The following is a 124,975-nucleotide window of genomic DNA, read 5'->3' as shown; positions in this document are numbered from 1 at the left end:
TGTTTTTCCTCCCTCAATTTACATCATAAAAATGTAAACCCTGCCACACTGGATTTGTTTTCAGAATCTGCTCTGCCATGTCTTTAAAAATAATAAACAAAAACACAGATCAGTGTCACTTCTGCAATCATCTTACATTCATATCACCCAAATTATGTGTGCAATGTGCATCATATGGATGGGTGCACTGCATATGGTTAACTGTGCAAGGGTAAAGGGCTTTCATCAACATCACAAAATGTCCTTTGTCAACACATGTAAATAATTTAAGAAAACAATAAACCTGAAAAGTAGCCATTGAAATAAAGTGCTTGATTTGTAATTTAAGACTGCCATGGTGCTAGTGGGGGAGGGGCAGTGCATGGTCTGCACGTGAACTGCAGCATCTCCAGCAACACAGAGCTGCCTGTGGACGCCTGTCTGTAAATAATCTAACTAATCGGCGAACGCAGCCGCGTATCGTAAAAACGCAAATATCGGCCCGATATATCGGCCGGCCGATAAAATCGGTCTATCACTACTCACTATGATAAAAACATTTACTAACATCATATGAAAAGGATTAGGGCTGTCAATCAATTAAAAAATGCAATCTAATTAATTACATACTCTGATTAATTAATCTAAATTAATCGCATACATAATTTTTGCCCGGTGCCTGAACCGATACTTTTTAAGAAAGTTAAAAAAAAAGACGAAAAAATAAAAGGTACTAAACAACAGTTGGCGACATTAAAGAATGGCTTGTTTATTGCTAGGCCATATGGTCAAACTTAAATTATTTAATAATAATGTAATAACTATAACAATAACTTATTTCACTAGAAAATTAATGTTGAACGACAAAAACAACCACCAGATGGGAAAAGGGCATTTAACAATCACTTTGAATGCACCACGAGGCTGTAGGTTACCACTTTCATTGAACGGCTAAGCCGAGATATGTATGCGTTAAAAACACGCAGCACCTGACTGGGAATTTTTACAAACAAGCTAAAACAAAAGCTGTCGGTTTGTAGTCCAACTGTTCATCTTAGTTTGCTGGGAATCTTGAAATTTGGACAAATTCTTGTAAACTTAACTGCTGGCTGAACAAACCAAACTCTCCGCTTGAGCGGTAAATCTATGGATGTATTATAAGACCAAAACAGATGCATGTTGCTACTTAATATGCACGTGAATGACGGATCGTTATGTTTGCGTTCTTCATTCTTAATGATGATGCTGGTTGTATTATTTTGCAACAGCATCTTTTATTGCAAATGAGGCATACATGACGAATGTGTAGCCTGCTTATCAGTCCATTCATCATTAAAGCTGGGCTTTTCCAACTTTTCACTTCAGCCTCTTTGACAGTGACATGTTTACAGTCGTTTCTTTCTGCAAGCATTTTCCACCAATCAGGACGCTGCATACTACAACCATGTTTCCTAATCACAGACTTTAACCATCACGCCTCAGTGAACTGCCTCCTAGTCTGAGATCTTTTTTCTAGTTAAAGAGCCAGTTATCATTATGGAGTTTTCCATGTTTTTCAATTCATTTTATTTTCTTTATTTGAAAGTCCGGCCCCCAGAGTGTCTGCTTAGAAAAATTCTGGCCCTTGGAAAAATGTAGTTGATGACCCTGGTCTACAGTGAAATACAGTCACACAGTCACATTTAGCGTTAGCTGTCAGCATTTTAACTGTGTTTAATCCAGCTACTAGCTAGCGGTAGGCTAACGTTAGCTGCTGTCGAGTATAGTGTTAACTATGGCTGCAGCTATCAATTATTTTAGTAATCGAGTATTCTACCGATTATTCCATCAATTAATCAAGTAATCGGATAAGAAATACTTCGTACGAAATACTTAGTAAACAGCAAAATAATAAATATTTATTATTGCTGTTTACTAAAAAATGTATTGCCAAATTCCAAGTACATTTTTGGTGGCCCAAATGTTAATATTTTTCACCCCTTCCCCTTCTTGCCTCTGGCTCTTTGCACTGGATATGCAAAAGAGCTGTTCACTAACTAGAGGGTAGATGTGACTGTACAAGGCTTACAGCAGGTCCATTCAACTACACTGTTCTGGGGGACACATTTTCAGAAGGCTAATGCACAGTGAGGAGAAAGAATAAAGAATGCAGACATCACCGGCATGATGACGTCATTTACGTGCATATTAAGTGGCCATGCTGGGGGGGGGGGGGGGCGGTTTGTCTCCAGCAGCAGCTAAGTTTCCAAAGATTGGTAGCAAACTAATAAACAGTCAGACTACAAACCGACAGCTCTTGTTTTAGCTTGTTGGTAAAACATGGCTATTAGCAGAGTAGCATGCTGTAGGCTAGTTGTGTAAAACAGCGCGGTGGACGTTTATTACCTTGTGTCGGGTTCGCTCCGTGGAATGGATGAGTAGACTGGATGTTTTCTACAGAGATGATGTAGTAGCATGTTTGCAGCCTAAAATGATCCCAAACTTTCTGTCGTTTTCACTCGCCTGTCTCTTCTCTTAGACCCTCGCTATTTTCATCTTCGTTCATTTGTAATCAGGCCGTCGGTCTCGTGTCCACAGAAGCGTAAAACGTTTTCAGAGCATCCGAGAGAAGCGCAGACATATCAGTGGCGCCGAAATCCACGTTGCTGTTCGGTCCAGTAGATACTAGGGCTGTTTTTTACGATGCTAAAATTGCTGTTTATTTACATGGAGTCTGGTGGGTTTAGCTAACGCAATTTCACAGACTTTTTATGTTTAAAAAAAGGATCTTACTCTTTAACAGAAAGGTCGACCTCCTTAGAAATCCTTTCCATAATGTTGTCTGACACTTATAATATTAATCTGAGCCTGTCAGCGGCAAAACAAGCACTTTTATGAACGTAAATACAAGCTGGACAATTGTCTTGTTTCGCCATTGCCGACTGCAGCGATCTCGTTTAATTCTGGACCAACGTCAAAGGAAAATATTTCCTCAGTAGTTTTAACTGTATCCGATACTCAATGAGCTGTTGCAGAAACAAGCCCAGCGTGAAGCAATAAAGCAAAAGCTGTCAGATAAATGTAGTGCAGTAAACATTACAGCATTTCCCTCTGAGGTGTAGTGGAGTACAAGTATGAAGTAGCAGCAGGGGCGATTCTAGGATCAGACCTTTAGGGGGGCTCAGCCCCTAATGAGAATGTGACACGGATACAGCGCATGCAAAAGTATTAACCCCCTTGCTGTGACAAATGGTTTGCAAGAAAATTAACATTGAACTTACATGAAATGTTATCATATTTGCATTCTGAACAAATCTCTGCACACCATTACTCTCTGTGAAATATCTCCCAAACTCTTCACTCAGCACATGCATCGGTACAACAAGCCTTCCCTGAGTAATCCGGTTTTGAAATTGCAATAAAATTTCTACATGGTCTTCAACTTTAATTTAATCTCATGTAAACTATTTATGTCAGCACAGACATTTTTTGTAAATTGCTTAGCCAGTGTATCCCACCATAATGGTTATTATATTGCCAGATTCCAGACAATCCCACTTACTTATATAAATATATATTTCTACTGGTATGCTTCCTAGTGACATTAATGCAAAACTATGAAGAAAAAACTATTCTACCTGTGTGTGCATGGTTAAAATTCTGAAGTGCAAAATAGTTCAGGCTACAGCACAAATACAGTATTTACATCCATAGATAAGAATAATCAAGTCTTACCTCTGAATTTCTTTTCAAAGTGCACCAGATTGATGCATTTAAACATTAAAATAGACACAATTTTCTTACAGGGGAGCATGCCGATGGACCCCCCTAGGGCGGCTTGTTGGGGCACAAGCAGCTCTAGGTCTAGTGACGTCCCTAGGGCAGTGTCCCCGTTTTAAGTTTACAAGGATAAAAACATTACCCGTTTTTGAGGTATTCTGAGCTGAAAATGTCCCCAGATTTTGTCTCAGAAATCTGGTCACCTTACATTAGTTAGCTCTTTCTTGTTTTCTAACTGCGTCGCGAGGTATAACGTTAGCTTAGCTGGGATCTTCATGGAGAGAGCTAAAGGTAATGTTAGCTGCCCTTACAGCTGTCAGTTAGCTTCGACTTCATATATTACCTTCTACTAGCTGTATTCTCAGTAACGAGACAATCTGCAAGAAGGAGGTTGCTTCGTTCGTTTGTTACTTAGCTACCTGGTTTATGACAAATGGTTTCGGCTGTGCTTTCTAACATGAAGTCATTGTGCTAACCGAGCACCGTTAGCCTTTACAACAGAGCCGCTTCACTACACTTGTTAGATAACGTTTCATTACAGAGTTCTCTGTTGGTTTGTGTTTGTCGCTGTGAGCTCGTGGTGGCTCGTGGTGAAAATGAATGTTAACAAAGTTGCACGCAGGTTGCCTCAAGGGCAGGCTAATGTTGGAAGCCACTCTAGTGGACGGAACGTGTAACAACAAACACATGCTTGTAATGGCATTGACAATGCATAAGCCTGAGTAGTGTAGTACATATTATTTTACAGGCTGCAATTGAGCATTAAATATTCGAATATAAAAAAAAATATCAAGTGGAATTCGAATGGTATTATAGAGGAAGATTGACAGATCTAGTAGATACCGGCGGTCATTAAGGCACCGTTGCCGTATTAGCACCGGATTTCGGAACCCAACCCTATTCAGGAAGAAGATTTTTATAAGTAAATGTTCCAATCAACGATCCAGGCAGCACATTCTTGTTTCCCTCCGTCGAATGGTGGCTAGAACGGCTGCGGGTCAGGGTTCAATATGGAATGGATTAAACTGCGTTATTTTTTTTAACGCATTATTTTTTCCCGGATTAAGTAATCGAAATTAACGCGTTATTTCCACAGCCCTAAAATTATATATCAATAAGTTTTTTTCTGTATGTCATACTCATACTAGTACCACATAGGCGGTCGCATTATTGATTCACACACTGTCACACTGATTCACACACTGTCTCTGACAGATGTCAAAGTTAATAATGCGAGTGTTTTGATGTTTTAATGCATATAAAGCACGTTCTTCTGTTTGGATATGAGGCACTAATTTAGACTCATTGGCTTGTTTATTTGGAAAACCAGTAGCCTATAATAGATATTTCAGAATCATCCCATTATAGCATCTTAATGTTGAAAGCCAGTAGAGCTGTCAATCTTACTCTAGAATACCATTCAAATTCCATTTGATATTTTTTTTAATATTCAAATATTTAATGCTCAATTGCAGCCTGTTAAATAATATGTACTACACTACTCAGGCTTATGCATTGTCGATGCAATTACAAGCATGTGGTTGTTGTTACACATTCCGTCCACTAGAGGGACTTCCAACATTAGCCTGGCCTTGAGGGGACCTTCACGCAACTTTGTTAACATTCATTTTCCACCACGAGCTCACAGCGACAAACACAAACCAACAGAGAACTCTGTAATGAAACATTATCTAACAAGTGTAGTGAAGCGGCTCTGTTGTAAAGGCTAACGGTGCTCGGTTAGCACAATGACTTCATGTTAGAAAGTACAGCCGAAACGTTTTGTCATAAACTAGGTAAGTAACAAATGACGCTAACGGCATTAATAACTAGAGATGCACCGATAGACTGGCCGGTGACCGGAATTAGCCGGTTTTCACGTGCTCGGCCATGTTAGATGAGAGGGAGGAGTGAGGGAGGAGCCCTTACACTCTGCAGAGTGAGTGTAAGGGCTCCTCCCTCACTCCTCTCCGTCACATCCGCAACCAGGATGGCTACGCCCGTAAATCTCCACAAACCAATTTTGACCTCAAACATGAGCCGTCAATTAATATATATGCCTAAACATCAGGCCACTTATGTAGGCTACAGCAAAAGTTCTGCGTGGAGCCTCCGCAGAACCATAAAACAAGCTTTAGGCAAGAATAGGTCGAAGATAGTGACAAAAACTTCGAAAAAAAACAAACAGTAGAAACAAGGAAGGCAACACTAGGGCGACAAAAGTGACAAAAAATTCAAATAAGCGACAAACTTTGAAAAAAGTGACAGAAAAGACAGTAGAGAAAAGTAAGGAAGAAAGGCAAGAATAGGTTAAAACACATGACAAAACCTTCAAAAAACGCGAAAAAAGAAACTACAGCCCTGTAACTGAAAAACATTTTGCAAAAAATGTCACGTACCCCGCAGTCCTCCAAAGTACCCATAGGGGTACACGTACCTCCATTTGAGAAACACTATCAGAAGTAGGCCTGGCAAACTCGATTCCTTTTTAAGGATTCGGGTTATTCTGAGTCGCTCACTAAACTGATCCCGGTTGTGCGAGTCACTTGAGTCACTATTGAATGCTACATCCAAGGCGAGCTTTTGAGTTGGACAAAATGCCATGTTTTCATTTAGAATCTTTCAATTTTATTTGGAAAACGTTATATCCATAAATGTAAATGGTCTGAATGAAAACCAAATATTCATTTAAAAATGACATGAAATTATATTTTGAAACTTTAATAGGACTGACAAATAAGAAAGCCATCCGGACTCTGAACATTCACAATGACTTACAACCTCTTTAATGTAAATTCCATGCGCCCCTTTTTCATGTATGTATGTATGCATTTAATGTTTTCAATGTGTATGTTTATCTGTACTTGAATAATAAAGTTTTTTGAAGACAAAAAAAACAAACGGCGAGGTGAGCTTACGGACTGTCTGCTCGACCTAATTGCATTTTAACATACTACATTTATACACCAAACCTACAGTAGGCCGAGCTAGGCTACGTGCAGAACATTGTATGTTATTTCAGAAGTGAAAGAATGGCTTTTGTTGTTGATTTGCTTTACCCTGAGCTCGAGGAGAGACTTCACTCGCTTGTCTGAATCAGATCCACTCATATAGCCGGCTGATTCGCGCGAGAAGTCACGAATCACCGACAACTCATGAATCACCGACAACTCACGAATCACCGACAACTCACGAGCCCTCGTTGACTCGTGAGTTCTCGAGTGAATCCCCCATTGACTTGTGGAGTTGCTGTTGCCTACGAAATTATAAGTTATAAAGCTTTTTGCAGCTAAGATGGCTAGCATAGTAGAAGCTAATGTTGCAAGAGGTTTGTGTGTGGTGCTGTTATCATTTTAGATTGAATTGTAGTAAGACTCAACTGAACCGGGTTAATGATACTAGAGACTCACCGTTGGGCCAACGTTGGCCCAACGTCTGCTGTTGTGTTGGGCCAACATTGGGTGCTGACGTTCGCCCAACGTAATTTTGTCCGTTGGGCCAACGTTGGGCCAACCATGTCATAGACAGCCAGCAGACCTTCTGCCAACCTAAAAAATTACCTTACCAACCTTTTGCAAACTTAACGTTGGGTTAACCATTTGTTTTAGACTGTCAGCAGATCTAACAAATTTAAAAATATAGCCTATTTTAGCCATCTGTCAACTTCATAAATAGTAAATCTGCAAACTTAAACTTATATAGGTTTTACCAACCTTACCCTCAGATTTTAAGATTGTGACATGGCCTACTCATTGTTGATTTGCATTAAGAGACGACAGGCACAACAGACAAATTGAATTGGTTATAAAAAATAAATCTATTTATTGGTAACAACATTAACTTACTAACTTACTTATTAACTTAACTTATTTATTACAATTTAATGCAGTTCACAACATGTTGTGGTGCTGTTGTTGGAAAAACTTGAGCAGATAATAGATAAATAACACTCAGAAAACTCAGGATGTGAGCTGATTGACAAAATAGTTGAAAAAAAACGACACAAAGGCAGCAGAAAAATGCTAAGATAAGTAAAAAATAAAGTCAAAGAAATCAACAAGGAAACCAAAAAGTGACAAAAAGGCAGCAAAGAAAATGCAGAAGAAGGCCAAAAAAAACCCGCTGAAAACTGAGAAAATGTGCAGATTCTCTTCCGTATTCTGCAGTTTTTTGCCAATTTGAAGCAAATTAGATTGTGTGTGGCTCTGATGATGAAGATGGAGCGGAGGAGGAGAAGTAGCAGCATATTCTCCTGTAAAAAAAACAACATAATGGAACTATTTAATTACACAACCCAAAACAGAAAAAAGTTGGGGTGTTGTGTAAAATATAAAAACAGCAAACAGAAAAACAGAATGTGATCATTTGCGAAAAGGACATATATGTCCTTTTCGCAAATGATCTATAGTGTGTATATATATATATATATATATATATATATATCTCATATGTTGAAAATTACACATTTAACTACACTGTTAGACATTGTGTAATTTCTACAGTTACCACAAAATGCCCATTAAAATACCATCATTTTCTTTTCCGGTTCATTACTGTAATATGCATTGCATTATGGGTATTAACATTTTGATTTACTGTATGTTTTTTTTTTTTTAGTTTGAGACCTAAGCTAAAGCTTGTGTAACTCAAAGAATATGGTGTTAGGAGTTGAGTGTATAGCTACCATGGTTTATGGGGGAAAAGTAAAATGTATTTATTTCCCTAGCCGCTTAACTTTAAATTTGACCGATCGTTAAACAAGTGATTAAAGGACTCTTTTATATGGCTTTAAGTTTTTCTTGACAACATAATGTTGTTGTTAGCTATCTATTATGTGATTTACTTGTAATACATCTGTGTTATTCTAACAATATAAGAGTTACCTACATCATACTGGTTCCCTGCATACTAATGCATGGCATTTTTTTAATCTAGTTGTTATTGTGTTTTATAACCCCATGCATGCACTTAAAAATATTAATTTTAATTATTTCATATGTATAATAACAACCAGTGTTAAAAAAAAAAAGGCCATAGTAACACTTGCTCGCTCTCCTGAGATGATTGACCAATCAGTGACGAGAGTCATCGCTTTGATCTCCTGCCAATCACTCGCGCTCAGACAGGAGAAAGGGACAGACTGCAGCAGCTGCTAAGACTTTTCTTCATCGTTTCTTTCCCGTTTTCGGACTTGTTGAAGTGATGTGTGTAGCCCAGAACGCAAGTTTAAACTATTCAGTAGTTTGCTAAACTGTAATGGGTTGTACTGCCTCGTTATCTGTGTAAATGAAACTACGTTCATTCATATTTCAATAAGTGTTCGGCTACTATGTGGATTCGGAAGTTTCGTCCGTGTTACGACATGAGATATATTATAGATATAATATTGCTGTTGCTGTGTTTCTTATTGCATAGCTGATAGATGTGCATATTTTTTAATATTATGTGTGCAGCCATGTGTTAATATTCAGGTTGTGTTAGGGCAATTTGCTAGTAACGTGCAATCACCAATAAACAGACTAGCGCGGTGGAGCCACGTGCTTAGTTATTAAAAGTGTATTACACTGTTTGCTCCGTCAAGGATATGTGGGCTGTAATAGACTAGACTGGCTTATTCTTAGTTTGTTACTGAGCAATATATTAAAATGTAACATATATCTATGTTAATTATTACTGAGAAATTAATGTAATTCTTAGTATTGTTTATTGTTATATGCTGGTGGCAATAAGATTTACTTTGGTAAATAATGTTCATAGTAAGTATTATTTCAGAACCACATCCAACTTCAAAGTGAAAAGCATCTCACCCTTCCTCCAACGGCTCACCGAATTTGAGTGGAAGACATCAAACTAAGGTAAGCATTTTCTTGTGTGATGTAATACAGTTCACACATCAGAAAAATGATTACACAGACAGTACAATGAACAGTGCAGCTACGTACCCTGCCTGCTCCAAAGAAATGTATACTGTCATATTCTATGTTTTTACACAAGTTGTTAGTCTGTTAACAGTTTAGATGAGATAAACTCATGACCATTTCTCTCCAGTACGGACCACCCCACCAGAACATAAATACTCTTGTCTGGATTGGAGGCTCCCAGCAGATGTGGATCAGCAAGCAGGAGTACCATGGGTCCGGCTCCTCCATCATCCTTCACAAATGCTTCTAAACAAGACTGTTCCTCTTATCTCTCTCGAACCAAATGCCCAACAACTTCAGCTCTGTGGTAAACAACCACACCACATTTTTCATACAAGTTACTGTACAATGGAACTGCGGTAAGGGCATCATACTGTAAAAAACATGTACACTTATGGTACTGTAATGGGGTAGTTACAGTGACTCCGCATATCTAGAATCTAGAATCTACAATAACAAGTCTAACAGTGTATTTCATGGTACATTTTAACGTCGATTTTGAATTTGATGCCAGCAAGACATTTTCAAAAAAAGTTTGGACATGTTGGGGTAACAAATTTTTTATACAGCTTCATGCAGTGAAGATAAGGCTATATGCCTAGTGAAGATGAAATACACCTCTGTTTAATGGTGGGTTAGACAGAGGAAGAAGAAAAAATCATTGGAAGACACATTCACTTTCTCAGCTGCTGGAATCTGCATGAGGGGGAGGCATCTGCTTTTCTGTGTTAAAGAAAAAAATTATCAAAATGTAAATTACTTAAAACTACAACCATTTGCAAAGGTATTTGATCAGCCTTAAAAAAAACATCACCATTACTTGGCCTTACTAAAGGCCTTGTGTACCTTTTTCTGTTGCTCTTTTTTTTTCCTTCCTCCATTTCGGTCTCCACTATACTTCAGCCAGGTTTTTATTTTTTCCTCGGCTTCCACCACTTTTGCTCCTTGTTTTTTGGCTGCATCTGTCAGCATGAAATTAAAGAAAATTAAACAGAGAAAGGGTTAGCCGACAGATCATCTGAGGTGTATTTTGTAGAGTTCTGTATGATTAGTTGATTAATTGGCATTCTTCCATTGTATTTCATTCAATGACACATTATGTGAGACTGTAAGGGGTTGTTTCTTCTTTTGCTATTTTAAAGTTATGTCTAAGTTTTTGAATGTTTGAATGTTTTTTAAAACATATCACCTATGACAACTTTTGCCAGCAAGAGCGTAGAAAAGGGGCTCTTCTGTCCTCTCCCTTTGCCAATTAAAATTGTTGGCCAACTCATTGGTTATTAATTCCCTCATGATTCTGTGGACAATGTCTTTGGCAGATGTTCCACCCAAGCTGGTAAGATGTTTTGTCTATGAAAACAAATCATGTGTTAAGCAGCAGTAAATCAGGTCTAGGTCTCTATATATGTTAATATTATTTTAAGTGAAGTTACAGAACATCATTAGAATGTACCAGAGAACGTTGTGTGTCTCTGTTTGACAGCCTATCCTCCAGATCTTTTATGCCCGCCATGCTCCTTAATGGAAACTGAAACTCCTCTGTTACAACTTCAGCTGCATTCTCTCTTCTCAGTATGGCCTGAAGGAGGAGCGTATTCTGCCTGACTTGACCCTTGATCTCTTCCAGCATCTGGTAGAGCCGGAGTTCTCTTTCTGAATCAGACAAACATAAGATGCAACATTTATGCATTATAACTATACAGAATTGAACGTCTAAAGAGAGAGACTGTGTCTCTTCTTTTGTTGTCTTTATCATAACATAACTTTTCCAGCCTTTCGTTGAATCCATCTCAGCTTTTTTTTTGAGACGTGTTGCTGGCATTAAATTCAAAATGTGCTTACATTTCCCATAGAATAGTAAAATTTGACATTTTCAACATTTGATATGTTGTCTATGTCCTTTTTTCAGCTAAATATGGGTTTACAAGAGTTGGAAATTGTACATTCTGTTTTTATTTAGCATTTTACATAACATCCCAAGTTTTTTTTGAAATTGTGGTTGTAAAAAGGGTTTATCATTTGAAAAAAGTAAAACTTAGCCAGGCGAAGTTGGGTTTTATTCTCCTTTTTGGCTACATTCATTTTATTTTTGCTCCTTGAATAGTTTCTAATCCATGTTATAGACTAAAAAGGTAATTGCTAACAACTCAAAGTAAACTATTGTAAAAGGTTTGGAATAGTTCTACGTATCATCTTGTCTTGGTTCAGGGACTGTCACAGCAGGTGCTGATGGTGCAAATGGTGGTATGGCTGGCAAGGTCAGGCTTTTGGCTCCATTACTGCAGAATTTTTTTTTTGGTCTTTCCATTGTCTCTGCATATGGAAGAGTAAGAAACAGAATCAGTACAATGTACAATCCATTGCCAAACATTACAACATTTACTTCCATCCAGAGTTTCGCCACGATCTTATACAACATTCTATCTACAACTCTAGGGACAATATTCCCAAATCTTTAATTTGGATTTAAGGAATCTGTGGTGACCATTATGGGGAAATGATTCCTCAAGGCTTAGTGGTGCAATGACCACTGAATGTTTTTGTCTGTACCTGGAGCCTGCTTGTTGAGGCCTGCACTGGAGGTCTTCCTGAGGCTGTATCAGATGTAAATCCATTTACATATTTTGACGATGGTCTGTTGGACACATTAAGTGTAATACATTTTTTAAAAGCGCAGTGAAGACTAGTTGCAAATAAGCAGTAGGCTATAAAAGGAGAACAGAGAACAGAGGAAACATACACTCTTTTCCGTACACTGTCCTCATCTGTAGACGCCAAACTGTTGCCTTTACAAAACTTCACCAGCTTTCTTCTGGCTTTTTCATAGGAATCTAAATATAGAAACAAACAACATCACTAAGCCTATTATCTGAACATTTGAAAAGAACTGTTTGTCTAGGCATAACTCACAAGGAGCATCTTTCATTTTGAGCAATACATTTGAATAGTTATTTCTCTATATTTCTTAATACTTCCTCAATAACTTACTATACTTAGCCACCCATTCAGTTTCATATTCGTCCCATTCTTCATCAGGAGTTTCATTTTTTTCAACCGCTTTTTCTACATCTTGTACTGTTATATGGGGGCCAAAAGGAAACTTTTTTGTCGATGCTCAGCCAGTCACTTGGTATCACCTCTGTCTCATTCTTTTCAGTAAAAACAACTATTGAATACATCTATAAAAAATAAAAAAAATATCTAGTGTTACAAACTTTATACATTTATTGAAGCTCTATTAATTTCCCTCACAGTGGAAATCTATCTAAACTAAAACATTTACTAGTCTTATTATTACTATTCTTTATGATTGGTAAGTACTGTACATTTGTCAGATGCAGAAAGGGGGGAGGGGGGGAATCAAGCAGTATGCAGTAAAGGATATGCCACAAACCCATCCTTATACTGTAAAAGAAGGACTTTTGAAACAGTCTGTGTAGGAACAATAGTCAATGACTGCCCTGGTTGTTTCACAAAGGATATATCAAGACTTGATGAATCAATGGGATAGGTGAAAAAAGATGACTTGTTTTGGAATTTAAGACTAGATTAAGTAACTAGATGTGATGCTTCCTTGTCTTTTAAAATATTTTTCACTACATAAATATCTCCATTGAACAGAATATAGTTGTCTCCCTCTGATAAACTAATTAAAGTTCCACCATTTACATATTGCTTATACTGTGTAAACTGCTGAGATGTCACATTGTATGGAAAAGGCCCATTCTTATGTTCCTGGTAAAAACCATCCTTGCACACCCTTTTTTTAGTTCTGACACTTGCTTTTTCTGACAATCTCTTGATGATCTGTTGAAGGGGCTGGGTAGGGGTCCTAATAATTTTTTTTAATGTGTAGAGGAAGTTCTCAAATGGGAAAGCTGAGAAATTATGCAGCACACCAAACTGCCTTGCATCATTGGCAAGATGTGTCAGCCCGTGTATGTTATACACAACGTAATTACCATAAACAGATTGAAAATGCTCGACAAATGTGATCAGTAACTTTTCAGCAAAATCACAGTACTGGAGGCACAGTGAGGGGCAGCATAAAATTCGAATGGCTACTAGGAAGCATAAAATTGTGGTATAGAACATTCGGACCAGTGTACAGGAGAAAAGTTCTGAACTCCACCTATCTACCTCAACAAGTGATCTCCCTTTCCGTGCAAACTCTCTGGGGAGTGTCATGGCAAAGGACATAAGAGCTGCAGAAATTAGGCCTATCTGATGAGCACCTAAACGAGTTGGAAGTGGTTGCCTCATCCAAAACCCTGTCAACTTTCTCATAACCCCAAGAAAAACCAGGTGCTTAACATCTAATGGAAATTGGGTGACCATACCAATTCCAACCCCTGTCAACACACTGGTCCCTTTATGGTGAAACTCATCGTCTTTATTAATAAAAGACGTATCTGTCCGTAAAGGTGAATCGACTTCAGGAAAAGTCATGCGATTTTCCGCCCATGTTCCCTCCTGTGTGCATTTTTCACAGCCGTGGTATGCATTGTGGGCTTTAATGTTTTTTACTAAAGCCCTCGCACTTGCGTTGCAAACAAAATTAGAAATTTTAATATCTACACATTTGCCAATTACAATTACACCCTCTAATTTAAGCTTTCCATATTCATTCACAAATGTTTCCAGGAACAGATTGACATTCTCTGGTTTTTTAGATCCAAGATATAAAGCGATGACGAATGGTTGCTTTGTTTTGTCTTCCTCTACCAGGCCTAGAATGGGCCAGAACTGATGATTGCTGCTTTTGAACAAAGGTAGTCCATCAATATTCACTTGTAAGTGAATGGCCTTTGGGAGAGGGTCTATCTGGTTTAACACATGCCTAATGCCTTTCTCAACTCCAAAATAATGCATAGTGCCACCAGCAATCTGCTGGACCTCATAAGTAGTTGGAGTACCTAAAAGAGTGCGGGCATCCTTCGGGAGATATGGATGATATTTTCTCAGGATGCCCAAGAGCCCATTTAGATGGCATTGTGGTATTTGGCTGTCTATTGCCCAACCTCTGAGCTCCTCCCCAAGACACTCTGCAGACTCAACAAATTCGTCATCACTTGAGTCAGTTTCTGTCAGAGCATCTGACCAAAATTCATCAATCACATTATCGTCAACATTAAACTCAGTCTCAAACTCGTCTGATTCATAGGACATGGGCCATCAGATGCAGCATCTGACCACACATTATCAGCGGGGGCGTTTTTTGCCAGACATATATTTACGTCGGCTGCGTCAGATTCAGCATTGACGTTAACCTCACTAAGGATATTGTAAGCCCTCCGCTTTGCCTGACGTTTAAGTGTTCTGTCTGAATAAATGTTGTTTGCAGACATAGTGTACATATCACTGTAAGTATGCTGCCAAACAAATAACTAACGTTATTAACGTAAACGTAACGATTTCGATTCTGTTTAATCTAGCTAGCATATGCCTACGAAAGCTACAATGCCCATAGTTTACCTAGCTATAGCTATAGCGCGATAGCTAGCTAACGTTAACTGTTAGCTAGAAGCTAGCAGGCTAAAGGTAGATGCTGGCTGTCGCTATATTGAATGTAAATTATGCTGGCGAAATTATAAGGTGAAATTTACATCAGATTGCTAACGTGAAGCCATATAACAGAGCCTTACTACCTAACAGATTGATTACATAACAAAACAATATATTGAATCGAGCAGATTACCTTGGACTGGCTGGGCTAACGTTAACGGCTGAAGTGAAGGCTAACGGTTAGAAGATAACGGAAAATAACGGTATACAATTCTATATCACGCACTCGTTCTCTTGTAAGAATGAGCTCGCGCTCATCTTTAGGTCCGATGCATTCAAACGTTTGTCGAAACGTTTGACGAAATTACAGCAGACTGTAATAACTGTGTGTCACAGCACTTTATGAAAGATCCTGGACTTAAAACACATTCAATGCATGTTATTATATTTTGCACATTATGCAGTGGTTTGCACATGTTTTATCTTGGTTTTATATGTTATTACTTATACTGTATTTATACAATAAACTTGTTTTGCATAAACTTTAATAAAGTACTTTAAAAAAAAAGGAAAGATTGAACCTGTTAACTCATTTTATCCACTTATGCTACATATTCAGTTTAACACAAAATGTGAATGTAGAGGTAATTATTATTATATTATTTTATGTAACCATCTTTTGTCATATGATGTCCTGTCATTTCTTTGTAATCTTTAATAAATACATTGTTCTGATTTCACACATTTGATGCATTGTATTGCTTGGAAAAAACGTAATAAAAACGAGCCAGACAAATACTCTTTACTCCATGTTTACTGGGAAGAATGATAAAACATGAAATGCTGCGTTCAATATATATATATATATATATATATTTGAGGGAAGTGGAGTTCAGCCATTGCAGCTGACCATACCAACGTTGGCCCAACGTTGTATTTCTGTCAGGTAGGTTAGGCCATCGCAGCTGACCATACCAATGTTGGCCCAACGTAACCAACCAATATTGACGTTGGCCCAACGTCTGTTTGCTACCTGGGTATGGTCGAATGACCGTCCCAAGATGGCGGCGGCAGACGCATTTCACAAGCCAGAGGCAGTATCTAAATCTATCGCTCCAATGAACAACAGGGGCCAATGCGGTATTTAGCCTAAGTATAAATATATGCGACTTCGCTGTTTTTACAGTGTGTAACGGGAGGTCTGGAAATCTATTAAAAAATAAAACGAATATTTAAGCGATTTTCTCTGCTACAAATACCATGTATTAATGATACAAGATACTTTCTTTTTTTTTCGTTTCATACAAAATACCTTATCTTTACTAGATTAGTTTATTTTGAACATGTTTTGAGAAATAACATGAGTACAAGCAGAAAAAAAACACACACAAACTAAATCCTGAGCAAACACATCTTTCACAATTCCAAAAAAATTCTGGTCCTATACCTGCTTTCTCTTGTCTTTTAAACAGTAATTTTTTGTCTTTACTTATTCATATGTATTTATATATTTATAAGATTTGCATACATACCAACATATATAAATACAGACATACCCACATTTTTTTCTTTAAAGTTCTTAACAAGTTGTGTAACTGATGCAGCAAGCCTGCACCAATGGTGTTCAAGGCGACCCATAATTTGCAAATTAACTGAACCTATTCTTCAATAATTTTGACCCACCCCATATGTAATTATTTACCACATGTAAAATATTACCAGCGCCATTGTTCCAGTCAAACAGATGTGAGCAACACATCAAAAAAGAAATCATTACCAGTCATTACCATGGCATGGTACTGTTTGATAAACTGGAGGACGTTACCACCTTTTAGCATTATTGTATTTTGTCATTGCTGTATTTTTCACAGAAGCAGTCAGACTTTAAGCATTAAACTGAAAAACAGAATATGCCGAACAAGAAAAGGCAATGTTTTATTATGTTGTTGAGAAACAGTAATGAATTCAGCATTAATGTTATTTAAATCACCAACATTAGCAGAATTGAACTGATGGAAAATGAATGAAACACTTTTAGAGACATAGTCATCTTCTGTAATACACGGCTCAACACACACAAGTCAAAATAATTAAAACATGAAGAATATTGATAAAATAAGCGGATTTTAAAACTTAACAATCAGGTCAAATAGAAATTAACATTTCGTTGTAATTATGAAGAAATTCCCCTTAAGAAATAAACATCAATATAATCATCCTGTTTATCTCTTAATGTTGTCATCAAATATCACACGCACATTTACTGGTAATATCTTCACTGTAGGGCTGTTGGAAAGAATTCCAAAAGTCAAATATATTTCGAATAGTAAACACAGGACTTTCACCCCGGAGACTGGGGATCATGTCCCTCATATGGCATTTTATTTCCCCATTGTTCTTTTCCTAAATACCGTCCCGTTGTTGTCGCGTGTCCCCCAGAGACCGTGGATCGTGTCCCGGTGTGTGATGTGACCTTTCCCCGTTATTCTTTTCCCAAACCCAACCTCCGTATATATGCTTCCCATTAGTGCTGAGCACCACGAAATAAACAAGATAATCGTGTCCGTGTACACAAATCAAGAGATTAAAAATAACGTGACCATTTCACAAACTGCCGTGAGACCGTGTTGTATAAACGGCTCTATTTTGCACCATTTGCAATTTAGTTATTTTTTCTTGAGTTGCATTAGACCATACTACTGAACAATAGTCAAGATTAGACTACCTACTACTTTTGTTGAACTTTCTGACAAATATGGTGCACCACTTCCAGTCTTAACAACCATCTTATTTATATGTTTTGTCCATGATAATTTGCTATCTAAAATAACTCCCAGAAGTTTGGTCTCATGGACCTGTTCAACAGATACATCATGTATACAAAGCTTCAACTCAGGTTGATTATGAAGAGTATAATGTGAACCGAACATCATGCTTTTCGTCTTTGAAACATTAAGAACTAGCTTATTTTTCTTTATACATTCAACCAATGATTGCAGCTCATCTGATAGGGTGGTGTTTAACTCATGAAATGTAGGTGAAGACATATAAATAGTTGAATCATCTGCATACATCGATATACTGACCTTTTTAAAACAATCATTTGTGAAAATGGTGTATAACAGTGGCCCAAGACAACTTCCCTGGGGAACTCCACAGCTCACCGCTCCAACATCGGAGTAGCTACCATTAAAAAACAAAAGAGTAATTGTTAAATAACTCTTCATCCATAACATTGCTGACTGAGAGAAACCATAAAATTCAAGTTTTTTCAATAGTAAATTATGATCAAGGATATCAAACGCTGCTGTAAAATCAAGCATAACAGCACCTACTAGTTTCTTTTGCTCAATATCTCTCATCCAATCATCAGTCATATGAGTTAGAGCGGTAGCTGTTGAGTATCCCTTTCTATATGCATGTTGACAATCAGTGGTTAAATCATTCAAAGAAAAATATTCTATAATCTCCTCACATACTATCATCTCCATAATTTTACTCAACACAGGCAATCAGTCCCTCCAGGATTTCGCAGCCTTTTTTTGAGATTGTTGCGGCCCAAAATGCCCGATTTCGCAGGAGCTTTTGTAAAAAAATTGCGATAAAAGTTGCGATGTCTTTTGTATGTTTGTTGCAATGAAGTTGCGGGAGACAGCGAAAGTTGCAAAAAAAGCTGATTTTTTTTTTTTTGTATAGTTCTTTAAAAATAAAAAGGAAACTTGTTTTGAGGAGAATAAAATTACTCTAGGCTGAGTTCTCCTAGTAACCTTACCAAAAAGGCTCAGGATGCTGCAAATGTTAGTATAATAGGAAAATGGCTGGTGGATTTAGACAAAAAATAATAATTAATTGAATGAATCAAATATGTGTAAATGTGTGTCAGTGGCTTGTTGATCTCTAAATGGTTAGTTAATTTCCTATCCTGGGACACACATTCATACGGTTTGATAAAGTACTTATTGGACTTTAACTTCATTGCACACTTAGAATAACGAGCATAGCTGTCCTCAATTTAGGTCATCCTGTATGTCTCATCTCCGGTTTTTCCTGCATCCACCGTATGTGTTTGTGTCCGTTTGTGTGTGTGTGTACACGTCAGTCGCGGGGGGAACTGAGCAGCCCCGCCCGCTGCAGAGAGCATTGAAACAGCAGCCGCTTTCAGCGACTTTAGAGTGAAAAATCGTTACAGCGGACTTTGATGTTAAAATGTATACAGGTTGGCAGAACGGTCTGAAATGTTTTGCATGGTCTTTCGCTGTACGTTTTGTTGGTAAATGCGAGATGTTCGAGTCACTCACGTCTCGTCTTCATATCAGAAATAAGGAAATTAATTTGACCCGTTCTCACTCCCGCTTGGTCAGTGGCTCTCAGAGTGCACATGGGACTGCTGGGATTGGTTGAAGTCGCGGGAAACTCCGGTTATTGGTCAAATTTGCGGAAAAGTTGCAGTGATTGGTCAAAATTGCGAGTCGCACCAAATTCAAGGGGATTGGTTGAATTTGCGTGAATTGGCGCGATCGCGAAATCCTGGAGGGACTAAGGTAATAAACTTATAGGACGACTATTTGACCCCGAGAATGGTAACCTTACATTTTTAGGCAATGGAATTATTTTAGATATTTTCCATTCTTGAGGACATAGACATTCACTTAAGCTGTGCTTACTAACATGATGTCATTTTGCTAACCGAGCACCGTTACAACAGAGCCGCTTACAATACACTTGTTAGATAATGTTTCATTACAGAGTTCTCTGTTGATTTGCGTTTGTTGCTGTGTGCTCGTGGTGGAAACAAATGTAAACGTAGATCCCCTTCAAGGCCAGGCTGATGTTGGAAGTCCCTCTAGTGGACAGAACGTGTGACAACAACCACATGCTTATAGTGGCATTGACCATGCCGGAGTAGTGTAGTACATATTTATAACAGGCTGTATTTGAGCATTAAATATTCGAATATTATTTGAATATTTAAAAAATAAATGAAATTGGAATGGTATTATAGAGGAAGACTGACAGCTCTACTTCACTGGGACATTATCCCCAGTGAAAATGATTGGAAACATCCTCGGAGCTCCTCCCCCCCAGCTGTTCTTTCCTCAACTCACCCAGAGTGTCAGGTCGAGGTGGTGGACTGGCCACTCTCTTCAAAGATGAGTACAGATGCAGATTATTACCTGCATCCTGTTATAATAGTTTTGAGCTTCAGCTGTTTGTGGCTGATCTGGATTCTCCTGTGTTTATTTATGAGCGAGTTTTCAGAGTTTTTAGCTGATGTTGTTCCTAAATATGACAAGCTCCTGGTTTGTGGGGACTTAAATATCCATGTGTGTTGCCCCTCTAACCCACTTGCTCATGATTTTAAAACTCTTTTGAACTCATTTGGCCTTAATCAATGTGTGGAAGGGCCGACACCCTGGATCTCATCATCTCATATGGGCTTTCAGTTTCACTCAGTGAAATAACAGAAACTGGTATTTCAGATCACTTCCCCATCAGGTTTGAGATCAGTGTTCCGCCACCTGCTAGTAGGCCTATATCCTCAGCTTCTAGGCGCCGCTGCATCACCTCCGCTACAGCTGGAGAGTTTGCTTCTGCGTTTGTGGGCTCACAGTTTTATGCAAAGAATGGTCTGGTATCTCCCTCTTCCCCAGACAACATTCTCTCTGTGTTCCACTCCACATGCACTGACATTTTAGACTCTATTGCCCCTGTTCGGACTAAAACTATTAAACCTAAGTCGGACCCTTGGCTAAATGACACCACAAGGGCCCTTAGGCAACACTGCAGAAAAGCTGAACGAAGGTGGAAGGACAATTTGCATGTATCTCTGGGTTTATTAAGGGACAGTCTAGCAGCATACCAGAAGGCTGTGAAGGTGGCGAAGATGCAGCATCTCTCATCTGTCATAGCTAGCAGTTGCCATGAACCTAGAGTGTTATTCAGTGTGATAAACTCTGTTGTGAATCCATGCACTTCTGCTCCGACAGATGTTTCAAACAGTACATGTGAGAATTTTCTCTGTTATTTTATTGACAAAGTTGCATCTGTCAGGCAAAACGCCAGTGCTAATTTCAATGTGTTTGTACCTGCTGCTCCTGTGCACTCTGCTGTGTTTGGGGAATTTAAGCCAGTTTCTCTGACATTGCTAACTGAGGTAGTGCAACACATGAAACCGACCAACTGTCCTTTAGACATTGTTCCTGCCAGGATAGTGAAGGAGGCTGTTAATAGCACCATTGGGTCAAGTCTTCTTACTTTTTTTAATTCCTGTCTTAGTTTAGGTTCTGTCCCAGCTGCTTTTAAACATGCTGTGGTCAGGCCCCTACTTAAGAAGCCTCAGCTTGACCCCACAGTATTGTCCAATTTTAGACCAGTTTCACATCTGCCTTTTCTGTCAAAGGTTTTGGAAAAAGTTGTTTTTATACTGTTACAAGCCTTTTTGCAACTGAACAATTTTTGAAAAATTTCAATCTGGTTTTAGATCACATCATAGCACTGAGTCTGCACTGCTTAGAGTGCACAATGATATTGCCTTGACTGTAGATGCCGGGAATCCGGCTGTTTTAGTGCTGTTGGACCTCACAGCGGCATTTGATACAGTGGATCATGCAGTCCTCCTCTCTCGCCTTGATCAGTGTGTAGGCATCCGAGGCTCAGTACTTACATGGTTTAGATCCTATTTGACAAATAGAAGCTTCTCTGTCACGATTGGTGACTTATCCTCATCAACTGCTCCTCTCTCCTGTGGGGTACCCCAGGGTTATATTCTTGGCCCCATCCTGTTTTCTTTATATATGTTGCCTTTAGGGGCTATTATAAGAAAACATAACCTGTCTTTTCATTGTTATGCAGATTATTTACAAATGTATTTGCCTATGAAACCGAATGACAGTGTTGCACTAGACTCCCTGCTTAGCTGTATTAATGATATTAAGTTGTGGCTTTCACAAAACTTTCTTCATTTGAATGAAGCTAAAACTGAGTGTATCGTCTTTAGTACTTCAGGTCCAGCTGTGAGTTTGGGAGCCCTGGCTTCATACCTTAAACCAGCTGTCAAAAATCTGGGGGTTACTTTTGATTGCAACATGAAATTTGATAAGCAAATCAGCAATGTTATTAGAATGAGCTTTTTCTGGCTTCATCTCCTGGCTAAAGTTAAACCCTTCCTTAACAGGCATGATATAGAAAAGGCTATTCATGCTTTCATAAGTTCAAGGTTGGATTATTGTAATGCTCTCTATGTTGGTCTGACCCAGACCTCCATCTCACGACTTCAACTTGTACAAATACACTTTACGCTTTTTAACAAATACATCTAGACGTGCACACATTCCCCCCCGTTCTCTACGCCCTACATTGGCTCCCTGTGCGTTTTAGAATCGATTTTAAGATTTTATTGTTCGTTTTTTAAGGCCTTAAACAACCTGGCCCCAAAGTATCTGTCCGAGATCTTAACCCTGCGTGAGCACAACTGGTCCTTGTGGTCCTCAGATCAGCTGGTTTTAGAAGTCCCAAGGTCAAAGTACAAACGGGGGGGGTGATCAGGCTTTTGCAGTTGCTGCCCCGACACTCTGGAACAAGTTACCCCCTGAAATTCGGACGACTACAGATGTAGCTCTTTTTAGGTCTAAACTCAAAACTTATCTGTTTAGAAAGGCTTTTAATACGTAGTAGTGGTGTGACAATTTCCCTCTCCTATTTATGTGTAACCTTTTCTGATTTTATTGTTTCTATGTGTCATTCTTTTTATTGCATGATATGTTATATGATGTGTGTTTTAGTCTTGGTTTCTGATGTGAAGCACTTTGGATACCTTTTGGTTACTGTAAAGTGCTATATAAATAAATGTTGATTGATTGTTGATTGATCCTCTCAGTGAAAGGATAGTAAAAGGTGTGCAAGTGTGTGTTGGTATCAGCATCAGAGAACAACACAGCTCTTGTGCTCTTGTGCGTTCTAATACAGAGTTACTCTGATCCTCTGGAGCTTCTCTCACTACGAAAAGCTTGAGAACCACAAGCTAGCACAAGCTAGCATTAGCTAGCTTGTGGTTCTCAAGCTTTTTTCAATAATGTTTATTTAAGCCATTTACCCCCTAACCAGCGTGAATCATTTTTGGTAGAAAAAAAGTCTATATAAAGAGGAACAATACAGCGACAGATTTACTAAATAACAGCCTTGTACCTGGAAAACATTTAAATGCTAATGGAAAAAGGCGACAAACTTTTTTTAACGACAAAAACTTGGAAAAAGACGGTAGAAAGAAGGAAAGGCAAGAATAGGTCGAAAATAGTCACAAAAATTTCGAAAAAAAAAACAGAAAGAAGGAAGGCAGCACTAGGGCGACAAAAACAAAAATCAAATAAGCGACAAACTTCGAAAAAAGCGACAACAACTTTGAAAAAAGAGACAGAAACTTTGAAAAAAGCAACAAACTTGGAGAAAAAAAGACAGTAGAAGTAACTACAGCCTTGTAGCTGAAAAACATTTTGCAAAAAATGTCACGTACCCCCTACAGTCCTCCAAAGTACCCCCATTTGAGAAACACTGGCTTACAGTATCAGGAGAGTCACTTAAGTTTGTTAGCTTAAAAGAAGGATAAACGTTACTTCTTGTAATCATATATTCAACACGTTTATGACAGTAAATATTGTTGTATCTGTGATATATTATTACATGTTGCTCAGTTTCGGTAATTGAACACGAACATCCAAAAGCAGCACAAAAGTTATTTTCTATGAGTCTGTATGGTCGGATGACCGTCCTAAAATGGCGGCGGCAGACGCATTTCACAAGCCAGAGGCAGTATAGCCTACATATGCGACTTCGCTGTTTTCAGTCAAACTCACCTTCAGTGTTTGGAGTGTCAGCAGGTTGGATCATGCCTGGCCGGCGACCATCGCGGATTCCTCCAGGTGAAAGTGTGTGAGCACCACATCCATATGGGTCGTCCGCCAGAAACAATAAGCTCTCCAAGTTGTTGGTGGCTGTTTTGCAGTAAAATAAAATGTATTTTCTAGGTGCATCAACAACTTTAGTCCCCACCAAGCCAAGAACATCATCAAGGACAATACTCATCCTGGCCACCACCTGTTTCAATTGTTACCCTCTGGTAGGAATTATAGGTCTATACAATCCAGCACCAACAGATTTAAAAATAGCTTCTTCCCAAATGCAATAGTTTCCCTAAACAAATGTAGTTAGACAAACCCAGTCACTCACTGTCACCTCCTGCACTTCCATACTACAATACATAATCTGATCATTGCTCTTTTACTGTTTTTAATTCTGTTTTATATGTTTTGTTTTTTTATTGTATTTATTGTATGCACCCAGTAAAGTAGCGCTCCTAATTTCGCTGTATTGTAAAGTACAATGACAATAAAGGCTTTCAATCAAAATCCCCCCCTCGCTCGACAGTGTGCGCGTGTCCCAATGCACCATCTCTGCTTCCATTCACACTTCTGTTGTCTCTAACGTCGGTTTCGGAGCATCAGAGGGCAGCACTGGCATTTCAGTAGCATTGAAATGAGGCACTGAAATCTGCTTTACTATTCGGTCTGGTAGATACCGATTGTTAAGGCACCGGTGCCGTATTAGCACCGGGTTTCGGTACCCCACCCTACTCACACCAAACATCAACATGTCAATGGATGAAGTAGACTAACATCACAACCCCCACCCCCCACTGCATTAAGTGTCTTTGGGACACAATCAGACCAGAAAAAGCAATCCAGCGATTAATTGTCCCATTTGTGTGACGTCCTGTTGTGTTCTTTAACCCCCTAGTGTGGCACAAGTAGACTTTATTTTTCATAATTCAAGTTTCCGTCGGATCGTTTATAGACCTTGAGATTTCTGACTGCACTTGAAGACAGCTCCATTTCACGGAGAAAGAGAGCCAGAAAAGAGACAGAGGGACTGAGGAAACAGTTAGCTGTTACACAAACTACCAGGCAGTTCAGTGCTTGCTTTTTCATTTTTTACTCTCATAGTGATTTAAAACCTTCTTGTGGCAGAGATAGAGGCAGTGATGTTTTCTGTTTCCTGTACGGCACTCACACCGCATCAAAACACACAGACAAGTCTGATCCACACACACACGATTGGCCACCGCAGGGTGACGTGCAGTTGTGTTTCTCTAAAAGTTGAGTCGGTCTCAACTTTCCGTCGCAGGCCGCTGCCTTCCCCGCTCCCCACCATACTGCCTGCTATTGGTCAGAAGAGATATGCTACTCTTTGTAAACAGTAAAAGCAGCATGGAGGCCAGTGAAAATGTTACGGTGGTTACTTTTTAAAAAAAGAATCTACATGGGTGTCCTGTTTCCATCACTGCTGATCGAACTAGAGCCAATAAATACTAATGCAGCATGCAGGTATCTGTTTTTATCTCTGTTGTTTCTGTTGTACTGCAGCAACAACCAGATCTCCCCGCTGGGGATCAATAAAGATGTAACTTATCCTAACTTAAAAGTAATGTTGATGAATGATGAAAAAATCTTTATTTAAATCATTGCTGTCAAAATGATTGATTTGGCTGAACGTATGCACTTATTTGCTTTCTTGTCAAGAGTTACATGAGAAGTTTGATTACAATCTCGTCTGTAGGGTACAACCGGGACGATTGAAACGGGAGGACCCACGAACATTGCAGTTAACCAAACCATACAGACGCCATAACCGTCAATTGTCTGCACCCAGCAGTACGCGTCCACACCCAGGAAAGTTGTCTGATCAAGACGTCGTCACAACGGAACCAACCCAGCTCAGGCGCGCAAGCGAACGTTGATAGCTCTTTTTTAATGATATGGTTGTCTATTATCTCATGCACCAGGTTGTCATATCGGCACAGATTAATTATGTTTCAATGTCCTCGCAGTGTAATGAGTTTTTTAGTCAGATAAACAGGTTTAATGCCTAATTGTTGCCGTCAAGATTAATGAAACAGCTTTCAACAGCATGCAGTAAACCCCATAGTATCATAATCAACAAATATTTGCTGCTTATATACTATATTATGAGAGACAAAAATAGTTTAAAATGATGTAAATATATTCAGTCGAAGTTTACATGCATATCCCAGTGATCGACGGACTGTAGGTCATATGCACTTATTTGATGTGCAGTGGCCACCACATACAGTAGGCAGAGGCAATGATCTCAAACATAGAAACATTATAGATCTGAAACATGTTATTTTTAGTTTATAACACAGAAAAACATATTCTCATAACCGCGAGATACGCCACATGACGGCAATGGAGTTGTTAAATAGACATTCACTGCAAGACGTATAGCCCTGCAGCAATCTATCTGAATAACACCCTGTCTAGTACCATTCGCACAGGTCGCCAAATATTATCTATGAAGCAGGCTAATATGTTTTTCGTCCCTCATGCCTGCTCATCGCCCAGCGCTGAGAGGGAATGAAAACAGACACATCTGACTGTTAATATCCCGAACGCGCCGCTCAGAGTTTGAAAACAACTATTTACAGAGAAGGGACAAATGTTAACAGACAAAAGAATATCTTAAGCTACAGTTTTGTAAATGATGTTTTGACTAAAACTGTTTATCTGGTCCCGTTCCGCCTCACGGTGGGGTATAGCCACCGCCAGCATCGGGTTAGCTTAGCTTAGCATAAAGACTGAAAACAGCTATCCTGACTCTGACCTAATGTGGCGAAACAATGCAGTGATCACATGGGACTTCAGTGACAGTCTGGTTTTGGATTTTCGTTGGCTCCATGAATGCAGCGTCTGGCCAGGAAGTCCCATCAACATCTTCTGTTTCATCAAACTGTTCAACAGTGATCCTTTTAGTACCAGTTGGTGCACGAGATCATGAAGCACATGTTGTCCACCTTCCGGTTTCCCATCTGGCACTGGGGCAGCTCTCCTGGGGTTTCTGTGGAAGCAAAATATTACTAAATATAGGCTAAGTGGGCGTTTCCATTTTTTAAACCCAGAAAAGAACTCAGATGGAGTCAGAATTTTAGTACAGCACTTGAGTAAATGTACTTGGTTACTTTCCACCACAGAGTATGTAGTGTTTACCTTCAGCAGCAGCAGATCCGGAGCTGTCAGTATGGGCAGATTCTTGATGTTTTTCAGTCTCTTTTTCTCTCTCCTCAGCCTCTCTTTCATGGCTGTGATCTCCTCCCATCATCACAGTCGCACCTGAGCAACAACACACAGGTTAGTGTGTACATATTCAATGGTTTTAACAGTTTAAATAGGCAATAAAGTCCCACCTACAGATAGTTGTCTTTGTTCTGAAGTTCTCTTTGAAGCAGCGTGCAAAGCGTTGTTATTATTATAAGTAATAGAGAATTTGTGATAATACTATCAAAACAAATGACAAAAGTTCGGCTCGGACCTGAACTTAAAGCTTCACTGGTGGAAACTACAGAGGTAGAGATTCAGACACAATGCATTCAGATTTGAGAGAAACTCTCCATTTGGGCAGTGTGTGTGTAGTTGTGGATGAAAGGGAGATAGAGAGCAGAGAGTCAGAATGGGCAAAGACAGAAAGACTTTGATTTGAGAGAGAGAGAGAGAGAGAGAGAGAGAGAGAGAGAGAGAGAGATGCAGATGGAGAGGGGGAAGAGAGAGATCCCACGTTATCAGCTGGGACATCGCTAATCCTTCCAGAGTGATCCGCCCATGACACCAATCCAATCAAACACGACTCAATCAGTTTAGCTGATGGGATCGTGTTACTCTGCTTACTTTACACGATCGCTGGGTGAGCCGCTTCCCGGTGGTCTGTTAATGCATGCCGGGAAATTACACCAAACGATGACAAATGGAAACACCAAGATGAAAACTGCCGAGCAGCAGCATTGTCAAACGGGGCTGCAACCAATGACTTGTTTTAATTCAATCTATTGTATTTTTTTTCTTATTCACTTTACAGCAAAATGAAGACAAATATCAGGATCTTCCCGATTCCAACTTATCATTTTGTCTGAAGTTTTAAACCCCGAAAAACATCCAGTTTACAAAGATGTGGCGTGTAAAAAAAGATGCAAATCTTCACAGACAAAGACATAGGGCCCTATTTTAACAATCTAAGCGCACGGCGTGAAGCGCCTAGCACAGGTGCGTTTAGGGCGTGTCCAAATCCACAGGTGTGCAGGGTCACACATTGCAAGACTACAACTAGATCCGTTCTGAAAACTTTAACCAAACTAGCTCGCTACCGTTATCGTTAGCTGGTAACTTTAAAGGCCCTGACACACAAAGCCGAAAATCTGCCGTCGGACAGTCTGGCGAGGTCGGTGACTCGAGTCTGTTCGGTGTGTTCCGTGCCGTCGTCCGTCGGAGGAGCTGTCGGCCTTCATTTTGGCCAACCAGAGGTGTTCAGTTGGAGACAGAGAAGTCCGGACTCACCCGGAAAAGGCGAGCGGGATGAACGTGACTAAGCCTCTAAAAATCTAACGAAAATCTTTTAAACTGACCTTTGTTGATCTGAAATGAAGACAGATTCAGCAACTGCACGGCCTAAATCAGTCTGCGACAGTGGAATCACTTGAAAAGTCATTTGGTGTAAGGTCGGCTGAGTTGAAAAATCAGTATAGGTCCTCTTTAAGTACATATAGCGTAGCAGTAGACTGAATCACGGTGACGTGGTGCTAACTCACTTTGTTACCTCCAGTTACACAAATGACTGTGGATTTGAATGGCGGAGATATGTGAAATGGGCAAACTTGTTTTGTTTTGTTTTTAAAGGTGCTCTAAGCGATGTCACAACATTTTTTGTCACATACAGCAAACATCTCCTCACTATCTGCTAGCTGCCTGTCCCCTGAACACACTGTAAAAAACATCTTCTCACTATCTGCGAGCTGCCTGTCCCCTGAACACACTGTAAAAAAGGCGGTCTCTGTAGACAGCCCAGGCTCCACAAACGGCAACAAAAACAAACTGTGCCAACCTGCACCACCAAACATAACAAAGTCTTCCAGCCAATAACAAGAAGGAGTTGGTTGAGCCATCACTGCAGCAGCGTTAGCACGTAGGCTACTTCCACAATGCGCTTTCATGACTGTTTCAGGAAGCACGGAAGGGAGGGGGAGGGGACGGGATGAGGAGGAGGGAGGGGCGAGCTAGTCTCCATTTTGTTACAGTACTTCGAACGTCAACAAGATGTAATGTCACCCAACAGAGCTTAGAGCACCTTTAACTTTCCGCCTTTAATCACCAGGACAGCCTGAGAGGGGAGAGAGAGAGAGGAAAGACATGCAGGAAACCTTCCGCATGTCGGAATCAAAACCCTGTGCCTCAGGCGTGCTCTACCAACTGAGCTACCCGGGCGCCCAAATTGGCAGACTTGTTCCATTCGCTTTTCATTTTTGGTCGCCAAGATACATGAGTCACATGTCCACAAGCTGGTGGACGGTTCTGTCACTGTATAGAAAATGAAGACAAATGTCATCACAAGCTGTCACCGACTGTACCAAACAGGAACAAAATGCTGCTTAATATCTTCACACAGCACAGTGACAAACGGAGATTGTAACCAGTGTGTCCATAACAAGGGCGTAACTTTGAGATCTCCATTTTGAACATCAAACATTGCAACAATTATTGCCTTTTCTGCATCAAGTTATGGCGCAAATGGGGGTCAGCCCTATGTTCCCACAGCCCTATATTCCCACATTTCATTCTATCTGTAGTCCATTGCTACTGGATAATAGGTTGGGTGTAATTGGCTACCAAATTGGGAGAAAGGGGGATACAATCTGATACAAATTTATGAAAAAGAAAATGTGGGAACATAGGGCCTACTTTTGAAAAAAATCGTAGAAATGTGGGAACATAGGACTGTGGGAACATAGGCATGCTCCCGTGCAAATGTCTTTATTTATGTAAAGGAAATTAAAAGGTTAAAAGGTTTTTTGGGGGGGTTGCACTAGCCAGTTTTGATTATATCCCCCCTTTAAATTACGCCTATGTTCGATACGTTGGGTGGATGGGTGGCAGTAAAGAAGGGAGCGTGCCTTTTAAAAAATGAGAGATTAACTGCCTCGCAAATGTGTAACGGCTGCAGGTTTCCGGACGAACCAATAACTTGTGATAACTCTCACATAAAAGTTGATTGTGGGCCCCAACCTTTAGTCCAGACCTAAATATAACATCAGAGGGGGAGCTTCTGCTGGGCGGACATAAAAAATGAACCGCAGCCGAGCTCAGGCAATGAGTCAAAAATAGAAGCTAAAGAGGAAGAGAATGAAACTATGGCGCAGAGTTTATATCATGACTAAAAATACTTTGGATCTGGAGTAGTAATATATTTAGAGCTGCAAAGATTAACCAATCAATCGATTAGTAGTCAACTAATAAAAGAATCGCCAACTAGGCAGCACGGTGGCTCAGTGGCACTTCTGCCTCACAGCAAGTTAGCACTGCAGAGTTAGCTCACCGATCTGGTCAGAGTTCAATCCCCGGTCCGGTGGGGGGCTTGGCCTTTCTGTGTGGAGTTTGCATGTTCTCCCCAAGGGGGTAAGCTTCACTTCAGAGCTCGAACCTCCTATGGAGCCATTTTGATGCTACCAAACGATCACCCGACGTTAGCATCCCATTGACTGCCATTCATTTTGACGTCACTTTGACAGAGAATAACTTTACATCTGAACCGTTTAAAGACTCTATTTGTCCATTGTTTATTTCTAAAGAAACACAACAACGTATAAAAGGCTCCATTACCTTGTATCTCACGTTATGGCTCCGTAGCAGACGTTTTTGTAAAAATAGGCTAACGATTGTGTCATAACCACGAGACTTACTGTCTCACAGTAGAGGAATTACCGTATAGTACAGGAGAAGCTCTCAGGCAGTTTTGACTTACATTAGCTGTTTAAGTTTAATTACTAATGTTAACTATCATTTTAGTGATCAATAATTAGCCTGTGTCTATGTTATCTCCTTACATATACCTACGCTCTCCGTCTCTGCAAGATTGGGAATGATTGAGATTTCTCTTGGCACAGCTACCAGAAGACTTATAACTTTCAGACAGGTTGCTCACGTCACATCTACGTCTTCAAGCTCAGTTGGAGGCTGCTCAGTAACGCTCTGCCATCACCAGAAAAGTGCTTCACCAAAATGCAACCTAGGGTCTTTTTGTGAATGTACCCAAGTCAAACTTTCGTTTAAAAGCATATTTAGGACGGAATCGCCACTTTTATGATTTACAGTATTTTAGTTTTTCAGTCAAATGGCCTTTTGAATAGGAGTCCTAGGGGCACTTTTATGCTAGCCTCAAAATAGCTATTTTTAAAACACAAAGAAGGCTGGACACAACATCAGACTTTGCTTGAAGTATCACCAGGGGCTCTACACCTAAACGAAAGCATTGACAACATTGTTTGTGTTCACAGAGTTTACTAAAAAGAAAAGTTTTGAGCAACTCACCGTAGCTGTTGTTCTTCCGGTCGCCGTCTATCGAGCCAGTCAAAAATAGTCGAGGGAGGAGAGTAAAGATGGAAAGCTCCAAAAGCTTAGTTCCATATAAATGCACGGATAATTCGTTATTTTGTCGTTAGTGAAACACAATATTGACCTTGTAGTTGAAAAAGTAGCCTCATATAAGAATGACATTTCCTCCTATGGAGTCCGTTCATTCGCATTTGGAGATCGCCTATTTTTGACTGGGAAAATGGCGTTAGCGTAAACAACAACTGCTAACGTGAGTTGCTTAAAACCTTTCTTTTTAGTAAACTCTGGGTACACAAACAATGTTGTCAATGCTTTCATTAAGGTGTAGAGCCCCTGGTGATACTTCAAGCAAAGTCTCATGTTGTGTCGAGCCTTCTTAGTGTTTTCAAAATAGCTATTTTGAGGCTAGCATAAAAGTGCCCCTAGCACTCCCATTCAAAAGGCCATTTGACCGAAAAACGAAAATACGGTACATCTTAAAAGTGGCAATTCCGTCCTAAATATGGTTTTAAACGAAAGTTTGACTTGGGTACGTTCACAAAAAGACCCTAGGTTGCATTTTGGCGAGAGTTACGCTTTAGCAATCTGCGTAAGCACACGGTGTGAAGCGCCTGGCGCAGGTGCGTTTAGGGCGTGTCCAAATCCACTTTTGCTAGTTTGACGGCGGAAAAAAGGGTCCGTGCGGCAGGCGCGTGGTTCAAAAGGGTTGACCTTAGTGTCTTCATTAATCAGAGGTGTGTTTTGGGCGTAACATGCAATAAACCAATCAGAGATCATCTCCCATTCCCTTTAAAAGCCAGGCACGTTCATACCTTGGCGCATTGCTATTATGATGGAGGATTTGGTCATATTTTTAATCTTCTGCATGTGTGTGCTGCTGTGCGTCCCTGTGTGTGTAACAAGCATAGTGTGTGCGCGCTGTGCACGAGCCTAGGAGCATTTTACTAATTTGCTGTTAAAATAACAATGAAATGCTGCGTTATTGACTTTAGACCAGGTTTTTGTTGGTCAATGGCGCGATCACTTCCCGCTGCCTCAAGATAGCAATATGCAGAGAATGCACCTGAACACACCTCCCTGTAAGACCAGCATGCCCATGGGCGCACAGATGGGCGCAGACGCATTTGCTGTTTAAACGACGTGGGCGCTGGATGGGAAATTGACAACTGCGTCGGTCTTAAACTAGCAAAGACACTTGCGTCGGGCTTTGCGTTACACTGGGTGCAAAATAAAGCTTTAAGTGCCTGGATATGGGTTTCTTAGCTCTTCCTCCTCTCTGTGAACGTTACTCCTTTCCAAGAGCACCGGTGGTTAAAAGGACACCAGAAGCGCTCCTGCCAACTTTTTTCTAATCACCAACTATTTTGATCGATTAATCATTTTGAAAAAAACTGATGTCAGCGTGTTAAATGTGAATATTGTTCTAGTTTATTCTTCTCTCCTCTGTGACAGGAAACATTTGAGGACGTCAGCTTGGGACTTTTTGGGAAACACTGATCCACATTTTTCACCACTTTCTGACATTTTATGAACCAAACAACTAATCCATTAATTAAGGAAATAATCGACAGATTAATCGACGATGACAATAATCGGTAGTTGCAGCCCATAAAGGTTTATCTTGTCTTATTTTATCTTGATTTCTTTAATTATTTTTCCTTCCAAATTAAACTTATTGGACCCAAGCCCTTCAAATGTAACAGGCAAGTAACGTTTAACACGATAGTGTGAGTTATACACATTCTTCATTCATGAATTTAAGAGCGTCTCAATCCGTCGCCTCACTTCCCCTCCTCAGCTGTCTGTGCAGAGAGAAAGCCGTGCTAAATATAGCTCCGCTCTCTTTCTTTGAGATATTGTTTAGTTTTGTCTCGTGCGCTCTTCTTATCTCCGGTGCTGCCCCTCTTCGGTTGGAAATTGAATCTGTCGTTGCTTCTCTGAGGACTTGACACAAAACCTGCACATGTCCCTCAGTGTGCACTGTGCAGCTGCAGGGCCCACGTCAGCTGCTCCATTATTCACTTCTTCATCTTTTCTTTCCTCTTCTGTGGCTTAACAAGCTATAAGGGTTGGTAGTTTGATTCCTACTGGGAACGACCTATAGTCTGAATCAACGGAAGTACATTTCCAGGATAATTGCCTGACAGAAGAATCTTTCACTTAACGAAGCAACAATGATCCTGCTATCTCTAGAAACACCAGGATCTCACAAGATTTTTACCCATTAAGTACATTAATATGTGCACATAAATGCATGATTCATTGATTCGGAGTTATGCTGTAGATAGTCTATAACCAGGACGTTCCACTTCGGGGATAATCGAGACAGCTAGCTAGACTATCTGTCCAATTGGAGTTTTCTGTTGCACAACTAAAACAACTTTTGAACGTACACATGTTCCACCAAAACAAGTTCCTTCACGAGGCTATTTTGCAGCGGCACCGTGGCTCCGTCCGGCGCTTAGCACCGCCCAAGACGATTGTGATTGGTTTAATATTCTCCCATCCAGGAATGCTGTGTGGACTAACCAGACCCTCCTCTGCAGCGCCGTGGAGGAACGTCTGGCAAAGCGAGACTATGCTGTACGTATAGTCTAGATTAACGGAAGTACATTTCCAGGGTAAAGCAGGCTGTGTCCCTCCCCTTCTGCTCTCTGTGTGTCGCTATTCTCAAATTCCCATCGCTACGGGAAACAAGAACAAACTTCGAGCGAGCAAGCTACACGCTGAAAAGTTTTACTAAGTTCATGGTTTGAGTAGTCTCGCATTGCCAGCTCTATCTCCACAGCGCTGTGTCTACACCACAGATGCATACTGGGATAGTTGAAAGAAACTAGGTAGGGCTCTGGGTTGTTTGTATTTCTTTAAACCAATCACAATAATTTTGGACCTCATTAGCTCTTACCAGTGTATCTCCGTGTGTACTTCGTCCACAGCAATCCCACCAATCAGTCCCAAAACGTCCCAGTTAGAGAGGAAATGCCCTAAACATATTCTTTGTAAATCTTTACAATCATTCCCTGAAAGAACCAAGCAGACCTGACTTGTTGCACCGTCCACATCTTCTTCTAAACTTGACATTTTCAGCATGTAGGCCTAGCTCGTTGTTGTTTCCCGAAGCGAACAGAGTTTGAGAACGGCAACACACAAGGGACATCCAACAGGTCAAAAGGCAGTCGGACTGATCAGTCGGCTCCCGTCTCTCAAAAAAGTTCCTCGGAACACAACGAAGCGACGCCGACTTGAGCGTACGTTCTGCGCGTGAGCGAGACGTAATACGTCTCCATAACACCAGGCGGCGCTAATCTGTATTGTCGACCTAGTAGACACAGAGCACGCTGTCGCCAGTCATTGTTTTCATCAGAGTGTTGATAGTAGTCAAAAAGGATCGTTGTTGTCATTACTCGCTGAACAGAAGAAAATACGATGGCTAGTACTAAGAAGATACTGGCGTTGTCAGCCCGCGGGCTTCTTCTTGTGGAAGAAGCACTGATTCGCTAGTCAAGGGCTAGCACTCCACCAATCAGATTGGTCATTGAGTCCGACTGGCCACTGGCTGATTCAACAAGTCAAATCGGCCAAAATAAACGCCGACGGCTCCACAGACTGACAACGGCACGGAACACACCCAACAGACTCGAGTCACCGACCTCGCCAGACTGTCGGCCGGTTATCGGGTTGGTGTGTCAGCACCTTAAGGGACTACTGACTACAGGCTTCATGAATTCATACCACTGTAACCTGTAACTTGAATTTCCCCTTGGGGATCAATAAAGTATCCATCCATCCATCCATCCATCTAACCATCTAACCATCTATCTAACCCAAATAGTGTGTTTCTTTGTTCTTCTTTCCTCCAGTAAATGAAACACTTTTGGCATGACTAGAGTTCACCCACAGGAAACTAATTGGATAAATAATCTCCCACCAGCAGATTGATTAGCCTGCAGTCTATCTGCATTATCGATTGGCTTAAAGTGAGAGTGAGTTTGCCTAAGCTTTATTCTTCCTCCACGTTAAGGAATCCCTGAATCAGGGCCTGCATGTTATCAGCTGATTGGTGTCAGACTGGGCATCTTAGAGACATTAAAGCTGAGGAAACAGAAAACTTGTAATTGCCTCTAACTTAAGGTGGACTGGGTATAAACATGTAGCCTTTAATGGAGGGCAACCCCACCAAAACTATCTTTTTAATACTCTCCTGTAAATAGGTTGTAAATTAAATGCTACGTTCCAGGCAACCCGTAACTCGTGTTTTCACAACCTTCTACCCGTGAAAGTGCCCTGGAACGGCAGTCAAACCTGTAACTTACTACCAGTGAACTCGTACCAGATCGTTGTACTCCCAGTTACAGTTTCTGACGTCACACACACATAAACAACAATGGCGACCCCCTGTTGATGCTGTACAGACGCCGGTGATTAACGGTGAGAAATAGAAATAAATAGACATAAATAGGCAACGTAAAGTCATTCCGCACATTGTAATCAAAGCAACACACATACGATTGTGTACTACTACAGGTTATGTTTATTAAATGAAGCCCAAAATATGTCGGCGACTAGAAATCGCTAGTACCAACTAGCACTAGCTAACGCCAACGTTAGGTAGCCGCTAGCTAGAAGGGTTTGTCGTGACATTGCCTGGAACGCTACCAAGTCGTGAGTTGTGACTTAAAGTCGTAATTTACGGGCTAAAAATTGTGTCTGGAACGAAGCATAAGTGTAATTTCAGTTTTTTTCCACCCTGGACCATATTTTCATATGCATTGGTGTCTAAGTGAATAATGTAAACAAAAATCTTTAAAATTGGTCCAGTAACCGCGAAATAGATACTTTATTGATCCTCAATAACCCTATAGGACAAATGTTCAGCGTCCACTAAAAGTTCTGTTTTTGCTGCTAACAGACTCAGATTATTATTCTAAGTGTCTGACAACATTATGGAAAGGATCCCTACAGAGATAGACCTTTTTGTTAAAGAGTAAGATCCTTTTTTGTTTAACCAGAAACCGCTCAAAAATCGCTATTGCCAAACTACCAGACTCCATTGAAATAAACTATACTTTTTAGCGTGTATAGAGCCAGGTTATTTCCACATGTAAATGGATGAATTGAGAGTTTATTTCAACCAAACCAGAGTGGTGATTGTTGGAACAGTGGAAAGATGAACCAAGACGGCTTTTGATAGTTTTATTTTCTTTCTGTCGACATTGAATGAAGTGTGTTTTACGATGATAAAAGTACTGTTTTTTTTAAATGGAGTCTGGCGGAGTTTGGCGACAGCGCTTTCGGGGCTGTTTCAAGGTAAACTAAAAAAAGGTCTATGTCTGTGGGGATCCTTTCTATAATGTTGTCAGCCACTTAAAATAATAATCTGAGCCTGTCAGTGACAAACAGCACTTTTAGCCCTTTAATGTTAGTGTTAACGTGTTGACCTTATCTGACTGTCACAGGCTTCACACTGTTTTATTGTTATAGCTGTGTTATGTGACAGAAAAGAGCTGACATGTTTACAACAGAGAGAGAGATAGAGGGAGAGACAGAGAGAGAGACAGAGGTGTGTGTGTGTGTGTGTGTGTGTGTGTGTGTGTGTGTGTGTGTGTGTGTGTGTGTGTGTGTGTGAGCTGCTGTCGGGAACATAAATTAATTGTATCCCACCTAATCGACCCCCTCGTATCCTACGAGACCCGTCCGTCTCTGTCGGCCGTCGGTTCCGATTAGTTTGCGGTGTTTCCAGGCAGAGTATCCCAGCCGACGTGTCGGTGGAGCTGCTGACTCCAAAGATCGTTTATATAAGAGAAGATGTATCACTCCGCGCGTTATATCAGACTAGCACTAGTCTGTGAAGGAACAGGAGCAGGGTTTGTGGTGACTTTGTCTGGAACGCTACCAAGTCGTGAGTCGTGACTTTAAGTCGTAAGTTACGGGCTAAAAATTGTGTCCTGGAACGCAGCAATAGTAGGCTATAAGGAAACAATTTTGTTAATATATGGCACTGGATGACAACATGTAGCTAATTAGCTACATGAAAAACATAAACAGCCAGGTGTTCAACACACCACCCGAGGCCTGTACTACGAATCCAGATCAACATGCCCTGGATTTTCAGTTACCCGGCTTCACTAACCCTAACAACCGCGGTCCTCCATAACCTGTGTCACGACGCTGGTTAACAACTAGTTCAGTCAACCCAGGGTTTCCCAATCCAGCGCTGCGCGTACACATAAAAGAGGCGGTGTTTGCACAGCGCGACCAATCACAAACATCTACCGGAGCCGCATATTTTATATAAGAAGAGCAAATTATAATTCTACATAAATATGAAGAACACTGACACGGTTTTGCAGGCAAAACGCAATACAGTCGCTGCTTCCTAAAACAGGAAGGAAAGCTGTCAACCGAGCATTGATTGGTCAGTAGGCGGTGCTTTTACACCAGTTGATCTCTGATCTCCAACTTAACCTGCTCCCGACCAGGTTAGGCGTTCAGCATAAGTTACCACGACGATTGAACCCGGTAACAAGTGATCCACCTTCGTAGTACAGAAAACCCTGGGTTGAACCTGAAGTTAGCTCGTTAACGCCAAATCTCGCTTTGTAGTACAGACCTCAGTTTAAATAGACGTGCTACATCTCTTGTCGGGGCGGGATGTGGCTGAATTATTTTTTCAGTGTTCTTTTCAACGCTTTTGACGTTTTGTTTTTTTATGTTTTTAAGCCTGACATTTTTTCCCTTTTTTTTTCTTAACATTTCTTCAAAAAAACCTGAGCGTTGAACCCCGAGTAGAAAAAGCAGATGTTGAAATGTTAGCAGACAACAACAAAAAAAAACAGAGAGGAGTGAGACGTCGCACTGATCTTGGAGGCTCTTTGTCTCCTCCTCCACTCTGGTTCTTCCCCCCCCCCCCCCCTCTCCCACCCCAACCTGCTGCAGTGACGTCACACAGGTAGCGAGCTAATGAAAGTGTCAACAAAACAAGACGTCACACCGAGTGGCCGACGTGATTGGCTCAGAGCGCCCCAGAGATCCCGGCGCTGCACGAGGAAAAGAGAAGGAGGACAGTTGCTATGCAGGTTACTGGAGAGGGAAGACACACACACACACACACACACACACACACACACACACACACACACACACACACACACACACACACACACACACACTTTGGATTCTTATGTACATCGCACATGTTATTAAAATTAACTATAATATACACTGTGAACTTTTGCACACCTTACAGCTTTGTTTTTAAAAACATGTTTTTTTTAATAATATCTATTTCAGACTTTTTTGGTCATTTGTCTATTAAATTAATCTTATTTGCCTTCATATTTTTAAGGCTTTTTATTTTTAACATATGTTATACTGTTGCCATACACACACACACACACACACACACACACACACACACACACGCATACACACACACACACACACACACACACACACACACACACACACAGAGACACAGAGATACACACACACACATACACACACACACACTCACACACAGAGAGACACACGCACACTCTCACACACACACACACACTTACACACACACACACGCACGCGCACACACACTCACACACACACACACACACACACACTTACACACTCACACACACTTACACACACAGACGCACGCACACACTGTATTGCAGAATACATTTGTTACAATTTGTCAAAAAAGGAAATTGAACTTGTAGAACACAACTCATTTTGTTACAGATCATGTTTTCATAAAGAATACAAAAATAAGTAAGAAAGAAAAAAAAAATAAGAAAAAAATAATACATATCAGTCAATAGATATACCTACAGATGAAAAAAATATCATATAACAAGTAGTCAGTAAAAAATGATAAACAACAAAAGTACATAGCCAGAGTATCAGACAGTAAAGATCAGTTACATGAATTATAACGTTAAATCAGATTAGCATTTTGATGCTGATTTACCCTCTAATCCAGAAATACAATCTATATCATTTTTTAAATACATTTAGAGAGAATCTTGTTACAGGGGTAAAAATGGATTTTAAATGATATTTCTTTTACTTTGTTTGTAACAAAAATATATGTGGGTTACTCCATGCTCTATTTCAGTTAATATTTCCATATAAGGGGGACCATTTGTATCTGGAGGCAGGGATGGATTTTGCACATTAAAGGTCTTCTATTACTTTGTTGTTGACTTTTCAAAGATAAAGTTTGGCACAATGTTCCACAAACTGTTTGGATTTTTCAAAAATCTTTTAATCCAGTTGATTTTTAATATCTCATTGAAGAGCGAGAAGTCAATAACCGATGAACCCCCCCTCCTCTTTATTAGTCAAGATGTTTTTCCTAATTGTATGGGGCTTCTTCCTCCATATAAAGTTATATAATAGTTTGTCTAGATTGGCACATTGTAGCTTAGGGATTTCAATTGAAGTAAATAAATATGCTGCTCGTGAGAGACCTTCTGCTTTAGAAAGAAGAACCCTGCCATACATAGAGAAGTCTCTTGCAAGCCAAGAATCAAACTTTTTTATTAATAGAGTCGTGTAGTAAAGATATGTTACTCTCTGTCATCAATTTGTGATTATGACTGATTTTTATTCCAAGATAAATATTTATATTTATGCCACGTATTTGACCCAAATGTTTATTTTTAAGAGACATTTTGAAAGATTTAGATTTAAGCCTGGAACAAGATCCAGGTTACAAGCAGCCGAAATGGGTTTCCTCAGGAGGGGGGCTGGCGTCTCCCTTAGAGATAGGGTGAGAAGCTCAGTTATCCGTGAGGAGCTCGGAGTAGAGCCGCTGCTCCTTTGCGTCGAAAGGAGCCAGTTGAGGTGGTTCGGGCATCTGGTAAGGATGCCCCCTGGGCGCCTCCCTAGGGAGGTGTTCCAGGCACGTCCAGCTGGGAGGAGGCCTCGGGGGAGACCCAGGACTAGGTGGAGGGATCATATCTCTAACCTGGCCTGGGAACGCCTCGGGATCCCCCAGTCGGAGCTGGTTAATGTGGCTCGGGAAAGGGAAGTTTGGGGTCCCCTGCTGGAGCTGCTACCCCCGCGACCCGACCCCGGATAAGCGGATGAAGATGGATGGATGGATGGATAGATTTAAGCCTGAGCTTTCAGAAAATTGGTTTACAACATTTAGCGCAACTCCTATTTGGGATTCATCTTTTAGAAACAGGGTTGTGTCATCGGCCAACTGTGACATTTTTTTTCTCTTTCATTTAATGTAATTCCTTTGAATGTACTCTTGCGATTTAAATCACAGAGAATTTGAGCTACAATCAAAAATAGAAGAGGCGAGGTGGGGCAGTGTTGGCGGATACCTTTGTTTATGTCAAATCTGGGTGAGGTTCCATTAGCCATTTTAACACAACTGTTTCCTCCCATGTACAGAGTTTTAACAGCATTAATACAATTCTTACCAAAATTAAAAAACTTTAAGGTGTCAAAAATACATTTGTGGCTTACCGTGTCAAAGGCTTTTTGAAAGTCTAAGAATAAAATAAGGTGTTCATCATCTAGAAAGTCTTTGTATTCAATCAGATCTAAAACTAGGCGAACGTTATCGGCTATGTGACGATTTCTCATGAAACCAGATTGGCGTTCATCAATTAAAGTGTGTAATTTAGATTTGAGACGTTTTGCTAAGATGGATGCTAGAATCTTATAGTCATTATTTAGCAATGTAATGGGATGCCAATTTTCAATTAATAGAGGGTCTTTGTGGGGTTTTGGGATAAGTGTTATGACACATTGCCTCAGAGAAGGAGGAAGCTCCCCTCTGTCAAGAGATTCTTTGAAGACAGCTAAAAGAAATGTGACTCAGAGAAACATGTATACATCTCAGAGGTCAGACCATCACAGCCTGCTGATTTATTGTTCTTTAATTGAGTTATTCCCCATATAATCTCCTCAAGAGTTATGTCCTGACAGCAGATTTGATTATATTCTGCATCCACACATTTAGGTGAGTTAATCAAGCTAAAGATTTCCTTTGGATCTTTGAGATTAATATCTCTCCAGTAAAGTTTTTCATAAAAAGCACTTATAAAGTTTGCAAAGTTTGCAAAGAGGATAATCACGGAGCGAGGGTGTGTGTTGCCGGCGTCCCTCCTTCCAATTCGGTGCACGACATCGATGGCTTGACTCATATTTTGGTTAGGGGCTATTTGCTGACAAATGTCTATCACCTTTCTCTTTACATGTTCCTCCCTTTCTTCTGGTAGCCCATACAGCCTTAGCCCATCTCCGCCTGTATCTTTCAGTCTCTGTGAGCCGAATTTCCATGTTTTTTATAGTTTTTTCATGACTGTTGCAGAGCTCAGACAACTTTTTGTTTTCATTTTTCAAAGCTTCAATTTCGACGAAGGCAAAATTAAGGGAGGTTTTCAGCTCTTCGATGCCTGTCTTGTTGTCTCTTACCATCAGTTCCAGGTTATCAGCTCTCTGGTTAACTGCAGCCAGAATGTTAGCCTGAAGATCCTCTAGAGACAAGTCGCTCCTTTCTTTCCTTTTTAATTTTAAGGCAGGGCTGGAAGAGGGGCTAACAACCGGTGTTACAACCTCCGAATCTGTTGAGAAGTCGTCTTCCATTTTCCCGCCGTTGTTCTCTTTTTGGCTAGCAACGTAGTTGTGGTCCGTTAGCTTCAGCGTTTGAGCTCTGCCTTTACGTTTCCGTTTCCTATTCTGTTTTTGTTTGGACATAATATGGTGTAAAAACGTTATCGACAACAATAATGTAGTTCCACCATCGTTAAAAGCAAAGTTGGGAGGCAAGAAGACTGTTATTAAGCAAGCCGCTCTGTGGTTGCTACTGAGCGCTGCTCTGCCATTCCGTCATCGAAAAAAACCTCTTGTGTGAAGTAAATGCAACATTTTTCAACTTTCTGCTAAGATATATGTGACTTTTTTTGCAACCAAAATGCGGGGATTATGAAATCATGCAAGCCCCGCATATTTTGCGCGGAAATCGGCAATTTATGCGGTGAAAGTGCGTTATAATCGCGTTTTTCTGGAGGGACTGAAAGATAAAATGAACTGTGCAAAAAACAACATATTTTTCCCCATCTCATTTCCTTCCAAACATGTAAGAATGTCATGGTTTGCCCAGTTTTCCTTCTTATAAAATGTCGAACATCAACCCAAAATATTCTAGTAAACACACAGAGATAAAACAAATGAATGAGTGCAAGAATATTACATATAAATCTCTCTAATGTCATTTTGCTGAATATATGTAATTATATTATATATACGATATATATTGTGTTCAATATTTCAAAGGAAACCTCTTTAACTTTTGTTATTAAGACAAAATTTGTCTCCAACTAACCAAATTCCCTGCCTGCATTTCTCCATAGAGCAAACCAGATGTTTTTACAACGTAAGGTACGTCACCACGTTGACCCCTTGACGTTGCGGAAGTGAATACATGTGGTAGAAGGGAATCACACGCATGTTGAGAGGCCACGGGCTGTTTTCAGGTAATTTGTATCCCCTTTTTCACTAAATATCAGGAGTTATTTAAAAAAAAACACGTCTGTGTGTTAAGTCGAAGCTGCGTGTTGATATAACGTGCGCTAGTTTTCCTCTCTGGCCGCTAACATTTAAATGATAAACGTCTGAAAACTAGCATTAGCTAGGCAGCTAGCTAGCGTCGATAGCTCCGGCTGAACTGTCAACGCTGCTCAACTCGTAGCTACATTAACTCATTAAATGATGTGATTATCAGCAGCTCAGTGTTTTTTAAAGACGGTGTGGTGTTTCAGGATCAGAAGTTAACCCTCCTTATCACCGTCATCATGGCCGTGAGAGCAGCGTTTGAGAAAAACAACGAGATCGGCTGCTTCGCCAAACTCACCAACACGTACTGCCTGGTGGCCGTCGGCGGCTCCGAGAACTTCTACAGGTAAAACTACCTTTTAATACACCTTGTACTTAAGTTACAGGTAAAACTACCTTCTAATACACCTTGTACTTAAGTTACAGGTAAAATTACCTTCTAATACACCTTGTACTTAGATAAGTTACAGGTAACACAGCTCTGAAGTCGCTAGCGCTAAACGCACCAGACTGCATTTAAAAAAACAGTACTTTTAGCGTGTATAGAGCCAACATATTTTCACATGTAAATCGGTAAACTATGTGTTTATTTCAACCAAAACTAGAGTTGTGATGGTTGGGGAAAGTGGAAAGACGATCCAACATGGCTTTTCATAGTTTTATTTAGTTTATGTCGGCTTTGGATAAAGTGCATTTTACGATGCTAAAATGACTGTTTATTTACATGGAGTCTGGTGGGTTTAGGTTTCAAAAAAGGATCTTACTCTTTATGAGAAAGGTCGACCTCCTTAGAAATCCTTATCCATAACTCACGTAGACACAAAAACATAGCAAAAAGATCTCAGATCTAATGACTGTGGTTGGACTTCTTTAGCTTTAAGTTTTGTCTTTAAGGTTTTTTAGTGTCATGTATTTATTGTCTCTTCTAGCTTTTCCAACGTTTTAGACACAGATACGGTGATGAGAACGGTCCAAAATGAGACTTCAAATACAAGACAGACGTAGTAGTAAAAGCAAGAGTAAGTACAGTATGTATGTAGAGCCGAGATCTTCAACAGGGGGTCTGGGACCCCTAGGGGGTCCTCAGAGTTACTTCAGGGGGCCTGCCAAATTATTCATTTCCTGAAATTTTTTTCAAAAATTAAAAATGTCTTAACATGGATCAAACATATTGGCAAATAAAAAAAAATCTGCCTGTTTGTGAAAAGGCCCCGCTGAATATTAGGCTTATTGGCCTATACTGTATGTAAGGTAGTCAATAAAATAGCCATCCACAGATACAGTTCACCCTAAGGATTCAATGTATGTTTAACATTAAAAGATGATTCATAAATCATGCCCACAATTATTGTTTTAATAGGTTAGAATTCTATGCACTAAAAAGGTATGTATAAAGGCTTTAGGCCGCCCTACATGTTATTGAAAGGCCCAGTTTAACGTGTAACTTCATTTAATACAATACATGTATTAGGGGGTCCCTGATGCCTCTCTCTCTCTAAGCTAAGGGGTCCTTGCCTTTTAAAAGACGTTGAAGACCCCTGATGTAGAGGACTCGTGTTGTCTCTTGGGTGAGTGGTGTGTTACCAACCAGGCGGCCAGGACCGCCCGTTGGGTTCCCGCGCTGACAGGCTGTTGTTTGTGTGACCGCAGTGTGTTCGAGGGGGAGCTGTCAGAAACCATCCCAGTGGTTCACGCTTCCATAGCCGGCTGTCGCATCATCGGGAGGATGTGCGTGGGTGAGTAACGCATCTGGACCGCACGCACACACACACACACAGACGCCGCATATTGACAACGTATTATATATATTGATTTTTTTTTCATGTAGAAGAACCTTATTTTACTGATATAGTAGACACAACACCAGGGACTGCAGATGAAAATTAGTCCGTACCAGAGACACAAAATAACACCCCAAATCCCAGAAAGTTTTTTTTTCACAGTAAGTAACACCGTAATAATATATGAAAGATCAAAATGTACAGCGTTAATGTGCAAATAGTGCAATAAAAAAGAGAAATGACACACACACAAACCCTTTTTTTTTTACCTCCCACAACAACATCCCATTGATAATAACAGTGTTCTAATGACGTGTGTGTGTGTGTGGTCGCCAGGGAACCGCCACGGCCTCTTGGTGCCCAACAACACGACGGACCAGGAGCTGCAGCACATCAGGAACTGTCTGCCGGAGGCCGTGAAAATCCAGAGGGTCGAGGAGAGGCTGTCGGCGCTCGGCAACGTTGTGGCCTGCAACGACTACGTGGCGCTGGTCCACCCCGACCTCGACAGGGTGAGACGGACGGGCTACGCACACACACACACACACACACACACACACACACACACACACACACACCGTCCACGGAGAGGAGAGGGAGAGCAGCGACTGACGGGGCAGAGAGAAACCCATCTTGTAAATAAATTCTAAGATGTATGTAGGGCTGGGCAATATGGAGAAAATCCAATATCACAATATTTTTCACCAAATACCTCGATATCAATACCGCGATATTGTAGCGTTGACTATCGGTGCTTTCACAAAATATTTACACAGTGAGATTTTTGATAAATAATCATCAGTAATGTGGATATAATGACTAAGTGGGTAAAGGTGAATAATAGAACAGTTACAACAGTCTGGTAAGTTCAGAAAATGACATCACTTTACTGTAATGCAGCCTTTAAAACCAGGAAAAGACAACACTTATGCCATATCACGATATCCAAAATCCAAGACGATATCTAGTCTCATAACACGGTATCGATGTAATATCGATATATTGCCCAGCCCTACGTGTATATAGATTAGATTTGATATTTCAGGTTTGTTTGATTTGCTTATTTCACATAAATAAAGATGTATTAAATGAAGTTTCAGTTTCTTAAATTGTCAGCATCTTTCATAAAGTAAACAAATCAAAAAACGCAAAGCTCATTAAGTTCTATTTTTCATTTGCGTCAGTGTAGGGACTTCTTTTTTTTTTTTTTTGCCCAGCGCTCTGAGAGCTTGTTCAAAGGCTCAGCCAGAGTGAAACCATTTCAGTGTTTGATACTGCGTACTGCTGGTCAACGCAGTATACTGCGGTCGTCGGCAGTACGTAGTAGGGGATTTCGAACACGGCCACAGAGATCCACATTTTCTCCGGAACTTTCCGTTTTCAGCGGGTCGCTCGCCAGCTCAGACGCCGCTGTGTCGAAGAGAAGAGAGTCTGAGAACAGAAGGCGCGGGACGTCGGGCTCTATCCCGGACATGTACCTCCGTTGATACATCTTCACTAATGTGCAGGCTTTCCTCCTTCATATTGTCATAAAGTCAACATTCATATCGCCTTTTTGGATAAAAGTTAGAATAACATTTGTGGTTTCTTCTAATAAACTAAATGGGTTATTGCTGAGTCAAATAAATAACCATCGAAGTTCACATGTGAATTGAAATTGCAGATGAAAATCCCTGTGATCGGTTGAAGTCTTACCTCTCTCTGTCTCTGTCTCTCAGGAGACGGAGGAGATCCTGGCAGACACTCTGAAGGTGGAGGTTTTCCGTCAGACGATAGCCGAGCAGGTCCTGGTCGGCTCCTACTGTGCGTTCAGCAACCAGGGAGGCCTCGTCCACCCCAAGACGTCGATAGAGGACCAGGACGAGCTGTCTTCTCTGCTCCAAGTTCCCCTCGTGGTGAGTTTGACTTCTGTGTGACCCCACGGCTCTTACGAGGGTAAAAGTGCTGATTATTTACATGGAGCCTGGTGTAGTTTGGTGATGGGGGTTTCGGTGGCTGTTTAACGTTAAACAAAAAGGATCTTGCTCTTTAACAAACAGGTCTATCTCTGTAGGGATCCTTCCATAATGTTGTCAGACACTTGGAATAATAATCTGAGTCTGTGACTCAAGCAGAACTTTTAGTGGACAAAAGGTAAAGGAGCACAATTGGACAGATTGCACATAACATTAACATTGCACGTTAAAGTTCCCGTCAGTCACTCAGACACAGACATGGGCAAACAGGGTCAAGGTTGAAAGAAACCAGACGGTAAATCCTACCTTCCTGTCCAGGCCGGCACGGTGAACCGAGGCAGCGAGGTGATCGCGGGCGGGATGGTGGTCAACGACTGGTGCGCGTTCTGCGGCCTGGACACCACCAGCACGGAGCTGTCGGTCATCGAGAGCGTCTTCAGACTCAGCGACTCAGCGCAGCCCTCCGCCATCGCCACCAGCATGAGGGACTCGCTGATCGACAGGTAAATATCTCACACACACACACACAGAGACACACACACACAGAGACACACACACACAGAGACACACACACCCACAGAGAGACACACAGAGAGAGACACACGTACACACGCGTACACACACGTACACACACACACAGAGAGACACACACACACACAAACATGCAGACATACCCACACAGAGAGACACACACACACACAGACTAATACACACACAAACGTAAACGCACACACAGAGACACAAACGTACAGACATACACACAAACCGACATACACAAACTAACACACGTAAACACACATAGACACACACACACACACACGTACACATACGTGTACAGACATACACACACAGACTAACACACGTAAACACACACATAGACACACATGTACACACACACACCCATGTACACACAGCCCTTTAGTGTTGTTTCTCCGTGATGTAACCGCCTCCTCTCCTCTGTTTCCCGTCAGCATGGCGTAAGCCGCCTCTGCCGGTCCACCTGGTCGAAGAGCTCCGCCGCGCCCCCCCGGTCTCTGGCGTGAAGCCGACACGCTGCTGGACCCCCTCTCTCAACTGTAAACTCCTCGTTCCACCCGGCTCACTTCACTCTCGCTCAGACGTCTCAGCTTACCCCCGCAGCCCTTTTTCTTCTCAAAGGAGAGACCGTAATGTTCAGAGGCTTACAGACGTCAATGTGCAGAAATAGTGAAGCTGAGGAATCTGATATTTCAGCCTTTTGTGGCACTTGTGTGAATATTTTTTTAACCAAACGGGGAGAAATAACATTTGACATTTTCTCCCAGTTTGGATAGACCAAAAGTGGCCGAGGCCGTGCTCAAAAAAGGTGTTAAAGATCCAATTTATTTTTGTGCCTGTGTTATCAAAAAGTCACCATATAAAAGAGTGTGTCTAAACACACACACACACACACAGACACACACACAACTCTTAGGTGTGTCGGGGATGTAATTCTGAAGGAAATGGGAACTGTGATGGGTGGCGGTACATCAACGCGCTGTTGCTTCTCTCTTAAAGTCGGCCAACAATCCTTGGTGATTTGGTTCCTCGCTCGGTTGCCTGCGCCTTTAAGGGATTCAAACCCACAACCATCGCCAACGTGTGTCTGATGCTTGATGTAACTAAGAACAAAGATAAGTCAATAATTTCAAAGTAAGGCGCTTTTTGAAGGATTCTAAGAGTCGTCTGAACGAGTGTCTAACAAACCTTTATGGTTTATAGGAATTATTGGTTTTGATCATGTATTTGTCCGTAGAACTGCTGACGTTCAACGTGCAGCATGATAAACGTGCACGTGGAGAGTGTGACGTGAGTCAGTGGTCTGGTTTGTCAATGTTTTCATCAGACTGCGTGAGTGCTAACCTTTTACTTCAGTCTTTCTGTCTGGGGAACTCTAAACATGGTTATTTCTTAAACAGTACGTCTCGTCTGTCCTGTAAAATAAAATAAAGTCACCCTCTTTTTATCCGTGTGTGTTCTTTTGGCATCAGGGTGTCTCGGTGGGAGCAGGAGGACTACGAGAAGTCTTGTAATGTGAAGTGTTTGGGTTTAAGATTTTAGGCTATATTTATAGTATTTTCATCGCTTTCCGTTGCGGTCAGACGGCCCTTTATGACGGGGAACTGAAGCCGTTCTCTGCTCTCTTCAAAGCCACCAGACTCCTGACAAAAACGGGGTTCTTGCAGGTTTTAGTAAGTCTAATTTAAGACCATAAAGTTTGAAATTTAAGACCTACAAAACTGGCTAATTGGCCGAGTCTGCTGAAGGCATTTTGCGGCTAGCTTGTGCTTCTCCGTTCTGGCGTGTGATATCAAGTTTGCAGCGAGCCTCGTACCTGGAGCTGGGTACCGCTTGTAACCAACAGCAGAAATCGCTGTCATCTAGCCATGTATCGTTAAAAGTACACTTTCCCATTTTCCACACGTAGGTCTAGCCAAACTTTAAACTCTGAGGAGACGCAGATGTATTTCGTGGGCAGATATTGCATTCATCACGGGATTTGTTTAATCACCGCGTACGTACCAACACCAATATCTGCCAGAAAGAACTAAGCAACACACCGAACAAACGTTGCGAGGGCAGCGTTCAAGGATCTTACTCTTTTAGAAAAATGTCAAGACACTTGGAATAATAATATGAGCCTGTCAGCTGCACAAAAAGTGAACTTTATTTGAGGCTGTTTCGCATTCTGACCAATTTAAAAAGTCTCTCACTTTGGACGCTTTCACACTTTTACATCAATTTTAAAGTTTTCGAAGTTCAGTTTCCTTTTAAAGGTGCCCTGCCACACACAACCCTTTTTTCTTGTATTTTTTGAAATATGTTAGGTCCATATGTGTTATGTTGTGAAAATGAACTGCTACCTCCTCTGTCAGCTCTAGCCACTGAAAAGAAATAAGTGGAGAAATCAGGTCAATTACAAAAGCTGGTCAGTCAGACATCATGGTGCCTGAGCTCATTACTATTCATGAGCTCGCCCAGTTGCGCTGGGTCAAGGATGCTGATAGCCAGGCTCTCATTGGCTAGCTGTTAGCCAATCAGAGTCAAGCAGCTTAGCTCGTTGAATATTAATGAGAACTGGCACAAATCGAGCTGAGTCTTCCTGCAGGCTTTCTGTACAACGCTAGAATGGCTCGAAACAAGGTAACTAAGGCATTTTTTTTTTCCACAAAATGTGTTAGAGTCCATGGTAGAACTTCAGACATTACCACAAAGTGATGAAATACGTGTGACAGGGCACCTTTAAAGCTTTCGGCCCTCGCTTCCGACACTATTTCGACACTCGTCCCAAGTTTTCGACTCTTGCTTTTAATACTAGACATCATTAAACAAAGCAGGAAATGTACATAAACACAGAATGAGCTGATGAAAAGTCTTCCTCTGCCTCATCCGCTCAAAACACACACACGTTTGTTTCACTATCTTTGTGGGGACCCGTCATTGACATAATGCATTCCCTAGCCCCTTACCTTAACCCTTACCCTCACCCTAACCAGAACCTCATTCTAATCCTAAAACCAAGTCTTAACCCTCAAACAGACCTTTAACCTTGTGGGGTCCAGCATTTTGGGCCCCACAAAGCTGTCGGGACCCCACAAGTATACTGGACTCCCGGTTTTTGGACCCCACGAATATAGTTAAACAAGAACACACACCAGAGAAACATTTTAAAGGCAACTTTTTATTTATTTATTTATTGGCAAATGCTTTGAATAAGTTTGCAGCAATGCATCTATATATATACACCCTTCCGAACAGTGACAACGTCAGAAAAGCCAAAAAGAAAAGTAATACAGTTTGAATATATGATCGTTTATACACACACAGTTTTTTTTTGTTATTTTGTTTCAAACGTACACATATTTTCAGTTTTTGGTTTTGGGAAAAACATCTAAAAAGACTCCATGTTTCTCTAAATTAAACAATTATAACTATTGCGTAAAATCAATATACATATTTTTTTTAAAAAAGAAACTACAACATGCAAGGTTTGTTAAAACCTGTTTGTTATTAAAACAAAGGCAGACACACACAGCAGCAGCTCTAGAGAACAGGAGCAGATACAAAAAAAGAAGAGAGAATTGTTATATATAGATACAGTAATTCCTAAAAAAAAATCCTATGCCAAGTCTTTCATATTTGTATTAATTTATGTGCAAAAAAAGCTCATTCGTTTCAGACATTAAATACGTTTCATTTTTGTCTAATGCTACCGTGACGCGAGAACCGGAGGAAGACGGGGAACGGATTTTCAACCTGACGGTGTCAGTTTCAAGCTAGGTCATCTTCCTAAAAATTCTCACAACCGCCAAACTATTCTGACAATCGGTTTGAGTAAAACGTCTCTGATGTCAGCTTGTTGAATGTGAATATGTTCTAGTGTCTTCTTCTTCCTCTGTGACAGTAATCTGAATATCGTGGCGTTGTGGACTAAACGAGACATTTGAGGACGTCATCTTGGGACTTTTCGGGGAAACGCCGATGCACATTTTTCACCGTTTTCTGACATTTTAGAGAGCGAACAAGTCGTCCGTTCGTCCAGAGAAGAACCGTTAGTATGAAACACAATGGCTGTGAAAGCGTCGAGCCTGTAGCTGTACCGCTGTGGGAACAGAGCGCCCGTCTCGTGTTTCTGCGACCTAAAAACTATCTACTGGATCGGCCTTTAAATCTGCTTCAATTACATGGACGTGGGGGAGACAGGCGAGTAGTGATGCTACTGGTGAGTAGTGATACTATACGTAGTGATAGTACAGGCGTTTTGTGCTTAACGGGACAGAAAGCCAGTCCGGTCATGGTGGCCGTTTACCTGCCTGGCGGCACGTTAGCAGCGCGTTGTGGTTAGTGAAGCTAATGCTAATGCTAGCTTCCCTTCTGTGACCGAGCGGTGCGTTACATTACAGCTGCAGTGTCTACTTTTTATTTATTTTTCCTTTAGTGTGGTAACCAGCGAGGCGCGAGGGGAGAAATATTGCACGTGTGAAACGACTGAACGCTGTTAATTATTACAGAGCGTTTACAGTCATTTTTAGCCCGATGGTCAGCTACTCGGTAGCCAGTGGCGAGTTGAGCTTCAGGCTGACGGTATAACAGACGATTTAAAAAAAAAAACTAAAAGAAAAAAGATCAAAAACTATCTCGGAACGAGCTGCAGAACCCTAACTAAAACTATCTCAAACAAAAGACCGTTTAAAAAAATTAAAAAGGTAACAATCACCACCTATCTGGTCTTCTAGCCTGTAGCAGATTACTGGGTGACGTGGACTCTCCGCCGTGTGTTCGCCTGCGTCACGTCAACGTATCCGAGGGTCTGAACTCCACACGTCCCGAACTCTTGACTCGCTCTGCAGAGCGGCTGCTTTCAAGTTGAACTTGTATGTAAGTTTAGTGTCGAGGTTGAGAGAAATCGCCGATTTCAAAACTCCCAACGTTTGTTTTGTCCCACCTCGCCTTTTTCAAAATAAGAGTCTGGGGGAACGAAAAGAGACAAAATCCAAACTAGACTATCACGGGTTATGAGTCGGACTTCTAACTCTGAGGGCAGGAAAGACACACACACACACACACACGGGGACGTCCTCTGACTTTTTGTAGCTAGTTTTGTACTGACCAATATGAAGACGATGCTAGACGATAACGGAGAGAGAGCGAGAGAGAGAGAGGCGTGTCTTGTCACATGGCTACGTGCGACAAAGGGGACGTGCGGGGCGGATCGTGGCGTTTTTTTGTCGTTTGGGGGACGGTTTTGACACCCCGTGGCCTCTCTTTTCTCCTTGAGCGTCCCCCCCTCTACCCCCTGTCCCTCCCTAGCAGCCGAAGGTCTCCTGCGAGGCGTAGACCATGTATAGGAAGCCGTCCTCGTCCCTCTCCTGCTCGTAGATCTCCGAGATGGGCGTGGACACGGACACCATGCTGTGCTGGTTGACCAGCAGGAAGAAGGCCTGCGTCGGGTTCAGCTGCAGCCGACGCCTGGGGGGTGGGGGGGGGGGGCAAAAAAAAGTTAAGGAGGTATTATTGATCACAGGCCATTTGTGTCACCAGTTAGTGCTTCGACTTTCCAGATGCTCAAATGACAACCACACAACATCCTTCTTTCTTAAGATCCACCCATCATTTGTTCAGTTAACAGAAATACAGTGTGTGTGTGTGTGTGTGTGTGTGTGTGTGTGTGTGTGTGTGTGTGTGTGCAGTATTAATCGGCCAAAAGTCGTACTGTTGGTCAACATCCCTAATGAGGACGAGCCACGTTAGCCAAATAGAAAACACATTTGTTGATTGGGGAGTAACATGACACACACACACACTCAGAGACACAGACACACAAGCACACACACACACACACACACACACAACTGGCACTTTGGGGACCACATTTCGGTTTTTTTATGGATGCAAATGCGTGAAGGAGATCTTGAATCTTGTATAGTTCCAATAGGTTTTCCCAGAGCACTGAGTGATGTCTTCATTTGTTTGTTTTGTCTGTCCAAAAAACTAAAAATATTAAATGTACAGTGAAGAACACAGAGAAACGCAGCCACTCCTCACATCTGGAACCAGCAGATGTTTAATTTAGCGTTCCAATCAAATGGATTGCCGTTTAATCTCCTGTGACTATGACTAATTAATGACTCGTCGTTTCAGCTCCATTTCATACAACAGAAAATAGCTTGACTTTATTTCGTTTTCAAATGAAATGAATGTAGAAGTTGACTGGTGTCGTGTTGTCTCTCTCCCCTCTGTTTTTTAGCTCACTTTTAGCTCTACTGTCAACCCCCCACCCCCCCCACTGATATATTATTTAATGTTGGCGCTTTAGGGCAGTGAAGTCTTAATGTCCTGTCCCATTATTCTGGAGCTGAATGTAAAGTTTTTTCCCCGTGTTGGTATTGAAGCAGAATGGAGGACTGTAAACAAACGGGTCATCTGCGGCCACAGCAAACACACACATACACACGCTAAACACACACCACTCTGATGGTATGTAAAACACTACCAGCACACATACAGATACAGAGGGTGCTCTACATACATACACAGACCTCAATGAACTGTGACCTCTCTCTCTCTCTCTCTCTCTCTCTCTCTCTCTCTCTCCCTCTCCGTGTGTGTGTGTCTCTACCTGATGATCTTGACCAGCTCGCTCATGTTGACGTGGTCAGGAACCAGGAACTTGGTTTTGTCCAGGACAGGCAGCTGCTTCTCTCCCTTATATCTCTCGATGATCACCTGCAGCGGCCGCAAAAACACACTGTCAGTGGTTTTGCCGCTGACAGACTCAGATTATTATTCAAAGTGTCTGACAACATTCTGGAAAGGATCCCCACAGAGATAAACCTTTTAGTTAAAGAGTAAGATCCTCTTAGTTTAACATGAAACAGCCCCGAAATCCCCCCCCCCCCATCACCAAACTCCACCAGACTCCATGTAAATAATCAGGACTTTTAGCATCGTAAAACACACTTCATTCAAATGGGACAGAAACTAAATAAAACTACCAAAAGCCGTCTTGGTTCGTCTTTCCACTGTTCCAACAATCACCACTCTGGATTGGTTGAAATAAATCCTTAATTCACCCAATTATAGGTGGAAACATGCTGGCTCTATACACGCTAAAAGTACTGATTATTTACATGGAGTCTGGTGGGTTTAGCGACGGCGAATTCAGGGCTGTTTCATGTTAAACTAAAGATCTTCCTCTTTAACTAAAAGGTCTATCTCTGTAGGGATCCTTTCATAATGTTGTCAGACACTTAGAATAATAATCTGAGTCTGTCAGCGACACAAACAGAACTTTTAGTGTAGCTCTCTACTTTAAACGTCCGCCTCACACGCTCACAATGTTCTGCTTGTTCACTCACTTCAGTAACCGCAGGTACATCACATTTTGAAAAGGCTTGATAAGTGCGTATGTAAATGTGTATGCCAGTGCACACTGGAACCTTTAACATGGATCACCGGTCTGCACGGCCGGCTTATTGAAGAGCAATGGAGTGTAGTGTGTTGAAATCTGATTTTAAAAAGCGGCTTACAGGGATCTTGTTGGGGTGCTGATCGCGGATCTGCTGGACCTCTTTGCACCGGTCGGCTGCAGGGCAACAAAAGACAGAAATACATTAACGAAAAGCATGACAAAATAGGTGTTTAAACGCATCTTGACCAGATACAACGCTTTGAATCGGACGCTGAAAAACTAACCGCCTCTGTCTGGGCGGTTCGGTTTAAAATGAGAACTGTGTTGATACCCAGAGGAAAACCTTCCGTTAACGCATACTCTGGCTCTATTTTGGGACAGAGAACAAACAAACCCAGATGCATAATTTAGGACATCGGAGAAATCACGTCACCGTTTGTAGTCTCATCAAATGAAATCCAATTCAGTCAAAGCCCACGCAAAGAATCTTAAAACACATTATTTGTAACAAACTTTACAAAACATGTTAGGAAAATATTATAACAAGGGAAGAGACATAAGTTGTAGTTATTATAATGTAGAGAATTAGTGATTTTAAACAGACAAATAGTTGTCGATTGATTTAATAGTTGACAATCCATTCATCTTTGCAGCTCTATACTTTATGTAAGTTATTAAGTAAGTGTGTAAGGAGGGAAGGAAAGAAGAAAGGAAGAATGTAGGGAAGGAAAAGAAGAAAAGGGAAGGCGAGTAGGATGGAAAGAAAAAGGAAGGAAGGAATAGTGGAGAGAAAGTAAAGGAAGAATCAATAAGGATGGAACAAGGGAAGGAAGGAAGGAAGGAAGACAGAAGAAAGGATGCAGTAGGGAAGGACAAGAAGAAAAGGGAAGAAAGCAGGCAAGGATGGAAAGAAAAAGGAACGAAGGAATAGTGGAGAGAAAGTAAAGGAAGAATCAAGAAGGATGGAAAAAGGGAGGGAAGGAAGGAAGACAGAAGAAAGGATGCAGTAGGGAAGGAAGAATAATGAGGGAAGAAGTTAGGAAGAGTAGGAAAGGATAGTAGGATGAAAGAAAGGAGGCAAGGATGGAAAGAAAAGAAGGGAAGAAAGGAAGGAAAGAAGACAGAAGAAAGGACATCTGCAGAGAAGGAAGGAAGGATGTAAGGAAGTAGGATTCAGTTTCCTGTCCCAGAGGAGAGAAGAAACTAGAACATATTCACATCTAACACGCTGACATCAGAGTTTTCTCATAAAAAATGACTCGACCCAATTATAATCCTACGCATCCTACGTTCCTACGCAAACGGTAGTATTCGGACCGGATTAGGACGCAAATTTCGGTTCCTCATTTCAGTTCTGACTGAAATATTTCCCCTCTGTCGCTCCGGACAGCGGCAGACTCGTTTTTCTTTCTCCCTTTTCGGCCGAGTGGCGCACGTGCCCGCCCGCTGTGCGTCCGCGCTATTCTCAGACATGGCCTCTACTGTCACAGCTGATAGACGGCTTTTTGTACACGCTCTGAAACGGACGTAAAAATATCACACTTTCTCTGTAGTCTACCGTTAGCTAGCTACCGTAAATGAAGGCTGCTTTCATATCAACCATTCACTGCACGTGATCGCTAGTAAACAGATCACGCTTGCTCTGCTAGTCTATCGTTCAGGACAAGACGCTGTAGGCTGGTGGTGGGGGAGTCTGCCCTTTCAAACTCCTCCCTGTGTGTCCAGGCCTCTTGGACACCATCTGAGAGAGGTTCCTCCTGTGCAGGACACGCCATAAGTCAGGAGAGGTGTCCTATCTCGCCAGAGGAGCAAATATGGTCATTTTTCTGCAAAAGAACTGCTAAAGTCTGAAGCTGGTTGGCATACCAACTCAACATTTATTTTGTTGTTACTTGTTAATAGTGTAACTGTTATTTGTTAAATTATTGCAGTTATGTGTTAGGTGACTTAGGTTTACTTATATATATTTAAGTACTTAACTATATTGTTACATTTATTTTTCAGTTTTTCATAACTGTTCTCGACTGTTGTAGAAAGAAGTGGCTGAAGAAAGGCATGAATTCCATGCTTTTTGGTCTAAACGTCATGCCCAAATTAAAAGTGGTACAGCTCCCATATACTCTGACACTCTGGGGTGTGCCTGGTATCATTGGAAAGGTGATTGATGCGTGTGTGTTTGTGTATTTGAGAAGTGTTGTATTTTGTAGTTTCTTTGCACTTTTCAAATGGAAATTTAAAAAAACGCACAGACATATCTGTAGAAAAAAAATCATATAAAGTCCATTTTTGAGTCTTTTGGCTTCATTTTTTCTGCAGTAAGCTGAGACGTGTGGCTAATGCCCTGTGTTGTCTGTCACCTGTCAGATGTGTTTACAGCAGTGTCTTCTAATCATTTTACAGATGTATGAAATAAAAAAAACTCCATTCTAGCCTCTGTGTCAGTAAGGCCTAGAATCACCCTGACACTTGGAACAAAAACTTGAGAGTGTTAGGCCTACCGTCCCAATGATACCAGGCACACCCCAGAGTGTCAGAGTATATGGGAGCTGTACCACTTTTAATTTGGGCATGACGTTTAGACCAAAAAGCATGGAATTCAAGTGTTTCTTCAGCCACTTCTTTCTACAACAGTCGAGAACAGTTCTGTAAACACATAATGTAATCTGAAAACTGCTGCCATGATTGAAAAAAACAATGCAACTGATCTCAGCTGGTATTCTGTCTGGAATGGACATTTCTAAGTGACCCCAAACTTTTGACCGGTAGTGTATATTAGAGGTGTGTGTGTGTGTGTGTGTGTGTCTGTCTCTGTGAGTCTATGTGTGTCTGTGTGCGTTTAGTGCCTTTATATTCCTGCAGCGTTGCTCTCTTTGCGATTGATTTCCCCACCTCACCAACTTGAACACACACTGCTCTCTGTAATAAGAATAGCTCTACTGTATTTCAGCTCTTTTTAAAACACTGGCAGGGTTCAAAGCTCAGATGAGGAGCAACAGAGAAGTGTGTGAATGGTCCCTTTGTTTTATTTAGGGATGGTTTTATTTCCACAGAGTAAGAAGGGAAGGGCTGGTGCTAAACACTAGACTATAAATGCATTTATTTAAAAAAAAATACCGTGGGTTTAGATACACCTTGTCTTTTTTTTTAGATATATTTAGATAATTCCCTTTCCCAGCTTTATATCAAATTAGCCAACCCCGCCCATTTCTTGAGTATCTGCCTCTTAAGAAAAACTACTCTCTCTCTACACTCTACTTTCAGGACTGGCTCCAATATTCCTTCTATCAAAAAGGAAATAATATGATTAGGGCCAAGACTCCAACCGAAGTTCCTCGTCCTGTGTCCCAGGTTTGTAACGTACGATATATTACACGTTGTTAGTGCGGCAGGCTTGCAACCCTTCATTTAATAAAATACTTCTCAGTACCTAACTGCTGATTGAATTAGAGTTGTTCAGACACTGACACCACTATCGGAAATGTCTCCCATCCTCCCTAAAAACGCTCGTATCGGCGAGTATGCGACTCTACGCACCGAACCAATATTATGTATTTAGCCCAAAAAAATCGACTTAAAAGTAGTTTATTTATGTTCTTTTTTTTTTTCTCGGTATGACTGACTGTCAAACTAGATTTTATATTAAATAAAGTTCTATGGCATTTATTCTCTGTATGTATTTGAGGCGTGGTTTACGTCATAGGCTGTGTACTCTAGGGTTGGGTAACGTTACCGAAACCCGGTGCCTAAACGACCGGTATCTACCGGACCGAATAGCAACGCGGATTTTGGTGCCTCTTAACCCTTGAGCTGGCTTCAAAATTCAAAAGAAAATAATTGTCAAATTGTTGGTCGTCTTTTTTCGACGTTTTATAAGCTTTTTGTCACTTTTGTCGATTTTATTTATTTTTACAGTTTTTGGACATTTTTGTTAGGTTTTCCCAACATTTTTGTCACGTTTTTAACGTTCTTTTATAAAAAATAAAAATAATTACAATGCTATAAAATTGAATAGCACACGCAAAGTCAGTAAAATTAGTGAACTGCTGCCGTTGTCGGAAAAACAACACAGACAATGCGTTCACTTGAAACTTGCCAGCCTCGTGTTGCATTCAAAGTTATTGTTAAATACCCTTTTCCCATCTGGTGGTTGTTTGTTGTCGTTTAACTGCAATTTACAGGTGAAATAAGTTATTGTTATTATATAATCATTTAATTTTGACCATATGGCCTCAGCAATAAACAAGCCGTTCTTTGTTGCCAACTGTCGTTTGTTCCTTTTATTTTATTTATTTTTTTAAGTCGGTTCACGGTTCACGTACCGTTTTAAAAATATCGCTTTATAGCACCAGTACCCAAACCTAGTTTACTCGTTATTACATTATCTGGGTCACATGACGGTGATATATAACCAAAACCTGTATCCTGTGATTCATTCAAACCTTTAATTTGTTTGCAAAAGTAACAGTATTTTTTTTTTTTTTTAAATTTGACTGAAAGAGACAGTTTGTTATTTCTGAGGCAATTCATTCTACAGTAGAACTTGGTATTGTTACAGCTTTAGGTACTATTACTTTTTTAAAGCAGTAAAAACTTAGTACTACACTTCCTGAGTAACTTTAACCAAACGCTGGTGACACAGAGGAAGACAAACAGCAGGGAATCACGTGATACAAACAGGTGAACAAATCCAGTAAGTAGCCAGTTTATCACTTTAACTCCTCCTGTTGTCCTCGGGTCAAATTTGACCCGTTTTCAAAGTTTCTATATCAGAACATTTGGGTTCAAATTGCCCAAAAGTAACACGGAAGGTTCCATGAAACGCTCTTCACACGTAAAATTAAGGATCAGTTTACTACTTTTATTGAATTTTTGGTGTTTTATTTAATTTTATAGAATTATTCTGACTTCACTTTGACAGTCTGTGATTATCCATCAACATACGTTACTTTGATCTTAAACATTAGTCAAAATTATTCATACTTTCTGCTTTTTTAACTCAAAAGTTAGATATAATTTCATATATAGGCTAGGTGTATTGACCATACATTCCAAAAATGAGTGTTAAACTAGTGGTAATAAGTTGTTGTTAGTGTATACTGGTGTAAGTGGAAAAAAAGTGCAGAAATGTCGAAAAATGCTACAAAAACGGCAAAATTAGTAACAAAAGTGTCAAAAAAAAGTGTTAATTTTTTTGTCAACACAAGGGTTAAAACTGCCTCTACTGTGTTGGCAGTTAAACAGTTATAGAGAGGTCATAACCAAATACAACAACACAGTATATTGAGTATTTCCCCCCTGTTTCCACTGTGACATTTTAGCTTATCCCTTATTTTCTCTGTAGATTACGCAATCGACAATCTGGGCTCCTCCCTTCCAGCACAGGGGCCGTCGTTTGGCTTCTCAAATTACATCATAAATCACTGAACACGTGTACTGGGATAATGTGTCAGCACAAGTTGTTTTCACTCTGAGCAAACACCAAAATGTTTACAGCTAGTATAGCTTATCCCGTTGTGTAAAGGCAGGTCATGGCAGGCCTTCGTTGCTTCGACCAAGCTAATAGGACAGTGACCCAGATGGCCCTTTTTTTTTAACATTAGCAGCCAAAGAGATCCCACACATACAACATGCCAAAATATACAGGCTGATTAGCGTTTAGCGTACATTTAATAAGATGTTGACATGTTATTTTCCCCCTTTTGATTAAAATGTCGAAAAGACATTCTCTAAACGTAACGCCCAGACGACTTTGTCCCATGTTGTAAACTATCTGAGCCATAACACCGAGTTTTAAACAGCTGCGAAACACTTGTAACGGCAATAACACAACATACAAGACTGTCAACAGATAAGGTGAGCTAGCTAGCTAGCTTGGTGGCTAGCAGGCCGGCTAACTGCCTAGCTAGCTAGCTGCTAGACAAAAACACCGTCTTGCTTGGTGGTCTCTTACCAAATGTCCTCCTTTGTTTGAAGGGTCTGTCGGACGGCATCTCTGTCAGAGTAATTACACAGTTACAACCTAATGAATGTGCAGTATAACTGCGTAACAACGCGACTCGGTGACAAAGAAACTGGAAGAGGTTTTGTCTGTTTGAATGTCTTCAGTCGTCTCTGGTTTTTCAGTCTGAAGCCAAAACAGCTCCGCGGACAAACAAAGCAAGTAAAGCGATGCGCTGACGTCATCCGCTGGATTTAAAGGGGACGTTCATCATTTGAATTCTCCGTATTACACTTCTATTAACCCTCCTGTTGTCCTCGGTCAAATAAAAAAAATATATATTTAATGTTATCGTATTTGAAGAAAAAACAAATGACAAAAGAACGTTACAAAAAGTGACAAAATGTTAGAAAAAGCTTCAAAAATGCAAGAAAAAAAATCGACAAAGACATCCAAAACAAACGCTGGAAAAAATGGACAATTTTTTTTTTTTTAAATCGCTGGAAATAAATTTAAAATTGCTGCCAAAAAATCGACAAAAACATTAAAAAAGAAATCGCTGCAAAAAATCGTCAAAAACATCAAAAGAATCGCTGAAAAAAAATCGTCAAAAAAATCAACAAAAACATCAAAAAAAATAAATCGCAGGAAAAAATCGACAAAAACATTACAAAAAATCACTGCAAAAATCGACAAAAACATCCAAAAAAATTGACAAAAGAATCGCCGGAAAAAATCGACAAAAACATCAAAATAATCGCTGAAAAAAATTGACAAAAAATCGCTGGAAAAAAGCGACAAAAACATAAAAAAAATTGCTGGAAATAAATCGACAAAAACATCAAAATAATCGCTGCAAAAATCGACAAAAACATCCAAAAAATCGCTGAAAAAAATTGACAAAAAAATCACCGGAAAAAAACGACAAAAACATCAAAAAAATTGCTGGAAATAAATCGACAAAAAACGTCGGAAATGGTGGCAAAAAACCTGGAACAAATCGACAAAAACATTGGGTAAAGTGACAAGTGTCGAAAAAGAACAACAAAATGTTGAAAAAAACGTTTTCAACACTCATTCAGCGCGGTGTTATTTTGTACAGACAGGAAATGATGCGAGCTTTAGGCCGATAGTTCACATAACAGTGCTGTGTTTACCTTGTCGTAAATCTCTGAAGAAAAACATTCCTAACATGACATTACTACCTCCTGCCTTTCTGCTGCTTCCTCTTCTCTACCACAGTTAACACACACATTACAGATACATACATTTTTGCCCTCTTCCAATCCAAAACACCAGTTTCTGTTGTTGTAAAGCTCTCATACACTCATAATAACCCTAACAAAACATACTTAACATTGCTTTACTACCTTGATACCTCGCGACTTGTCTCATTCTATGGGAATTGATTACATAATAGAAACATATTGTCATAAACATATGTAAACATATCTATCTGTTTCTTGGCTTTTGTAGTACTTGCTTTTTTATATGTTCCTACTATGTTATCCATCAAAATATGCAGGAAAACCGCCACAGGTCGGATTCGACCCCTGGACCTTCTGCATCGAAAATAAACCTCTGCATATGTGCACCCACCCTACCATTTGAGCAAACCGGCCACACTAAATGCAACTTTTTTCCCCTGTTCCAAAGCTGTTTTTCTTGTTAAAAAGCTTATAATAACCCTAAAAAAACATACTTAACATTACTTTACTACCTCTGTACCTCATGACTTTTTCTCACTTTATGGGAATTAGTTATACAATAGATATATTTACATATTTTTATTACCAATGTATGCCAATATGTTTGTTATGCATCAAGCTACCAAGGGCAAATTCATTGTATGTGTAAAACCTACTTGGCAATAAACCTGATTTTGATTCTATAAACATGATTTGATACTTCAGAGTATTTTATTTGTATTTGTTATTGGTTTATTTGATAGGGACCACGCATATTTATGAACATTGTTGTATAAAAAACACCATGTAAATATGCCAGAATTAGTAAAAATAACTACTTTTCATCTGCAGTCCCTAGGCATGTGACACAGGACTAACACAGAGACAGCCAGCAGTCATACAGCACTCATTCACTATAAATGAAAAGGTACACATAATAGTGACATATACAGTATCTCACAAAAGTGAGTACACCCCTCACATTTTAGTAAATATTTCATTATATCTTTTAATGGGACAACACTGAAGAAATGACACTTTGCTACAATGTAAAGTATTAAGTGTACAGCTTATATAACAGTGTAAATGTGCTGTCCCCTCAAAATAACTCAACACACAGCCACTAATGTCTAAACCCTGGCAACTAAAGTCCGTACACCCCTATGTTAAACTCCCATAGAGGCAGGCAGACTTTTATTTTGAAAGGCCAGTTATTTCATGGATCCAGGATACTATGCATCCTGATAAAGTTCCCTTGGCCTTTGGAATTAAAATAGGCCCCCCCCCCCTCCCACATCATCACATGCCCTTCACCATACCTAGAGATTGGCATAAACTTATATATATAACATATACTTTCCATAAAATCAAGCTGATTTTGTTGTAAATCTCATAATAACCTTAAGAAAACATACATAAGAAGTTTTTGCATATTAGAGAGGGGTGTGTGTGGGTGTCTCTCTTTGTGAGTGTGTGTGTCTCTGTGAGTGTGTGTGTTGATAATGTAGCGTTGCTAACAGACACATTACTTTCAACATTAACACACAAACTGCACATCTAGTGTAAATGTCTTTGACTCTCTGTATGTTTTACTGACATCCAGTGGTTGAAGCTCGCTGCACACATTTAGCTCCAAACGGTTAAAACAAAAGCCTTGTCTTGTAAAAAGAATGAAATCTTAAATCCATATTGTGCTTTGTGAACATGCAAATTCACACTGCTACTAAGTACCAAAATAAAAGCCCGACGAATGATGTCCAGCGCTGGAAAAACCGCCAAAAAAAGTCTTCTTCATTTAAAGACAAAGACTCTGTCTTTGAGAAACTGCCAGCAAGATGTTTTCACTATTTTCTGACGTTTTATATAACCAATGGAATTATTAAATCAACGGCTTTTTAACGTCTCCCCAAAACGTAATACTAACACAGTAATAAGTACATGACGACACAAGATAAGTTTTACTTTTTTTTTTATTTCGTAATTTGTTAAAAATAACCATCAGGAAGGTGACATGGCGGAGAAGAGAAGTGTTGGTAGTGTAGTTTACTTCAACATCTTTTGCCAACAAAACAATAAATAACAATCCTAAGTTTTTCCATTAAGGTAGAACTGAAAAACATCCTCAAACGTACACATGTGCTGTGGCCTCTGTCTATCTGTCTGTCTGTCTGTCTGTCTGTCTGTCTGTCTCCGTCTGTCTCTCTCGTACACTTTGCAGACATGTATGCACTGCTCCAGTTTTCTACTTCTGCCAGATGTATTTTAGGGGGTGAACACTTCTTACCGTGTGCTAAATACCTCGGAGACAGACACAGTGACATAACATACACTACGCACAGAGAGGAGGCCCAACTGGAATGCTACAACGTGGGAAAAGGGAAATTAGCCAGCAGAGCGGTTGGCTGTCTTATGGTTCACACATGTTGTCGTTGAAGCAGATGGATTTCACGTTTACTCCTTGGTTTCAGCGAGACAAAGAGAAACCGTTTGGCTGTTTTTAAATATGAAGACAGACAAAGAGAGTGATGGGTCAGGTGGTGGTGGCGAGGGGTGGGGGGATCTGCTTCTTTTTCAGTCCGACGGGTTCTGAATGACGATCAAGAAATAGTCCTTATCTGTGAAGAAAAGGGGAAAATAGTTCTCTATAGTTAAATGGTACAAATACAACTTAAGATACTAGAACTTTAGCATGGGTTCATAAACGTATGAGCACCACTGTAACACTTGTTTATCCCCCAAAGACAGATTTGATTGATATTTGTGGCTTTCTAAGAAAACGTGGCCCTGAATATGTTGCATAAACATTTGAATTGTAATCGTGTGGCGGCTGTAGCGTAGGGCGGGTCGGCAGTTAATTGTACGTTTTGGTGCATCGAGGGCGTTCGTTTCCCCCGGCTCTCACCTGGAGCGATCATGATCTCGTTCTTCTTGGAGCGGATACGGAGGAAGGTGAGGTCGTTCTGGGGGTCGATGTCTCGCACGGTGCTCCGGGCCTTCATCACCAGCTGGTGGATGAGTCCCGCGTACTGCACCGTGCTGGCGTTGTCCAGAGTCGTCTTGATGGGGATTCCTGAGGGAGGGACACGTATGTAAAGAAGTTAGATGTAACCAGGTTAAGTTAACCCTGGTCTATATCGACCGTGTTCCACTTCTGGGATTGCTCCGGTGCCGCCGGAAATTCCTCCGGATGTCCCTCATTTTGGCCAGATGTTCGTTACCTTCCTCTTTCTTTGTGTATCTGTCTGTGTGTGTGTGTGTGTGTGTGTGTGTGTGTCTGTCTGTGCGTTTGTGCACTGCAATACATTAGACTACACCACTGCTTCAAGATAACAACAAATCAGGTAAACTCAGGTTACCGTTATAATAAGATAGCTGCAGTGGTGTGTGTGTGTGATGTAAATGAGTGGGTACATCCATCCACGGGTGTGTAAATAAACATAAATAAGGTGGTTGGTCTTTGACTGTCATAACGTTACCTTCTGTATTGACGATGATGATCCCCTGCACTCCGTTCTGACTCTGGATTCTCTTCAGAGTTTCCTCTACTTCAGCCTGGGAAGGAAACGGAGACATGAGTTAATACATCATTCATAAAACGGGTAGCTTAAATTAAGCAATCTGATTGGTCTAGAGCTGTTATATAGAACAACCACATTATGGAGGGTTTTCACCGACGTCACGTTCTGGGCGGTAACCTGGATGCGCAGCCATATTGGAGGCACTCGGTGTAAACAACTGAATGGAGTAATGGAGTATTGTGCACTTTGGATACTTTAATACTTTATGTCTAAACAACAGAAAAGCTCATCAAAACGCGTCCAAGATGCAAAGGCATGGAAGGACTTGGACCACAAAAAGGCGCGATATTTTGAGAAATTACAGTTTACTGTAAGTAATGCAATAACGTCTTTAATCAACCTAACCCTAACCATAAATGTATGATATCATTGTGATACTCAAAGTGTAGCCAAGTGACTCACAATAGTTTTTTTTTTATTTCAAAGACCGAACAAGACAAGAGTTTTCCCTCGTAGATCCTGGTTGAGCTTTGCCAACCACAAGCGCCTCCTTTCCTCTGATAACGTCTGGCATTCCTCTCCCTGGTTTTTAATAACTTTTGGAAGTCGATAATATTCCAAAATGTTTTTCTCGGTCTGACCTATTGGTACAACCTAAAACACGGCAATAATTAACCATTTTCCTTAACGCCGTTCGGGATCTACTTCAGTGCCTGTTCTTTGTTGTGATGCGGAGTACCTCCAACATGGCGACTTCGGGTCTGATGACGCGCCGTGAAAAGCCTCTATAAAACAACGGCTACGATTCGAATTCCTTTGCACAATTAGTATCACTCCGCGTCTGAGGGAAAACAACGTTAGCCGGTAGACAAACAAGCCGTTATTGGTGCTTATGGTAGGCAGCTTATTAAAGTGATTGAAAACCCTTCATGTAATCACAAAATGCTACTACAACAGCAGCATTACCAGAAAACATCAAACTAGCTGCTGTCAATCCTGTGAAAACACTCAGCAGAAAGCTAACTAACGTTAACTAGACCGAGCTAACTGACAACGCCCGAGTAGCATGGTTAGCATTTTATTTAAAACCCCTCATACATTATAAATTCACAGCGGTCCCAGCACAATTACGAACATGTTTATGAAATACACTTAGAGGCAGACGTCGCATCCTACCATTTTAATGGTGTGTGGAGAGACCTGTGTCAGAAATTAGTCCCCGAGCTCACCAGAATAACAGCTAACAAAAGCTAACAGAACTGCTCTGTTGCTGGGAGAAGACAACTGACGTAAACTTCCGGGTCAACTGCTGCAATGATGCGTTCGGGGCCCAGGCAAAAAGTGGAAGACATGACTGTCGTACCACAGTAGGCAAACGACGAGGGGTTATGGTTAGGTTTGGGTTAAAACGGGGCACGGGCACAAGAGGACAACTGGTGTGAATAAAACACTTAAAATCTCCTTAAAAAAGCCGGGTTCAGTTATATAAAAAAGTTGTTTAAAAGACGACATGATATTAAAAACAGGACGGACAGCGGTTACAATAAATAACCATAAATAATTTAAAATACATCATAGAATAAAACCATACTGTTAGTAAAATGCATAAAACCAATGGCATGTGTACCATCATGTTAAAATCTTGAGGCAAGTAATTGAATTTGTAATAATAATAATAATAAATATTAGAAATAAAGACAGAAACACAATCAAATTATTAAGATATAGATAAGGCAGAATAAAAGCATCTTTAAAATATTTATTTAAAAAAAACATCAAAACATTAACATATTAAGTAGGACCCGCTCTGCAGCTAGAAAAGAATATTAAATCTGAGACGCATGCTCTAAAAGGCGTAAATATGGAAATATTACAACAAATACAGTTATTATTAATCATAAATGTGGATTAAAACAATAAAAAAAGTCATTTAAAATAGAAAACCAAGAGAAAAAAAAGGAAAAGGCAAGAAAGCATGCAGGGGGGTTAAAAGGTTGGGTATGATGCGCTGCAGAGGAGGTCCAGCTAAAACCTGAGGAAGAGAGGAGACCAGAGCAGTGGGAGGAAATAATAAAACCAAAATCCGAACCCCAAAAGCGCCTCCCTAGGGTCATTACTTTTGTTGAGGTTGGTATGGACTAAAATATCTTTGAGATTTTTGTTCCTCCTGTAGGCGGAGATCATACGGCAGTCTCTCAGCACATCACACTCTTCCCCCGCCCCCTGGAAAGTCCTTTTAATTGCTGGTACTAGGTTCCTCAGACTCTCTGAGTAGGTAATAACCAGGGGGACGAGGGTCGAGCTAGACGATGATGTCTTTTTCCTTATTAGTGAAACAGCCGCTGACCTCCGCCTTCATACCTCTAAGGAAGCGCCTCGAGTAACCCCTCAACCTCATCGCACTAAAAAGTGTACAGGTGGCCTCCTCCACAAGCTCCGGACAGGTGCAAATTCTGTTGAAGCGTATCAACTGGGACTTAATGAGGCCTCTGTACGTGTGTTTAGGGTGATAGCTGGTCTTATGGAGAAGTGCATGGCGGTCGGTGTCCTTGAAATAAACTTTGGTGGCTAGTGTTTTCGTCTGGTCGCCGGAGCTGCGGAAGAAGCCCCGTGTGTCAAGGAACTCCACTGTGACGGGTTCTAGGGTATGTTTGAGTTTTATTTTAGGGTGATGTGAGTTGAGAATGTCCAGAAAAGTCAAAAAAGTCTGTTCAGTGTTGTCCCAGAGGCCGAAGATGTCGTCCAAGTACCGAAAATAAATATTGAGAGGTTTAATGGTGAGTTTATGGAATACTGTTTCCTCCCAATGGGCCAGCAGTCCAACATCACTAACCTCATAAATCAAATTTTTTGGTAGAAGTGATATTTCTACATGGCAAATAATTTACTAGTAAGTGTTGTAGAGTCATAGAAAACCAACAGACCCAACAGTCATGACATGATGCTGCTCATTCTGTGTAATTGAATCTGTAATTGAAAGGGGCATGTTCAAAATAAGAGCAGTGTTGTGTTCAATTAGTGAGGTGATGGATTCTGTGAAGAAACAGGTGTCAGTTATGGCCCATATTTAAGGAAGGAAGGAAGCAAATGTTGTGCATGCTGGTTATAGTGCATTTCACACTGAAATACTCAGCGAAATGGGTCGTTCCAGACATTGCTCTGAGGAACAGCGGACTTTGATTAAAAAGTTGATTGGAGAGGGGAAAACATATAAAGAAGTGCAGACAAGTATAGGCTGCTCAGCCAAAATGATTTCAAATGCCTTGAAATGGCATCCAAAGCCTGAACGACGTGGGAAAAAACGGTCAATTACCATTCGAATGGATGGAAGAATAGCCAAAATGGCAAAGGCTCAGCCAATGATCAGCTCCAGGAAAATCAAAGAAGACTTACAGTTACCTGTGAGTACTGTTAGGATCAGAAGAAGGCTATGTGAAGCTAAGCTATCAGCTAGAAGCCCCCGCAAAGTCAACAGTGCAACATTCTGTGGACTGATGAGAGCAAAATTGTTCTTTTTGGGTCTAGGGGCCGCAGACAGTTTGTCTGACGTCCCCCATGCACTGAATTCAAGCCACAGTACACTGTGAAGACAGTAAAGCATGGTGGTGCAAAAATCATGTTATGGGGATGTTTCTCATACTGTGGTGTTGGGCCTGTTTATCCAATACCAGGGATCATGGATCAGTTTCAATACATCAAAATACTTGAAGAGGTCATTTTGCCTTATGATGAAGAGGAAATGCCTTTGAAATGGGTCTTTCAACAAGACAATGACCCAAAACACACCAGTAAGCGAGCAAAGTCTTGGTTCCAGATGAACAAGATGGATGTTATGGAGTGACCAGCCCAATCCCCAGACCTCAATCCCATAGAAAACGTGTGGGGTGACATCAAAAATGCTGTTTCTGAGGTAAAACCCAGTAATGCAGAGGAATTGTGGAATGTAGTTCAATGGTCCTGGGCTGGAATACCTGTTCACAGGTGGCAGAAGTTAGTCGACTCCATGCAACACAGATGTGGAGCAGTTGTCAGAAATAATGGTCATTTTTCAGTTCATATAGTAAATGATTGAGTTTGTAAAGAAAAATGCAAATACTGCTATTTTTTTGAACAGTCTAATATTCATTTTTTTTCACTTTCTGTAAAGGTATAACACAAACTTGATCAATTTTGGTCATGTTTTGATTTGGAATTGAGCGTGCAGTGTTCCCAATGCATTGATATTATGGAATTAAAAGCTATTCTAAGGATTTTGAGCATTACTCACTTTTTTAAGTCACACTGCTATTATTTTGAACACAACCGTAGATGTCTGCGTATGATAGGGAATACTTCCGGCCGATTGCACACCCACAAAGCTGGAGATAGTGTTTATTGTTAAAAGTGAAGTCATTTCTGGTGAGTGTGATCTGGAGTAACTGTAAAATGTGGCTGTCGGGTCTGGATGGGTCTGGGTATTTATCAAAAATGTGTTTTATGGCAGAGAGGCCAAGTGTTATTTCAATGTTGGTATATAAAGAGTCTAAGAGCCTACCTGGACCAGGGATTGAACTCTGCAGTGCCAACTTGTTGTGAGGCAGAAGTGCTAACCACTGAGCCACCATGCAACAATATAAGGCTAGCGAACAGTAGACAGTTGATATATATATATATATATATATATATACGTTAACATTATGCGTTAACATTATGCAGAAATCTCTTGTGGCAAACTGCAAGATAATCATAGTCCTCTTGTGTTCAGCCAGACGATTCCCCACATATAAACAGGATGTCAACACCAGCAACCAATTTGTTTTCTCTAAAGCCCAATGTGTCCAAGGTCCAGAAACGTATAGATGGAATGAACTCCTAGCATTTTGGTGTTTGTCAGATGCAATGTTTGTCAGACGCAAAAGCGTAAGCGTACAAGACAACATACAGTTTCACATTTAAGTACAAGAAACAGAATACAATAGGCTACAAAGGTACAATTTCTTCTATCTTTCTTCTATGCTTCTATTTCTTCAACGAGGAAGAAGGAACAGATGTAATTCAATGGATTTTTAAACAGGAAACAGGACTAAAATATTTCAGATGCTAAACATTCAAAGCGAGTATTTAACATGCAGGTGTGTCAGGAGAGCATCATGACATCACTGTGCAGCAGAACACAGATCGACAGACCGACAACGGGACAATTTTAACAATTTTCGCCATCTTATTCATCACTAAATTCCCTTCTGAGAACGTTTTAGGCGAGAAATGAACGGTTTAGATTTCGAATATAGGCAGTCTTGTGAAAATCGTTGCCGAATTGAGAATTTGCTCCAAAGTTTTCGGAGTTGAGAAGCTCCATGAAGTGACGCGGAAGCCAGCAGGCGCCTGCCGGGGCCCGCTAGCTCCACGCTCGGACAGTCACGCTCGGAGACCCCGCTGTAATAAGCTGTTCGCCGTTGACAGATCGTTTGTTTTAAATATCACAGCACATGTCCGTCATAAGATTAACGGGAAACTGTGGTTAACTGCCTTTTCGGAGTTAAACTCCACAAGCGCCTGCAGGCTTAACAACCTCGCTGGCCGGCCGACCGACACACACACACACACACACACACACACACACACACACACACACACACACACACACACACACACACACACACACACAGCGCAGCAGGCAGAGGCGGGGGAGAGAGAGAGATACCCGTTTCTCTTCGAGAGACTTATTTAAATTATGACTATATTAGATTTAGTAGTTCAGTTTGTGTATTTGTTTTCTGATTTATTAGAAGTTGAGTTTCAGTCTGTATGATAAATGAACAGTTGTACACAGTGGCGCAAAAAAGTGGGTATGCGCTATATGCGCCGCATAGGGGCGCAACAACATGGGGGCTCCAAAGCGATGGTAAGCCGTGAGCGCTGAGCGAGCAGGTACGAACGTACGAATAGCGAGTTGTCGGGGGCTAAAAATAGAAAAAAGAGGGAAAAGGAGATGGCATGTCCCAGGATGCGACAGCAGTTAAATAAGTGGATGGTGAGAGGCAACAGGTAGGATTTAAAGTGTGACGTCTGTGCTTGGAGTAGGGTGACCAGACGTCCCCGGTTTCCGCTCAGATATGTTCTAGAATGTCCATATTTTACGATGCTAAAATTGCTGTTTATTTACATGGAGTCTGGTGGGTTTAGCGAACGCAATTTTGCGGACTTTTTATCTTTAAAAAAAGGATCTTACTCTAACAGAAAGATCGACCTCCTTAGAAATCCTTTCCATAATGTTGTCAGACACTTCAGAATGTTAATCTGAGCCTGTCAGCGGCAAAACGAGCACTTTTATGAACGTAAATACAAGCTGGACAATTGACGTCCATTAACTTACATTGTAGCTTGTTTCGCTGTTGCCGACTGCAGCGATCTCGTTTAATACTGCACCAATGTAAAAGGAAAATATTTCCTCAATAGTTTTAATTGTATCCGATACTCAATGAGCTGTTGCAGAAACAAGCCCAGCGTGAAGCAATAAAGCAAAAGCTGTCAGATAAATGTAGTGCAGTAAACATTACAACATTTCCCTCTGAGGTGTAGTGGAGTACAAGTATGAAGTAGCAGCAGGGGCGATTCTAGGATCAGACCTTTAGGGGGGCTCAGCCCCGAATGAGAATGTGACACGGATACAGCGCATGCAAAAGTGTTAATCTGCGCCATGAAATTACCAATTTCTTCACAACCGCACACCTGCTCTCCCTCTGACAGATAGAGACTCAGCCAAAGGTGTGAGTCTGGCACAACCACCTCAACCAGAATCTAAGCTTTCCAATGATATTAGTGCCAGTTTTGCGAGAAAATTAACATTGAACTTACATGAAATGTTATCATATTTGCATTCTGCATAAATCTCTACACACCATTACTCTCTGTGTAATATTTCACAAACTCTTCACTCAGCACATGCGGTTCCCGGGTAATCCGGTTTTGAAATTGCAACAAAATTTCTACATGGTCTCCAGCTTTGGGTCAAAATTATAATGTATTCTCATGTAAACTATTTATGTCAGCACAGACATTTTTGTAAATTGCTTAGCCAGTTTATCCCACCATAATGGTTATTATATTGCCAGATTCATGACAGGAGCATGCCCATGGACCCCCCTAGGGGGGCTTGTGCCCCAGTACAGCTCTAGGTCTTGTGATGCCCCTGGGGCAGTGTCCCCGTTTTAAGTTTTACAAAGATAACAACATTAGCTTCTGAGCCGAAAATGTCCCCGGATTTTGTCTCAGAAATCTGGTCACCTTAGCTTGGAGGCTTCCAAATATTCATATTAACAGACTAGCTAGCGTTAGCTAACACTGGGAATGTAGCAGCCAAATGGGGGTTTACCATGGAGTCATGCATATAGTTGCTACCAAACTTGGAGGCTTGCAAATATTCATGTTAACAGACTGTTCTCAGGCTAGCCAGTGTTTGCTAACACTAGCAGCTAAAGTGGGGTTTACAGCTAGCTTAATGCAAACCAGTGTTGCTGATAGCTACATTTAGATTTTAGTTAAACCCTATGGCATGACATATCTCAATTTTATTAAGGATCAAATAACAACTGGTAAATATAAGATAGCATGCACAATAAATGACAAGAAGCTGGAAAACATAAGTTATGCAATAACTCTGGTTTACCATGGAATCATTAATAGATTTACCGTTAGCTGTTAATGTGCTGTCAGACATACAGGCTATAGTTACATCTGTTGGGTGACATGGAAGCTGTAATTACAGGGTCACATCTGTCTCTTTAAAGGTCTGTGCTAAGTGGCTCGCCATATTTGTACTTTTTAAAATCCAAAATGTGTATGTAATTTCAACAGCAGCACAACCTTACTGCATAATAGTTGTCTTATCTGATGCTATCAGTAGGCTGATAAGACTTGAATTTAGACTGCTATATTTAACAGTGAGTTCATTTCATTCAGGTGTGAGGATGGTGGATCAGGAAAGGCAGGGGAAGGGAACAGGTAGGTCTAACATTAGGTGGAAGAGTAGGGGGAGCCACTTGATACCAACAGATTCATTTCTTAATATTATTAATATGGAAAAACTAATATAGAAAATCTATTACATAATGTTTGTTTGACAATACGTCTTAGTGGAGAAGAACACAGGCAAGGAGTGAATGAGACAGACATGAGGTCGGCGATGGCATCAAGTAGAGATGAGACCAGTGATGACATCAGGTAGGAGTTCTATTAGACCACACAAAACTAAATGTCCAGTTCAAGCTCCGAGTCCTCCTCACTTTCATTTCATTTTGCACTTTAACGTCAGAGTTGCTTACAGATGAAGTCTGATTACTTTTAATGCCAAATCCAAATAATTTAACATGTTTTGTTATATGCTAATGCCAATCTTGCCATTGCGAATGAAAAATGCATTTCTGTATCAAAACACGGCACATGTGGGAAATATAACAATTAGCCTATGTCTGACAGCGGGGACGTAGCAAAGAAATCAGAACGCAAATTGAAACATCTGCAACGCATATGCTTGAATGCCACCAATGATGATTTATTTATTGTAATGAAAATAAAGTACATTTATATATGTATGTATGTATGTATATATATATACACTCATATAATTATTTATAATTATGCTAGGGCTACAGTGGCTGATATACTTTAAAATAAACCTTTATTATTTAAACCCCATACATGCAGAGTTTTTTTGTGATTGTTGCGGGCAAAAATCCTTGATTATGCGTCACGTTTTCTTAAAAAATGTGATGGAATACGCGGGATATTTGTACAATTTTATGCGATGAAATTGCGGGAACTTGCAAAAATTGCGGTGTCATCGTGGCTTCATCGCGGGGTTTGCAGCTTTTCGATGATGTTCACGTCGCGTAATTATGTCACTTAATAATGTTCCCATGGCAACAGGGGAAAATGGCTGCTCTTGTGTGAAGTAAACGGCAATTTATGCGGCGAAAGTGCGGCGTATTTGAAAAAATGCGCCCCCCCGCATAAATATGTGGACTTTGGCTGAGTATGCATTGAATTATGTGATCGTATAATCGCGTTTTGAATAACATTGTAAAGGCTACCATACACAATGCATGGAAATTATATATGGAAAATAACAACAATAAACCCACTATTAATTACATTATCTTAATGCAGTGTAACTACTTTAGCATGTAAAAAATACAAACGTGAGCAAGGGCGTTCAACAATCGCTATTATATCTAATCAACAGTCAGCCACGTGCTGACAACGAAACATTATATTATAACCAGGGGGGGAGGCTGGTCTACATTTTGCCCGTCAAACAACTCATTTCCTGCATTCTGGTGAATTTTTATGCAACAATTTATAGTGCAAATGTCGCTAAAGTACGCTAAAGTTAGCCATGGCGTTCCTCAAGGCTCTGTATCTGTACTGTATCTGAAGTCTCTTTCCCAAAATTCAGCCTTGGTGCAGAATTAAAGCCACTAGAGCCAGACCTACAATGAGCCTTCCTTAGTATGGGCCATTTCTTTGTCTGTAGCTATTGAGGAGGAGAGGGGGGGCAAGGTGGAGGGTGGGGTTGTGGCCTTGACCAACTGCCACTTTGCTCGTTTGAAAGCCATGATGCCTCTCTCTTTCTCATGGGTGGGCCAAATCCTCTGGGCGGGCAAAGCAGAGAAAGGGGAGGTAACCTTTCCCCTTAGGACATCATAAAGGGAAGATTCCAGATCGGCCCATCTGAGCTTTCATTTTCTCAAAGACAGAGCAGGATACCCAGGGCTCGGTTTACACCTATCGCCATTTCTAGCCACTGGGGGACCATAGGCAGGCTGGGGGAACTCATGTTAATGTTAAAAAACCTCATGAAGTGCCATCATCAACCTCATGCCGTGGGACCTTTAAGCTGCTATAGAGCTTCATGATGCGGGCTAAGGAGCTCCGTCACAGCTCGGTCCTATCAGCGGCAGTGAGTAGATCTGTTTAGCTGAAAATAATTCAATTCAATTTTATTTATAGTATCAAATCATAACAAGAGTTATCTCGAGACACTTTACAGATAGAGTAACACTATAATTTACGCCTGGTAGCTGAAGGCTCTGGCTCCCATCCTACTTTTAGATACTCTAGGAACCACAAGTAGCTCTGAATTCTGGGAGCGTAGTGCTCTAGTGGGACAATAAGGTACTAAGAGCTCTTTTAGATATGATGATGCTTGACCATTTAGAGCTTTGTAGGTCAGGAGAAGGATTTTAAATTCAATCCTGGATTTTACAGGAAGCCAATGCAGAGAAGCTAATTCAGGAGAAATATGATCTCTTTTCTTAGTTCTTGTCAGAACACGCGCTGCAGCTTTCTGGATCAGCTGGAGAGTCTTAAGGGACTTATTTGAGCAACCTGATAGTAAGGACTTGCAGTAGTCAAGCCTGGAAGTAACGAATGCGTGGACTAGTTTTTCAGCATCGTTTTAAGACAGGATGTTCCTAATTTTGTCAATGTTACGAAGATAAAAAAAAGCTGTTCTTGAGGTTTGTTTTAGATGGGCGTTAAAGGATATATCCTGATAAAAAATAACTCCTAGATTTCTGACAATAGTGATGGAGGCCAGGGCAATACCATCCAGGGTAAGTTCGGAGGTGTTTGGGGCCCAGCACAATAACTTCAGTTTTGTTTGAAATTCATCAGAAAATTGTAGGTCATCCAGGATTTGCAAGATGCTTGAAGTTTAGCTAACTGACTGGTTTCGTCTGGCTTGATTGACATGTATAACTGGGTGTTATCCGCATAACAGTGAAAGTTAATTGAGCGTTTCCTAATAATATTGCCTAGAGGAAGCATATATATGGAGAATAGAATTGGTCCAAGCACTGAGCCTTGTGGAACGCCATGGTTAACTTTAGCGTACTTGGAGGATTTATCGTTAAAATTAACAAATTGAGATCGATCAGAGAAATAGGACTTAAACTAGCTAGAGCTGTGACTCTCTGTCAGCCTGGCTACAGTGCTGAAAAGAAAAGAAATAGGTGACTTTGTGCTGGTTACAGAGTAGGGAACACTCATTTCCTGTTTAGTTTCCCACGGGAAGCGAACCCCATTCCCTGGCTTGAGAGTCCTGTATTTTAGTAGAAAATATCATATTTTGTAACAGGTCCCGTACTTTATTATTGTAATCTAATTATTACTTAACTTTTTCTCCCAAGCTCCCAAGTAATGCTTAAATAAAATACACAGACGCGTGGAACAATAACATACATGATCCTTTATTGTTAAAGAGAACATCACAAAAGCAAACATTAAAAACAAACTTTACAATGAAGTAGGAGACTTCTCGTGTTCAGCACTACTATAATGAACAACAATTACATATTCAAAGATTCAGATTTCTTCAATGAGGAAGAAGGAGCAGATGGAATTTAAATATTCTTTAAACAGAAAACAGGACTAAAACATTCAAAGCAGCAGAGTATTTTATGTCTTAAACATGTAACATACAGTTGTGTCAGGAGAGCATCATGACATCACTGTGCAGCAAAACATAGAACACAGACCAAATATACATGTAGATCACAAGATGAGAGTAAACATTGTTGGTGAAACTTCTATTGTAATATTAATAACACTCTTTAAGTCGGACGGATTAGAGAGTTGAGGTTGTTCTTGATCTTTAAAAAATAACTCTTTAAACCTTTGATCGGTTCGTAATTTGAGTAAACGAGATTCATAAAAGTCGTCGGAAAATAAACATTACTTCTACAGCGTTTTATTTCATTATTTTTCATAGAACATACTAGATCGCCGAAAGGAAAACTGAAGACATATAAAGTTATAAACATCTTTGACTTGATCTTGTAAGTCTTGTATTTCTCCAGCAAGTTATCCAGGTCCTGTAAATACACATCGATGGCAGCTTTGATAGCATTAACATGGTCTGATGCAGGTGTACCAGTCTGAATATTCAGTCGAGCCTCATGGATCAACATCTGGACGTGGAAGGCGGCTCCGTTGACCCAGATTTTGAACCCCCGGCTGCTCATCTGTCCGTCGTGCAGCAGGGAGTTTCTGAGGATGGTGAGATGGTTGCTCAGCTGATGTTCCAGTCTCCTTATTTCCTCCCGTAATCGTTGGTCATTGTTCATGAACCTGCGATGGCGTCTCAGATACTCTGACATTGTGTCCCGGACACTCAAAGCTTTCTCTTCACCAAACATACGTCGTAACAGGCTGTATGTATTACCACTTGTCTGAGTGCCGCTCTGGATGCTCTTGATGGCGATCTCTATGATCATGGAAATCACCAAAGCTCCAAGTCCAACAGCATTAGGGACTGGATCCAGTGAACCAATAGCAGATCCCAAACTGCTGATGTAGCCTGGCAGGTGGTGGACCTGTATCTGTGACAGCATCTCATTAGAGTAAGCCTGCAGCACCGCATTAGAGTCGTTACCAGAATATTTCAGCAGAGACTCATCTATGCCTATATCTGGTAAGAGGCATGGTCGATGCTGTAAAACGTCTTCATAAATCCAAATAGCAGCCCAGTTATAATCATCTGCGTATTCATAGCCCATGATGTTTCCTCTTGATCTGTGATCGCTCACACAAAGTTCAGATGTCCCCCAACCAGCAGACTGTAATCAGAATGTACTGAGATCAAATCTCAGCTCCCTCACATATAACCAGGATGACAACTCCAGCAGCCAATCAGACCTCTGGAAAAGTAAGGTGTATTGGTCGACTTGTCTCTAAAGTCCAATGTGTCCAAGGTCCAGAAAAATAAATAGTGCATGAATAGTGCATGTGTTTTATATACTAAAATTAAGAAAACCTTCCCAGAATCCACCTCAGAAACAGGACAAAGACAGAACCATGAACAGGATATTGACTTAACCTACTTCAGCATGTTTTAAATATTATCTGTGGGGAACAGTTTGTTAGAAATGGAAACCCTGTCTTGTATCAACGCATTCTCGTGAACCGGTTCATAGGATATCGTACGATATTACGGTGATCTCAGGCCAGTCACGTGAAGAAGTTTAGCCAACCCGTCACATGCCAGTTCATTTTACTGGTCTTTACAGTTAAGTTTAGCAGATAAAAGGCACAAAATTGACTAGTTAAGATTAGAAACAAGTTCGTACACCAGTCCTCTTGACTTCTTCCAGGACATGAACACCTGTTTCCTGGGTGAAAGTCTTGTGTTTTCTCCTTAACTTCTTCAGGACATCAACACCTGTTTCCTGGTGAAAGTCTTGTGTTTTCTCCTTAACTTCTTCAGGACATGAACACCTGTTTCCTGGGTGAAAGTCTTGTGTTTTCTCCTTAACTTCTTCAGGACATGAACACCTGTTTCCTGGTGAAAGTCTTGTGTTTTCTCCTTAACTTCTTCAGGACATTTACACCTGTTTCCTGGTGAAAGTCTTGTGTTTTCTCCTTAACTTCTTCAGGACATGAACACCTGTTTCCTGGTGAAAGTCTTGTGTTTTCTCCTTAACTTCTTCAGGACATGAACACCTGTTTCCTGGGTGAAAGTCTTGTGTTTTCTCCTTAACTTCTTCAGGACATGAACACCTGTTTCCTGGGTGAAAGTCTTGTGTTTTCTCCTTAACTTCTTCAGGACATGAACACCTGTTTCCTGGGTGAAAGTCTTGTGTTTTTCTCCCTTAACTTCTTCAGGACATGAACACCTGTTTCCTGGTGAAAGTCTTGTGTTTTCTCCTTAACTTCTTCAGGACATGAACACCTGTTTCCTGGGTGAAAGTCTTGTGTTTTCTCCTTAACTTCTTCAGGACATGAACACCTGTTTCCTGGTAAAAGTCTTGTGTTTTCTCCTTAACTTCTCCAGGACATGAACACCTGTTTCCTGGGTGAAAGTCTTGTGTTTTCTCCTTAACTTCTTCAGGACATGAACACCTGTTTCCTGGGTGAAAGTCTTGTGTTTTCTCCTTAACTTCTTCAGGACATGAACACCTGTTTCCTGGGTGAAAGTCTTGTGTTTTCTCCTTAACTTCTTCAGGACATGAACACCTGTTTCCTGGGTGAAAGTCTTGTTTTCTCCTTAACTTCAAAAAAAAAACTTTAAATCTTGTGTTTACCAGAGATGTACTCATTGAGCAGGAAAAAGCATTTAAAAAATGTCTTATCTAAGAAAATCTGAGTCGACTAAGAACAAAAGGACAGATTCATTAGTCGACTAATTGACTCAGAGGGGGCCGCCCCATGAGGATGTGTTGCCATTTCACTGTTTTTCAAGGCTTTGTAATACCAGTGTCACCGTTCTGCTGCAGATGCTCTGCTGTGTCCTGTAAATGAATATTTATACCACAAGATGGCAGCAGTCTGTAGTCCACTGAAGGTATCTCTGTTGTACTGACAGTGTAACATGCAGGCTGTCTGTGTCTAAACACCTGAAACTGACTGGATGCAGCACTGGAATCATGCTTCAAAATAAAATGCATATTAAGTTGCTATATGCAAGTTGAATTATGGGTTATAAGTAGGGCTGTCAAACGATTATTTTTTTTTAATCGTGATTAATCGCTGAATTTCTATAGTTAATCGTGATTGATCGCATGCTTTATCACATGATTAAAATTCTATTATTTTGCATTTCAGAACAGTTTTTAAGTACATATTAACAATGGAAAGCATTTACTACCAGTATATCTTGATTGGGAATCAAATGAATGCAAGATTTGTATTTGTTTATTATTTATTTATTACTGTACTGTAAACAAAAGAAAAATGTGTGAATCTGTCCTTACCAGTAGGGTTGGGTATCGTTTGGGTTTTTTCCGATACCGGTTCCAAAACGATACTTTTAAAACGGTACTGGTGCCTGAACGGGGCCTGAACCGGTACTTTTTAATAAAGTTTAAAAAAGAAGAAAGAAAAGAAGGGTACTAAACAACAGTCGGCGACTTGTTTATTGCTAAGGCCATGGTCAAAATTAAAGATTTTATAATGGCGTTTCAGATACTCTGACATTGTGTCTCGGACACTCGAAGCTTTCTCTTCACCAAACACACGTCGTAACATGTTGTATGTATGATCACTTGTCTGAGAGTCGCCCTTGATGGCGATCTCAATGATCATGGAAATCACCAAAGCTCCAAGTCCAACAGCATTCGGGACTGAAGTCAGTGAACCAAAAGCAGATCCCAGTTTCTCGATGTATCCTGGCACCAGTGTCTCTGACAGCATCTCATTAGAGTAAGCCTGCAGCACCGCGTTGAACTCGTTACCAGAATATTTCATCAGAGACTCATCTATGCCTACATCTGGTAAGAGGCATGGTTGATGCTGTAAAACGTCTTCATAAATCTGAAGAGCAGAGCTGTTATAGTCCTCTTGTGACCAATCAGAGCCCATGATTATTCCTCTTGATCTGTGATAACTCACACAAAGTTCAGATGTCCCCCGACCAGCAGACTATAATCAGGATGCACTGAGATCAAATCCAGCCCCCTCCCTCACATATAACCAGGATGACAACTCCAGCAGCCAATCAGACCTCTGGAAAAGTAAGGTGTATTTGTTGACTTGTCTCTAAAGTCCAATGTGTCCAAGGTCCAGAAAAACTAATTGTGACGCATGAATCTACATTTATAGTTTGTCGTTCATCTACAACCCACATGTAATGATTTCCAGAGGTGGAAAAAGTAGCAAAATATTGTACTCAAGTAAAAGTACCAATACTTTGATGAAATATTACTCAAGTACAAGTGAAATTACCGCCTGAGAAATTACTCAAGTATAAGTAATAAATACTTCATTTAAAATGTACTTTAAGTAAAAGTTACTTAGTTACATTAAAAAAAAACTGTAACACAGGGCGGGGGGGTCTCTCCCATGTAGTAAAAATAGGACAAGGGGTCATAAATCCAAAACTATTTTAATCTATACAAATGTACAGTGGTGTGAAAAAGTGTTTGCCCCCTTCCTCATTTCCTGTTCCTTTGCATGTTTGTCACACTTAAGTGTTTCGGAACATCAAACCAATTTAAACAAAAGTCAAGGACAACACAAGTAAACACAAAATGCAATTTGTAAATGAAGGTGTTAATTATTAAAGGTGAAAAAAAATCCAAACCATCATGGCCCTGTGTGAAAAAGTGATTGCCCCCTAAACCTAATAACTGGTTGGGCCACCCTTAGCAGCAACAACTGCAACCAAGCGTTTGCGATAACGTGCAATGAGGCTTTTACAGCGTCCTGGAGGAATTTTGGCCCACTCATCTTTGCAGAATTGTCCTAATTCAGTTACATTAGAGGGTTTTCGAGCATGAACGGCCTTTTTAAGGTCATACCACAACATCTCAATAGGATTCAGGTCAGACTTTGGCCAGGCCACTCCAAAGTCTTCATTTAGTTTTTTCTTCAGCCATTCGGTGGTGGACTTGCTGGTGTGTTTAGGATCATTGTCCTGCTGCAGAACCCAAGTTCGCTTTCAGCTTGAGTACACGAACAGATGGTCGGACATTCTCCTTCAGGATCTCTTGGTAGACAGCAGAATTCATAGTTCCTTTTATCACGGCAAGTCTTCCAGGTCCTGAAGCAGCAAAACAGCCCCAGACCATCACACTACCACCACCATATTTTACAGTTGGTATAATGTTCTTTTATGAAATGCAGTGTTCCTTCTACGCCAGATATACTTGGACACACACCTTCCAAAGAGTTCCACTTTTGTCTCATCGGTCCACAGAATGTTGTCCCAAAAGTCTTGGGGATCATCAAGATGTGTTCTGGAGAAATTGAGACAAGCTTTGATGTTCTTTTTGCTCAGCAGTGGTTTTCTCCTTGGAACTCTGCCATGCAGGCCATTTTTGCCCAGTCTTTTCCTGATGGTGGAGGCATGAACGCTGACCTTAACTGAGGCAAGTGAGGCCTGCAGTTCTTTGGACGTTGTTGTGGGGTCTTTTGTGACCTCTTGATGAGTCGCCGCTGCGCTCTTGGGGTAATTTTGGGCGGCCGGCCACTCCTGGGAAGGTTCACCACTGTTCCATGTCTTCGCCATTTGTGGATAATGGCTCTCACTGTGGTTCGCTGATTCCCAAAGCTTTGGAAATGGCTTTATAACCCTTTCCAGACTGATAGATCTCAATTACTTTCTTTCTCAATTGTTCCTGAATTTCTTTGGGTCTCGGCATGATGTGTAGCTTTTAAGGATCTTCTGGTGGACCTTACTGTGTCAAGCAGCTCCTATTTAAGTGATGCCTTGATTGTGAACAGGTGTGGCAATAATCAGGCCTGGGTGTGGCTAGAGAAATTGAACTCAGGTGTGGACAACCACAGTTATAGTATGTTTTAACAAGGGGGGCAATCACTTTTTCACACAGGGCCATGATGGTTTGGATTTTTTTTCTCCTTTAATAATAAACACCTTCATTTACAAATTGCATTTTGTGTTTACTTGTGTTGTCCTTGACTTTTGTTTAAATTGGTTTGATGTTCCGAAACACTTAAGTGTGACAAACATGCAAAGGAACAGGAAATGAGGAAGGGGGCAAACACTTTTTCACACCACTGTATACACATGTAATAACAACATAACACATGTCACACATGACATTTAAGACCCTTAGAAAGGTATAATGTGCAATTTTAGTTCAGACCATCCCATAAAACATTTTCAAACAATCAATTGAAAGTGAAAGTACCATTCATTGTTAGTTCTGAGGGCCATCATTTTCTTCACAAACATAAACAACAGTTAATAAGCACATTAACTCACTTGTTTGACTCCATAAATGACCAAAATAATAATCTCTCCCATTTAGTGAAAAGAGGATTTTGTTTTCTTCCTTTCGGTTTTCGTTTGTCAAAGTTTTACTCAGTAACGTAATGTAGCGAAATACACACACACACACACACACACACACACACACACACACACACACACAGCCTTTCTGAACACTTTTTTCTAAAACACTACCCACAATTCTCTACCTACAACACAAGACTCTAACAGGGAGGAGGAGGGACAGACAGGGGACAACAACGAGGAGGAGCAGGAGGAGGTGGAGGAGGAGGGAAGAAGAGAAAGAAGGAGAGCCATCTCTGATGAGATCAGGGCCACCCTTGTTCATCATGTGATCAACCACGGATTGACCAATGAGAGAAGCCCATCTTGAGGAACTTTACAGTTGCGTCCATACTGCATGCAACAATCTAATGTATATTTCAGCATTATAAAACAATCAGACTTTGTTTTGCACAAAGTGCATACAATACCCCCCCCCCACGCATTGACACACACACACACACACACACACACACACTCTTTATTCTAAAAATGATACCTTTGGTTTACATAAGTTTTGTTTTCTTGTTTCATGCTACTGTATATAACGCTGTGCTAGTCTTAAACATGTTTTGCCCAATAAATATTTTCTGTTTTACTGTAACATTACATTTGTTATGTGGGCAGCTGTTCTCTCCCCATTCTGTGTCCCCACTTTGTCGATGGTGTCTGTATGTGTGGGTGTGTGTGTCCACTGTGTTTGTGGTGTCTGCTGGTGTGTATGGCAGACTCGCCTGAAAGTAGGTCAAGGGGCGTGGCTGGAAGATCTACCTCTCCGTACAGCTGCGGGCGCTTCCACTGATTCTTACCTGCGCAGCTGCATCTAGTTCCACTATCAACCTGGCAGTATTTATTCCTGGGCATGGCTCTTCATCGGTGCCAGATCGTTGCCTCTACCAGTGTGGTAACTAGGCTCCCAAGTTGCAGTTAGCTAACTCGTTTGTTTTGTCTCCTTGTTATTATCTCTTGCTCCTGCTAACGTGCTTTATTTTTGCTCTACTCAGACCCACTCAACCTGCTGCCGTGGCGTTCCGTGTCTCCAGCTCTTTCACCTCCAGTTTTCCACCATCTCTCCAGTCCGGAGCCGACCTACTTAGTATTTTCATTTTTTCGTTACTTGATGAACTGAAATTTCATTAAAATCACTTTTGTTTATCTACACTCTGAGTCCGTGGTTGTTTCCTCTGTGTGCTGGGTTTGAACCATAGCCTAACAGAACGATCTGGCCATGGACCCAACAGAGAAACAACACGAGGAAAGTTTCCAGCGAGCTATCCAGGATCAAGGAACTTTGCTGGGACAACATGACCAATTGATTCGGACGTTATTGAGAAAACAACCACCAACTGCTTAATCAGTTGGTTACCTCGGACATGGCGCAGGCTTCACTCCATCTAGAACCCCCTGTCACATTGCCAGAGCCGTTCTATGGAGAGTTGGACATGTGCCGGGGGTTTTTGCTACAGTGTGAGTTGATTTTTTTCGGCAGAGACCACTGTCTTTTTCTACTGACTCATCAAAGGTACATTATGTTCTGGAGTTGCTGAGAGGGAGAGCTCTGGTGTGGGCTGAGGCTGTGTGCTCAAACCAAACCCCCGACTGGACTAACTGTTGCTGATTTTTCTGCCAAATTGAAGACTGTTTTTGACCATCCTGACCATGTGGGAAATTCTTCCAAAAGATTATTTAATCTGAAGCAGGGCTCTAACAGTGTGGCAGAGTACTCAATTGAGCTTTGGACGTTGGCAGCGGATTCCAAGTGGAACGAAGAGGCATTCAAGGGGCATTCCTAAACAGTTTGAATGAATCAATTAAGGATGAACTGGCTACCCGTGACGAGCCAGCTGACTTACATTCTCTCGTTTCCCTGTCCATTAAGCTTGACAACAGGTTGCTGAACCCACCATTCCCCGGTTACAAGTTCCAGTTACTTTATGTTTCCAGAATCAGTTCCTGCCACTCTCAGCTCTCATAGATTCAGGTGCAGAGGACAACTTTATTAGTCACCAGTTGGTTACACAAGCTGAAATCCCCGTTGAGCCACTACCAAGCCCCCTTCGTGTCACAGCCCTTGATGGGCGCCTCCTTGCGGAGATGACTCACCAAACCACTCCTGTTTCCTTAGTGATTTCTGGCAACCACTGTGAAAGCATTCAGTTAAGAGTCATGTCTGAGTCAGCTACCCCTATAATCCTTGGCTACCCCTGACTGGCTTTTCACAACCCACAAATTGACTGGACTCATCACACCATTCTCAGTTGGAGCACTCACTGCCATTTGGATTGTCTTAGGTCAGCTGTTCCACCCACTAAAAATAACCCAACTCATCCCATTGCTCCTCCCGATCTGTCATCTGTCCCCAAGGTATACCATGACCTAGCTGAGGTCTTCAGTAAGGACAAGGCGCTGTCTCTACCACCTCATAGACCCAATGATTGCCCCATAGAATTGCTTCCTGGTGCTCCCTTGTCCTCTAGCCACTTATACAATCTGTCCCGACCTGAAAGAGAGGCTATGGAGCAGTATATTGGGGATTCTCTGGCCTCTGGCATAATCCGTCCCTCGTCGTCTCCTTTGGGTGCTGGATTCTTCTTCGTAGAAAAGAGACAGAAGTCTTTACGCCCCTGTATCGACTTCCGGGGTTTAAACAACATCACCGTTAAAAACAAGTATCCCCTTCCACTCATCAAATCAGCCTTTGAACCCCTGCATGGCGCCACAGTATTCTCCAAGCTCGACCTCAGGAACGCCTATCACCTCGTCAGAATTGCATTCAACACTCCACTGGGACATTTTGAGTACTTAGTCATGCCTTTTGGGCTCTCTAACGCCCCTGCCGTTTTCCAAGCCATGGTGAATGATGTTCTTAGGGATTTTTTTTTTAACCGTTTTGTCTTAGTTTACCATATTGATATTCTTGTTTTTTCCAAGTCCCCCGAGGAGCATGAGTCACACGTTCATCAAGTCCTTCAACGACTCTTGGAGAATAAGCTGTATGTCAAAGCAGAAAAGTGTGAGTTCCACAAACAGTCAACATCATTCCTTGGTTTTATCATTGAGAGCGGGCAGGTGAAGGCGGACCCCGAGAAGATCCGGGCAGTTACGGAGTGGCCCACTCCCACCAACTGTAAGCAACTTCAGCAGTTTTTGGGCTTTGCAAATTTTTACCGTAGGTTCATTAAGAGTTTTAGTAAAATGGTGGCACCTTTAACTAGACTCACGTCCCCTAAAGTCCCTCTCCAGTCCGGAGCCGACATACTTAATATTTTCATTTTTTTGTTACTTGATGAACTGAACTTTCATTAAAATCACTTGTTTATCTACACTCTGAGTCCGTGGTTGTTTTCTATGTGTGCTGGGTTTGAACCATAGCCTAACAACATTGTTGTTTACAGCACACTTTTCAACCCCTCTCAGCAGATTACTTTCACTCTAGAACATTGTAAATGTAGATATAGGCCTATGAAAGACAAAAGGGCTTTAGATTTAGAACAGTGTGTACATGGTATATCCAAAAATGTACTATTATGAAAAAAGTGTTTGCCATTTGATGCAAATGCCTCATTTTGAGATGTGTTGACTGCATTTTGAATGCAGTGTTTCATTTTGAAGATGTGAGGCATTTTGTGTGTGCAGTTTTTGGGAATTGTGTGTAGAGTTTTGAAAAAAGGAGACATAGTTTTGAAACCGTGTGTAAGCAATTGGAAAAAACTGTAACAGAACAATCACGTGTTATTTAAACTAGTATCTACCTTCCACTCCAAGCACTCCTGCAATTACTCCATGCCTTCTCTTATCTGGTGTTGTCCTGATAAAAAAGATCTGTGATGTCGTATGTTTTTCAACCTCCAAGATGATTCTCTCGTTGTCCGTGGTGTTGCAGAGGAGACATAAACCATATTGGGGGGGGGGGGTGTTTTGGTAAACGGACTGAATTCTCTCGCTGGCGTCTATCTTTAGAGCGAAGAACTGCTTCACACATGCTTCTGGGACGTGCCGTGGCATGGCTGGTGGATTAACAAGCATTGACTTGAATGGCTGCCATTGCTTGTGGGGCTCGTGTTGCCTCCGGAATGTAGCGCAGGCGCGCGTGGTGGAAAATACCGGCTCTACTCAGTGAAGTAGACATGTTGTCAGCGAGTGAAAGGGAGATAATACACTGGCTGAGAGTTAAAGGAGGGCGGGCGGCTATAGAGAGTTTGTTTTTTTGGCGTTGGCTAAGGCCACCAGTAGCCTGTGCTCAGGTCAGAAATAAAGCTGCAAGGAACTCGCTAACATCTCACCGTCTGCTTATTGAGGGACGTTACAATATCCTAACATTTAGGTAACTATTACATTAACATTATGCAGAAGCAACCATAGACTTTCAATATTAATGGACAGAGCATGTTTGACATCACCCATTGGTTTGTGAAGATCTGCTATGAGTCGTTGAGTTTGCCGTTACGGGCGCAGCCGTCCTGGTTGCGGCTGTGACGATTTTAGACGAGAGGGAGGAGTGAGGGAGGAGCCCTAGACTGTTGGGCGCTGTCTGACTGTGACGTTAGCTGAGAGTTGGCAACGCTGCTTACACTCTACGTTACGTTACACACTTTCACTGTCAATCACATCATAGCCATGCCCTAAAACACCCCCTGCTTTATCGCCGATTTTAAAATCAACGAGACCATTATTCAAAAAATGAACATCATTCTGTGTTGCAGAGGATGTAAAACTAGCGATTGAGACCATAAACTCATTATGAAAATGTTTACTGAGGTAATAAATCAAGTGAGAAGTGGGTCAGATAGACTGCAGGTTTAAGGAGTCTCCCCCTGCTGGAATTCAGATAGAAAGCAGGTTTAAGGAGTCTCCCCTGCTGGAATTCAGATAGAAAGCAGGTTTAAGGAGTCTCCCCCTGCTGGAATTCAGATAGAAAGCAGGTTTAAGTCACTTCCGTATTTGCAGCACTTCGCTGAACCGGATGCTTTGTCCATTAATATTAACAAGTCATTAATGCAAACAAACAACCATTGGCAATTGCCAACTCATTCTCATGCACACCAAAACATATGATATCCTACGAAATTAGGACGCCGGCTGGTCACGTGACGCCGGCTGGCTACGAGCTCCATGACGGCGAGCGGCAGTTGTTAGTTGTTTAAGCTCGGTCGTATTAGCGGCAGTGAGTAGATCTGTTTAGCCGAACATATGTGACTTTGAGCCAGTTACAGAGGAAGAAACATTCATTTCCTGTTTAGTTTCTCCTGGTAAGCGAACCTTGAGAGTCCTGTGTTTTAGTAGAAAATATATTGTGTAAAAGGTCCCGTACTCTGTTAATTATTATTTAACTGTTTCTCCCAGCAGAATAATGCTAAGTAATGCTTAAATAAAATACACAGACACGTGGAACAATAACATACATGATCCTTTATTGTTAAAGAGAACATCACAAAAACAAACATTAAGAACCAACTTTACAGTGAAGTAGGAGACTTCTCGTGTTCAGCACTTACACTTTTATAATGAACAACATTTACATATTCAAAGATTCAGACTTCTTCAACGAGGAAAAAGGAGCAGATGGAATTGAAAGCATTTTTAAACACAAAAAACATTTCAGATGCTAAACATCATTCAAAGCAGCAGAGTATTTTATGTCTTAAACATGTAACATGCAGGTGTGTCAGGAGAGCATCATGACATCACTGTGCAGCAAAACACAGAACACAGACCAAATATACATGTAGATCACAAGATGAGAGTAAACATTGTTGGTGAAACTTCTATTGTAATATTAATAACACACTTTAAGTCGATCTTTGAACCCAAATATCTAAACTAACCTGCTGCTGACGGCAGAGTGAATGAACCACGTTGATGGATTAGAGAGTTGAGGTTGTTCTTGATCTTTAAAAAATAACTCTTTAAACCTCTGATCGGTTCATAATTTGAGTAAACGAGATTCATAAAAGTCGTCAGAGCTTCTGGGTGATCACACGGGCTAGGACGAGGAATTTCAAATTTCAGTCTACAGTGTCCATTTTCATTATTAGATATATAACATGCGTATACGTTGGAATGATATTCATGGACAGGTAGATTCGTCTTAAGTAACATTTCAAACATATTTGAATTGACCTTGTGTTTCTCCAGCAAGTTATCCAGGTCCTGTAAATACACATCGATGGCAGCTTTGATAGCATTAACATGGTCTGATGCAGGTGTACCAGTCTGAATATTCAGTCGAGCCTCATGGATCAACATCTGGACGTGGAAGGCGGCTCCGTTGACCCAGATTTTGAACCCCCGGCTGCTCATCTGTCCGTCGTGCAGCAGGGAGTTTCTGAGGATGGTGAGATGGTTGCTCAGCTGCTGTTCCAGTCTCCTTATTTCCTCCCGTAATCGTTGGTCATTGTTCATGAACATGATATGCCGCCCCAAAAACTCTGACATTGTGTCTCGGACACTCGAAGCTTTCTCTTCACCAAACACACGTCGTAACAGGCTGTATGCATGATCACTTGACTGAGAGTCGCCCTTGATGATGATCTCTATGATCATTGAAATCACCAAAGCTCCAAGTCCAACAGCATTAGGGACTGAAGTCAGTGAACCAAAAGCAGATCCCACTTTCTCGATGTAGCCTGGCACTTCGTCGGCCAGTGTCTCTGACAGCACCTCATTAGAGTAAGCCTGCAGCGCCGCGTTAGAGTCGGAACCAGAATATTTCAGCAGAGACTCATCTATGCCTATATCTGGAAGGAGGCATGGTTGATGCTGTAAAACGTCATCATAAATCTGAAGAGCAGCATTGTCGTAGTCCTCTTGTGAGTATTCAATGCCCATGATGTTTCCTCTTGATCTGTGATCGCTCACACAAAGTTCCGATGTCCGCCGAATGCACTGAGATCAAATCCAGCCAGCTCCCTCACATATAACCAGGATGACAACTCCAGCAGCCAATCAGATCTCTGGAAAAAAAAAAAAAGAAAGAATGATTGTGAAGGATGTAAATGTCATAATGTAAACAGTGTGGGTGCGGCCAGTAGCTGCGTCAAATCAGACACAAACAGACCATCCAGGACAGGAAGTTTAGAGATGTTGAGGACTATGGTTAACTGCTCCTCAGATCTCTGCAGGGTAATCCGGACAGCTAGCTAGACACAGCTCTGTGGAGTAGCCAGACCTTCCTCCGCTCCACATCGTGTGGATGGTCTGGGAATGCGAGACTAATGACAAAGTAACTTCTGGAACAACATGGTAGAAACATTTATTACACACTTGTTCTGTTCACTATTTCCTATATTTTGGACAGATTTTCAGTTGGATCTCCAAAAACCATTTCAGAAAACATACAACATTTTACTTGATACTAGTATTCAAAAACTAAACAAACTTCTCTAAGAATGAACAGTAGGCTATACTGTAGTTCATTTACTCGGCCTAATAATCCAATAAATAAATAATTAATACAATAAATACAATTACACCCACCTTTTTCAGCAGCAACATTTAAGTGACATTTACATTAAGGGTGAGGCTATTTGCACCCCTGGTACAAAAACAAGTGAATGCTATTCGTACCCCGGTGCACACAGCAATGTGTTCTATTAATACCTCATCTGATACAAATATCAATCACAGTCCGATTGTTTCCCAGAAAATGAAAACCGGCAGGTGATTGGACTTGGATTGGATTTCTGAATCTGTCTTCATTTCAGATCGACAAAGGTCCGTTTAAAAGATTTTCGTCAGATTTTGAGCGGCTTATCCGCTCGCCATTTCCGGGCGAGTCCCGACTGCCCTGTCTCCAGACTGAACATGTTGGGTCGGCCAAAATGAAGGCACGGGACACACCTAACAGACTCGAGTCACCGACCTCGCCAGATGGTCCGACGGCCGATTATCGGCTTGGTGTGTCTCCTCTCTTAATGACTGATGCAGACAGTTTCATCCAGACAGAAATATGATAAGATTAAGATCCTCTACTAACTTCACCTACATTTACTTTCACTTGAGTCGTGCTTTTAGTCAAACTCACCTTCAGCAGTGTTGTAGTTTTCTCTCCTGTAGCTGAACTCACGCAGAGGAAGTTGTTAGTTTGATCTGAAGCTGAATCTGATCGTCTGTTTTTCCATCTGTGTCTCTCTGTAGTGAGGACGAAAGGGTGGTTAGTCTCAGGGTGAGTCAGTTGTCACACTTCCTCTGCCTCTGCCAACCTAGTACTGACCAAGAAAGGCCAACCCAGTTTTCCAATCTGTCTAGTAATATATCTTGGTCGACATGTCAAATGCAGCACTGAGATCGAGTAATACTAAGACAGTAGTTTTGCCACTATCTGTGTTTAAGTGGATGTCATTAAAGACTTTAACAAGAGCTGTCTCAGTGCTGTGGTGTGGTCGAAAACCAGACTGGAAGGCGTCAAAACTGTTGTTTAGTGGCAAGAAATGATTTTACTTAAAAATGGAAGGTTTGATATCGGCCTATAGTTGCTCATTAGTGACGTGTCTAGATTGTTCTTTTTTAAGAGTGGCTTAATGACTGCAGTTTTCACGGCCTGTGGGAAGACACCTGAGAGAAGAGACGTGTTTACAATCTCTAGAAGATCTGAAGCCAAACTGTTCGAAACATTTTTGAAAAGGCCCGTTGGTAGAATATCAAGGCAGCAGGAGGAGGTTTTCAGATGTTGTATAATGTCCTCCAGGTTTTTATGGTTGATTGTATGAAATTGTGTCATATTGGAATATGTTTTGCATGAACACTGTTACAACACGTATCCTGTACTTGATATGGAGGCACTGACTGTTTTGGTGCTACTGGTACTGGAGGATTTGTTAACCTATCGACATTAGCAAACAAAGCAAGTGAATTATTATTATTTCTGGCGATAATGTCAGAGAAGAAGGACCGCCTTGCAGTCCTCAGTTCCAAATTATAAATACAAAGTATCTCTTTATAGGTGTTGTAGTGGACCTGGAGATTAGTTTTTCGCCACTTGCGTTCACCTTTTCGACACTCTCTTTTTTCTGTTCTCACCAGTATGACATTTCTCCATGGAGATCTTATCTTACCAGAGACAGCTTTGACTTTAGTGGGAGCAATGGCATCAATAACATTTGTAATTTTACAGTTGAAATTATCTACAGGCTCAGTGACTGAGACCCCAGAGAGGGCGGGTGTTGAGGAGAAAAGCTGAATGAATGTTTTCAGTGATACACCCTTTTCTGATTACCTTAGTTTGAACACTTTTGTGCACCGAGATAGTGCTGTTAAAGAAAACACAGGAATGATCAGAGAGAGCAACATCAGTCACCACAACCTTGGAAATGTTTAGACCCTTACGGTACAGATCCATTTGTCCGACACGACTGAAGCGTGGTGTCGCGACGTCATACTTCCATGGTTGACGCTCCACGCCCTTGACCAGCAGCTGATTGCATGCTTTTATTTTGAAACGTGTGGTGTGTGTGTTTTTAAAGGTTTTACTTCCGCCAGTGAACATTTTAGTAATTAGGACTTAAGGACTTGCACCTGGGAGCCAGAGGTAGGTTGATTGGTTGTTAGACATAAAAAGGGCAGAACAGCAACAGGAAAAAAGGAGCAAAGAAGGAGCAAAGAGAGGGGAAGCACATGGAAAAAGGAGGATACTGGGAACGTGAAGGAGGACACAGAGTATGGACAGAGCGGCGGGAGACGCAGCTGTGAGCACAACAGACGGGAACAGAACAGGCAGAGGAACAGAACAGGCAGAGGAACAGACGGAGAGACCCGGAGCCCAGTGAGGAGAGTATCGGCCCTGGTCGGAAGGAGACCGGAGGATACATTGAAAAACTCAAACACCGATCGCTGGTGGCAACAGTGGGAGAAGGTAAAACTTCTCCCTTCCGCGTAAGTCTCTTTCTAAGACCGGTGTTTGTTGTGAGTAGTATATAAAACTGTGGCACTTTTAAAAGGACGTTTGACTGGCTTAGAGTTCTCCTTCACAGGCTATGCTTGAGGGGAAAGAGCCAAACAACAAAGAAGCTGGAAACCTGTGGACATTTTAATCTCCAACTCCTGTTCTGCTGTACTTTTTTATTTATTTTATTTTTTTAGCTTGATTTTAGTTGGTTTGGTTTTTAAATTCTTTTAAAGAGGAATTTTAATTTTTGTCTTTTTAAATTGTTATTCCTCAACTGGTTTTTACTCACTGTTTTAAATACACTAGTCTAACTGCTCTCCCCCAGTAATAAGGACCTGTTTTAATCTTTTATCTCAATAGGGAATCTTGTAGTTTTTAAGAGGTCCTAGGCCTCAAGCCAAAAACCTAGGTGGCGTTGTCAGCCCCCCTACACAATTTTAAATTCACATGCCCCCGGCCTTTCTTACATATACATTGTTCCATACTAGCACCATAAAATCTCGTATTTTATATTTTTAACTGCTCTTTAATGTTTAATTTCTTATACTGCACTGTAACTTGTATTCTTGTATTTTAATCATGTTTATGTAAAGCACTTTGAATTTCCCTGTTGCTGAAATGTGCTATACAAATAAAGTTGCCTTGCCTTGCCTCTGAGTGAGTTCAGCTACAGGAGAGAAAAGTGGAAAACTACAACACTGCTGCTTCAACCTGCTGACACTCAGACTGACTTGACTAAAAAGACTCAAAGTGAAAGTAAATGTCAGTGAAGTTAGTAGAGAAGGGAGGGGAGCCATGACTGACTGTACTTTCTGATAAAATGGCTTCCAGATCAAGCTTCTTTCATGCTACACACTGATTATAGAAAATGATCCGATCATACTCGTCTGGCTATTTTAAATTCTAGTCCAGATTATAGTTACATTAAATAATGTTTACTTACATTACATGTTTACAATATGAAAATGTGTTTTACATTTACAAAAATAAATGAAATTTTTTTTATTTGATGTAATAAAGTAAAGATGATTCTGTAAAAGTGTTTAATTCAGTTTTTTTCATCAGTTGAATATTGCTGTTATTTATTGATGTGCTTCATGATCTTGTCCACCAACTGATGCTACTGGTCCTGGTGCAACAAGTTAATCTTGAATCTCGACTGAAAAAATGTTTCAATCATTTGCCTATCATTACTTTTTAAAGGACAATTCCGGCGCAAAATGAACCTAGGGGATAATAACACATGTGTACCGAGTCAACCATTCTCTGGGATATGTTTTCACGCTAATTGAATGTGACCAGTTTTAGCGCAAACCGCTAATTACCTTATAACGCTAGTTGTCAGGGCAGAGGGTAAAGTTAAAAACAAATCGCTATTTCTACACCACTAACAAGGCTCAAAATAGCACCACACTTCCACGGTAGCATAATGAGGGTCCCTACATGTAAACCGAAGCATTGAGAACTTTTTTTAAGATACATTTTCAGCGTTGAGCTATCATTTTCTTGGTTGCGGTTGAGCCGGCTAGCCAAATTTTCATCTGTCTCCCAAGACAGATTGATGCAAGATGGCGCCGCAGAATGGTGACACGGTGTGTTGGTGCGCTCTGTTTTGTTTTGTTTTGTGTTTTAACTTTGTTTCTTGCGATGGTACCCGTATCTCATTCACCAGTGAAGAGCTCGTGAACTTCAGGGGAACAACACCATCGGACTTATTTCCCACTTTTCTTCTCCCTTCACTGGAAATTTTGGACATTCTGGTCAAAGGTGGGCTCACCTTTGCTCATGCAGCGAAACGTCGGAGGAGAGGGAAATGGGCCGGTGCGCTTGTGCGTCTCCGCCAGCGAGGATTACGCACACCGTTCCCGGGAATATTCCTCTCTAACGTGCGCTCACTGCCCAACAAACTGGAGGAATTACAACTGCTGCTGGTGAGAAACCGGGACTTTTCTTCATCTGCTGTTTTGTGCTTCACGGAGACGTGGTTCTGTGGATTAATACCGGACTCTGCGCTGCAGCTGGCAGGCTTCCAGCTTTTCAGAGCGGACAGTGACACGGACCTCTCCGGCAACACTAAAGGTGGAGGAATCTGTTTCTACATCAACAGCGGCTGGTGCAACGACGTGACAGTGATCCAGCAGCATTGTTCTCCTGACCTGGAATCTTTCATCATGAACTGTAAGCCTTTTTATTCACCCCGTGAGTTCCATTCATTCATTCTGGTCGGTGTTTACATCTCACCGCAGGCCAACGTGCAGGACGCACAGCGCATGCTCGCCGACCAGATACTGTGTGTGGAGCGGACCAACCTGGACTCCCTAGTTATTGTCCTTGGAGACATTAATAAAGGGAACCTCATTTATGAACTCCCTAAATATAGACAGCATATTAAATGCCTGACCAGAGAGGAGAACATTCTGGATCACTGTTACACCACAGTCAGGGATGCTTATTACGCAGTCCCCCGTGCTGCACTGGGTTTCTCTGACCACGTCATGGTTCACCTGATCCCTGCCTACATGCAGAAACTAAAGCTCTGCAAACCTGTAGTGAGGACATCAAGGAAGTGGACCAGTGAGGCTGTGGAGGATCTCTAGTCGTGTTTGGATTCTACTAACTGGGATGTGTTCAGGACTGCAACCAACAGTCTGGATGAGTACACAGAGGCTGTGACGTCATACATCAGCTTCTGTGAGGACTGCTGTGTTCCATCAAGCACCAGGGTGAGTTACAACAATGACAAACCCTGGTTCACAGCCAAACTCAGAAGGTTAAGGCTGACTAAGGAAGAGGCGTTCAGGAGTGGGGACAAAGACAGATTAAAAGAGTCGAAGTACAAGTTTAGCAAGGCAGTGAAGGAGGCTAAACGACGATACTCTGAGAAGCTCCAACGCCAGTTCTCAGTGAACGACTCTGCGACTGTCTGGAAAGGACTTAGGCAGATCACCAGCTATAAGCCTAAAACCCCCCACTCCTTCAATGGCCGACACCTAGCCAACGACCTGCATGAGTTCTACTGTCGATTTGAAAGACAAAAGTACAGTCCTGACACCATCCCCCACAACACCTCCCTACAGCTACAGCCACTGTGCTTCACCTCCACCTCCCACACCTCAGCAGGGTCCTGGACCTCCCCACCAATGCCCTCCATAAAGGTCCCCCCCACCCACCTCAGTGACGACTCTCTCCATCCATGAGAGGGACGTCAACAGACTCTTTAGGAGACAGAACCCCAGGAAAGCTGCTGGACCGGATGCTGTCTCCCCATCCAGCTTGAAGCACTGCGCTGATCAGCTGTCTCCAGTGTTCACAGACATTTTCAACACCTCACTGGAGACATGCCACGTGCCAGCCTGCTTCAAGACCTCAACCATAATCCCTGTCCCCAAGAAGCCAAGGACCACAGGACTTAATGACTTCAGACCCGTTGCCCTGACCTCTGTGGTTATGAAGTCCTTTGAGCGCCTTGTGCTTTCACACCTCAAAGCCATCACTGACCCCCCTCCTGGACCCCCCTGCAGTTTGCCTACAGAGCCAATAGGTCTGTAGACGATGCAGTCAACCTGGCCCTCCACTACATCCTCCGGCACCTGGACTCCGCAGGAACCTACGCCAGGATCCTGTTTGTGGACTTCAGCTCTGCCTTTAACACCATCATCCCGGCTCTGCTCCAGGAGAAACTCTCCCAGCTAGGCGTGCCTGACTCCACCTGCAGGTGGATCACTGACTTCCTGTCTGACAGGAAGCAGCATGTGAAGCTGGGGAAACACGTCTCCGACTCACAGACCATCAGCACCGGATCGCCCCCAGGGCTGTGTTCTTTCCCCCCCTGCTCTTCTCCCTGTACACCAACAGCTGCACCTCTAGTCACCAGTCTGTCAAGCTTCTGAAGTTTGCGGACGACACCTCCCTCATCGGACTCATCTCTGATGGCAACGAGTCCGCCTACAGGTGGGAGGCTGACCACCTGGTGACCTGGTGCAAGCAAAACAATCTAGAGCTCAACGCTCTGAAGACAGTGGAGATGGTTGTGGACTTCAGGAAGAACCCAGCCCCACCTGCCCCCATCACCCTCTGTGGCTCCACAATTGACACTGTGGAGTCTTTCCGCTTCCTGGGAACTACCATCTCCCAGGACCTCAAGTGCGAGCTGAAAATCAGCTCCCTCGTGAAGAAAGCACAACAGAGGATGTACTTCCTGTGGCAGCTGAAGAAATTCAACCTGCCAAAGACAATGATGGTGCACTTCTACACAGCCATCATCGAGTCCATCCTCACATCCTCCATCACCATATGGTACGCTGCTAGCACAGCCAAGGACAAGGGCAGACTGCAGCGTGTCATTCGGTCAGCAGAGAAGGTGATTGGCTGCAATCTGCCGCCGCTCCAGGACCTTTACGCCACCAGGACTCTGAAGCGTGCTGGAAAGATTGTGGCCAACCCCTCCCACCCCGGACACAAACTCTTTGAGGCACTCCCCTCTGGCAGGAGGCTGAGGTCCATCAGGACCAAAACCTCACGTCACATGAACAGCTTTTTCCCCTCCGCCAATAGCCTTATTAACAAGGCCCGGACCCCACCCTGACTCTCCACCTTCATGCCACTGTACTCTCTCTGCTGTAATGCTCTTTATTTTTTATTTATATCGTTATTTATTCTTTTTTTTAACTTAATACATACTGTGTAAATATATGTATACTATTGTTTGTACCTATACTTATATTGTTTAATATTCCATCTAAAGAATGTGTGACGTGCACCAACAACACCGAAACAAATTCCTTGTATGTGTTAAAAAACGTACTTGGCAATAAAACCCTTTCTGATTCTGAAGCAGGTGTAATTTAGAGTCATCATTAAGTAACAAAACAATCGGGTCAGCAGGAATTTGACATCCTATCACCTCAGATATTATTGATGTTGTTTTATTCCAGAACTCATACACCTGTTCACACTCCCAGACCATATGCAGGAAGGTTCCAGGTTGACAGAACATGCAATAGGGAGTAGGAATGATTTTAGAGACGTTTCTCTTCTAAGGAGTCCAATATGTCCTATGGCATATGTTGAAGTGGATCTGCTGGTGATTTGGGTTCTTGGAACAGTGGGAAATGTTGTCCCAAACTGTCTCCCAATTAATTACGTTCCCCTCCGGGCTCAGCTCTCGCTCCCATTTCTTTACTACTGGGAGTTCTCCTACGGATACTTGCATCAGTTTAGCATAAATCCTGGACATTAATCCTCTTGCAGGAAAATCAACAAGCCATTTAATGATTGGGTGCGTCTCAAGACTGTTCCCCCATGTGTCTACATAACATTTTAGGGCTGACCTTAAGCAAAGATAAAGGAAGTAGGATGTCCTAGGGACCTCAAAACTAGCTCTCAGGTCCTCAAAACTCAACATACCTTACCCATTGAATCATTGAGAACTTTGTAAGTGTACAGACAGTTTCTTAAAAAGATAGTTTAGAAACACAGTACCGTTCATGTGTACAAGCAGGCGCCATATTGGGAAAACCGTCTGACCAGACGAACGCCGTGCATATATTTTAATAAACAGATATAATTCATGCATTTCCAAGTAATTACATTTCACAAACGTAATTCCTATTGACCCATTGGGAAGCCACGGACCATGGGAGATTTCAAGTGACAGTTCATCTCACGTTGCACTGCGTTTTCCCAAGATGGCGCCCGCCTGTATACGTGAATGGTCTTTCTTAACTATCTTTTTAATAAACTGTCTGTACACTTAAAAAGTTCTCATTGCTTCGGTTTACATGTAGGGACCCTCATTATGCTACCGTGGAAGTGTGGTGATATTTTGAGCCTTGTTAGTGGTATTGAAATAGAGATTTCTTTTTACTTTCCCGATGCCCCGACGACTAGCGTTATAAGGTAATTAGCGGTTTGCTATAAAACAGGTCACATTCGATTAGCATGAAAAAATATCCCAGAGAACGGTCGACTCGGTACCCATGTGTTATTAACCTCTAGGTTCATTTTGCACCAGATTTGTCCTTTAAGATTCAAAATTAAAATACACAATTGATTATCAAGGTATATTTTCTGTCCCTTCAAGTGTTGTTAAAGACACCGGGGTTAGTTTAAATTGTAACATTTAAAACCTGTCATAACACCATGAATACAAGGCCTAACAAACACATCCTCTGTATTCCTGGAAAGCCTTTGTTTACAAAACCTTTTGTTGACACCATTCAATGTCACCACTTAAAGTACAAACTTCTTCTTTCCACAGGCCTGTATTAAGACAATGTGGTGCCCCTGGGCACTATACCTCAAAGCCCTCCCCCCGTCTACCACCCCCTTTACCCGTGCTGTCCTTTTGCCAAAAATAGACACAATCTGATGAAAAAGGGGATTTCTCAAATGTAATTTACTAACTTATCCAACTACATACATGTAGGCATATGAGCAGTGAGCACTATATTCAAATGTCTCAATTCAAAATGTCTATCAATTTAAAAAGCCAAAATCAATACTATATATTGCAGCATTGTGGGTTGGTCAAATGTGTATCTTTCCGACTTTATTTCAGGGGCCCTGAAAGCAACTCATCTGATTGGTCAAAAACTTTCAAAAGCATCATGGAAAAGCTAAAACTGCTTTAGCATCACAGCTAATGACAATAAAAGGACCGAAAATGAATAAGATATGCACAAAAGACTATCAATATTAGATCTAAGAATATGGATTTATTGCACAAAGTCCTCTGAAAGAAATACGAGTTCTAGGAAAAGAAGCGCCGACTGTGGACCGGTCTTTTACACTTCTCTGCTTACTGAATAAACTCACGAAACGAACTAGCCGTGCTGTGTGCTTGAAAAACACTGAGAAGGGTTGGGCGCAACCAAGTCTCTCCCAGAGGTGGGGGGGTTTGTGTGAAATTTTTTTTTCTTTGCTTGCCAATTACATTGAATCAAGAAAGCCAACCACTTATCATTTTTTATGCTAGTCAATATTTTACATTAACCCTTAAACTACGTTCAACCTAACTACTGTTAGACATGAACATAACTGTTGCATCAGCCAGCTGCTCACTATCAGTCAACATATCCAGCAATGAATCAGACCTTAAATGGACTTAAACACAACGCTGTGTTACAACAGCTTTCAGCAGAGGAGGCGTGACAGACCTCCTCCCCTCAACTGACTGACCCTGAGACTAACCAGGAAACAGTTTCTTTTTCGTCCTCGCTACAGAGAGACACAGACGGAAAAACAGACGATCAGATTCAGCTTCAGATCACACTAACAACTTCCTCTCAGGGAGTTCAGCTACAGGAGAGAAAAATGGAAAACTACAACACTGCTGCTCCAGCCTGCTGACACTCCACACACTGACGGTGAGTTTGACAAAAACAAGACTGAAAGTTTAAGTAACTTTCAGTGGAGTTAGTAGAGAAGGGAGGGGAGCCATGACTGACTGTACTTTCTGATAAAATGGCTTCCAGAACAAGCTTGTTTCATGCTACACACTGGTTATAGAAAATAAGCCGAACACACTCATTGTAAGTTCCGGAGTGTCTGTTTGCACCCCCCGGTACGACTAGCCTCGGCCACACAGCTCAGCTATTCACACCCGTAACAACGTAACAACAAAAACAACCGAAGCTTAAAGACCACTCTAGATGGAATATTAAACAATATAAGTATAGGTATAAACAATATAAGTATATGTACACAGTATGTATTAAATTAAATTAAAAATAAAGATAGAAATAAAAAAATAAAGAGCAAAGAGCATTACAGCAGAGAGAGAACAGTGGCATGAAGAACCAGGGGTGGAGAGTCAGGGTGGGGTCCGGGCCTTGTTAACAAGGCTAGTGGCGGAGGGGGGAAAAGCTGTTCATGTGACGTGAGGTTTTGGTCCCGATGGACCTCAGCCTCCTGCCAGAGGGGGGGGGGGGGTGTCTCAAAGAGTTTGTGTCCGGGGTGGGAGGGGTCGGCCACAAGTACATGGAAGTACATCCTCTGTTGTGCTTTCTTGACGAGGGAGCTGATGTTCAGCTCCCACTTGAGGTCCTGGGAGATGATTACACATGACGCACTCCTGAACGCGTCTTCCTTAGAGATGTAAACACCGACCAGAATGAATGAATGGAACTCACGGGGTGAATAAAAAGGCTTACAGTTCATGATGAAAGATTCCAGGTCAGGAGAACAATGCTGCTGGATCACTGTCACGTCGTTGCACCAGCCGCTGTTGATGTAGAAACAGATTCCTCCACCTTTAGTGTTGCCGGAGAGGTCCGTGTCACTGTCCGCTCTGAAAAGCTGGAAGCCTGCCAGCTGCAGCTCAGAGTCCGGTATTAATCCACAGAGCCACGTCTCCGTGAAGCACAAAACAGCAGATGAAGAAAAGTCCCGGTTTCTCACCAGCAGCAGTTGTAATTCCTCCAGTTTGTTGGGCAGTGAATACAAATAAAGATGTTAATACGGAATAAACCCTCTGTTGCTGATACAGTCTGTGAGACTGTGACAAACGGCAATCATAAAAATAAGATTGATCTTATGATATTTCTGTCTGGATAAAACTGTCAAATAACATACATTAACATTTGTATCAGATGAGGTATTAATAGAACACATTGCTGTGTGCACCGGGGTACGAATAGCATTCACTTGTTTTTGTACCAGGGGTGCAAATAGCCTCACCCTTAATGTAAATGTCACTTAAATGTTGCTGCTGAAAAAGGTGGGTGTAATTGTATTTATTGGATTAATTATTTATTTATTGGATTATTAGGCCGAGTAAATGAACTACAGTATAGCCTACTGTTCATTCTTAGAGAAGTTTGTTTAGTTTTTGAATACTGTTTTATGTTTTCTGAAATGGTTTTTGGAGATCCAACTGAAAATCTGTCCAAAATATAGGAACATGTAAATAGTGAACAGAACAAGTGTGTAATAAATGTTTCTACCATGTTGTTCCAGAAGTTACTTTGTCATTAGTCTCGCATTCCCAGACCATCCACACGATGTGGAGCGGAGGAAGGTCTGGCTACTCCACAGAGCTGTGTCTAGCTAGCTGTCCGGATTACCCTGCAGAGATCTGAGGAGCAGTTAACCATAGTCCTCACAAGTCTGTGTGTGTGTGTGTGTGTGTGTGTGTGTGTGTGTGTGTGTGTGTGTGTGTGTGTGTGTGTGTGTGTCCTTTTTTTGCAACATCTCTAAACTTCCTGTCCTGGATGGTCTGTTTGTGTCTGATTTGACGCAGCTACTGGCCGCACCCACACTGTTTACATTATGACATTTACATCCTTCACAATCATTCTTTCTTTTTTTTTTTTTCCAGAGATCTGATTGGCTGCTGGAGTTGTCATCCTGGTTATATGTGAGGGAGCTGGCTGGATTTGATCTCAGTGCATTCGGCGGACATCGGAACTTTGTGTGAGCGATCACAGATCAAGAGGAAACATCATGGGCATTGAATACTCACAAGAGGACTACGACAATGCTGCTCTTCAGATTTATGATGACGTTTTACAGCATCAACCATGCCTCCTTCCAGATATAGGCATAGATGAGTCTCTGCTGAAATATTCTGGTTCCGACTCTAACGCGGCGCTGCAGGCTTACTCTAATGAGGTGCTGTCAGAGACACTGGCCGACGAAGTGCCAGGCTACATCGAGAAAGTGGGATCTGCTTTTGGTTCACTGACTTCAGTCCCGAATGCTGTTGGACTTGGAGCTTTGGTGATTTCAATGATCATAGAGATCATCATCAAGGGCGACTCTCAGTCAAGTGATCATGCATACAGCCTGTTACGACGTGTGTTTGGTGAAGAGAAAGCTTCGAGTGTCCGAGACACAATGTCAGAGTATCTGAAACGCCATCGCATGTTCATGAACAATGACCAACGATTACGGGAGGAAATAAGGAGACTGGAACATCAGCTGAGCAACCATCTCACCATCCTCAGAAACTCCCTGCTGCACGACGGACAGATGAGCAGCCGGGGGTTCAAAATCTGGGTCAACGGAGCCGCCTTCCACGTCCAGATGTTGATCCATGAGGCTCGACTGAATATTCAGACTGGTACACCTGCATCAGACCATGTTAATGCTATCAAAGCTGCCATCGATGTGTATTTACAGGACCTGGATAACTTGCTGGAGAAACACAAGACGTACAAGATCAATTCTAAAATTTTTAGATATTTAGGTTGTTACCGCAACCCACAATCTTATATGACAAATAATGAACATGAAAGCTGTAGAAGGAATATTGAATTTGCTCGTCCTAACCCGTGTTCAGACCCAAAAGCTGTGACGACTTTTAGGAATCTCGTTTACTCAAATTATGAACCGATCAGAGGTTTAAAGAGTTATTTTTTAAAGATCAAGAACAACCTCAACTCTCTAATCCGTCAACGTGGTACATTCACTCTGCCGTCGGGCAAGACGTTTCCAAAATAGAAAGGCATTTTCTATGGGCCCCTCCCCGCGCAGCCACAGCTATTCATTCTAGCATCTTTTGGGGCCTTCCTCACAGTTTGACTTGGCAGGTAGCTTGTGAATTTCACCACCGGATCAATAAAGTCTCCTCTTTATCCACTTTAATACATCATAGATTATTAATAATATTTTGTAGAATTAATATGAATATGCAAAGTAACTAAAGCTGTAGAAATAGAGAAGTCAAACGTACAATAGGCAAGTAGGAGAAAATGAAAATACTCAATTAAAAGTACCTTACAGTTGTATTGAAGTACGGCAGAGTTACTTTCCAGAGTTGATGAAATGTAACAATATTTACGTGTAGCAAACCTAAACATTAATTCCCGACATGTATCTATCTGTAAGCAGCTCGGACACACTGCTGTCCGCGCTGACGTACCGTCACCTGTTGGGACACAGATGTTGTCCGTACCGTCACCTGTTGGGACACAGATGTTGTCCGTACCGTCACCTGTTGTCCGTACCGTCACCTGTTGGGACACGGATGTTGTCCGTACCGTCACCTGTTGGGACACAGATGTTGTCCGTACCGTCACCTGTTGGGACACAGATGTTGTCAGTACCGTCACCTGTTGGGACACAGATGTTGTCAGTACCGTCACCTGTTGGGACACGGATGTTGTCCGTACCGTCACCTGTTGGGACACAGATGTTGTCCGTACCGTCACCTGTTGGGACACAGATGTTGTCCGTACCGTCACCTGTTGGGACACAGATGTTGTCCGTACCGTCACCTGTTGGGACACGGATGTTGTCCGTACCGTCACCTGTCGGGACACAGATGTTGTCCGTACCGTCACCTGTCGGGACACAGATGTTGTCCGTACCGTCTCTGGTTCTGGCTCTGACCACGGGGAACAGTGACGGGACAGCTTGCTTCAATGCAGCGTAATAACTCCTGAAAATAATGTCCATCTCGCAAATGTATCTGTCTCTGCAGTCACCTCAACCATCGAATCCAGCAACAGAAAATAACGCTCACCTGCGTTAAAATGCGATTGTAACGGGTATAATATTACTGAAATGTAATTAGTACTGTGTTATATTACTGCGTTACAGCAAAAAGGAATACATTCCGGTAATTGTATTACTTTTGTAACGCGTTACTCCCAACACTGGTCGTCAGCAGGTTAGTTTAGATATTTGGGTTTAAAGATCAACTTAAAGTGTGTTATTAATATTGCAATAGAAGTTTCACCAACAACGTATTTACTCTCATCTTGTGATCTGTGATGTACTACACCAACATACCATAAGTGTCATGAACCCTCCTCCTTGAGTCTGTTTCCCTGCCTGACTTTCCTGAACGCACCCTGTTCCTGTTGCCGGGCAACGAGGGCAAGCCTGGAAACCCAGGATCGTCTGTAACTGCACTCACCTGTGGCTCATCAGCAATCTGCACACCCGGTCCTGATCATCATCTCTACAGCATATAAGATGTGACCTGACGTCCGTTCCCTGCCGGAGCGTTAGCCTAACCAGTATGTTGTTCTTGCGTGACAGTTATCTTTGCTGCTCTGTTGTTTTTGCTTGTTGCTGAACTGATTCCTGTTCCTTTGTCTGCAGTTTTCGCCCGGGAAATTCTCTCCACCTCTGCCTGGCAACCTGAACCTCCAACCATATCGAACCACCGAGATTCCTGTTTTCCAGCTCTCCCCTTTCAACACACTCGTCCCCACCTTCAGCCCCCATCACCCAGACTCACCTGTCTCCACGTTTGGCATTACCTGTGTTCTTCAATAAATACAATCTTTTTCGCCACCTACCTTGTCCTGGTCTGCATTTGGGTTCTGTATCTGAGAAACTGTGACAATGAGTTCATTCCATCTACCTTTCTGGGCCTTATACACAATGGACTTTAGAGAAAAGGTCAACAAACGCACCCAACTTTTCCAGAGGCCTGATTGGTCGTTGCTTGATGCTGATTATATGTGAGGGACTCCTCCAGATACTCCCAAGAGGACTATGATTGTCCTGCAGTTTACCTCAGTGATTTACATTCGTACTCGTCATCTAGCCACAAAACATTTCTGCATAACCCACACAAATTAAAAAAAGGCTGCAGATATTACGTCACCTGTTATCAGCTTTAAGTCAAGCTACTAAAAAAACTGCTAGTTAACGTTAAAGTTAGTTAATAAATATTAAAGAATAAAAACCACTATACCCTGAGACCAGATTGTAGTTTTGCAGTGAAATGTGCTTTAAAGGACCACTGCATGTTACCAGATGTCAATGTCCAATTTATTTATGTAGCACCTTCAACAAAAAACAAGCAAGCCAGTACAACTACAAAATGTAAGCGTCATGAGGCGCCGACAGTTAAGTTTAGACATCAAAATGGCTAGTTAAGGTTAGTAAAAAGATGGTGGTTTGGATTAAACTAAAGCTCTGAGAGTTCTTATACAGCAGCAGTCGATGTGGTGCATAGAGCAAAAAAATAAATGGAATATATACTAATTAAAGGTGCTTCACTTTTTCATACCTATATGTACAAATGGTTCATGAGAACAGCGTGTGGTCAAGGGTCTCTCCATTTCCAGGTGACCCCAATAAATGCTTTGAACATGTTTAAGGAAAAGTCAAAATGATTCCAGTAACCTTATAACCCATAATTCAACTTGCATACAGCAACTTAATATGCATTTTATTTTGAAGCATGATTCCAGTGCTGCATCCAGTCAGTTTCAAGTGTTTAGACACAGACAGCCTGCATGTTACACTGTCAGTACAACAGAGATACCTTCAGTGGACTACAGACTGCTGCCATCTTGTGGTATAAATATTCATTTACAGGACACAGCAGAGCATCTGCAGCAGAACGGTGACACTGGTATTACAAAGCCTTGAAAAACAGTGAAATGGCAACACATCCTCATGGGGCGGCCCCCTCTGAGTCAATTAGTCGACTAATGAATCTGTCCTTTTGTTCTTAGTCGACTCCGATTATCTTAGATAAGACATTTAATGTTTTTTCCTGCTCAATGACTTAGTACATCTCCGGTAAACACAAGATTTAAAGTATTGTTTTTGGATCATTCTTTGTGGAGAAACTCAGTTTTACAGATCTGTCGATTAAATCAACTAATTGATAACTCAACGGTTTGTCAGGTTCTTGTTGTAAATTGCTTCTTTAAAAGACCTATTGCGATCTTCCAGCAAAATGTTCCAAAAAGTTGTCTTTTGTGACCTTTAAGTTCTCTTTTGACAAGTCAACAAGTGAAATTGCAACACATAAGAAAGCATAAAGTGACCAATCGACTAAAGAAATTCAGTCGATTAGTCACGTCTTTATGCTTTTACATGCTGAATGACACAAGATGGAAAGTGTTGCTTTTGCATGATTCTTTGTACAGATCTGTTGATGAAATCAACTAATCGATTAGTTGACAAAATCATCATGAGTGTTAGTCGCCTAAGAATTTCCTAAATGACAGAATAGGTCGATTGGCAATGACTCCCAAAACGACATATATTTATTTACGGCCGTAACGTGACTGTAACACGTGACCACGGTGGCAGTTTGACAAAACTCTGGACTTGATATAAAAGTATTTTCTCCGGTTATTAAAACATGCTCTCATTGCTCACCGAGATCTTCGTCTTGGTCGTCCATTTCTCTGCTGGTTTGAACTCAGTATGACGTGAATGAAGGCAGCTCCGTTACCGTAACGTAAAGATGACAAGAAGAAAGAAGTGTGTAAGCCATAGACAGACTGTAATATTTACAGTCAGCGATGGAAGCGAGAGTCAGGTACAACTTCCGGTTAAGATTTGTCAAAGTAAAAGCCTAAAGGACAGCATCATAGGTAACATTTTTGAAGTCTGTCTTGATACAATAGTCAGGTGTCCATATGAACTTGTAGCATATTTGATAAGGTTATTGTACTTGTGTGCATAATTCCTGCACGTTTTAGGGTTGTATTCAGTGGTGTAGTCTAATGTATTGTAGTAGGTATACTGTACTGCCTTTGGGGGGGGGGGGTCATATCATAGTGGGGGGTCTGGGTGTCCTCCCCCAGGGAAGTTTTGAGCATCAACAATTTCATTTCCTGTATTTGGATACACTTTATGCACCTATTTACGGTGGAAATCCCTTTATTTATCCTATGTGAAGAAGAAAAACACAGATGACAATTCAAAATATATCAAACATATAATGGAAAGTATGTTGTTGCGTGTCATTGGGCCTTTTTAAGTGGGTATATGGAAATCATGGAGCTTTCTTAGTGGGTATACTGCGTATACCTGAGTATCACATACAGTGGCGGTTCTAGACTAATTTGACTAGGGGGGCCAAGGAGGGGCCAGTGTTTAACCAGAGGGGCACATTAAAAAATAGCAACAAATGATATTTAAAGATTATAAACTTTATTTTACTTTAAAGTGCAGGTGCAAGAGAGGTATGGCAATAAAAAATGAAAAACGTCTACATGCATAGTAATATGTGGAGTCCATCATGACAGAATACTCAAGTCATGGATGAAGAGTATAGCAGTTTGGCCTGAAGCTCCGTCTTGGATCAGTTGGGCTATACTGGTACATCATTCCTGGACTTGCTGATATCTGTAGAAATATGTACATTAAACGTGAGCACAACTACAACATTTATTTACTCATGCATGAATATCTGCATGTATTTCAAAATGTAGGCCAAGTATTTACTTAAAAAAAAAAAAGAAACAGAGCCATATTGACACAAAAAAGAATGTACAGCAGAAAGCACCATTTTAAGGACACAGTATGAACTTGTAGCATATTTGGTAAAGTTATTGTACTTGTGTGCATGATTCCTGCACGTTTTAGGGTTGTATTCATGTATTGAATGCACTTATTGTAAGTTGTATTGATGAAAGCATCAGCTAAACAAACGTAATGTAGGTTTAAATATGTTAAGCTGGCTGTGATCGTTCCTCCTGTTCTTACTGGTCAAAAGAGAGATCCCTTCATGAGGGGCCAATGTAAGGGACAAAAGTCAACGTTCTGGGCAACAATAAACTTTATCTGAAGCTAATATGAGACTTCACTTCAATATGAGTCTGGTAGCCAAATGAAGTATATATACTCCAACCTTACGGTCTTTTTTAGAGTAAAATCCCCTCTCTGTGTTTCTACAGGGTCTCCTTTGAGCTGCAGTGGAGAAATAGTAGAAAAGATTATTAATTTTGTTCTAAAAAAAACCCACAAACTTTGAAAGATATCTGGCTGAGGGTTAGAATTAGGGTTAGGATTTGGTCCCTAACACTAAATGTGAAATGGCTTTAATAAGGAATCTTTTTTATAATGTATATTTCATTTCATGAATATAATACTGTGGCTACAATACTGAGCAAATGAAATACAGTATAGCCTACTGTTCATTCTTAGAGAATTTTGTTTTGTTTTTGAATACTAGTATCAAGTCAGTTTCTTTGTGAGTGAAATTTTTTATGTTTTATGCAGAGGAAGGTCTGGCTACTCCACACAGCATTCTGGGATGGGAGAGAAACGTGCTCTGGTTTATTGGCATTTCTTTAAACCAATCACAATCGTCCTGGGCGGTGCTAAGCTCCGGACGGAGCCACTGTAAAATAGTCGTGCGAGAGAAAACTCCGATTGGACAGATAGTCTAGCTAGCTGTCTGGATTTACCCTGCAGAGATCTGAGGAGCAGTTAACCATAGTCCTCACAAATCCACCGGAGGTTAGAACGCCAACACAAAGAAAGAGGAAGGTGACAGAAAATACATGCATCCGGCGGAATTTCCTGCGGTACCGGAGCAATCCTGCAAGTGGAACGTCGTGGATATAGACTAGGGGTACAATAACACCTGAGGCTACATCAGTGACGGACTGGGATCAAGACACGACCCTGACATTTGCAACACGCCAGCCTTATTTTTGTCATTAACCTAGCATGGAAATTAGTAACTGCCTTCCGAGTGTATCTCTCCACGCACTTTCAATGTGTGTGGCTGTATGCATAAAATAACTTAGAAAAATGAACCAAAGACAAATTATCAGTAGTGGCCAATAGGGGTCCATAGTGGGGGCGGCCCTTCTGGCATTTGCCCAAATTCCAGGTGGCCAGTCCGTCACTTTGAGACAAAAACAATCTCCGTCCACACAACAGTTTCAGCTCCAGTAGCAGAACTAATCTGCGTCCACATTAACACGTGTGACATCACATATCACATGACCATTCACACACACAAGTGGAACGTCAAGGATATGGACTATTTTGTCATTACAGTTTTTGCCCGTCGCTTGAACACTATAGACACATGCTTAAACCAAAGTAACATAACTTGAAGTTGTTGTTACTATACCTTAAACAAAGTGTAACCATACCTTAAACAAAAGCGCTGCTTTGCACTTTAGTTGCAATTCTGTAACACACTTGCTCCTAGACACTACACACTATTTCATACATAAGACACTTAGTTCAAAAATGAAATCTCAGGGTACCATTGGGAAAAAACATCTATTCAAAATACAACACACATTGGTTAATTGAAAAGATGTAGACACACACCTGAAAATACTCACTTACAAAACTGAACACCAATTAGTCAGCTACAAAAAGGCCTCAGTTAAGCCATTTTGAGAACTTTACAAGCATGGAGGCAGGGAGAGCTAGAGGCAGAGGAAGAGGAAGACATAGAGAGAGAGAGCGCGAGAGGAGGACGTGGTCGAAGAGGCCACGCAAGGACCATTATTTGGGATGACATAAGAGCAACTTTGGTGGACCATGTCAGAAACCATGGCTTGACTATGAGGGAAGCTGGGCAGAGAGTCCATCCTAATCTAAGCCGTTTCACAGTTTCATCCATAATAAGGACATTCCGACTGGAAAACGGGTATGTCTTCAACTCTCTGCTCTACTCAGACTGTATCTAGAGTATTTACAGTACTGTACCATATCACGTTACTGTATCACATGTATTGTATTCCAGGGTGGCTAATGCTCCTTCTCCAACAAAAGTGGTAGTTTTGTGAAACATACCGTGATAACGCGTTGAGATGTTTCAGTACTGTGTATGGTAAATACAGTAAAGTATATACACAGTACTGTAAAAAAGAAGCAAACGAGAACAATTTGTGGTTGCATTTTTCTACAGAATGGCTAGAAGACCTACTGGGGGTGGACGCCAACGCCTGTTCACCCAACAGCAGGAACTTGCCATAGTGAACCTAGTCAGAGCAAACAATGCAATCCGCCTCCATTAGCTACAGCAACAAATACTTGCAGATAGGCAAGTATTCAACAACATAAATCGAGTAAGCATTACAACTATCAGACGCATCTTGGTAAAGCACAACATGACCATGAAGCAATTGTACAGGGTCCCATTTGAGAGGAACAGTGTCAGGGTCAAAGAACTTCGACATGAATATGTACAGGTAAGTGTTTCAGTCCTTTACATTGACAATAAAGAATGGGTGCAGTCCAGTAACAGATGAATATGTACCACTGGATTAGTACCACATAGATACATTCAGAAAGCTACACAGGTACCTGTGTGGTGGGGTGGGTCGGTTCTGTATGTGTAGTAGTGTAGGTGTGTGCTTTGAGTAAAGCCATCCACAATATGTATTTTTTGTTACAGAGAATCTTGGACATGGATGGAGCTGCCCAACCGCATGAATGTATTTACATTGACGAGGCTGGATTCAACCTTAGCAAAAACAGACGACGGGGACGTAATATAATTGGCCAAAGGGCCATTGTGCACGTCCCGGGGCAGCGCGGGGGAAATATCACATTGTGTGCTGCCATAAGTCTTCCAGGGCTACTGCACCATCATGCCAAACTGGGTCCCACATAATCACATTTCTAGATGCACTTCATGATGCAGTTGTACAGGATGGACCAGAGCAGCCCAGGTTTGTTGTTGTCTGGGATAATGTTTCCATCGGGCTGCTCTGGTCCAGAACTGGTTCACCAACCATGATCAATTTGAAGTTGTGTACTTGCCCCCTTACTCGCCATTTCTAAATCCTATAGAGGAATTTTTTTTCCGCTTGGAGATGGCGCGTATATGACCACGTGCCCGTATGCCTCTTCTGCAGGCAATGGAACAGGCCTGCGGAGACATTGAGGTGAGGTCAATTCAGGGATGGATTCGGCACACAAGGGGATATTTCCCCCGATGCTTAGTGAGAGAAGACATTGCTTGTGATGTTGATGAGATCCTGTGGCCAGACCCCAACAGACGGCAGGATCCATAAGCCCACTTGCGCACAATTGTGTTTTTTCTGTGTTTACAGTAGTGTGCTGTTTGTTTTATTTTTGATTTAACTGAATTTACCGTACTGTAAAATATACTACTGTAATGTAATGATTTTGAATTCAGTGAATTTCATTTTTTGGCTGTTGTTAAAACATGCCCTCTGTGGAACTGAATAAAAACATTGAAAACAAAAGACTGCAGTTTTTTATATAAAGTAGACTAGTGTGTTGCTCATCTGAAAGTGTATTCATATGATGCAAGTGGGGATCATCTTGTCATCAGAGTGACATTTTGACAAAGGATTGTTAGGTTTTGATAGCAGAGTTTCTATTTGACATAGATGTGAATGGTTTATTTCCCAGTGTTGTGTCTTCTTTGCTTGTGTGTAGAGTTTTGATAAATGTAGTTTCATGCATCACAATTAGTTTTTCTGGACCTTGGACACATTGGACTTTAGAGACAAGTCGACAAATACACCTTACTTTTCCAGAGATCTGATTGGCTGCTGGAGTTGTCATCCTGGTTATATGTTATACATATATGCTGGCTGGATTTGATCTCAGTACATTCTGATTATAGTGTTCAGTCTGCTGGTTGGGGGACATCTGAACTTTTTGTGAGTTATCACAAATCAAGAGGAATAATCATGGGCTTTGAACACTCTCAAGAGGACTATAACAGGACTGCTCTTTTGATTTATGAAACCATTTTACAGCATAAACCATGCCTCTTACCAGATGTAGGCATAGATGAGTCTCTGCTGAAATATTCTGGTAATGACTAACGTGGTGCTGCAGGCTTACTCTAATGAGACACTGTCACAGATCCAGGTCCACCACCTGCCAGGCTACATCGAGAAGTTGGGATCAGTTTTTGGTTCTCTGACTTCAGTCCCGAATGCTGTTGGACTTGGAGCTTTGGTGATTTCAGTGATCATAGAGATCATCATCAAGGGCGGCTCTCAGACAAGTGATAATACATACAGCATGTTACGACGTGTGTTTGGTGAAGAGAAAGCTTCGAGTGTCCGAGACACAATGTCAGAGTTTTTGGGGCGGCATCGCATGTTCATGAACAATGACCAACGATTACGGGAGGAAATAAGGAGACTGGAACATCAGCTGAGCAACCATCTCACCATCCTCAGAAACTCCCTGCTGCACGACGGACAGATGAGCAGCCGGGGGTTCAAAATCTGGGTCAACGGAGCCGCCTTCCACGTCCAGATGTTGATCCATGAGGCTCGACTGAATAATCAGACTGGTACACCTGCATCAGACCATGTTAATGCTATCGGAGCTGCCATCAGTTTGTATTTGCAGGACCTGGATAACTTGCTGGGTACTGTTGTGGTGTTGAGTGTTTTGTCTCCCTGTTTTTTTGCTATTATTATGTTGTGTATATTTCTGTACTTCCCTGTTGATTGTACGTTTTTGTGAGGATTGTTTGTTTCTGTTTATCCTGTTTTGACTGTGTTTCTGCAGAACCCTTCAGGTGGCCAGCGGCGAGAGCAATGTCCTTCAGGCGGCCAAGGCAGAACCCTTCAGGTGGCCGGGCGGCGAAGGCTGAATCCTTCAGGCTGGTACACCTGCATCAGACTATGTTAATGCTATCGGAGCTGCCATCGATGTGTATTTACAGGACCTGGATAACTTGCTGGAGAAACACAAGGTCAATTCAAATATGTTTGAAATGTTACTTAAGACGAATCTACCTGTCCATGAATATCATTCCAACGTATACGCATGTTATATATCATATAATGAAAATGGACACTGTAGACTGAAATTTGAAATTCCTCGTCCTAGCCCGTGTGATCACCCAGAAGCTCTGACGACTTTTATGAATCTCGTTTACTCAAATTATGAACCGATCAGAGGTTTAAAGAGTTATTTTTTAAAGATCAAGAACAACCTCAACTCTCTAATCCATCAACGTGGTTCATTCACTCTGCCGTCAGCAGCAGGTTAGTTTAGATATTTGGGTTCAAAGATCGACTTAAAGTGTGTTATTAATATTACAATAGAAGTTTCACCAACAATGTTTACTCTCATCTTGTGATCTACATGTATATTTGGTCTGTGTTCTGTGTTTTGCTGCACAGTGATGTCATGATGCTCTCCTGACACACCTGCATGTTACATGTTTAAGACATAAAATACTCTGCTGCTTTGAATGATGTTTAGCATCTGAAGCCGGCGGTCTCCTAATTTCGTAGGATATCATATGTTTTGGTGTGCATACATCTTATCATACGGACCCGTTCATGAGAATGAGTTGGCAATTGCCAATGGTTGTTTGTTTGCATTAATGACTTGTTAATATTAATGGACAAAGCATCCGGTTCAGCGAAGTGCTGCAAATACGGAAGTGACTTAAACCTGCTTTCTATCTGAATTCCAGCAGGGGGAGACTCCTTAAACCTGCTTTCTATCTGAATTCCAGCAGGGGAGACTCCTTAAACCTGCTTTCTATCTGAATTCCAGCAGGGGGAGACTCCTTAAACCTGCAGTCTATCTGACCCACTTCTCACTTGATTTATTCTCAGTAAACATTTTCATAATGAGTTTATGGTCTCAATCGCTAGTTTTACATCCTCTGCAACACAGAATGATGTTCATTTTTTGAATAATGGTCTCGTTGATTTTAAAATCGGCGATAAAGCAGGGGGTGTTTTAGGGCATGGCTATGATGTGATTGACAGTGAAAGTGTGTAACGTAACGTAGAGTGTAAGCAGCGTTGCCAACTCTCAGCTAACGTCACAGTCAGACAGCGCCCAACAGTCTAGGGCTCCTCCCTCACTCCTCCCTCTCGTCTAAAATCGTCACAGCCGCAACCAGGATGGCTGCGCCGGTAACGGCAAACTCAACGACTCATAGCAGATCTCCACAAACCAATGGGTGATGTCAAACATGCTCTGTCCATTAATATTAAAAGTCTATGGTTGCTTCTGCATAATGTTAATGTAATAGTTACCTAATAATGTTAGGATATTGTAATGTCCCTCAATAAGCAGACGGTGAGATGTTAGCGAGTTCCTTGCAGCTTTATTTCTGACCTGAGCACAGGCTACTGGTGGCCTTAGCCAACGCCAAAAAAACAAACTCTCTATAGCCGCTCGCTTCCTGTGCACCAAACTAATTTCTTCCTGCAGGAATACCAACAGCCACCCGCCCTCCTTTAACTCTCAGCCAGTGTATTATCTCCCTTTCACTCGCTGACATCATGTCTACTTCACTGAGTAGAGCCGGTATTTTCCACCACGCGCGTCTGCGCTACATTCCGGAGGCAACACGAGCCCCACAAGCAATGGCAGCCATTCAAGTCAATGCTTGTTAATCCACCAGCCATGCCACGGCACGTCCCAGAAGCGTGTGTGAAGCAGTTCTTCGCTCTACTAAAGATAGACGCCAGCGAGAGAATTCAGTCCGTTTACCAAAACACCCCCCCCAATATGGTTTATGTCTCCTCTGCAACCAAAAGGCATGACTAAGTACTCAAAATGTCCCAGTGGAGTGTTGAATGCAATTCTGACGAGGTGATAGGCGTTCCTGAGGTCGAGCTTGGAGAATACTGTGGCGCCATGCAGGGGTTCAAAGGCTGATTTGATGAGTGGAAGGGGATACTTGTTTTTAACGGTGATGTTGTTTAAACCCCGGAAGTCGATACAGGGGCGTAAAGACTTCTCTCTCTTTTCTACGAAGAAGAATCCAGCACCCAAAGGAGACGACGAGGGACGGATTATGCCAGAGGCCAGAGAATCCCCAATATACTGCTCCATAGCCTCTCTTTCAGGTCGGGACAGATTGTATAAGTGGCTAGAGGGCAAGGGAGCACCAGGAAGCAATTCTATGGGGCAATCATTGGGTCTATGAGGTGGTAGAGACAGCGCCTTGTCCTTACTGAAGACCTCAGCTAGGTCATGGTATGCCTTGGGGACAGATGACAGATCGGGAGGAGCAATGGGATGAGTTGGGTTATTTTTAGTGGGTGGAACAGCTGACCTAAGACAATCCAAATGGCAGTGAGTGCTCCAACTGAGAATGGTGTGATGAGTCCAGTCAATTTGTGGGTTGTGAAAAGCCAGTCAGGGGTAGCCAAGGATTATAGGGGTAGCTGACTCAGACATGACTCTTAACTGAATGCTTTCACAGTGGTTGCCAGAAATCACTAAGGAAACAGGAGTGGTTTGGTGAGTTATCTCCGCAAGGGAGGCGCCCATCAAGGGCTATGACACGAAGGGGGGCTTGGTAGTGGCTCAACGGGGATTTCAGCTTGTGTAACCAACTGGTGACTAATAAAGTTGTCCTCTGCACCTGAATCTATGAGAGCTGAGAGTGGCAGGAACTGATTCTGGAAACATAAAGTAACTGGATCTTGTAACCGGGGAATGGTGGGTTCAGCAACCTGTTGTCAAGCTTAATGGACAGGGAAACGAGAGAATGTAAGTCAGCTGGCTCATCACGGGTAGCCAGTTCATCCTTAATTGATTCATTCAAACTGTTTAGGAATGCCCCTTGAAGTGCCTTATCGTTCCACTTGGAATCCGTTGCCAACGTCCAAAACTCAGTTGAGTACTCCGCCACACTGTTAGAGCCCTGCTTCAGATTAAATAATCTTTTGGAAGAATTTCCCACATGGTCAGGATGGTCAAAAACAGTCTTCAATTTGGCAGAAAAATCAGCAACAGTTAGTCCAGTCAAGGTTTGGTTTGAGCAAACAGCCTCAGCCCACACCAGAGCTCTCCCTCTCAGCAACTCTAGAACATAATGTACCTTTGATGAGTCAGTAGAAAAAGACAGTGGTCTCTGCCGAAAAAAATCAACTCACACTGTAGCAAAAACCCCCGGCACATGTCCAACTCTCCATAGAACGGCTCTGGCGACGTGACAGGGGGTTCTCAATGGAGCGAAGCCCACGCCATGTCCGAGGTAACCAACTGATTAAGCAGTTGGTGGTTGTTTTCTCAATAACGTCCGAATCAATTGGTCATGTTGTCCCAGCAAAGTTCCTTGAGCCTGGATAGCTCGCTGGAAACTTTCCTCGTGTTGTTTCTCTGTTGGGTCCATGGCCAGATCGTTCTGTTAGGCTATGGTTCAAACCCAGCACACAGAGGAAACAACCACGGACTCAGAGTGTAGATAAACAAAAGTGATTTTAATGAAATTTCAGTTCATCAAGTAACGAAAAAATGAAAATACTAAGTAGGTCGGCTCCGGACTGGAGAGATGGTGGAAAACTGGAGGTGAAAGAGCTGGAGACACGGAACGCCACGGCAGCAGGTTGAGTGGGTCTGAGCGGAGCAAAAATAAAGCACGTTAGCAGGAGCAAGAGATAATAACAAGGAGACAAAACAAACGCGTTAGCTAACTGCAACTTGGGAGCCTAGTTACCACACTGGTAGAGGCAACGATCTGGCACCGATGAAGAGCCCAGGAATAAATACTGCCAGGTTGATAGTGGAACTAGATGCAGCTGCGCAAGTAAGAATCAGTGGAAGCGCCCGCAGCTGTACGGAGAGGTAGATCTTCCAGCCACGCCCCTTGACCTACTTTCAGGCGAGTCTGCCATACACACCAGCAGACACCACAAACACAGTGGACACACACACCCACACATACAGACACCATCGACAAAGTGGGGACACAGAATGGGGAGAGAACAGATGCCCACATAACAAATGTAATGTTACAGTAAAACAGAAAATATTTATTGGGCAAAACATGTTTAAGACTAGCACAGCGTTGTATACAGTAGCATGAAACAAGAAAACAAAACTTATGTAAACCAAAGGTATCATTTTTAGAATAAAGAGTGTGTGTGTGTGTGTGTGTGTGTGTGTGTCAATGCGTGGGGGGGGGGTATTGTATGCACTTTGTGCAAAACAAAGTCTGATTGTTTTATAATGCTGAAATATACATTAGATTGTTGCATGCAGTATGGACGCAACTGTAAAGTTCCTCAAGATGGGCTTCTCTCATTGGTCAATCCGTGGTTGATCACATGATGAACAAGGGTGGCCCTGATCTCATCAGAGATGGCTCTCCTTCTTTCTCTTCTTCCCTCCTCCTCCACCTCCTCCTGCTCCTCCTCGTTGTTGTCCCCTGTCTGTCCCTCCTCCTCCCTGTTAGAGTCTTGTGTTGTAGGTAGAGAATTGTGGGTAGTGTTTTTGAAAAACGTGTTTCATGCAATTGAAAACTGAGTGAAAGGCTGAGAAATAGCTTCTGGTTTTGGAGATTTGGTGTGTAGTTTTGCTGTCATGATGTTCTGTTTCCTGTTTTATTTTGAAGTCTGTCTTGTATCCCTTGTCCTGTCTACTTTACTTCCTGTCTTTTGTTTTCCCGCCTGTTTGATTGTTCTGCCCTGCACTGATTTGTTTCACCTGTTGTGTCACCTGTTTCTTGTTAGTCCTTGTTAACTAACTTAGTGTATTTAGTCTCTGTGTTGTCTTTGTCTTGTGTGGGAGCATTATGTTTCTGTTGCTGTGTGTTCTGTGAGTGTGAGTGTGAGTGTGAGTGTGAGTGTGAGTGTGAGTGTGAGTGTGAGTGTGTCTGGAGTCTACTTTTTGTCTCTGAGTTCTAGTTTTTGAGATCCTGTTCTGTTTGTTCTGGAATTAGTTTCACTTTTGGTATGTACTTCATTTTTGTTTAATAAATCATCTAAACTGCATTTGGGTCCAAGCCATTCCTGATAAACCGTGACAGAATGTTCCCACCATGATGGACCCAGCGGAATATTTATAGGATGAACTTTATGATTTGACCTACACTCTTATATGTTTTTGGAGAGTGGAAGAGAGCACCTAGTTGGGAGGTTAAACAGGCAGCTCTAAGGTTAGCCCACCGTGAGGTATCCACTCAACCCTGGCTCAGGAGCTCCTTGCCTGAGTGGATGCAGGACTTCCTAGAGACCCCTGGCTGTGAGCCTTCATCTCAACATGCTAACAGGTTATCTTCTCTCCAGCCCTCTAGCAGTCAGCTACCTCCCTTGCCAGTTCCTCGTCATTTTCCGAGCCAGTTAGCTACCACTAGTCTGCCTACTTCTCAGCCTGCTAGCATTGTGGCTACAGGATCTCTGTTTTTTAACCAGCCTGCTCCTCTGGCCACTATGCCTAGTCCTGTCATTTATCCGCCTGGTAATGAGCCAGAGACTTGTGACTCTTTTCCAGCACCTAGCTAAATGTGCTAGACGGACTGAGGAGGCAGAAGCCGCTAGATTACTAGCTGATGATCTACGGTCCAGTTCGCCTTCCTGCAGCTCCCCTGAGCAGTCTTTTGAAAGGACCCGTCTGGTCATATTTTCTGGGAACTGTGGAGGCCGCAAGAGAGGACGTGTTCGACATGGTCCCTGACGCCATGCACTGATTCAACCGCTCTCCAGTGGACCGGAGCCCGAGTTGTCCAGTGGACCACAGCCCATGCTCTCCAATGTTTCCGAGCCTGTGCTATTCAGCGGATCTGAGCCCGTGCTGTCCAGCAGTTCCGAGCCTGTGCTGTCCAGCGGTTCAGAGCCCGAGGTCTCCAGCGACCTCGAGTCCGTGCTGCCCAGTGTTACGGTTCCTGAGTCTACCAGTTTTCCCGAGCTGACGTCCAACCTTCCAGAACCTCCGCAGACGTCCAGAGTCTCAGCTGACGTCCAGCCGTGCAGAGTCTCCGATGACAGCTCTTCAAGAGTCTTCCAGTTGTCCAGAGTCTTTGATGACCACTCTTCCAGTGCCAGAGCGGACCGGCGTTCCAGTGCCAGAGCGGACCGGCGTTCCAGTGCCAGAGCGGACCGGCGTTCCAGTGCCAGAGCGGACCGGCGTTCCAGTGCCAGAGCGGACCGGCGTTCCTGAGCTGACCATTCTCCCAGAGTCTTGGCTGACCGGTGCCCCAGCGACTTTGTCGGTTTCCGACACCCCAGTGACTTTGCCGGGTTGCGGCGTCCCTTAGATTGTCCCAGTGACTATGCCCTTTCCCGGTACCCCTGAGACTTCGCCCGTCTCCAGCGTCCAGAGACTTTGCTTTTGTCGGCGGTCCGGCCGACTCCTGCTCCAGTTACCCTGTTGGTGGAGTTACCGACTTCTGATCCTGTTGCCTTGTTGCCTGTTCCTGATCCTGTTGCCTTGTTGGCGGACTCGCCTACTCCCGTTCCTGTTACCTTGTTGGCAGACACTAGCCCAGCTGATCCGTCGCCTGTCCTCAGCCCAGCTGACCCGTCGCCTATCTCCAGCCCAGCTGGAGACAGGCGTTTCGTCTTCGCCACAGGCCTTCAGAAGGGATTCGCCTTTGCAGCCGGCAGCCAGAGGGATTTCGCCTTCGCCGCCTGAAGGGTTCAGCCTTCGCCGCCGGCCGCCTGAAGGATTCAGCCTTCGCCGCCGGCCACCTGAAGGGTTCTGCCTTGGACGCCTGAAGGACATTGCTCTCGCCGCTGGCCACCTGAAGGGTTCTGCAGAAACACAGTCAAAACAGGATAAACAGAAACAAACAATCCTCACAAAAACGTACAATCAACAGGGAAGTACAGAAATATACACAACATAATAATAGCAAAAAAACAGGGAGACAAAACACTCAACACCACAACAGAACCCAGCAAGTTATCCAGGTCCTGCAAATACAAACTGATGGCAGCTCCGATAGCATTAACATGGTCTGATGCAGGTGTACCAGTCTGAATATTCAGTCGAGCCTCATGGATCAACATCTGGACGTGGAAGGCGGCTCCGTTGACCCAGATTTTGAACCCCCGGCTGCTCATCTGTCCGTTGTGCAGCAGGGAGTTTCTGAGGATGGTGAGATGGTTGCTCAGCTGATGTTCCAGTCTCCTTAGTTCCTCCCATAATTGTTGGTCATTGTTCATGAACACTTGATGGCGTTTCAGATACTCTGACATTGTGTCCCGGACACTCGAAGCTTTCTCTTCACCAAACACACGTCGTAACATGCTGTATGTATTATCACTTGGCTAAGGGGCGCTCTGGCTGCTCCTGATGGCGATCTCAGTGATCATGGAAATCACCAAAGCTCCAAGTCCAACAGCATTCGGGACTGAAGTCAGTGAACCAAAAGCAGATCCCAGTTTCTCGATGTATCCTGGCACTTTGCCGACCAGTGTCTCTGACAGCACCTCATTAGAGTAAGCCTGCAGCACAGCGTTAGAGTCGTTACCAGAATTTTTCATCAGAGACTCATCTATGCCTATATCTGGTAAGGGGCATGGTTGATGTAAAACGTTTTCATAAATCTGAAGAGCAGACCTGCTGTAGTGCTCTTGTGAGTATTCAATGCCCATGATGTTTCCTCTTGATCTGTGATCGCTCACACAAAGTTCAGATGTCCCCCAACCAGCAGACTGAACACTATAATCAGAATGTACTGAGATCAAATCCAGCCAGCCACATATAACCAGGATGACAACTCCAGCAGCCAATCAGATCTCTGGAAAAGTAAGGTGTATTTGTTGACTTGTCTCTAAAGTCCAATGTGTCCAAGGTCCAGAAAAACTAATTGTGCCGCATGAAACTACATTTATAGTTTGCTGTTCAAATCCAACCCACATGCAATGATTTCAGATTGTTCCTTCATGTGCATTATAAGTGTTTTATAAGCTACTTAAATAAAGAGAACCTTCACAGAATCCACCTCAGAAACAGGACAAAGCCAAAACCATCAACAGGATATTGACTGAACCTAAGTCAGCATTTATAATATACAATATTTTGTGATGAATGGGAATCTTTGACTTTTATTTAGGTCTTATAAAGGCATCGTGGGCCTCGTTCACCATACGTTCTTCAGAGCAAATGTGTTCTTAAACCCTACTTCACGAAGATTCTGGCATTCTCCAATGTCGTCCCTTTTGGGATTTGTTCTTAGGTAAGAACAGAATCTACGCACAATTGAGAGCTGACATGTTTGCCCAAAGTAATTAGTTATTCCGTTTTTGTCAGTTCTAATTTAACATTTCTCTCCTTTATAATTTTGTAACTAATTGTTTTCGTTATTTTACACAATTATGTTTTTGTTTTAATAAATACACACTACACTTACACTTCTGCTCATTTGTAAAGCATAAATGAATTGTGATAGGCCTATATAAATAAACTTGCCTTGCTTTGCCTTCAGTTCACATCAATTATGTAAGCGGGGAACCTTGCCATCGTATAATAAGTGATTGATCATGCTATTTATATGCCCAAAGCGTGCATATTTCTGCAGACTACCCCACACAATGGCAAATTTCTTTTTGTATGCCTCAGATTTTAAATCAAACCATTTCTTTTTTACTTCATCAGTTCTGCGCCCTTTTCCGGATACAGCGTTCACTGCATGAGTAATTGCTGCTTTGTATCCATTGCTGACGCTACGAAATATGATGTCTCATATTTCGATAACTTCTTGCAGCAGTACCTCCACTCCTGAATTACTAACGTTTTTCTTTCTTTTGGAGTCGAGGCCTCCGCCGTCTTTGCCACGTCTTTTCAACATTTCTCTAAGTGTGCTAGGCCTGGCAAACCCGGTTCCCTTGAGTCACTCACTAAACTGAACCGGGTTGAGCGAGTCACTTGAATCACTTGAGTCAGTAATGCTAAATTCGCCAAGGAAACTCCTAGCAGTCCTACTGCGCACACCCACTCGCCACCTCATGCAGCTGCTCACAGGAGAGCCATTTAGTCACGGGAAAGAAAGCATTTTGAGCCAGACTGTTTGTTTATTTATTGTCTTAACTTGGTGTAGCTTAAGCAATATATATAGGCTTTCGATGGGATTGTCTCTCTGCTGACTCAGGAGCTTGAGTTGACTTATGGAGTTGCTGTTGCCTACAAAAGTGTAAGTTATAAAGCTTTTTGCAGCTAAGATGGCTAGCATAGTAGAAGCTAATGTTGCAAGAGGTTTGTGTGTGGCGCTGTTATCATTTTAGATTGAATTGTAGTAGGACTCAACTGAACCGGGTTAATGATACTAGAGACTCGCGATTTGTGAGTCAATTTAAAGACTCGGGTTAAAGATCCAGGGTACAAGCGGCCGAAATGGGTTTCCTCAGGAGGGTAGCTGGCGTCTCCCTTAGAGATGGGGTGAGAAGCTCAGTTATCCGTGAGGAGCTCGGAGTAGAGCCGCTGCTCCTTTGCGTCGAAAGGAGCCAGTTGAGGTGGTTCGGGCATCTGGTAAGGATGCCCCCTGGGCGCCTCCCTAGGGAGGTGTTCCAGGCACGTCCAGCTGGGAGGAGGCCTCGGGGGAGACCCAGGACTAGGTGGAGGGATTATATCTCTAACCTGGCCTGGGAACGCCTCGGGATCCCCCAGTCGGAGCTGGTTAATGTGGCTCGGGAAAGGGAAGTTTGGGGTCCCCTGCTGGAGCTGCTACCCCCGCGACCCGACCCCGGATAAGCGGATGAAGATGGATGGATGGATGGGTTAAAGATCCGAGTGAATCACGACTCAAACTGGTTTAAAGTGTGCACACGGCCCTGCCATCTCATGCCCTTTTATGGGAATTAACGAGGCGTTTACCTATACTAAATAGGAGCAACGGGCACAAGCTTTCAAGTCACGAAGACATTGGGATTCATCATTCTAAGAACCCACCTGCGAACAATTCTGCTACACGTCATGAATCAGACGTAGACTTTTCTTAGGGACTTTTTTAAAGCGTAACTCTCGCCAAAATGCAACCTAGGGTCTTTTTGTGAATGTACCCGAGTCAAACTTTCATTTAAAAGCATATTTAAGACGGATGCGCCACTTTTAAGATGTACCGTACTTTAGTTTTTCGGTCAAACGGCCTTTTGAATGGGAGTGCTAGGGGCACTTTTATGCTAGCCTCAAAATAGCTATTTTTAAACCGCGAAGAAGGCTCGATACAACATGAGACTTTGTTCGAAGTATCACCAGGGGCTCTACACCTTAACTACACCGGTGCACAAGGGTTATACTAAATCTGTGTGTACTTGTTTTGATATCGACTCGTTTTGACTGCCGAGGTGGTAGCAGCCGGAAACAACAAGAGCTACGGTGAGTTGTTCAAAACCTTTCTTTTTAGTAAACTCTGGGTACACAAACCATGTTGTCAATACTGAGTTCATGTGTAGAGCCCCTGGTGATACTTGGAGCAAAGTCTCATGTTGTGTCGAGCCTTCTTAGCGGTTTAAAAATAGCTATTTTGAGGCTAGCATAAAAGTGCCCCTAGCACTCCCATTCAAAAGGCCCTTTGACCGAAAAACTAAAATACGGTTAATCTTAAAAGTGGCGCTACCGTCCTAAATATGGTTTTAAACTAAAGTTGACTCGGGTACATTCACAACAAGACCCTAGGTTGCATTTTGGCGAGAGTTACGCTTTAAGAACATATTTAAGAGAAAACTTAGGAAGATATTGGTGAATGAGGCCCATTGTTTTTTCCACTGGATCTGTGCAACCGAGAATTTTTTCACAAATGGCCTGGGTGAATAGCCCAGTTATTTTTGTTTTAAAGAAGAGACAGACAGACAGACCTCAATCTCCTTTGCTGAACTATATTCTGTAAATAATAGTGGCTCACTTTATAAGAATGGACATTAACTATCCCGAGTTTCCACACTTTTATCAGAATGCCTGTTAAATCTAAAGAATACAAACACGAACATGTGGCTTTCATGTTTTGTATTATTTTGAGAATAAAATCACAGAAAAAGAAAATGTTTAGGCTATGTCGTGTTTTTCACTCAAGAAAAAACAATGGTCAAATATCAAGAGAAACATTTCAGGGAACAGCTGCAAGATTTAAAGATGTTTGCGCCATTATGTTTTTTTTTTTTTTTTTTTTGAAGGATGTGAATGTAAACAGTGGGCGTGGCCGTTCTTTTACTGTAATACATCCATGGGCTCGGCCAGTAGCTGCGTCAAATCCATAGTCTATGGTCAAATCAGACACACACAGACCATCCAGGACAGGAAGTTTAGAGATGATGCCTTCAAAATAAAACCTGTGGAAAAGAAAATCTAGTGCTTGCAAAAAAGGAGATTATATATATATATATATATATATATATATATATATATATATATATATATATATATATATATATATATATATATATATATATCATACACACACACACACACACATCAACAGACTCTCTCTCTCTCTGTGTTCAGAAATAATTTCCAAAGTTTGTT

At 41.8% G+C, this 124,975-nt stretch overlaps 4 protein-coding genes and 1 long non-coding RNA gene across 6 annotated transcripts; 2 read left to right on the top strand and 3 right to left on the bottom strand.

The window, feature by feature from the left end:
• Positions 1-26,776: 26,776 nt before the first annotated feature.
• LOC144516363 (uncharacterized) lies at positions 26,777-37,401 on the bottom strand. The gene is made up of 3 exons (XR_013501836.1): positions 37,268-37,401; positions 27,221-27,343; positions 26,777-27,071 (listed from the first exon to the last, which is right to left on the bottom strand). It is a non-coding gene; the product is annotated as an uncharacterized LOC144516363 (long non-coding RNA).
• A 5,610-nt stretch (positions 37,402-43,011) lies between these two features.
• On the top strand, positions 43,012-48,897 carry eif6 (eukaryotic translation initiation factor 6). Its single transcript, XM_078249475.1, has 7 exons — positions 43,012-43,098; positions 43,384-43,523; positions 44,828-44,913; positions 45,295-45,470; positions 46,677-46,853; positions 47,232-47,416; positions 47,885-48,897. The coding sequence occupies exons 2-7, from the start codon at positions 43,417-43,419 to the stop codon at positions 47,892-47,894; spliced, it is 741 nt and encodes a 246-aa protein (XP_078105601.1). The 5' UTR covers positions 43,012-43,098; positions 43,384-43,416; the 3' UTR covers positions 47,895-48,897.
• Positions 48,898-50,593: 1,696 nt separating this feature from the next.
• Positions 50,594-60,997, bottom strand: map1lc3a (microtubule-associated protein 1 light chain 3 alpha). The gene is made up of 4 exons (XM_078249476.1): positions 60,794-60,997; positions 54,962-55,017; positions 54,052-54,158; positions 50,594-52,901 (listed from the first exon to the last, which is right to left on the bottom strand). Exons 1-4 carry the CDS (start codon positions 60,831-60,833, stop codon positions 52,739-52,741), a joined length of 366 nt encoding a protein of 121 aa, XP_078105602.1. The 5' UTR covers positions 60,834-60,997; the 3' UTR covers positions 50,594-52,738.
• Positions 60,998-63,920: 2,923 nt separating this feature from the next.
• dynlrb1 (dynein, light chain, roadblock-type 1) lies at positions 63,921-66,777 on the bottom strand. Its single transcript, XM_078249477.1, has 4 exons — positions 66,663-66,777; positions 65,445-65,520; positions 64,871-65,038; positions 63,921-64,583 (listed from the first exon to the last, which is right to left on the bottom strand). Exons 1-4 carry the CDS (start codon positions 66,663-66,665, stop codon positions 64,540-64,542), a joined length of 291 nt encoding a protein of 96 aa, XP_078105603.1. The 5' UTR covers positions 66,666-66,777; the 3' UTR covers positions 63,921-64,539.
• Positions 66,778-100,325: 33,548 nt separating this feature from the next.
• On the top strand, positions 100,326-105,388 carry LOC144517375 (uncharacterized). 2 transcript variants are annotated; one of them, XM_078249473.1, is made up of 4 exons: positions 100,326-100,509; positions 102,462-103,205; positions 103,976-105,108; positions 105,194-105,388. In XM_078249473.1, exons 2-3 carry the CDS (start codon positions 102,587-102,589, stop codon positions 103,999-104,001), a joined length of 645 nt encoding a protein of 214 aa, XP_078105599.1. In that variant the 5' UTR covers positions 100,326-100,509; positions 102,462-102,586; the 3' UTR covers positions 104,002-105,108; positions 105,194-105,388. The 2 variants fall into 2 exon arrangements, with proteins under 2 accessions (XP_078105599.1, XP_078105598.1); XM_078249472.1 differs by having other exon boundaries at positions 100,329-100,509; positions 102,462-105,108.
• The last annotated feature ends 19,587 nt before the right edge of the window (positions 105,389-124,975 follow it).

Source organism: Sander vitreus, chromosome 4 (assembly GCF_031162955.1).
Source record: "Sander vitreus isolate 19-12246 chromosome 4, sanVit1, whole genome shotgun sequence".
Classification (NCBI taxonomy): Eukaryota; Metazoa; Chordata; class Actinopteri; order Perciformes; family Percidae; genus Sander; species Sander vitreus.
This window is presented reverse-complemented; position numbering and strand designations above follow the sequence as displayed.

Excerpts from the sequence above, each read along its gene's own strand:
- eif6 (XM_078249475.1), top strand. The coding sequence starts at position 43,417 with ATGGCCGTGAGAGCAGCGTTTGAGAAAAACAACGAGATCGGCTGCTTC. Across the intron at positions 43,524-44,827 it reads GGCTCCGAGAACTTCTACAG|TGTGTTCGAGGGGGAGCTGT; the intron begins GTAAAACTACCT and ends GTGTGACCGCAG. Across the intron at positions 46,854-47,231 it reads TGCTCCAAGTTCCCCTCGTG|GCCGGCACGGTGAACCGAGG; the intron begins GTGAGTTTGACT and ends CTTCCTGTCCAG.
- map1lc3a (XM_078249476.1), bottom strand. The coding sequence starts at position 60,833 with ATGCCGTCCGACAGACCCTTCAAACAAAGGAGGACATTTG. Across the intron at positions 55,018-60,793 it reads CAAACAAAGGAGGACATTTG|CCGACCGGTGCAAAGAGGTC; the intron begins GTAAGAGACCAC and ends GTTGCCCTGCAG. Across the intron at positions 54,159-54,961 it reads AGCACCCCAACAAGATCCCT|GTGATCATCGAGAGATATAA; the intron begins GTAAGCCGCTTT and ends CGGCCGCTGCAG.
- dynlrb1 (XM_078249477.1), bottom strand. Across the intron at positions 65,039-65,444 it reads CATCATCGTCAATACAGAAG|GAATCCCCATCAAGACGACT; the intron begins GTAACGTTATGA and ends TCCCTCCCTCAG. Across the intron at positions 64,584-64,870 it reads CGAGATCATGATCGCTCCAG|ATAAGGACTATTTCTTGATC; the intron begins GTGAGAGCCGGG and ends TTTTCTTCACAG.
- LOC144517375 (XM_078249472.1), top strand. The coding sequence starts at position 102,587 with ATGGGCATTGAATACTCACAAGAGGACTACGACAATGCTGCTCTTCAG.